This window comes from Eulemur rufifrons, chromosome 2, assembly GCF_041146395.1.
Source record: "Eulemur rufifrons isolate Redbay chromosome 2, OSU_ERuf_1, whole genome shotgun sequence".
Lineage (NCBI taxonomy): Eukaryota > Metazoa > Chordata > Mammalia > Primates > Lemuridae > Eulemur > Eulemur rufifrons.
The window spans coordinates 27,279,126-27,422,245 of NC_090984.1; the positions used below are offsets into that span (position 1 = coordinate 27,279,126).

Sequence of the window (143,120 nt, forward strand, 5' to 3'; positions counted from 1 at the left end):
CTTTATAAAGAACAGAAATTTATTTCTCAGAGTTTTGGAGGCTGGGAAGTCCAAGATCAAAAGTGCTGGTGCTGGTGTCTGGTGACGGCTGCTCTTCCAAGGTGGAGCCTTGTTGCTGTGTCCTCACATGGCAGAAGGTGGAAGGTCGAAGGACAAGAAAGTGGTTCCTTCAACCCTGATCCCTTTTATAAGGGTGCTAATTCCATTCATGAGGGTAGGTCCTCATGACTTAATCACCTCCCAAAGGCCACACTCTTAGCACTGTTGTATTGGGGATTAAGTTTCATCGTGACTTTTGGAGGGGGTACAATTATTCAAAATGCAGCACCTACCAATTACAGTAAAATTAAGATAGTTTACGCCAGGACATGTCTATGAATGATTCTAAAGGGAATACCTTTTTTTTTTTTTTTTTTTTTTTGAGACAGAGTCTCTCTCTGTTGCCCAGGCTAGAGTGAGTGCCGTGGCATCAGCCTAGCTCACAGCAACCTCAAACTCCTGAGCTCAAGCGATCCTCCTGTCTCAGCCTCCCGAGTAGCTGGGACTACAGGCATGCGCCACTATGCCCGGCTAATTTTTTCTATATATATTTTTAGCTGTCCATATAATTTCTTTCCATTTTTAGTAGAGATGGGGTCTCGCTCTTGCTCAGGCTGGTCTCGAACTCCTGAGCTCAAACGATCCGCCCACCTCGGCCTCCCAGAGTGCTAGGATTACAGGCGTGAGCCACCGCGCCCGGCCGGGAATACCTTTTTTTGAAAGGTCCACGCTAGGCTGAGGTGGTGGAGTAGACCTGGGCATACAGGTGAGAGAAAATTCAATGATATGAACACAAGGTGCAGCTGCATAAAGAGGGAGTCAGTCTTCCACCATGATAGCCCACCTTCAGCTGAATGAATGACCCATGCCCTGCCCCCTTGTCACCCTTGGAGGTTGCACACAGTGAGCTCCACTGCTTCTGAGAAAGAGAGACGCTCTCAAGAAACTATGAGAACCACTGAAAAATGAGGGCGTGGTCTTTGAAGAAAGTTGTTTGAAATCATATAAAGGGAATTTTTAAGGAATCAGTTCTCTACCAGGAAAACTGAGAAGAGAATGGCTGAAGTCTCATCTTCTAGTAAGGAACTGCTGAACTGCCGAAGTTGTCAGAGGAAGCATCTATTTCCGTACACCCAACCCTTCGAGGGCAAAGGCGTTGTACCTTCTGGTTTCGGGCTGTGGACAAAGTTTCTGAGGATCCTAATTTTCCAAGCCTCTTTTCCTTTTTATTATCCTTTTCATACGTTTTGAAGTATTCAGCTCATCTTCCTCCTTCACCTTTGCTGGTTTTTTTTTTTTTTTTTTTTTTTGCTCCCATTCTTTGGCTGAGAGTTTTCTGGAGTATAGGCCATTTAGAAAGCTCTTTTAGGAGAAAGATTCTTGGTTCTGCCTCCTTTCCTGTTTATCTTAAAATGCGATGTTTGTTTTATCTTGGGGACCCTGTCCTGTGACTACTCACCTTCCCATTTGTTATTCCTCCCTGGTGTCTTGGGGGTGACTGGGAGGGGCTTCTTGATCTGATACAGTTCCTGAGCTCGTGAACTCCCTTTTTGTCCCGAAGCCAGCGGAGTCTGCAGTGTCTGGCCATAATTGGAGTCCCTAAGCTGTAAGCCACACCTAGGGCTTTCCAGCAAGAAGGGACGGAATTTGTCATCTTCTCTGAGATCTTTTCTGACAGTGCTCATCCTAGCTGGTGGGTATTTGCCACTGGTGCTTGGTGTCTGTGCTGTTTTTCCTTTTTCCTCTCCTTGTCTTTATTTTCCTTAGCTAAAACATTGTCTTGATTTTCTTCTGCTTCACAGAACTGTTCAAAACACATCTTCTTTTCAGCTGTTCTCTCACGATGAAAGGGGGCAAGTGTGGATCTTGGAAGAAGCCTGTTTTCTGGTCCTGTGTCATCTGAAGTAGCTACTCTGTGGGGGGCTCCATCCACTCCTCAGGGCTAGCCGCCTCCCCAAGGGTGGCACAACCCGCCCTGTCTTTCTTCTCTTTTCTCTGCAGCCCTCCGTACTCCTGCAAAGCTCCGCATCTCCCTGGGAGCGGTTAGCTCAGGACGGTCCCTGCAGAGTCTCCACAGAGATGTCTGCCTGGCCCGCTACAAACAGGAACTAAAACCACGCTTCTTAGATTGCATCTTTACATCACTGTGTAATTTCTTGGATGATGTCACGTCCGGGAGTCCAGCTTCTCACTGAGTCCCAGGAACCCACAACTTCCCTATTTGATTTTGTCCTCGTTGCCTACAGGTTATTTGGAAGTCATCTCCTGGCTGAAGTCCCTGCTTATTGCTTCCTCTGTTATCTCGCCACAGCTAGAGCATTACCAATACCTGATCTCTCTTTGAGGTCCCTCTCTGTTACTTTCTACTACCTCTCTCTCATGATCCTAAATTTCGTGAGGTTTTTCTTCGCTTTTTAAACATATAGTTCTTATCACATATACACATGCTGTGTCATTTAATATTGTTTGTTTCTGAGCTCTGTAAAAGTCCTATTCCATGGATAAGTAGATATCCTGGACTCTTTTTTCCCCACTCAACATTGTGATTCTGTGATTCTTCCAAGACGTTGCATGTAGCTGGGACTCGTTATTTTCATTGCTGTATAATATTCTGTAATTTATGTAGCCATTTTCTGCTTGATGGATATTGAAGTTGCTGCCATGATTTTTTTTTTCTATTAGAAACATTGCTTCAATAAACAATCTTGTACATGCTTCCTGGTGCACGTGTGTAAGAGTTTGGGTAGGTATTGCAATGAGGAATGGTTCTAGAACAGTGGTTCTCAAACTTTGCTATGTATCATGCCTGTAATCTCAGCACTTTGGGAGGCTGAGGTGGGAAGATTGCTTGAAGCCAAGAGTTTGAGACTAGCCTGAGCAACACAGCAGACCCTATCTCTATAAAAAATTTAAAAATTGGCGAGGTATGGTGGTGCATGTCTGTAGTCCCATCTGTTTGGGAGGCTGAGGCAGGAAGACCACCTGAGCCCTGGAGTTCAAAGTTATAGTGAGCTGTGATGTGCCACTGCACTCCAGCCTGGGCAACAGAACGAGACTCTGTCTGTAAAAAAAAAAAAAAAAAAAATTAAAAATAAATAAATACATAAATAAATAAAATCAAAATTTGCTGTGCATCAGAATCACCTGGAAGACCAATAATGATTAAAAAGAGCTAGGCTCATGGAGGTAGCAAAAGGGTCTGGGCCTGTTTTCTGTTTTTAACTAAATTTCACAGGTGATTCAGAATCATACCAAAGTATAAGAACCACTGCCTAGAGTTTGGACATGGTGACCTTTACATGAAAATGACTAATTATTTTGTAAATGGTTGTGCCAATTTATACCCCCACTAGTAGTGCCTGAGAGTTGCCATTCAATCACACCCTTTGCCACAGTTAGTACTAGGACACTTCTTTAGTGTTACCATCTTGTGAGTGTAAAATGATCTTAATTTGGTCTTAATTTACATTTCCCTGTTACTAATGACATTTAGCATCCTTTCATATATTTATTAACTATTTCTCTTCTGTAGTATGTTCATTTCTTGTATCTCACTTTTTTAGTGAGGTGGTGTTTCTTATTGATAAGTAGGGAGTCTTTTCATATTCACTCACTGTTGTATTTATTGACAGATTATTTTTTTTGTCAGGCACATAGTAAAAAAAACAAAGATCCCTGCCCTTGCAAAGTTTACATTCTAACAGAGGGAGACATACAATAAATAAGTAAATCATAGTAAACAAGTAAATCATGCAATAACTTAGAAGGCAACTCCTAATATGGGAAAAGGTAGGGTGCCACTATTGGTATCATTCTGAGCTGTTAGTTTCCGCTAATTGCTCTGTTGTTTTTGACAGTACTCTAGGGTATAAATGTTTCTACAGTCTGATCCAATTAAAGTTGGGCCCCTTTGGCCCATCATGGTGGCTCATGCCTGTAATCCTAGCAATTTGGGAGGCCGACAAGGGAGGATCGCTGATCGCAGGAATTCAAGGCTGCAGTGAGCCGTGATTGCACCACAGCACTCCAATCTGAATGACAGAGTGAGACCCTGTCACCCAAAAAATAAAAAAGTTGGGCCCCTTTGTAGTGGTGGAGTGTTGCCCAGCTTTAAGGCTTGATGCTACCCTAGGAGGGCTCTTAGCCCTCTCTTGCTCTGATTCTCTATGTTAAATTTCTACCTGGTCTATAGTTTAGCCCCCTATTAATTACTCGCCACCCAATTTGGTATTGTTTTTTCCACAATGCCCTTAGGCATGAACTTCCCCAAGCTCCATTCCAAATAAAGTTAGGGAGAGGTGGATATCTCCGGGTCCTGCCTCTCCCCGGGAAGAACCTCTCTGCATCATTGTGCTGGAGCTCAGGATGGGCAATCCACTTCTCCCATATGGATGTCCAGTTGTTCCAGCAGCATTTGTTAACAAGACTATCCTTTCTACCATTAACTTAATTACCTTGACATCTTTGTCATCAGTTACTCATATATGTTATTCTATTTCTGAGTTCTCTATTAAGTTCCATTGATCTAAATGCCTATCATTATGTCAATACTGTTACGTTTACTGTAAATTTATAATGAGTCTTGCAATCAGGTAGTGTATATCCTTGTACTTCATTCTTTTTCAAAATTGTGTTGGTTATTATGAGTCCTTTGTATTTACAAATGTATATATAATATATATTTATTATATATAATATATTATATTTATATATTATAAATATGTTATATTTATATATAATCCTATAAATTTCTTCAAAAGAGCCTGCTGAGATTTTGATCAGGATTTAATTAAATCTATAAATCAATCTGGGGAAAATTGGCATCTTTTTTTTTTTTTTTTTTTTTTTGTTGTTGTTGAGACAGAGTCTCACTTTGTTGCCCAGGCTAGAGTGAGTGCCGTGGCGTCAGCTTAGCTCACAGCAACCTCAGACTCCTCGGCTTAAGTGATCCTACTGCCTCAGCCTCCCGAGTAGCTGGGACTACGGGCATGTGCCACTATGCCCGGCTAATTTTTTCTATATAGATTTTTAGTTGTCCATATAATGTCTTTCCATTTTTAGTAGAGACGGGGTCTCGCTCAGGCTGGTCTCGAACTCCTGACCTTGAGCAATCCACCCGCCTCGGCCTCCCAGAGTGCTAGGATTACAGGCGTGAGCCACCGCGCCCGGCCGAAAATTGGCATCTTAAAAATATGGGGTCTTCCAATCCATGGACATGTCTCTTAATTTACTTTTATATCTCTCAGTAATGTTTTATAATTTTTGGTACATAGGTCTTGTACAGTTTTTATTAAATTTACCTCTAGTATTATGTTTTTAATGCTATCATAAATAATATTGATTCTTAGTTTCTTTTTCTAATATCTTATTGGAATTATATAAAAATACAATTGACATCTGTATATTGATCTTGTATTCTGTAATTTTGCTAAAGTCATGTAATAATTCCAGTAGCTTTTAAATACATTCACTTGGATTTTCTTCCTATCGGTACTATTATATCATCTACAAACAAAGACAGCTTTTCTTCTTTTTTTTTAACTTTTTTAATTTTTTTTTTTTTAAGATACAGGGTCTCACTCTGTCACCCAGGCTGGAGTGCAGTGGTGCGATCATACCTGATTGTAACCTTGAACTCCTGGGCTCAAGTGATCCTCCCACCTCGGCCTCCCAAAGTGCTGGGATTACAGGTGTGAGCCACTGTGCCCAGTCTTTCTTCTTTTTCAATCTGAACACCTTTTATTTCTTTTTCTTGATTTATTGCACAGGCTAGGACCTCTAGTCTAACTCTGAATAGGAGTGCGAAGAATAGATACTGATCATCATATGGATTTTACCCTTTATTTTGTCAAATTAACCTTGAATTCCTGACCACTTGGTTGTGATGTATTGTCATTTTTATATATTACTGGATTCAATTTGCTAAAATTTTGTTAATAATTTTTTTCCATATATATTCATCAAGTATGTTCGTATATAGTTTTCTTTTCTTGTAATGCCTGTATTTGGCTTAAGTATCAGGGTAATACTAGGTTCAGAAAATGTGTTGAGAAGAGCTCCTTTCTCAATTAAAAACAATTTGTAGAATTGGTATTATTTTTTTCTGAAATGTTTTCTAGCATTCATCAGCAATGCTCTTTGAGGGAAGATTTTAAATTATGAATTCAATGTTTTAAATAAGTATGGGACTGTTCAGATTTTTTATTTCTTTTAGAGTAAGAATCATACTTGTTTTTTTCAAGGAATTTGTCCATTTCATCTAAGTTTTAGAATATATGGGTATAAATTGGTTATAATAGTCCCTTATTGTCTTTTTCACAGCTGCAGTATTTGTGGTAATTTCCCTTTTTAAATTGCCCTGTGGTTGCTAATTTCAGTCTTCTTTTTTCTCTTGATCAGTTGAGCTAGTTTTGTCAATTTGATTCATCTTTTCAAAGTTCCAGTTTTGCACTAGTTTAACTGATATTCTCTATTCTTTGTCTATTTTCTATTTCATTGATTCTACTCTTTATGATTTCTTTCTTTCTTAATTTGAGTATATTTTGCTTTTTTTTTTAGAGGCTTAGAATTCTGCTTTTAGACATTTCTTCTTACCTAATATAAGCAGTTACATCTATAAATTTCCCTCTAAGTACTGTTTCAATGTGTCTCATAAATTTGTGCTTGTTGTGTTTTTAATTTCATTCAGCAATAAATATTTTCTGTTTTTCATTACAATTTCTTCTTTTACTCTTGGGTTACATAGAAGTGTACTCCTTAATTTCTCAATATTTGGGTATTATCCAGATATTTTTATTTTTATTTTTAATTTAATTATATCATACTCAGAGATTATATTCTATATAATTTCATTTTTTATAAATTTATTGAGATTGTTTTGGCTTAGTATATGGTCAATATTTGTGAATGTTCCATGTGCACTTGAAAGGAAAATGGATTCTGCCAGTGTTGGGCATAGTGTTTTATAACTACACATTAGGTTATTTAATAGTATTGTTCAAGTCTTTTACATATTTACTGGTTTCCTATCTATTTGTTCTATCAATTAGTGAGAGGTAAGTTTTGAAATCTATAACTATAATTGTAAGTTTGTCTATTTTGTCTTTCAGTTCTTTTTTTATGTACTTTTTGGTTTTTTTAGAGACAGGGTCTTGCTCCACACAGGCTGGAGTGCAGTGGCATGATCAATGCCCACTACAGCCTTGAACCTCTGGCTCAAGCAATCCTCCCACCTCAGACTCCTGAGTAGCTAGGACTACAGGCATGCACCACAATGGCCAGCTAATTTTTTCATTTTTTGTAGAGATGGGGTCTTGCTATGTTGCCCAGGCTAGTCTAAAATTCCTGGCCTCCAGCAATCCTCTTACCTCAGACTCCCAAAAGACTGAGATTACAGACATGAACCCCCACGTCTGTCCCATCCTTTTACTTTTAATTTGCCTGTGCATTTATACTTAGAGTTTGTTCTTATAGACTTTTTATATAGTCTGACATCTCCGCCTTTCAGTTGGAAAGTTTAAGCCATTTATATTTAATGTAATTATAAATATGGTTGTATTTAAGTATACCACTTTGCTATTTGTTCTTTATTTGTTCTCTGTGTTCTTTGTTTCTTTTTCCTGCCTTCTTTTTCATTCATTGAATATTTTAATAATTTCACTTTACTGCTACTTATGGCTTATTAGCTATATCTCTATTTTAGTTTTTAATGGTTGCTCTAGAGTTTACCATAATACATCTTTAAATTATCATAGTCTAACTCCAAATAATAGTATAAAACTTCACATACATAGTAAGAACCGGGAAGGTTCTGAGATAATACCCTACTCTGCTACTTGTAAACATATAAACTAGCCTACCACAATTTCATAGATATTGGTAGAAAACTCAGGACTTAGGCATCTTGGGTTACAGACAAAGCACCTTATAACTTGTGACACAGCAATCAGGGAATGCGGTGCACACAGTGGGTTTGCATTGCAGCTCATGAACCCTTTTATAATGTTCTGCAAGCCTCTCTCTCCAACCTTTGGCCTGGAGGGGCAAATACAAATGGCTTTATTTTTCCCCCCCAGATTATTATTCTTCCTAGAGTTTTTGCATTTCTCAACTAACTCTTCTGAAATGTTATGTGTGTGTGTGTGAATACACATACACTTAACATTCAGTGGGCAAAATTTAAGTGTAGTATCTCCGGTGGGCAGAAAGCCACACTTTTCAGGCTCCTTGTGAAGGACTTAGGGTGCAACTAATAGAAGGCAGGCACACCCAGCTGCTGTCTATGGTAAACCAGAGTCTATTTGCTTCACTTCTCAGTTCCGCTGTTTGTTGCTGTAAGGCCTTGGTCACACCAGAAGTGTTCTTTGGGCCTCTATTTTGCTAGAAGTCAGTTAGACACAATAAATAATTCCTGTATTTTATCAGTACCTTTTTATTGCTTAGAATTTTTCCTTATTGAAGGGCTCTTTTCGGCTTCTTTAGACATAGATTTTCTTTTATTAGACATCTTCCTTGCACAAACATAAAAAAGACAAATATGAGCAAAGTAAGTTGGTACAGCAGCCCTAAAACTTCTCTGCAGTTGGAGTCTGGCTCTTCTGCATCACCATGGTTCAGTATCTGTGTTTTTCAACAAAATATTGTACCCCATGTCAATAAGAGTTTGAAGAGGCAGCGTTTCTTAAAAGGGCACTTCACTATTGTCTTCGGAATTTTTTCCCTAAACAACGACACTGATTTTGCAAGCGCAGGCAACAAAAGCACCTCAGGACTGCTGTGCGACGGGCAGAAGACACATGCCGACGTCAGGGATGTTGAAGTGGGGAAAGTGGGGGGAAACTGGGGTAGCACAGAGTATATTTTCCCTCATGTGGTGCGATGATCAGTAACCTGCCTAATGTTTCCTCACTGCCCTTTGTGATAGGGGTCACATTATCATCGTTCAATTTTAGGTTTGGAAACTAAAGCTTAGAAAGATAAAGTCAGTTGTGCAAGCAGTTGGAAGGAAGGGTTTGTAGCCAGCTGTGTCTGACTCAAAGCCATCCCCTTTCTATTAATATTCCCTTCCTACTCCACCGTGCTTCTCCTTTCTGACTCTCTAAAACCTTTTATTTTGCCCTTGGGGGTTAGCAGACTTTGGGTACTCTGTTTCTCCAGGCCGTACCAGCTGGAGGAAGGTATAATTACATCATAAATAAGGTGAATAAAATAATGTTTCTCTGACTCAGCCTCTGCCGCGGAATTGCAGGAACCTCGCGGCCTCTCGAGTCCCTCCCAAACAGCCTGGGAATCCCCAGGGGTCTCATATGTGCTTCCCAGTGAGTCCCCGGACCCTTACTCAGTAGGTTCCTCTTCCCCCATTTGGCCTTCTGTGGGCCTATGGCCACTGGCCGGGAGTGCCTTGGGGAGGGCCTTCCATCCTGTTCCTTATGTCCTCAAGACACCCTCTGTGTGTGACGGGGCTCTCCTGTTCCTCCCCCGCAGGGCTGGGTCCTGGGACCAGGCTTGCAGGGTGGGTTTCTCTCCTGGGAGAGGCTCTTCTGGCCTTCGTAGAAAATGATTCTCCCTGCTTTAGTCTTCCTGTCTCTGGCCTACCCCCCTGTACACCCCAACTCTCCAGACATGCTCAGATGTATAGGTATTTACAGCTGTGGCAGCTCAGGGCTAAGCTCTGGGTCAAGGGATCCTAACACACAGGTCCTGTCTCCTTCTGTTAGTTTTCTATTGCTGTAGTGACAAGTTACCACAAATGTTATTATCTCACAGTTCTGTAGGTCAGAAGTCCAGGCAAGCTAGGTTGGGTTCTCTGTTTAGGGTTCTTATAAGACTGAAATCAGAGTGTCAGCAGGACGAGGCCTAGGCTGGAATTCTAGGAAATTCTAGATTCTCCTAGAATCTGGAGGTTCTAGGGGAGAACCTACTTCCAAGCTATTTGGGTTGTTGGTGGAATTCAGTTCCTTGTGGTTGCAGGTCGGAGGTTCCTGTTCCCTCCCTGGCTGTCAGTAGGTGGCCAATCTTTGCTCCTAGAGGCTGCCCTCATTCTTTCTCATTTTTTCAGTGCCCCCACTTACCCCAGCAACAGTGAGCTGAACCCTCTCATGCTCGGAGTCTCTGACTTCCTTCTGAGTCTCTGATTACAGCTTGCAAAGCATCCTCTACTTTTAAAGACTCGTGTGATTAGATTGATCCCACCTGGGTAATGCAGGCTGTCCCTCTGTTTTAAGGTCCAAAACCGGAATGACATCTGCAAAGACCCTTTTGCCATGTAACAGAATATATGCACAGGTTTCAGGGAGAAGTGCACGGACATCCCTGGGGGCACATTACTTGGCCTGCCATATCCCTCCACTAGTTTGGAACTGGGGTGCTGGCACAGCTCTGGTGCCTAAGAAACTCTGTTGCTGGAAGAACTTGGGGGTCCTGCTATCTGGCACCAGGGATTATAGGGAACAGTTAAAATTCCTGAAAATTTAATTTAAAAAATATTCTTTATTTAGAAATTGATAGAAGCAAATATATGACCACCTTGTGGGAAGACAATTCCTTCCAGTCTGGCCCTTGCAAGTGGTACTCTTCAGAGCTTGGTTCTTGCAAGTGTGAGGAAGGTTCTGGGTGCTGCCTGCTATTGCTGGGGTGGTTGGAGAAGGTGGCCCCTCAGACTGGGCAGAGAGGGGTTTGCTCAAGGCCAGGGAGCTGGGTTGAGAGATACAGGCCTTTTCCCAGATTTCACCCAGTGCTTTAGGAAATCTTGGACAGGGAGGCTGCGTGGCTGAAAACAAATCCACAATCTACTGTGTGCCAAGGACCGTCACAGACAGGAACATACCAAACCGCCTAGAAACGTCTCTAGGTAGATTGTAGAGGCTTCATTTTACAGATGAGGAAACTCAGGCTCAGAGAGGTTAAATGACATATTCAAAGTCATACAGTGAGGCACAGAGGCGGGACTAGCGCCTGTTCTCTTGTCTCAGAGTTCAGGGCTCTTTCCTCTGTATCATCATCTCTTCCTGAGTTGGAGGTAGGAGCCATGGTTCGGTCAGGTTTGTCACTGATGCATTAGATGAAGGAGAAGCTTCTCTACTTGTTATTCAAGTCCTAGCCTCTTTCTTGCTCCTTCTTGCTGTCTGACCACCTCGGTTTTACTGATCTTTCTTTTCCTTCTGAATTCCTACAACATTCATTTATTCATTCATCATGAACTCAGTATCCATCTGTTGAATGCCTTTGACCTGCTGGCCATGATGCCAGGTGCTGGATACAAGGGTGAACGAGACAGACATGGCCCCTCTCTCAGTGGGCTTACAAAGCCGCCTGCACTCTTGGGAAAGAGACGATTATAGAAGTAACAACTGTGAAGTGTGGTGAGTGGTGGGATGGGCAAGTCGAGGATGCTATGGAAGTGGCTGAGTGTAGCTTCTAACCTGTTCTAGTGACAGGAAGGACCTCTCTTGGGAGGTGGCACTGGAGCTGAGACCCAAATGATAAGATGACACTAGCCAGACCAAGAGAGTGGACAGGAGTGATCCACTCAGAAGACATACGATGTACGAAGGCCAGGGGGCAAGAGAGTGCCTGGAAACAGTTCAGGAAGTTAGGAAAACGAAACCAAACCAAGTGTAGGGCTATCTGGGATGCTTTCTGACACCAACCAATTCTCTAATTGGGTGTCCAACGATTCAATCCAGTTCTGACACCAACTACCCAGAATTAGTGCAGACCCCACAGTCACACAAGACCACCCCAGCTTCAGGTGCCAGTCGTCACCTCTCAGGCCACCGTGCTTCTGACTGGCTGGCTACAGACCAGGGGTTCCCGCGCACCCCTCCTCAGGCTTGATAATTTGCTGGAATGGCTTGCAGAACTCAGGGAGCCACTTTACTTACATTTAAGGATTTATTATTAAGACTATCATAAAGCTCACGCGTGAACAGCCGAACGAAGAGGTGCGTAAGGCGACATCTGGAAGGAACCTGAGCACAGCAGTTCCTGTCCCTCGGTAGCTGGGGTGCATTCACCAACCCACAAGCTCTCAGAATCTACTTGTTCACATTTTTGTAGACCTCAGTCTCCCTGGAGGTCAGTGGGTGGGGCTGAAATTTCCCACCCTCTGATTACTGGGTCTTTCTGGTGGCCAGTCCCATCAGGGGCTATCTAGGGACTGTTATCCTAAGTCACCTCATTAGCATAAAGTCGGTTAGGATCCAAGGGGCTCCTTATAAATAACAAAAGACACTCCTATCTCTCAGGAAATTCCAAGGGTCTTAGGATCTCTGTGTCGGGAACCAGGGACAAAGACCAAATATTTATTTTATTACACCATAGTGCACGGGAGCAGAGAGTTTCAGGAAGCCAGTGGCAACAGATGAGGTCTGAGAGATGAGAGGACCAGGCGGAGAAAGAATTTCTACTTTGGATTAGGGCAGAGGGGAGCCACTAAGGGCTTACGTAGGTGATGAGATTGCACATCATAAAGATGTTCTAGTGGCCTTGTGAAGAACTGATTTGAGCACAAACCTGGAGCTGGGGAGACTGGGGAAGCTGTTGTGACTATCAGGGAGGATGTGGTGATCTTGGGGGTGGCCCCAGAGGTGGGAAGAAGTGGGTGGGATCACGAGAAGGCGGACCCAGCGCCTTTGATTTTGAAGGCTTTACAATCTCTATCAGCAATTCACTGTGCCTGCCCTCAAAACATTCATTGTTATATTTATTCCCAATTCTTTAGTGCTATTTGTCTTTTCCCGCATTTATATTTTGTCTCTCCAACGTTCCTTAAGATCAGAGATTGTCTCTCACGCCCAATCCAAATTTAATTTTTTGATTCTTTGGGCCTAAGTTTCCTCATTGCTAGCTGAGGGAATCCAGGCATCTTTTTGCTTTGCAGGGCTATTTCGAAGATGCATTATCCAAGATAAGGGGGTAAAGAAGCTTTAAATAGCACACAGGTGCAACAGATTATTATCATGAAGAAATTACCTGTCCGCATTAGGTGAGCCCTGCCCAGAATGTACTTTGGTTGGGATGCAGGCGGAGAAGTAAAAAGCTGATGTACTCTCTCTTATCTGGTTGATTCTTAAGTTATGACTCAAGTTCAATCAATAATAGCCAAATAATATTGACTCCAGCCAGAGAGAAGCCCGGAGACAATGTTAACCCTGATACTAGACAAGAGTTGGATAGAAAATAGTTTTTCAGGTATCTACTTGTGTAATCCTCATACCTCAATGCTACATGACGTTGGTCTGAACCCCCCCTCACAAGCTAGGGAGACCCCAGCCTCTCCAAGATTTCTGCGAACTCCCTGGGCTTAGTTCCTCAATGTCATCTGCAGCTCTAAACTTCCTTCTTTGCTGTCTTGTGGCCTTTATCTCTGTCTCAGAATTGCCCTAAAAGCTGAACATAACCCCTTCTCCTCTGGCACCCACTCACCCTGCTCCCCAAGGGAGCTCGTGTAATAGACATTTATTGGAGATTTGGGGAATGTATTACATTGAAAGGAAACATTGGATTACAGAATCACTGTCTAGGTGATTTAAAACTAAATCTGAGATCTCTCTATTCTTAAAGAGCTTCCCCAAATTTCCCCCCATTAGGGCTTTAGCTTCCGACCTTACTGTTCAGCTTTCCCTTTTCCTCTCCTTTGTTTTTCCCTATCCCCAAATTCCTGTTCCTTCCTTAGACTGAGCTATTTGGCTATCTTTGTTTTTTCCTCCCAACCCGTGTCCTCAGGGCCTCACCTTCTCGCCCAAGGGGCCTATCAAGGTATTTTCCTAAACAAAGACACTTCCTTCCTTAAAAGGAACTCTGGTACCAGCTGATAAAATAATAACTTCTCTTATTTGCTACAACAATGTTGCCAAACTGCGCTTGTTCTTCGGGAGCTCCTATAGGAGCGGGGCCTCCCGCCACTAGGAGGAGTAACCCGTCCATCACTCCTGGTGATGTAGGATTGCACCTAATACCTCATTGGATTTCATGCTCACAAATTTGGGAGGAAGGCGAGGAGTTCTGATTAACCCATTTTATGATGGGCAAAAGTGGGGTTTAGAAATGGTCAGAAAGTAGGGTTTAGAAATGGTTTAGAAATGACTGAGCTTCTGAGCTAGAACTTGAACCTGAAGTCTCAGCACATTCAATTCTCTCTCTCTCACTCTCTCAGGAGTTTTTACAAAAACAGAAAATGTCCCTTGTTTGTTAGTCAAGGGAGCTGTTTGAGAATGAACTTGGTGCCCTGGTGTAGAAGGTCAAAAGAGACCTGGGTTATTTGGCAGAGAGGTTGTAAGAGTTGGAGGAAAAGATAAGCTGTCAGCAGAGCTTTCCCTGCTGAGACAGAAATGCTATCTCCTCCAGATGACTATCTGAGGCTGCTGGGCGGGGCTCTGGCTGAGGGGGAGCCCAGTGGGACTGATTCGGGAGCCACCTCTGAAGGCCTCCTCTCTGCCCTGCCTCTCCCTGTCGCTCTCCCTCATCTCACTCTAGGTCCCTTTAAGGCCCAGTTCCCATGCTCACGACTGTCCTCTGGGAAGCCACCCCTGACAGCCACACATGGATGGAATCCTCTCTCCTGGGAATCCCGTTGGCAGTTGCTCTCCGTTTTGCACCATTAGCACGTTCTAGACCAGTGGCCTTCAAACTTCGTGGATTCTACCCCATAGTTAGAAACACAGAGTTTACCTTCCATCTCAGTTTACCGCACCACTTTCTCTCTCTCTCAATCTCTCTCTCTTTCTCTCTGTCTCTCACACACACACAGAAATACTGTGTGTGTTCTACTGAAAAGTGTTTCAAATTTCATCTGGTCATTCTGATGCTTTAAACCCTCCCGAGGCTTTGCGTTGCCTCAAAAGTGCATTCTACGTAAGCAGCCTGAGTCCAAGGCCCCTTGCAGACTGTCCACTCGCCAGCCTTCTCCTTGGCTTGGGCACCGCGCGGCCCTCTGGGATTCTCCCCACAACACACCAGCTGTTTCCCCTTCTCTTTGACTTTGCACATGCTGTTCCTCTGACTGCAATGCCGTTCTCCCTTTTCTCCAATGGAAACTGCTTTCACTTCAAGAACTCAGATTACATACCTGTTGGGACCTTTATAGACAAGTTGGAATCTCTGGCTCAGAGGTCCTTCCTCTGTCTTCTGCATTTCGCTTGCGCTGATACAGCACTCACTACCCTGAGCTGTAATTGCTCCACTGAGCCAAGCTCCCAAGGCCACCAATTCGAATATCTCAGGTTTTATATCTCTGGCACCTACTGTAGTGTCACTGTCCAACAGATATTAGTGGAAAATTAGCAATAGAACAATGTTCTTTAGTTTCATATCATCATTAATTAAAATTCTTCCATTCCGTATGGTCTTAATGTCCCTGGCCATTTTCATGATGCAGTCCTATAAGTATGTCGGGGAGAGGTGGGGAGGGTGGGTTTTGGAGATAACAGCAGTTGTTGGTTCTGTGATCCCTGAGGCGCCGCCTTCCCACTGCAGCCTCCAGAGTATTCATTGCCAGAGGCAGAATCAGGATGCTGCTAGCTGGGATGCACAAATACATACATGAATAGTTAACGAGCAACTTTTGAGCTTCTAAACAGATTTGCAAAAATTCATGGCTGTGGCAATAAAGTCAAGGCTTTTGATGTGAAGAGAAAGGCTCAATGCCAAGAAAGCAGGTCGTAGGGTTTGTGCCACAAGCAGCTGGTTGGAATGACGGTGGGTGAAGAGCTAGTGTACCCTGCTCTCCCCCTAAAGGCAAGATTAGGGATTGGGGCCACCCAGGTGGAGTAGGAGGTGGGCAGTGCCTGCTACCAGACCTGGAGGGCTCAGGTAAGGCAGAGGCAGGGACGACGAGAGGCTCCTGGAGAGGCTGAGCCAGTGCCCGCTGAGGACCTGTCACCGCTGAGGACTTGTCACCGCCTTGGCCTGTCTTGGGATCCTCATGAGGCGTTCATCTCACTGGGAGGGGCCCCGCCTGTCAAGTGTCCAACAGAAGTGACACCTGGCCAGCCCCTAGTCTGCTCCCCCATCCAACCACCCACACGGCAGTCCCCTCTTTGGCCCAGAGTGACAGTGGTGATGAGGGAGGAAATGCCACGTCACCCACACCTGGTGAACTGAACAGAACAAGCCTAAAATTCGCCCCAAGGGAAACAACGGTGGCCAATCCTAAACCGTTACGTGTGTTTCTCTCGCCCCGTTACGCCAAGGTAATCGCTGCTACTCATCTGAGTCCTGCCAGCACTGCGGATGGGTGTTAGTTATAAACAGGACTGGAACCTCTCTGAGCCCAAGAACCACGTCTTATTCATCTCTTTAGTTCACCTAGGACAATACCTGATGCAGAAAAAGTATTTAATCAAATAATTTTTGAACGAAAACTGTCTCAAAATCCCAGTAGGCAAAGAAAAAGAACCTGTTTTCATTATTACAAATGACTTTTGGACCACTGTGTGAGTTTCAGGCATCCTGAGAGGCTGGGGGCAGGAATAAGGCAGGGTGGGACACCCCTGAAGGTGGGGGACTTTCAAATCACACTGCTAAGAAGCCCTGAGGGGCAGCCGGGTCTTTCAGTGATAAAAGAACCCAACCAGCTTCCTAAGACCAGGCCTTCCTGTTTCACGCAGCCAAAAGGACATTTGCTAGGCAAAGTGCGGCCAGCACTGTTCTAGGGGCCTGTCGTTGGTTTCCAAGGGAAGCACACAGCACTGCCCCTGTCTTTGTGGAGTGTCCATTTGATAGTGGGAGGTGGGTCATCTCTCATCCCGGCTCCGGTTCCGTTCCTGAGGGTTCTCCTAACATGTCCGCCCCTCCCCCCACAATCAAGGTCAATTCCTTATCTCAGCAAGCTCTCTTAAGTCTGCCGTCACCACTACCCAAGTCCAGGCCACCCTCACGCCCCACTTGGACCCCTAGCCCACCAGCCCAGTCCTGACGTCCCTGCTTGAATGTTGCCCTCCACTCCATTCCCTTGAGGCAGCCAGGGGGAGGTGTCCATTCCTGCTTCAAGCCCTTCTGTGGCTCCTCGTTGCCTGGGTGGTGTCCAGCCTCCCAGGGCAAAGATTCAGGGCTTTTCTGGGCTGTCCCCAACCTCTTCCTCTGTGTCCTGGGCTGTAGCCATGACTGGGAAGTAGAGATCACAGGTGACTGGTCCTTTTCTGCCATCAGTACCTTCCTGGAAACTGTGTGGGCTGGAGCTGGTGAGCTCCAGCGCCAGGCTGGGCTTCGCCCACCCGGGCTGCAGGGGTCTGGCCTGGACCCCTCTCTTCCGCCCCTCCTTTTCTGCTCGGTCTTCACTTTCCAGCTCTTCTGCCACCTCCTCATCCCAAGCCTCATAGGATTGCAGACTCTCCAGGCAGAAAGGGCCCCTCCCTGTCACTGTCCCCATGGAGAAACGGCTCAAGGTCACAGAGCAGGTCAGGGGCTGGGCTGGGTCAGGAACACCCAGACCAATCCTCTTTCCAGCTCCTCAGGGCAGTGTCTCTGCAGCCTCAGAGGGAGGAAGGTGAGGTGAGTGTCCTCCTCTGGCCACTCCTTGGAGACTGCTGGCCTCCAGGGCAGTGAGAGGACGTGGTTGTCCCCTCCAGAGCCTCCCTTCTCCTAGACTTGGGGTGTTTCAGACCATGGCTGTTCTGTGTGCCTGCTCTGCCATGAGGCCCTGGTGCCTAGGATCGGGCCATCCATTTTAGGGTGGGTGGGAGGTGGCAGAAGGGACTCAGCTCAGAAAAAAAATGGGCTTGATAGGAAGGCCATAATCTGCCACCTGCTGGCTGGATTCAGGTTTCTAGCCAACTCTTCCTGGTCTGTGAATCTGGCTGTAATCACTGTGACCTTGAAATCCAAGATCTCTTTGCTCATGTCCCTACCTCCCGCCTCCCACTGGAGGCCCACCTCGCTCATTGTTCCCACGTCCTCTTGCTCAATCTGTGAACCCGCTTCACACCAGCACCCGGCTCCCAGGGGGACTGGCCTGGGAAGACGGCGCTGGGAAAGGCAGTGCGTAACCCGAGGGGCAGTGTGCTGACGGGGGGATTCCAGGCTGTGTCGCAAGCCAGGTATGGGGAGGGGCTCTGCGGCAGGAGCTTCCTAGAACCCCTCAGCCCCAATCCTGTAGATGCCGCTTTCTCTCTCCGAGGCTGACCCATTTGTGCCTGTTACTGAATTAAAATTCTGAGGAAAGACAGGCTGCAGGTTGTTCCCAAATAGGAAACATACCCAGAGAACGAGGAGCTTCTGCCAACAGCCCAGACAGGGGCCTCTTCCCCCCTGCACCGCAGGCCGACAGTGCCCAGGCCGGCCAACCTGGGGGGGAGGAGAAGGATCTGGTCACGTTTCCTGTGGCCAAGGTAAGTGTCTGCCTCTGCCTCTGCCCCAGGCAGCACCCCCTGTCACCGCAGCCCTTCCCAGCAGGAAGGCTGGGGGGCGGGGGCCCTGTGGTGGGGGTGTTTTCAGTATGAAGTCATTTCCCACAGTGAAGAAGCAGCCACGTTCTGCACGGTCCACTGGCAGTCTGGGATGCTTGCCCAGCACCAGGAGAGAGTCTAAAAATGCCCAAGCCCATCTTGGGATCTTAGGAGGCTGCCTGGAAGACAACCCAGGAGTCAGCCAATCCCAAAACAACTGCCCACTCCACGCTGAAATCAGCCAAGGCTGAGCTCATGACAGCTTCCAGGGGCTCCGAGGCCTGCTGGGTGCCATGCGCCCACAGATGGACCACTGGCTGGGGCCCCTCTAGGGCAGCCTTGTTCTTCCCCCGTCTTGGTTCCCAGCACCCGGCACTAAACAGGTCCAGATACTTAATGTGTGTCAAACTGAGTTGAAAATCCAATTAGGTATTGGGGTGGGATAAGGAGTCCTAGACATGCCCCGGAGGGCGCCTGTGCTGATGGCAGGGGCAATGGGGACCTCTTCATAGAAGAGAAGGGTCTGGAGTTGCATAAGACATCCTTTCCTGGAGAAAAGAAGGGAGCAGACACCTGGTGGGGGCATGGCAGTGGGGACGAGCTCAAAGAGCCATGAGGGGCTTGCTTTCCTACATCATTAAATAATTAAAGCCATGTGTTGGGCGAGGCTGGGAACCGGCAGAGGGGTCAGCATAAGCCACCAGGCATGGAATATATCCAAGCGTAGGAAGAACTTAAGGACACACAGATAACCAGTGTGGAACTGGTAGATTATTCAACAAGGGCAGTTGGGAAAATGAACTAGTGCGGGGGAAAAAATCAAGTTTGACCTTGACCTTAGACAATATACCATAAAAAATGATGATTTCAGAGCTGTCCAGTCAAGTTCAGAATTGGGGATTAGGTGGGACAGAGGTGCAGATGAGATAGATCATCTGTCCTTTCACCTGTTGCCCAGGGCCCAGGCAGGGGAAGCCTCAGTCAGCAGCCAGCTCCCTCTTTCCCAGCATCCCAGGAGAGGGAGCTTATGAAGGCCAGACTTCAGTGAAATGAGAATTTCATTCAAACCCAGGCTTTGTGAACTGATCTAGAGCAGAAACTCCATGGGTGTCTTTGTTCAAATTCTGGTTCGGCACAAGTACGTTTGTGTACCCAAGCCCTATAGGAAGCCATCCTCTGCTTCCCTTTCTCAATAAACTTCTTGTTTGTGCCACTTATGCTAGACAGTGGGTGGTCTCAGCTAGCCAGGGGCAGAGCTGGGCCTGGACCACCCCTCCTCGTGTCCTGCCCACTGTCCCTCTGCAGCCCTTTGTCCTTCTCTCCTTAGCCCCCTGCTCTAAGACCTACACCGCTTTCCTCTGGCTCTTCTGAGTTTTCTACAGTATCCACACTGCCATGTCCCTGTCTGTTTTGCAACCTGACAACTCTTCTCCAAGACAACCCTGGACTGGTGAGGGAGCGAGGGTGTCCAACACCCCTGGTTGCATGACAAGCCCCAGCAGTCCTCCCAGGATGGACTCCACCAGCTCTGAGCCTGGCTGGGGACTGGAAGCACGGATCTCCTCTGGCTCTGGACTCAGAAGCTGCCTGTCCCCATGTGTCTCCCCCACTACACTGGCTCAGTGACCTTGAGCATGGCACCATTCTGCACCTGAATGCTCTTCTTGAAAATGGGAATGATAATAGGACCTACCAATTAGAGCTGCTGGGAAGATCAAATGAGTCAAGTATGTGGAATCGAGATTTATAAACTCTAAGTACCTTTCCAGTGTAGAACACTGGTCTCCCCAGACCCCACGCAGGGCTACATACAGAGCAGGTACCTAATGAATAACGAACAGTGGTTCTCGACTGGGGGACGATTCTGACACCCCACAGGACATTGGACAATATCTGGGGAGATTTCTGGTTGTCACAACTCGGCGGGGGGGGGGGTTTGCCATGGCAACTGAATGGTGGAGGCCAGGGATACAGCTCAACATCTTACAACGTACAAAGCGGCCCCCAGCAAGGAATTATCTGCCCCAAAATGTCACTAGTGCTGAGATGAATGAAAGTATGAAATTATATCTATAGATACAGTCGTGGGTTGTCATTCCAGAAGGGCAAAGGAGCTATGGGTGGAGGGTTGACCATGGAGATACCATGGTGACCAAAAGAAGGAACCACTTGAGGTTAAATGAGATGGCCATGTCCAGGTTGGGTAAGTTGAAAACATTTTATTTCAATTCTATCCTTGGGAGGCAGCATAAATAATCACAGAAGACCACAAAGGTCAATGGGGAAGAAAAAAAAAGCTCTGGAAATGTGGGGAGGAGGAGATGAGAGCTGACACTGTCTAGCTGCAGGGGTGGAGGGGAGGTGGCCCCGCCCTAGCTGGCTGGGAGGATGGAAGGTTCTGAGAGCAAAGGCCCGAGGGGTGGGAGGCTTTCCCCTGTCCAGCTCACCCGGAGGGGCTTGGGTGGCCCTGGCCTTTGTGGGTGGGGTGTTCTGTAGGGTGGCCACGGGGGAAGCGGGTGTGGGGTGTAATGCGTCTAGTAGAGCCTAGCTAGTGAGAGGGAGGAGTGGGCACCTCATTTCTTGATCCCAGATCTCACCCCCAAACTGTGGCTTTTCTGAGAACAGTGTTTATGAACTCTGTGTGGGCAGTGGGGGATGAAAGGAGAAAGAAGGAACAAAAGAAAATGTACAGAAGACCAAGTGAACTGTGGCATCGCAGAGTTGTGTGACCTCAGGCCACTTCTCTGTTTCCTCATCTGCAAAATGGGGTAGGTGTGAGGCTCAACGAGATCCTGTGTGTCAAAGAACTGTGTAAACCTTAAAGTGCTATGCTGATGCGAGTGGCTGCGGTCATTCTACGTGCGTAAGGCTGAACGCGGCTGAGCGGGCGGCGGCGAGACACGCGGAGCACCCCAGCAGCCGCCCGACCCCGCTCTGCCTTCCCCGGCCGAGCTCCACCCTCCTCGGCCTCAGCCTCCAGGAGGAAGAGGCCTCATCTCAGATGGAGTCCCCCGGGGGGTGAGAGCCGAGGGCACAGGGCCGGGAAGACCTAGGGGCACTGGCGGGAGGGGCCTCGGCCGGGCAGTGTGGCACGTGGGCACTACTGGTGCTGGGCAGACGGGGGCCATGGCTTCCAGTTCTCACTCTCCACAGAGACTTGGGCACTGGTGAAGCCCACAATGGGATTGGCATCTGGATGGGGTGGGAAGGGCTCTGGCCTTGGGGTCCGGACAGCCAGAGTCCTGGCCCTGGGACCACCATTGGCCTGCTGGGTGACTTAGTAGGTCGCTTCCCCCTTGCAACCCTCAGTTCTGTCATTTGTCAAATGGGGACACTAATCCCGACCCTGCCTGGCTCATAAATTAAACGGGAAAAGGGTGTGCAAGAGCTTTGAGGAGAGTCACGGGGAAGGCAAAGGGGTCAGTATGGCCTTGGAGAGCAATGCTCTCAATTCCCTGAAGACAAGGCGGGGGGCGGGAGAAGGGCTGGGCTGCTGGCTGCCCTCCTCAGGTGAGTCAGGCTCGGGGGCTGCTGAGCACAGAGGCAGGCGGGAGCGGGGAGGGGGCACTTCAGCCTGTGACCCAGCCCTTACTCTGTGGTACCATCAGGGATGCTGAGAGCTCCGGTAGGGAGTGTTCGGAGAAAAGTTCAAGTTCTAAGTCTAGCTGGGATCCTGCTTCCCTCCCTGCTCCCTGGTCCACTGAGGGCACCCCCTCAGGGGAAACGTGGTCTTCGCCCAGCTGAGGGGAAGCCTGGCTCCTGGGGTGGCAGGGGAGGGGGCTGCCAGCAGGGGGTCTCCAGGAGAGGCCTGGGACTTTTATTAGCATGAGGTCAGGAGGTCCAAGGTCGGCTTCCAGTTCTTGAGGTGGTAGGTGGGGTCCTCAGGCTGGCCCCCCTGGCTCCAGTCCCGGCTCTGTCTCTGGGGTCACTGGATAAGGGGAAGTTAAGGGGCGAGTAGAAGCGACGGAGAGATCGGCGTAGAAACAGCCCACCTGGGGAGCTAACAGTTCTTGGGGCTGTTGCGCAAGTTTTTCAATTCCAGCTGGAGCTGCCGGATGCGGATGTCCTTCTGGGCCAGCTCCTCTTTCAACCGTCGGATCTCATCCTGCTGCCGGAAGAACATTCGGAGGAGCTGGGGTGGGGGAGAGAGGGGCCGCGGAGGGCCGGGAGAGAGCAGGTGAGAAGAGGACCCCCGAGTGGGCCTCCAGACACCCCGCCCCGTGCCCACCCATCCCCAGGCTCGCCCATGGCTCTGACTTTGCCTTGGCCTAAAACTTGCTTCATCTGCCCATTCAGGGCCACTGAGGAAGGAGGGACCCAACACGGTTTTCCAAACATCCCAAGCTCACCCCTTTCTGGGGCCTAATCCAATGCTTTTCTTTACCACCCTAGATGGAAACCGTTCTAAGATATTTTGTATCTTCTTCTCTGGAAGGCTCCGGACACAGCATGAAATCTAGCCCTTTCTTTGCTGACGTGGAGCTGGGATAGGAACACCAAAGTTTGCACCAGGCAGGGGTACCTTTCCTGGGGTGGGCACAGGCAGAGCACAGGCATGGTGGCAAACCTTCACTCCAATGACTCCCCGGATGAACCAGCTCCCACTTCTGTGAAATATGTTGACACAAAACCCGAGTCCTGGAGGGCAGCCGGCTGCTCACGGACTGCCCTCTCCCCACCAACCCCTGTACGCTTGAGTTGAATGCTACCCGCTGCGAGTTGTGTCTGCTCTCGAACTTTCTGGTGTGAATTACATTTGTTATTGTGACTGCGTAATATAAACCGATGAGGTGAGCACAAAAAGAGAGTTGCTGTTTCTATAAAAACTTAGTTAAATGCTTTAGAAAATCTTGATAAAGGCGATGCTCAAAAAATTGCAGCTGAATTAGGTGTGGATGATGTAACCATAAAGGGTTGGGGAATAATCCGTATCTGATTGTGTGATGGCGGCGGCACGACTGTGTGTTTGCAAAACTTTTAAAACTGTATACTACAAAGGGTGAATTTTACCATAGACATATTATAGCTCCATTAACCTGTCTCAAAAAAGGATTAGAGAAAACACTGTAGAAACTAGAGCTTTGCTTTCAGAGTGACTTTAAGTTCTTGTTCCACCTCAAAGAAACTGAAGCTGGACCTTGGAGCGAAGGCATGATTCGTGTGAGAAAGACGTGGCAGATTCCAACCAGGGAGGCCTCCTCAAAGAAAAAGTCTTGGTCCTGCATCCGAATATGCTGAATGAACGTATATGTTTTATGTTTTAAGTGAAAATAAACGGCTTAAAAAATGTTACGTATCATTTTTATGATTCCCTCCATTAACCGACTTTAAAATGAAATTTTGCTAACCAACAAACCACCAGTCCTGGTTTTGTCTGTTCAGAGGGATGATATGCTATTTGCCCTTACACTAAATGATTCTCCTGCTCTTGTGTTTTCCAAATTCTCCAACTTTCTTTGCATAGTTTTTGGGCTGCTTTGGTCAAAAAAGAAGAAAAAAAAACCAGCTTTATTGAGGTACAATTCACATGCCATAAAATTCGCTCATGCTAAGTGTACAATTCAGTGATTTTTAGTAAAGTTAGTGAGTTGTACAACCGTAAGACCCTTCACCCACATCCAGCTGTCGGCTGTCTCCTCACACTTAGATCAATGTATCCATCTTTTACAGCCCTGCTTTCTAACTGGTTGCTTCCAGTCTGCTGTGCTGATTAAAGCTATGTGCAAAACCGGAGTGAGCAGGCGACGAGGAAGCTGCTGCCCAATGAGGAAGGCGTACAGCTCTAGTGCAGCGAGATTGTGGCATCTGTTTTGTCTGCTCGGAGACCCTTTATGATTTTCCTCAAGGTTCTCAGTTTTGATTCCCACAGGCAAGTCTGTAGCTACATGTTAACTTGATCTAACTACTATTCAAATCTGCCTTCTCCTTACCCCTTGCCAGAACCTTGTCATTCAGGTTCATGTCCTTGTGACTGCCCACCTGGGCTATCACAGCAACCTATGTATCTCCACCTTTGAAAAAGGACATTTTTTCAAAAAAGGACACAAATTTAAAAAAAAAAAAGGAAAACATTAATATATACAAAAATAGAAAGTATAGCGCCATGAACCCCCAAGTACCCATCACCCAACTCCAACTAACAGCATGTGGCCATTTTTACTTCATGTCTACTCCTCCCCACTTCCCCGGCTCCACTCCCCTCAGGGACTGTTTTGAAGCAAATCCCATTGATGGCGTCATTTCATCCAGCCCTGAACATCCCTCTACAATGTCATGAACATATTTTATGACAATTATCAGGATACCTGTCAATCTCCCCTTTAAGACAGCAAAGTCCCAGAGGTCAAGAAGGGTCTTATTTTTATTAGTAATAGTGATACCGTAAGTCGGTGGGACAGACCACATTTAAGATGGTCCCCATGGTCTCCCCTCTCCCAAGAGTGGGCTGGACTTATTAGCTTGCTTCAAACTTATAACACATGCCAGAAGCGGTAGGATGTCCTTTCCAAGATGAGGTTACAACAAGACGGTGGCTGCCACCTTGGATACCCCCCTGCTCTCTAGCTTTCACGCTCGGAAGGAACCAGCGGCCGTGCTGTGAGCTGCCCTGTGGAGAAGTCCAAACGGCAGGGACCTGAGGGAACCTTCTAGCCAGCAGCCCTCCAGGAACTGAGACCCTCAGTCCAGCAGGCTTTGAGGATATAGGTCTTGCCAGCAACCACACAGGTGAACTTGGAAGCGGATCCTTCCTTAGTGGATACTTCAGGTGTGACTGCAGCCCCCGTGGACAGTATAACTACCTTCGTGACAGACCTTGAGCCACAGGCACCCCCAAAACTGTGAGATAATAAGTGTTTATGGATTTACATCATTAAGTTCTAGGGTAACTCGTTACACAGCAATAGATAGCTAATAAATCGGCTTCTTTCTCCCAGTGCTTCATACGAGCCAGAAAGGGTGCTAGACACTTACGGATTATCTCTTATGTTCACAGCATTTCATAGCCCCATTTTACCATTAAAAAAATGGACTTAGAAAGGACAAGAAACTTGCTCCATCACAGCCAGGAAATGGCAGAGCCGGGATTCGAGTGCAGGGTGGGAGACCAAGCGGCCGTCTCTGTTTCAGCTGCGTCAGGCCTCGTGCCTGCGAATCCCGGCGGAGCTGAACTGTGTCGGCTCCAGGGACCCGGGTGTGGGCTGGAAGGAGCTGCCTGCAGGGGCATGCACAAGGCCTGGCTTGAGCTGCCCCGAAAGAGCTCGAGCCCATTCCAGATGGTACAAAGAGCACTTTCAGAAACACCCAGTCTCTTCCACTAAGACAGGAGGCCCTGTCACTGCCTCGGTGCCAGGGATGAAGGCAGGGCTGTGATGCAGGAGGCCAGGCGTCCCCCGTCGGTCAGAAATTTACGACTCCCGTAACACCACATGACAGCAACATTCTGAAGGGGATTCACGCAGCGACACATAACTCTGTGGGCTGCAGAATTTGAGGCCTGGGGGTGGGGGGGGGGGCCAATATCTCCACGGCATCCCAGCCTCTATTTATTGGGGTCAGAGGCAACGGAAGCCCATAGCAGGCTACTTATGGTATTTGTCACCAAAAGAAAAATGCCTCAGAATGGAGCTGGCTTAAAGGCCCGAAGCCCATAATTGAAATGTAAAGGTCTCGCTCTTCCAGGGTCCCTGGAGGTAATAACTTATATTCCTTACCTCGTTCTCTGTCCTGGGTGGGACATTTTCTAATAAATCTATGCCGTTGACCACGACGCTCTTCTTCTCTTTGATGGGAGCCTTAAATACCATTTTCGAGGACTTCTTATAGCCTTCTTTCAAAGACATCAGCACGGGATCTAAGAAAGGCAAGGGAGTGTTCTCACTGCCAGCCCACGGCCTGCCAACTGATGGTGCATTTTGTTGGCATCATGCTTGACAGCTGGCCAGGTGTGAGGGACGTTCGAGAAGGAAGACACCAAGTGGACTGCGGAGAGACTGGCCAACGGCGATGGCCATGGCCTCTCGGCCTCTTCCACAAGTCCACCCCCCTCGGTACCTCTGTTGATGCCTCCCAGCCATTCATCCGGGGTCAGGGCTGGCTCCGTGCCTGGCGTCATGGGGTAAATGTCTTCCTGGTAGGAATCCGACTGCAGCGGGGGAGCAGAAGCGGGGACAGAGGGGGCTGCTGGGAAGGCCCCTGCCCTCCAGTCTGACCCCGCAGCCCAGAGACCTGTTTTCCCGCCTCCAAGCCTTTGTGCTCAGTGTCCCCCGCCCCCCTGCATTCATGCGCAAGCGAACTGTCCCTGCCTGGGAAGGGACCCCACCCCCACCCCAACCCCACATGGGGTCCACAGCACCTCCCACATCTGGGCTCCGCCAGGCTCGTGGTCAGAGGTGAGCGGGCCGGATTCAAGGCAGGGGCCCCCCGAGGAGCCCAGCCCCACCCCACTCACCCTGCGGGGCACGATCATGGAGATGGGCTCGATCAGGCCCTTGAGAGTGACCAGCTTGTAGAAGCGGAACACCTCGCAGGCCGACACGTCCAGCCCGTGCTTGGGCATGACTCCTGCGGACAGGCACACGCGGCTCTATGGGGCTGTGGGGACGCTCCCTCGGGGCCCCTACTTGCTGATGTTCTCGGCCAGGGGATGCTGAGGTGGCGGGCACTCAGGTTTGGAGGCAACGGCCCATGGAGAGGGCAGAGGGTGGGCTCTGTCTCTGGGTGGTCACTTCTCAAGTAAGTCCCCTGGGCCAGACCTGCCTCGCCACGGTGTGCACTTTAGAAGTGGGGCCCTTTAGAACTAGAAGGGACTGCAGAAATATCTGAATCCTGCCCATTCCTCTTATAGATAAGGCTTCTGAGGGTCAGGGGGCAAGGGGCTGTCCAAGGTCACAGAACATGGCAGGGGCTGGGCCATGGAGCACATCCCCTTCTGAAATAAATGGTTTCTCTAAGCCTCTGTGTCTCCAGTCCTCAGAGAGAAAGGAGGGAGAAGCCATTCCCCACATACCCTAGGTTTGAACACAGCCTAAGATTGCTGTTCTTTTGTATGCCTTTCAGAACCAACAGCGCGTGCAAGTGTCTGCATGTGTTCGCCAGCCACAACGTCCCCAACAGCTACCTCTGCTGAGCACCTACCGCGGGGAGGCGGAGCAGCCTGGGGCTAGGAGCACAGCTACGGGGCAGACAAACCAGGTTTGAATCCCGACTCTGCCCCTTCCCAGCTGCGAGTCCTTGGGCAAGTCACTCACTCTCCCAGCTTCCTTGGGAACTCAACCAGTTCCTTGGCTGGTTAGAGGAGGACAGTAGTGGCCCCACCGGAAGGTCGGGGAGAAAGTTTGAAGATGTTCATTGACTGCCGGGCACTGTGACGAGCACAGATCACGTTAGTTTCTCTCCCTGTAACGTGAACGTGAGCTAAGGCTCTACCTCTCCTCCGCTGGAATGGAAGGCTGCTCTTCCAGACAGAGGAGTTCCAGGAGCTGGAGGGAAGCGACACCATGGTTACCCACGTGGGACTTGGAGCCAGCAGATCCGGGCTGAATTCTGTCTCTGTCACTTAGCAGCTACATGAGCTCCCTGGGTGAGTTCCTCCCCTTCTTTGAAACTACAAAAGTGCCTGGGTCATGGTAAATGCCCAACAGTGGCCACAAGTGAGGAGGATGAGGACAGGGTGAGTCATCTTTGGTTCCTCTTTCCCCACCCCACATCTGACACCTTGGCAAGTCCTGCTGACCCTACTTTCTAAACATCTCTGGACTCATCCTCTTCCCCCATCTTCAGGCTGCCCACCTATGTATCATCCTCTCTTGCCTAAAAGTCCATAATCACCTCCTGAGTGGTCTCCCTGCCTCCCCCCTACCCCTGCCAAATCCATTCTCTCTACAGAAACCAGAGCGATCTTAAACTATTAATAACATTTCAGATCCTATCACATTGCCCCATCTCCCACCCATCTGCCCACACACCTAAGAAAAAGAAAACCCCCCAATGATTTCCCAATCAAATCCAAACTGCTTTTCGGGGCTAATGCATGCCATGGATCTCCACCCACCTCTCCCATCTCCTGTTACATCACAGAGTCTACGCCAGGATCAGACACATTGACCTTCCTGCTGTTCCTAGAACTTGCCAGGCTCATTCTGGCCACAGGACCTTTGCACTAACTACTTCCCCTGCCAGGACTACTCTTCCCCCTTCCTGCCTTTCAGATCTCAGCTTAAAATATCATCACCACAGAGAGGCCTTCCCTGACCACCTGGTCTAAAGTAGCCCCCAGCCATTCTTGGTTCTCTCACCCCATTGGATTCTCTGCCTAGAACTCATTCCATAGGATATTTTCTCACTTATTTGTTTCTTTTCTTTCTCCCTCTCAGCCAAATGTGAGCCCCATGAGAGTAAGCTCATGTTCTGTTTTCTTTACCACTGTATCTGTGGACCTAGACGAGGACGAGGGTCTGGTACACGGTTGGTGCCCAACAAGTGTTTGTTGAACAACTGCGTGAAGGGGCAGGAGGCACCAAGTGCTCTTCCAGGTGCCTTGTACATATAGTCTCTAAGCTTTGTAATAGCCCTGCAAGATAAGTTTGATTACCCCCATTTCACAGATGAGCAAACTGAGACTTGGAGGGGCTAAGTGCACAGTTGAGCCAGAATGTAAACCCAGGTCTGCCTCCAAAGCCCAGGCTGGTGTTCATACTGCTTGATGCAGGACTGTCAGTGAGGGAGGTGGGGGATGACAGAGAGTCAGGGAAGGGTGAAGGTGATGGGATGGTCATTAGGACCTCAGACATCTCTGGCCTCCATTTTGCTGTTGGTCACTGAGGTGAGCGCTTGGGTCTTTTCAGTCCTGATGTCCCCGAAGAAGCTGGCCTCAGGCTGTGTCCAAAATACCAGATGCACAGAGGGAACAAGCTGGGCTCAAGCCCGAAGGAGGAAGATCACCCACAGAGGTGGGAATGGGGGGCCCATAAAGGTGTTTGCTTCGTGGGTAATTCAGACCCCAAATGTGGAGCGGCTGAATCACATGCACTGCCAGGTTAGTGGACAGGAAAGCAAATTTGCTGTAAGACTTTGGTGGTGGGAGAACGAGGGCTACGAAGAACACATTGCCTGACTCACTCCAGTAAATCCCGGAGCCCTCCCCAGGGTTCTGCCTGGGGCTGCAGTCGTGGGCACACCTGGAACTCCCCCCGGACTGTCAGGCACACACAGCTGCTGCGGGGCTCTGGGGGTCCCGGCTCCCCAGAGGCTCAGGAAGGAAGGGGCCTGGGTCTAGAAGACTCTGCTCTGACCTTCAGCTACTGAGCCACCTCCCATCACATCATAGCCACTTTGGGCTTCAGGCTCCCTGTCTGTAAGTGGGAGTGAAGACACAGTACACCTCTGCAGGCTGCCGGATGAGCAGAAGTGACGGTGGCCGCAAGGACCATGGGATGACAGCGCCGGCCGAGCAGGCAGTGCCAGGCTGGCTGAGGAAGGGCCGGCTGACCCTCACAAGGGGCAGCACCTGTAGGTTCTCTTCTGACTTGCCCATGAGCTGTGGCCTTCTCAGTCTGATTTCCATTTAGGGGAGGAGGAGTGACCCCCAGCCAAATGTCCCTTCTCCTGTTCTAGAGCAACCCGCCACGGCAGCCCCTGGACGCCCTTACCTAGGCCTTTCTGCGGGGCTGGGGAGCGGAACTCCATGAGGTAACTCAGGTAGGGCTTCTCGGTGCTGATCTCGTAGTAGCGGATGTTTCCGTCCCCCTGGGCAGGAGAGATGGAGGTGAGGAGGGCAGCAGGGGGGGAGGCTGAGCAGGCCCTGGTCCCAGGGGTCTGCTGAAGAGAGCTCCTCCCTGTGCCTCAGAGGTGCCCAAACCACCAGGGACACCTGGCCCCTGGCTCCCTGGGGGGTCTGCCACAGGGGACTTACTGGAGCTGGAGAGGCGGGGAGTGGGGGTGGGACTGGGGGTGCACGTGTGTGCGCATGTGCGCCTGTGTGTACAGACAGCCCTTCTGACAAACAAGGCTGCGTGCACCGAAGATCTCCTGGCGGGGGCCTCAAATCCCATCATTTGTCACTGTCTACACTTCAGGCTCTGTTCTTTGTTCCAGTGTAAAGCCCCACCGCAAATCACCTTGGAAAGAATCCTCGGCCTTCAGTGAGAATCAGTGTCAGACCTGAGGGCAGGTGTTGGCGGGGAGGGTGGGACCCGGGAGCTTGGGTTGGGTTGGAGGAGGCCAGGGAGGATAGGGCGGTGCTTCTTAGGGGGCTGGGGTGGGGCAGGGGGACAGCGGGGCAGGGGGACAGTGGGGCAGGGCTCCGACAGGCTGCTCCAGGCCCTCCCCCGCCTCCTACTACCTTCCCAGCCAGGTAGAGCATGTGGGTGTCAGCGTCGTAGAAAGGGAACAGGAGGCCAGAGAGCCCATCAATTTCCTCTTCGATCAGGGGCATGGACAGGTCCTCCTGTGGGAGGGGAGCTGGTCTCAGCCTGTGTCCAGACAGGACGGCAGGTCACCTTCCCAAGTCCCAGCAAGGGCCCCCAGAGCTACACCCCTTTATGTCAAGACCTCCTGCAGATGTTAAAAAGCCTGTCCTGTGAGTGGGGGCAACACTGACTTCCTTGTCATGAAAAGTAGCCTAGGACGGTGACAGTGGGAGGCAGGGGACTTGTTCTCAGTGTCCCCTCCCCAAACCCATTCCTTGCTATGTGTCCCCAGGAAGTCCCTTGATCTCTCTGGGGCTCAGCCCCCAACTCTAGAAAGAGAGGGTGAACATCTTGCAGGTGTGGCTGACGTTGTCCCTGGAAGCCCTCTGTGCCCTCTGGCTGGTTTCTGTGCTGGGGATGCTGCCAGAAGCCAGCTCCCGGGCCCAGGCTGACTTTCCGAAGAAGTGACCGCCAAGGCTGGATGCTTCCTCCCGCCCTCTGATCTGCCCTCCACCCCACTCCTGCTTCTGGCCTGCTGTGTCCTCAGTGGCTCTTTCAAGAACGGAGAGTTTGCAGCAGGACAGACCTTAGCAAATGCCTCTCTTCAACCCCCTTGTTCAGCTGATGGGGAAACAGGCCTTGCTGCTCACAGAGAGCTGAGCACCCTCTTCCCACCCCTGCTGCCACCCTCCAGGGCCTGCACCTCTGCTCTGGGGGAGGTGGTGGGTGGGGAGAGGATCAGGGGGTGGTGAGAGATCGGACACTGGTCCCCACGACCCTGTTGACCCAGCCAGGAGTCCAGCCAGGCCTGGCTGGAGGCCAACCATGGTTTGCCTGGGGTGCAGGAGCAGGTGCATGTTGACAGAGGCAGAGTGCTAGGGGCAGGGGAGCCAAGCTGCAACCGCTGCCCATGTGAAGATGCTGCCCTGGGGCTTGGGGGCCTCCATAAGGAGTGGCCTCCGAGTCTCCCAAACCCATGGGCCCCATGTCCCACGACAGAATCCCAGCACGTGCTTGTGGTGCACGGGGCAATGCACGCCTGTGTCTGGGCGGGTTTACGAACACATCCAGGCCCCAGCCGGGATGGCCCTACCTTGCCTACGCCACAGGGGGATGGGCTCCACCCTGCCACATCATGTGAGCCTCGTTCTAGCCCTTCCCCTCCCTTCCCTGGCACATCGTGCCACCCTACACCTGGCTCAGAGGCCCTAGGGACCCCAGGCCACAAACCTCACTCCACTCCTGCCCCACCCTGGAAGCAGAGACCCCGTGGGCTCAGGCCTAGGCTGCGTGCTCCCTCCTGCCCACCGCCCGGCCTCCCCACGGCTGACCTGGTCCCAGAGGGCAATCTGTCTCGTGTTCCACCTGGAGACCCCCGTCGTGAGGAGCCGCTTCATGTTGCCCAGGAACACCACCCGATTCACTCTGTGGTTTTTGCAGTTTGCCTCCTGGTAGGAGCGGAAAGAGTTGGTGAGCCAGGGCCCTAACACTTCAGTACTACAGTGGGATAAATGGCTCCCCTCCAAAAAGATATGTCCTAATCCCTGGGCCCTGAGAATGTTTCCTTAAAAGGGTCCCCGACGATGTAATTAAATTAAAGATGTTGAGATGCGGACATTACCCCAGCTTCTCCAGGAGGGCCTTAAATGCCACACAAGTGCCTTGCACTAGAGAGGTGAGATTACACAGGCACGTGGAGGACTAAGTGGTGTGAGCGTGGCGGCGGAGATGGAGTGATGTGGCCACCGGCCAAGGAGGCGGCCACCGCCAGAAGCTGGAAGATTGAGGAACAGATTCTCCCCAGAGCCTCTGCAGGGAGCTCGGCCCTCCAGACTAGGAGAGAATAAATTCTGCTGTTTTAAGCCACCTAGTTCGTAGTCATTTGCTGCAGCAGCCACAGGAAACTACTGTGGGGACCAGGGAGCAATGGAGCCCTGGGAACTGGGACCCAGGCCTTTCTGCCATCCCCCAGAGGGGTGGCACCGGGGGAGAGGAAGGAAACTGATCTCACCAGGGCATCTCTTTTAATGGCCACAATGAAATCTACTGGAAGACATCATTATCCCCACTTTGAGGATGATGAAACTGAGGCTCAGGGGGACACCAGACTCATGCTGGGTCCCTGCTTGACAAGTCACTTCATCAGGAGGCTCCCCCTTAACAGAGCTGTCCTCTGCTCCTCTCTTGCCCATCAGCTCATGACACTTGATTTCCTCCTAACATACCCAGCCCTTCACCAGGTGAGTCAGCATCGGGTCAGAAAAGAGGCTAGTGGGGCAGTGCACAGATCCAGGCTGGTGTCACTTGCTCTGGATTTTAGTCCCAGCTCTGCCAAAAAAGCATAGCCTGGAAGTCCCTCACCCTCTCTGGGCTTGTGTCCCCATCTGCAGTGGGGTTCTCTGCTCTCTGACATCCTTTATGTTCAGCGTGGGCTCTGGGTTTGAAATACAGCTCCTCCTGGAACTGTGAGGTTCAAGCCTCCCGACCTCACCAGGGCTCAGTGTTCTCACGTGTAAAATGAGAGGAGCAACAGTGCCCACCTCAGAGGGCTGTCCTGAAGATGATTAGAGCCCCCGACACCATGTGTGCCACACAGCGAACTCTTAGGAAATGTCAGTTACTACCAATGATACTAACAACTGTAATTATTATTAATATTAGTAGTAGCATATAATGTGAATATCCCATATTCAAAGTGCATGGCACCAGAAGTGTCTTGGATTTAGAATTTTTTTGGATTTTGGAATATTTGCATTATATGTACCGATTGGCCCTCCCAAATTTAAAAATCTGAAATCTGAAATGCTCCAATGAGCATTTTCTTTGAGCATGATGTCAGCACTCAAAAAGCTTTGGATTTTGGAACATTTTCGATTTTGGATTTTTGAATTGGGGATGCTCAACCTGTAGCAGTATGATGACTTTCTGGTCTTACAATAACGGACTCTTCCAAGATAAACACACCCAGGTCAAGCATCAATCCTTTCTTGTGTAGGAGGCAAACCTCAGATTTCATCCAAATTTTCCATCTCACCTAGCCCCATGACTAGCACACAGTAGATGTGCTCAAGAAATGTTAATTAGGCCGGGCGCGGTGGCTCACGCCTGTAATCCTAGCACTCTGGGAGGCCGAGGTGGGCGGATCGTTTGAGCTCAGGAGTTCGAGACCAGCCTGAGCAAGAGCGAGACCCTGTCTCTACTAAAAATAGAAAGAAATTATCTGGCCAACTAAAATATATATAGAAAAAATTAGCCGGGCATGGTGGCGCATGCCTGTAGTCCCAGCTACCCAGGAGGCTGAGGCGGTAGGATTGCTTAAGCCCAGGAGTTTGAGGTTACTGTGAGCCAGGCTGATGCCACGGCACTCACTCTAGCCCGGGCAACAAAGCGAGACTCTTTCTCAAAAAAAAAAAAAAAGAAATGTTAATTGCTCCCAAATGGCACCTACCTCTTCCTCATACCCAAGACCCAAGAGATTCAAAGACCAAAAGTGGAGCTGAGTTCACATCACCTTTGGTACCCTGAGTCACTTCCCCAGGCTCATCCCATGCAGATGGCCGGGCAGTGAGGCCAAAGTTTCCTCCTCCTGTGCCCAGGATGGGACTTGTTAACACCTGGGGATTTATGCGCTGAAGGGTGTCACCAGTTCAGCTTCCAGAGCAGGCCAGACAATCCTATCTAGGGAAGGGGGCGCGGTGGGGGCAGAAGGGTGCTGAGGGCCCTCCCCACCCAGAACAAGGCAGGGCTCCTATGCGCCGAGAAGGGTCCAGGACAGACAGGCCGGTCAACAGAAGTGCGTGGGAGAAGAGGGCCGGCACAGCCTTTGCCTCCAGGCCTGGCTGAAAGCTGAGCTCCAAGCCCCGATACCTTCCCCCACCCTCAAAAAATGTAGGGCTCCACCTGCAGGACACGGCCGGAGCGGGGCTCGATCACACGCAGCTTCTTGTCTTTGCACGTGGTGGTGAGGAGGCTGCCGTCTGTGTTGAAGGACATGCAGAGGATCACGTCCGTGTGGCAGTCGATCATCTTCACCGGCTCGCCCACGTCCAGGTTCCAGATGAGGACCTGCGGGACAGACGCGCAGGAGGCGGGGTCAGCGGCTGTTGCGGTCCTGGCGCGTCTGGCCCCGGTCCGCACCCGACCGCCCTGGGAGAAGCGCCCCAGGCGGGACGTGGCGTGTGCTGGGATGCGGGACGGGGCCGTTGAGTTCTATATGGAAAGGCTGAGACATTAGATCCACCAGTATCCTTGGTCAGATCCCAGCCCCGCCTGGGCTCCATTTCTGTAACCGGCAAGAAGAATACGCGTTCCCTGCCAGGTCCCAGGTGGCCGGCGCGCCCTGTTTGAGGACATGCCTGACGCAGAGGCTGAGGCTCCACTTTCCCCCTCCAGCAGCTTGGTCGCTTCTTTTTTCTGCCAGGAGAGCAGTTCCCACCTCTTGGTTAAGAAGGGGCCACGCAGAGGGTGTGGCAGAGAGTGGGCATTTTCCTCCAGTCCACCAACCTCCAGCGAAGGCAGAAAAGATGCCTCCAGCCTCTGCGGACCCCAGGAATGACGGGGTGCACCGGACACGCTCAGTGGTGTGCAGTGAATGAATGAATACATGGATGAGCGAATGAACCGATGAGGCAATGCAGGTTGCTTGGGAAATAACCGTGCTCCCTGTGGGCCCCTCGAAGACCCTCTTGTCCCTCCCCACCCTTCCCCCGCGAGTTGCCTGCCCGCCGCGCACCTTGTAGTCGTAGCCGGCGCTGAACAGGATGTTGTTGGTGGTGGGGTGCCACTCCACCAGCCCCACGCGCCGGCTGTGCCCGTGCAGCTCCAGGAGCGCCTCCGTCATGTTCCGCTTCAGCCCGCCCTCGGGAATCTCCCAGATTCGCACCTGCACGGGGGGGACCGAGGGCCCAGGCTGGGTGGGCAGGGCAGGGACGCGCCCTTGATGAAAGTGCCCCCTCCCCTGGACAGCAGGCTTTCCAGGATCTGCCTGGAGAGGCACCTCCTGGCTCAAGGCGGTGGGCAGAGCCTGACCGAGGCCTGCGGGGAGGTCCCAGGGTGTGGTTAGAGAGGAAAGAGACCACCTTCTCTCTCTGCCTTTGGGAGGTGTTTTTCTGCGACATCTCTGCAGACCCAAGAACTATTATGACTGGCATGCTGCTATTGCTGTGGTCTAGCCAGGCTTGGAGGACCATGCACGAGCAGCTTCCAGCAAACGTACTAAAAAGCCTATCTTTGCTTCCCATCCCACACTCTTCTAAGAGAATATGCCTTCCTTCTACTCTCCTTGGCCCCAGCCCTGCTGTTTTAACCACCTGGCCTTGCCCCCGACTCTGTCCCTGACCCAGGAAGGCCCCCTGGGCAGAGGGAAGTGCATGTGGGGGGCTGGAAGGCCCGGGTCTCTCCCGAGAGACGATGTACTCAGGGGCAGAGACTGATTAGAAAGGATGGGCAGAGCCTGGATATAGTTGCTATTTTCAGTCTTGTGGATGCTGATAAAGAAGCAGAGGAAGATGCTCTGCAGAGAGGAGGATGGGACACTCGGGGAGAAGCAGAGAGAAGAGACCACGTGGCCCCAGAGAGGCTGAGCAGTTTCTCTGCAATCTCTGAGTGCCCCCAGATTATTTACATTACTCTTGGCGGGCATCTGTCACTCACACTAAATATGCTCTGCATAGTTTCAACTGCTTTGTCTGTAAAGGGGGACAAATCCTTGCCCTTCCTCACCGACTGGTAGGATAAGATGACATAATGGTGTACCAGTTCATAAACTGGAAAGTGCCCTAAAGACCTAAGGAATTACAATTCTTGTCGTTATCATTCGTATTACCTCTTATAGGCTAACTAGGCGGAGAGGAGAGAGCACGTGTGACTACAATTTAGGACACCTTTAAAACAAATCTTTTGAAAATCTGAACTCCACCCTTGCTAGTAAGGAGAAAAACAGGAAAAACAGCTTTGAGATACCATTTATAATCTGCTAAAATAGCCAAGCGAAAAAAACAAGAGCCAGTGTTGGCAAGATTACACTGGAACTCGTAGATTCTATTGATGTTGGTAGTATTATAAATCAGAGTAACTCTTTTGGAGGCAATTTGGCAATTTTTAGTAGGAGTTATAAAGACATTTATATTGTACTCTTTGACCTAGTAACCTCCCTCTTAAAATACGATATAAGCAAAATCTCCATGCATGAAGATGTTCATTGCACCATCTACATGGAAAACGTGGCCACACTGTAAGTGACCAACATCAGGGGAACGATTTACTATGTTCCATCAGTATGTAATACTGGCCACTTGATTATAACTCCGAAGGCCGTGAATAGACTCGGACAGTGTGTTAAAGAGAGCCAAAGGCAGACCCGAGGGCCTGGGAACAAGGCTGGTGCCCCTACAGGAACTTCTGCGACAAGTTTTCCTTCTCGGTGCTTCTTCTTCAGACTACAGAAATGAGCATTTCCCACACTTGTGCTCCCCTAGAGACCCAGCTCCTGTACCTGTCAACTGCGAGGTTTCAGGGTAAGAAAGGCAGGTTCAATCACAGATTTGGGGTCACCTCTAGGTGCACCATTCTCCGTTTCAGTAAATCAGTTTCCAAAGGTCAATTCAGAAAAAGTTTATAATTAGGGGACAGTTTGAAATGTTTTTCCATCCCCACTGTCATCCCTTTGGTGGTTCCAGCCCTCCAGGAAAGCCCAACACTCCCCCACAGTCCTACTCGGTGGTGGGGGCCCAGCACGCCCTATGATAGTCTTTCCTTGGCAGCCCTTTCACCAGGGTGTTCAGAGGTGGGGACTGATCTGGAAATGGCAGGGAGGCTGCAATGGGGACAAGATACTGCGTACATGGCTCAGTAGTCACCAACAAGACACACATTCCTTTTGTCCCCAAATGTACTGCAGGAAGGTGACCCTGAAGTTATAGACTAATGCTTTGGTTAGACAGGTACATACCACACACACACACACACACACACACACACATGCACACATGTGCATACACAAACTTCTTTCCTTTTTACCCAAAAGGGATGATATTACTCACTTTTCTCCAGTAACAACGGATAGTGGGACTCTTTCCACACCGTTACATGAAGATCTACCTTATCTTTGTAAGTGGCCAGAGAGACATATGTTGTATGACTGTCCCATGATGAATTTAATCAGCCTTTATTAACTGACACCTGAGTTCTGTCTACTTTTTCTCACACTAATAAAATTCGTTCTATGATGAACGTGCTCGTAATACAAGCGTGTGCACGGGTGTGAATATTCTTGTAGGACTGATGGCTAAAAGTGTTTCCTTTTTATTATAGTTACAGTAAAATTTTCCCCAAAGGGTGTCCCAGTTTTTACCCACAGAGTCTGAGAGTGATTCACTATGCCTCTAAAACTACACCTTTTAAAAAACTACTTTTAACCCATCTGATAGGTCAAAAATGCCTTCTCTCTATTGTTTGGATTTGCATTCCTTTGATTCATGTCTCCTAGCCACCCATGTTTGCACTGGAGTAGAAAGCTCCGGAAGCTTTCAGACTCAAAGGCATGAGACTTTAAGGGGCAGAACGACAGGCCAGCGGGGAGGCGTTTGGGGGCAGAGGATTCTGTTTATGGAGGCCTCACACTGTACCTTGCTGTGCATACACACCGACCGAGGCAGGAGAGTTGCCTCTGGTCTTTGTAACCAAAATCTGAGCTTCATTCACTCCACAAACAACTCCCAAGGGCCTCCTATGAGCCAATGGGACGCGGCATTGAACCTGCGCCGTGCCTGCTATGAGCAGCACGCACAGGGGCAGATCAGACAGCCAGCCCCGTGGAGCACAGCGCTGGTGGAAACCCTGAATCCAGTCTTGGGGGTGAGCAGAGTGGGAGGGTCTTGGAGGAGCAGGGCTAGAAGAGAGGATGTTGAACCAAGTTTAAAAAGACAGGTTGGGGGTGTGGGGAGGGATGAGGAGACAGAAAAATGACCATCATTGTGGGGTGGGGGATCTGGCGCTGTGGGTGGGGACATTACATGCAGGTCAGCCTGGCTGGTGTGGAGCAGGGGGCCAGGTGGCAGAGGGGTCCTGGGGCCGTGTGTGTCACTCCCTGTCACTGAGGCCCGACCTAATTCCTGAGCAGCCCAGCCAACTGAGGTGTCCCTGGGTTCCTCGGCATGCCTGCTTAAGGCAGAGACAGGCAGGGAGCTGTGGGTTGAGGCTCTGCCCAGGCTCTAATCCCAGTTACGAGTTGGGTGACTTGGGACAAGCCAGTTAACCTCTCTGAGGCTCCACCCTCTCATCTAGAAAATAGAGAGGCGTACCTTTCAGAGGTGTGTGGGTTAAACTGAACTGGCTTCAGAGTCCTTGTGTGTCTGAAGTTTTTTAGCCACGTGAGCTAGGAACCTCAGGGCTAAGCCCAGGGCAGGGGACGGCAGGTGGCGTCTGTGCCCAGGCTCCAGCCCCTGGACTGGGTGCAAGTCTCATGGAGCAAAGGGCACAGGTGGAAACCAAAAGAGCTGTTTTCACCAGTAAATGTCAGATGTAGGGTCCCAGGTAGGGCTCAGGGGACCTGAATGAATGAATATCCCACAGAGAGGGAGAAAGGTGCCCTGCCTCATCCCCATTTGATACCAGCCACTTTCCTCCTTGGGGCCTGGTTTTCTCATCCTCACATTGAGACATATTAGTTAATCTTCTAAACTTCTCTGCTTTGACACCATTGAGTGCATTGCTGGGAGAAGCAGACTGGCTCCGCTTGACCCATGCCTATGAAAAACAGTTAGTCCCACATGCTATAGAGCTCAGAAGAGGAGCTGGAGTTCACAGTGGGCCTAAGGAGCTGGGAAAGGAATTCCAGCCACTTAGTTTTCAAAGGATTTGCTGGAAACAAAGAGTGGATGGGACGTGGGGGAGCGCTGTGGGTCTGCCCAGAGGTTGCTCAGGGAGGTTACTTCAATTCAACAGGAAACCCAGTAGGGTCTGCCAAACCGGATTTCTGGAAGGAAGGGGTGGGGAGAAGTGGCCACAGTGCTGTCTCCAGCAAGCCAGCTGTGCCTGGGACTGTCCCCCTCATAGGTCCCTGGGTCAGAGCCCTGTTTAATTCATTTACATTCAAGCCAACAAAATATGCTCAGTTCCTCCCTGCGCCACGCAGATAAGATGTTGGGGGACAGTCCTTGGTCTCAAATAGCTTGCAGCCTTGTGAGGGAGACGGCAGACCCCGCAGCAGGGCTAGGGCGAGGCAGCTGATACGGGCGGGCGGTTCATTAACCTACGAAACCAAATGTCCCCACGCACTGGAGAGGGAGCAGCTGGCCAAGAAAGCAAGAACCGTGTGGTCTGACGAGCTCCATTCAAATCCAGGCTCTGACCCTGTTGGTTGTGAGACGGTGGCTAAGTTACTTGGCCTCCCTGAGTGCCAGTTTTCCCATCCGTAAGGGTAATTACACACATACAACAGAGCTGCCACGAAGACTAAAGATAAAAGAAGTACACTACCGAGCAGATTACTAAAGACTTCATAATACTTCAGGATGTTTACTTCATATTAAACAAGGATTATAAGCACATTTTATATAAATCAAACTTTAGATGTGATTGAATTATATTTTTCACGGCCACTTTGTTGCCTCTCATGTAGTCAATACGTATAATATGAAGTTTGTCTCCATTTTGCGGAACACAACATAAATTTCATCTTTAAAATGCTTACATGATTGTGGTTGGATCTCTGCTTTCTGACACATTGAGGGTTACGGCTGCTAGTGACTTAGGGCTGGGGCCCAGTGAGGGCCCAGTCAGCCCCCCTGATGACACTGTTCCTAAGGGGAAGAATACTCCATTTGGGGATCTGCGTATTACACAGCTACAGCACACAGTACTTACCACCTGCGTATGAGATATGGAAGCTCAGAAGAAGAGAAGGAGTTCACAGTGGGCCTATGTAAGCTGGGAGAAATTTGAAGTCCAATGCCTTAGTATCTACTTAGAAAAAAAAACTGTTTGGGGTAGCATGGGAAGGAAAAGGAAGGTTTTCCTTATGGTTTCTGCCCTCTAGAAGCCTCCAGTCTGGCTGTACTATAGAACACAGTCATTGGCTCCCAGATTTCCATCTAATCAACCCACAGAGATGGTGCCTGGGGCCAAGAGCACAGCAGCTCTCAGATCTCCTGCAGTGAGAAGGAGAAACTGTGGGAGTCTTGCTCCTGGAACCCCCAGGTCTCCATGTCTGGTCAATTATTCTCTTTACTACTAAAAACTGAGTTTGTTGTCACTCACCTAAACAAGAGGTAGGATCTCAAAAGTCTGCCTTAATGCTACTGTCTTCTGACCACCTGACTTTTTCCCAATATGGGAAACAAACCACACCAAACCCAGGGAGGTAGCAGAGGCCAACTGAGGGCCCAGCGTGAGCTGGGAGTCCTAGGAGGAGGTGCTGGAGGAAGTGGTCACGGTGGGGCTGGACACGGGGAAGGATAAGTGCTACATGCTGTTATTATCATCATCATTATTATTACTAGTGATTGTCCTTACACAGCTAAGGAATGAGGCCCACAGAGCTAGGAAACTTGCCCAGGTACACAGCTAGGAAGGGAGGAGCTGGGATGCAAACTCGGAATTTGAAACAGGCAGACTATGCTCTTCCTCTCTTCCAAACACCTGCCGTGTCCAGTCCTTCCTTCTCCCCTGGTTCAGATCCAACAAGCTGAAGAAGTCACGGCCTGCCTTTCTGCTTATCTGTTCCAGGGAACAGCAGCTCTCGGCCCCAAGTATCTAGAAATCACCCTTCTTGGGGCACAACCTTCCAGGCCTCCTGCTGCATGGTCAACTCTACTCCAACAGGGCTTGGCTCTTTCAATCCACCTCTGTCTCTCCACAGTGCAGGCACAGGGAGCAATGCCTGGCATCCCACAGGTGCCCAAGGCATATTTATTGAGTGAATCAACAAATGGAAGAACCCAAGAAACCCAGAAGCCCCCCTGTCATCAGCAGGTCCAGCAGCGAACCCCTCCCGACCTGGGGAAACAGGCTGGTGGGGGCCGGACAGATGAGGAGTCACCCCTTTAATCCTGATCAGGAAGGAGGACACAGTGGAGGACTTCGTTCCCGGAATTGGAGGCTCAGCATTCAGCTTAGTCTTTTTTGGAAATCAGTGACGGAAGGCCTGTCTGGGGGCTCCACAAATAAGCAAGAGACGCAGTAGAAAGAGCACTTCCCGGATGCCTGGGTCTCCGACTCCCACCCACCCCTCACTGGGGGGAGTTATTTAAACTCTTGGGTCCCTACTTAAGGAGGAGAAAGTCACTGTCAATGATTATGGGGTTCTTAGGAGACACAAAACACTTTTATACTCATTTATTCTCAGAGGTCAATGTGATCCTTATTTTTTATAATAGGGCCAATGTGATCCTTATTTTTTATAGTAGGGCAATTCGTACCTAGAGAGGGAAAGAAATTGGTCTAAGCCCACAAAGCCAGCAGGTGGCAGAGCCAGGATTTGGACCTGGGCCTAGGGACTCCTGGACCTGGCTGCTTAGCTACTGAGCCACAGAACCACTTCCTCTGTGGCTGCCAAGTTTGCTGGTGAGGACCCAGTGAGGTCGCTGGCCTCCCAGGGCTACCTTCCTCCCATCTCTGAGAGTGCATGAGTGCATTGCTCCCTTACAGCTCCGGGGCCTGTGTGTGTGTGTGTGTGTGTGTGTGTGTATGCAAGTGTGTGTGTGTGCCAGAGGTTGGGTGGTGGGCGGCTTCCAGCAGGGCTCACGTCCTGCCCCGTCCTGCCCCCAGCTCCTCAGGGAGGGGCACCACCTCTTTGGGGTGAGGAGGGCAGAGCTGGGTGGAGGAGCCTGAATGGAAGGCAAAGGAAAGACGCTGAGCTGGGCCCACCAGCAAGAAGGCCTGCCCCTCGCCCTCCTCCCTCTCTGGGGATCGCTGTCCCTCTCTCCTTGAGATGTCGGAAAGCTCTCTCTTTCTCTGTGGCTGCCGGCTGCCGGCCCGGAGAAGGGCTGGGAGCAGGCTTGGAAACTGATAGCACCCTTCCCTGCCGCCTGCCAGCCGCCCTCCCTAGCTGCGGCAGAAGCTATAAAAAGCACAGCCCTTCAACAATAGGTGACATCACCCAGCGGCGGAAAGAACTGGATTCTGCCAGATGCCAGGGAGAATTATGGCCCCCTCACCCCTCCCTCAGGACTGAAGCCCCTCGGGAGGGGCTTGGTATGTTCCACCGGGTCCCTGGCGGGATGGAGGTTAGACTCCAGAGCCCCTGCTCATGCCCCGGGGGCGGGGGCTGGGGGAGGCGGATCCCCAGGGACAGGGATCAGGGATCGACTTGACAACTTCACAGATTTCAGGGATGAGGATATGGGGAAGGAGCTGGGGAAGTGGGGGCTCGCTAAGTCCCACCATGTCCTCTGTTCTGAGAGACAAGCAGAGGGCGGGGCGGGGGGCAGGGGAAGGGCCAGACCCGCTGCACCCTCCCTGCCTGCAGCATGGTGCCCAGGGCACAGTCGCTCTGCCGACTGACCTCCCAGCCTCGGTCCTGGGTGCCGTGTTTGATGCGCAGCAAGGGGACCATCAGGCTGGAATGGGGCAAAAGAGGGTATCTGGGAGGCCTGTGCCTCAAGGCATTTTGGGGGATGCAGGAGGAGGAGCCTCCGGGTCCAGCTCTAGGGAGCTGCAGACTCCGGTTCCCTTGTGCCCCCCTCCACCCCGACCCTGCGAAGATGCCTCCCCTGTGTGAGCCCTGGGTGGGCACAGAGGAGACCTGTGATGTGAATACTGAGTGTCAGGTGGTCTGAACCATCCGTCCATCATGGCTCTGAGCCTCAGTTTCCTCCCCTGCAAAACCAGGGCTGCTGGTAGGGGGCTGAGCCTGCAGGTGGACGAAGACGCCCTGTGTGAACTGGGGCCCCAGTGCGCCCTTCTCCAGGAGGGACTGGCTCCTGCCTCAGGGGGCTGCTGGCTCCAGTGCCAGGATCGTTGGCCCCACACAGCGGAGGGGTGGACACCTCAAGATGGGGGGGTGGGCAAGATGGGGGGGTGGGCAAGATGGGGCTCTGAGCCACGCTTGTGGGGCAGCTGGCCTGGCAGCTGGACCAAGGGCTTAGTTCCTCTCTGATCCAGAGACTTAATCTCCTTGTCTCTGGATCAGTGGCCCAGAACAGCCCCTCCCTCCCCATGCTCCAAGCCTGCGTCATTTCCCTCCACGCCTCCCAGCCACGCCGCCCCTGGGTGCTCCCTTCCTCCCCACTCACCTGCCTCCCAGCCTGCGTCCAGCTAGCCTGGGCCCCACCTCACCATAAAGCTGGCCATGACCTCTCCCTGCGCTCCCTCCCTGATGGCCTAGGTGTGGAACGTCGCCTGCATACCACACTTTGCAGTCCGGTTTATGCTCAGATGGCTTGAGAAGCACAGGTCTCCCCTCTGTTCAGTGGCTCACTCTGTGTCCCAGGCCTCCTCTCTCTGGTCCCAACTGCTCTCCTGCCTACTCCCTCACGGACCACCTCCCAGGGCTTCAGCCACACCAGACCACTCCTTTTTCCAAGAACACCAGACGGGCATATTCCCTCCTGGCCTCTGCCTGTGCAAGTCTCTTCCAGGGACTCCTTTCTTAGCCCCTTTTCTACCTGTCGAAGTCCTGCTTCCCCAGAGTCTGGCTCTCCCTAACTCTCTCTTTGGCTCCCTGCATGTTGGTCAAAATGAACTCCTCTCCCCTCTGTGTGCATAAGCCCTTGTTTGGCCTTTGGTGAGTGCAGCGACCTAGTCCTGCATTTGCGTTTCAGAGAGTGGGAGAGTGGGGCGTGCCTGCCTCTCTGCTGGGGGTGCTTCCAGAGCGGGGCTGAGAAGAGCAGGCGCTGATGAGGTGCCAGGCATAGTGCTGGCACAGACCGTCTTTCATGCTGACCGCAAGTGTCCAGGGGAGGTGTCATTACCTCGGCCATCCAGCCGGCAAATGGCGCAGCTGAGATCCCATCCCAGGTCTCCCAGGTGCCCCAGTTGTACTCTTTGGACCCCAGCAGCCAAGACGGTGCCGGGTGCGCTGTGGACTCTCCATCAGTGTGTGCCAAACTGAAGAGAGTCCCCTGGCTCGTGTGGCTGGGGGTGCGGGCTGCCGTTTTTCTTGAACACACACCATGGATGTTCTGTTGATACACTGGGGCCCTGGAGCGTGAGGCGCCCATTAGGTGAAATAAGACACTGAGCTAGAAGTGAGCGGATCCCTCTTGCCCTGATCCAGGCAGAAGAAACTGTGACATGAGGAGGAGCCAGGGTGGCCTCCAATTCCAAGAGCCCTGGCCTGACCCGCCCCTCCTCCACATCAGATGGATGCTGCTCTGCTCTTACCCAGCTGGGCCCCTGGTGACACAGTAGACACCAGGAGGGGCCCGGAGCGTCCAGCATTGACTGTGATGATGACACTTGGTGGAGCAGGAGGAGCACGGCCTTTGCGGCCGGTAGCCCCAGGTGAAAGCCTCACTCCTCTACTTCCAGCTGTGAGACCTGCCACTTTGACCCTCAGTTTGGGTGGCAGTGCCTGTCTCACAGGTTGGCCATGAGGGCTCCGTGTGTGTAAAGTGCACAGCCCAGAGTGGGTGGGGAGCTTGGTAAAAGGCAGCCCCAAGTTCCAGGGGTGTATGCTCCCTGCTGGCTGGTGACAGTCACTCAAGACCTCAGCCGGCGGGGATGGAGCCAGCTGTGGTCACTGCACTCCTTCTTGGGCTCCCTGCATCCAGGAGAGGATGGGCAGCACCTGCCCTCCCTCCCCCTGAGCCCAGGCCTCTTGCACTGGCCCTGGGCCCCCAGCTCCCACCAGCTCATCTGCCTCCTTCCCAGCCCAGGAAGCAACCAGTGAACGCTTTGCACCCCCAACCACCCACTTCATCCCCTTTTCTGGGCACCATCCCCTTGTGCCCTTCCTTCTGCCATGCTGGTCTGCCTGTGCTCTGCCCCTGGTCACTGTCCAACTTTCGTTCTGGGGCTGCCAAGGGAAGCAACCAAACCCGATGGGGGTTCTTGCTTTCTCTGCTCACACAGGCCCTGCCCTCCTGCTCCTGCTCTCGGGAGTCCTCTCCCACCGACTTCGGGCCTCGGCACCAGGAGCTGGTCACTCCACCCTCCCAGCCCCCTCCCCACCCTCTCCCAGGTACTAGGTACTGTGCCAGCTGACCTCACCCCCAGCTTTATTAACTAATCGAGACTGTTTACTGCAAATCTCCGTTTGGATAACTGATTAGTTGGACTATATTCATCTACTTATTCATTCATTTATCTTTCCATTCATCCATCTATCCATCCACCCATCATCCAGTCATCTATTTATTTAGTCATACTTCCTTTCATTCATTCAGCTATTTATCACCCATCCATTCATTCATCTCTCTGTTCATCAGTGTAGTCCTCCATCAAACAATCCACCCATCCGTCCACCCATCCACCCATCCGTCCATCCATCCGACAGCACAGCTATCCATCCATCCAACTGTTCACCCGTACATCATCCATCTGTCCATGTATCCATCCATCCATGCATCCATCCATCCTATCCAAGACCTACTGAGTATTTATTAACCACCAGGCCATGTGCTGGATGCTTGGGGTTCATGGCCAAACAGGCCATGGTCTCTGCTCTCAGGAGCTCACAGTCCAGTCTGGGAAGACAGGGAGACAAGAGCTCTGAAGTTCCTTCCAGTTCCAATATCCCGAAAGTCTGACCTGTACTCAGGCCATGCCGTGGGCACTAGGTATGCTGTGGCCTGACTAAAAGGCTGATCCTCCTCCACCTGGGTACTCCAGAGCCTCCTCACCAGCTCAGCTGAGGCTCCAAAACCCCCTTTCTCCCAGGCTTGCATGGTGGTGCTGGTCGGGGGCACTGCGGGGAACAGTAAGGGCCCTCTCTCCAGAAATCCAGAGGCTCCTGCCAGCGCCGCTGGCACTACCTCCACCAGCGAAAGCCTGCAGGGCCTGCGCAGGGGGCGGCCGGGAAGCAGCTTCAAATGTCCCTCTCCCTGCATTCCTCACCCCTCTCTAGGCCGTCTCTCCCCCTTCCCCTCCCACCTCGTTGTGCCGACTGTTCTCTCCCTGTGCTGCCCTCTTCCTGCTCTCTCTTCCTCATTTCCCTTCTCCTGTTCCCTCTCTCCTCCCACGGAATGGTGAGACACGTAGAGTTCAAATTTCAGGTCACCAGCGTGGGTCCCTGGACAGGTCACAGTTCTCTCAGCCAAGTGTCCCTCCCTAGAAACCACGACTCATAGAGGGAGCCGGACGGTACCTTCACCAAGCCCGGCCTGTGAAGATCAACAGCTCTTTTCCTACTCCTCCATTTCCTCCCTCTCCCCTCCCTCCTCTCCACGCTCTCCCTCCAGCCCTCTCCTTCTGCATCACAGACAAGTGCTGAATCATACGCTTCATTTTTAAATTCTCATTCTCACCTACAAAATCAACACCTCCAAACTCAAATCGCACTAAAGGCGCAGAGCTGGCGAATACGCCATGGGTGTGTGCCCTCTGACCTTTCCTGGCTCCGTTCCTCCCCATGCTGGGAGCCGGAAGGATGACAGGAGGTGGCAAGGAGGGGAGGAGGGGGAGCAGAAGAAGTGGGGGCCTCCAGGGGGAAGCAGGGAGCTCACCGACGTGTCCTCCGAGCATGAGGCAATGATGTTGTCGATGAAGGGGTTCCATTTGATGTCCAGCACGTTGCCCTGGTGACCGCAGACCTTGGGGTAGTTGGGCTCAATCCTGCCTGTCTGCAGAGGAGAAACAGAGAGAGGAGGAACAGGATTAGTCTGATGGCCCCGGGATGGCCCTGAAAAGAGAGCCTTTTCTGGACTTCGGGTCCCTGCTGGGCCAGATCAGGCTGGCCAAACTGCCTGGTGGCTGCATCCTCCCCAACACTCTGAATGGTGGTGGGGCAGGGCCAGTGCTCTCCATACACGCCTCTGTGCAAACTAGGAAAAGGTGCCCCTTCCTCAAGTAAAATTGCTTAAATTTAAGATGTTACTACCCACAGGGACGGCCAAAGCCTGGGAGGCAGCAGCCCTGGCAGCACACACTCGAGCCTACATTCTCGCCCGTTCATGTACACTCAGACATTGGGGTACATTTGCTCTCGGTGCCCACGTTCACCCACTGCCCCCAGGACAGGTGGCACAGCCAGGTTTGGATCAGGAAGAGGCTCTTTCCTGCTGCTCTGGGAGTTGGCACCGAGGCCTGACTCTCTGGGTCCACCTGTACACTTTTTTTTTTTTTTGAGACAGTCTCACTCCATTGCCCTGAGTAGAGTGCCATGGCGTCAGTCTAGCTCACAGCAACCTCAAACTCCTGGGCTCAAGCAATCTTCGTGCCTCAGCCTTCCGAGTAGCTGGGACTACAGGCACACACCACGACATCGAGCTAATGTTTATATTTTTAGTATAGACAGGGTCTCGCTCTTGCTTAGGCTGATCTCAAACTGCTAAGCTCAAGCAGTCCTCCCACTAGGATTACAGGCATGAGCCACCGCGCCTGGCCCCACCTATACACTCTTATATGAATTATTCTATCTACAATGTGAATGGGCATCTTTGTGCAGTGTGCATCTTGAACACCTGTATACAGTGCCCTGTGGTTGAAAGCATAATCTTTGGACTCAAACTGGCCTATGTTTGAATCACAGCTCTGCCACTTTTTAGCTATGTGACCTTAGGAAAGTCAATGAACTTCTCCGAGCCTTGGTTTCCTCATTTCTAAAATGCGAACAGCATCATCTACTTCTTAGCATTGTTGTGAAGATTAAATGAGCTAACGTGCTTAGCACAGTACTTAGTGTAGAGATTATCATCATGATGTCAGTTGTTGTTGTACAGCTTAGATGACACTTCCTCCAGGAAGTCTTCCCTGATGCCTCAATGGGTTAAGAGCTCCTTCTCTGTGCTCTCACAGCAGGCTGTCTTCCCTCTCTCACAACACAACAATATCTGATTTGCAGTCTGCTTCTCTTGGTCTGTGAGCAACTGAGGTCCTCCTTGTCCCTGAATCTGCAGCCCCTTTCAGGCCTGGCACACAGTAGGTGCTCAGTCCATGACATCGGGGAGGGGAAAGGGTCCACAGACGGACGGAACGGGGGATGTGCACGGGCGTGGGAGGAGCTGGTCCACGTTTAGTGGCTACCAAGGTGAGAAGGAAAGGAGGGGGGCTGTAGGCAGAAGCTGTGCCTCTCTCCCACAGCTCTTTTTAGCGCTCGTTTTTTGGAGTTTGGAGGAAGGAAGGCAAGGAGGTTTTCCAGTCACTGCCCATCTACAAATAGTGGGTAGGTGGTCAGAGAAGTGGGGGTCCACTAGGCAAGCCACGCCTCTCCCTCCTTTAGGCTCCTCGTCTGAATAAGGAGGAAGAGAACCAGCTTTCGCCAAGCTCCCGCTGCACGCGCCCCCACTCCCGGCAAGAGGAAGTGGGAGTTATTTCAGAGCGTGTGTCCTGCCTGACCTCTCCCCCACCACTTTCTGCCGGCACCTCTCAGCTCATTTCCAGATCGTTTGATCATTCCTGACACAGCAGGGGCAGGACCGGTGAAGAAAAAATGGGCCTGGTGAAAAGGCAGTGGTGTGGAAGGTGCGAAATCAGGCAGAGAAAGAGAGAGGGAAAGGCCCGAGGGTGGTGTGGCAGCTGTGGGAAAACGTGGCACCCCACAGACACGCACGGGGACACACCAGAGGAAAAGGACCGGAGAGTGTTGCCACCAGCTACGAATGGGCTCCCTGAAACACTCCACGAGCAGTGCAGTTAGGTTTGGAATATCTTTTTCAAGTACTTTTGGGCTGTTAGACTATGATTTTTAAAACGAGACTCTAAGCAGAGACTGAGCCACACTGACCTTGGGATTTATAAGGGTTACACATTATCTTGAACGCTCACAACCCGTTTATTAGGTATGAGGAAATTAAGGCGCAGAGAGGTTTAGCGACTTGCCCAAGGTCAACCAGCTAAAAGCAAGGCTGGGATTCCTACACCGGAGCGATTCCCAAAGGTGAGCTTTTTGAACCCCACTGCTCGTTGCTGGCCAGCTCCCCTCCTCCAGCTCAGACTTCTGCACGGGAGACGGGTCGTGTACCGTCCGCCTCCACAGCTCACTTGCCCTCTGACAGCCGTTCCTCACACCCTTCCTGCATTTGCGTGTTCCCTGAGCACGGTTGTCTGCACTAAGCTTTTGGCACCCAGCCGAGCCCAGCCCAGGCAAACGTGAGGGGCACTGAACCAGCCAAGAGGCAGCCATAACGGGATCTTCCAGCCAGTAGCGTGGGTGACACACTGGAGGGACAGGTTAAACAACATCATAGGATCCTCTTCAGAACAGGGATGGAACCTATTCCGAGTGGGGTGTGGCCAGAGTCCTGCACTGGAGAGGGGAGCAAGTCCTTTTAAGGCAGAGAATGATCCTGATGTAACGTATACTTCCAGGCGGACCTCTCCGTCCGTGCACAATGGGTGCGTTCCCCGATGGAGTAAATATGATTTTCACAACTGAATCTCATTGCAGTTTATGTGAACAGTAATCCCTGGCGTTCTGCAGTGCACAACCTGCTTGGCTGTATGCAGCAGCCCTGAAGCGAAGGACCCCCTTTCTACCTGGCATTCTGATTTTCCTGTTTTAGACAGTGGGGTTCTATATAAAATTTTGTTTGAAAGATGAGTTCCGCTGCTAAAAAGAAAAGTTTGTAAACCACTTTTCTTTAGAGAAATCAAGCAAGTTAAAAAAGGCAGTTATTAGGCAGGCAGAGGTAGCTCACGTCTGTAATCCCAGTACTTTGGGAGGCCGAGGAGAGAGGATCTCTTGAGGCCAGGAGTTTGAGAACAGCCTGGGCAACAGCGAGACCTTGTCTCCACAAAAAATAAAAAATTAGCTGGGCGTGGTGGCGTGCACCAGTAGTCCCAGCTTCTCGGGATGCTGAAGCAGGAGGATCACTTTAGCCCAGGAGTTGGAGGTTGCTGTGAGCTATGATGACGCCACTGCAGTGTAGCGCCGGCAACAGAGTGAGACCCTGTCTCAATAAAACAAACAAACAAACAAACAAACAAAAGGCAATTATGAACTCCAGGGAAAAATGTCATATAAGAAAGCTACTGTAATCATAGTGCCTAATGATTTATGTACAATATTTGCATGGTTGTAATAATGTAAAAACTGAATATTTACATATTTATTTCAACAAGAGTTGTGCTATAATGTACTGGGAGGACGGAGCAGGGAAAGTGTATGGTGTGTGTGTGTGTGTGTGTGTGTGTTTAGAGAAAGAAGGGAGACAGAGCTAGAAGAGAGCTAGAGCCTCATTTTCCATAATGGGCAATGTCCGAAAGTTCAATAAGCAATGTCCAAAATTTAAGAAAGACATTGTGGTAAAAGCATGTAATTAAGAAATATAGGGGAAAGAGGAAAAGGAAACAGCTAAAAGCAATCAAAGTAGCTACCTTTAAGGAGCAGGAAGCCGGGTGTGTGTTACAAGGTGGGACAGAGGCTCAGGTTATACAGAGAGCCGGGCAGGTAGATGTTTAACGACTGGGTCTCCAGGGCATGAAGGCCCTGAACTGTAGCGCGTACCAATTTTGGTGGCATAAGAATTCCCACTTTTGCTAATTTTAGGCTGAAGAGGTGATGTCACGGAATATAGCGTTATTAGAGATTCTCAGTAGTACACCATTACATAATATTTCCACTATACAAACATAATAGACATAAATAACCTCAAGAACACAGATAGGAATAAAATAATTAGGAACTAATGAATTTTTAATACTTAGTATCTTTGTTTGTACTATAATTTAATTGTAAGTTTATGCAATTTAATTTTTAATAATGACTGTGTTTAACAACCAGCCTGTATAGCTCCTAAAAATTTAACAATAGGCTCTCACGAGCCAGTCCAAGCCGACCCCAGGACGCATCACTTGTCATGCTACAGGCCTTGCAGTACTGTTAGACTTTCTGAACTCTGCACATTTATTGCTTTAATAGACATAAAAATTAAAGAACAAATAAAACACCTGGGTCAGATGTTCTAAGGAAAGCTTACTCTAAATTTTTAAGACATGTGAACAGTCCTGCCCCCCCACCCCACAAATGCCTCTGTTGTACAAGTCCCTGTTTCTTTATAGGTGGTGTGACCAGAGACCAAACCTCGATCTGTCTGTCTGCAAAGCCTGGCTCTTAACCGCCTCACAACACTGCCTTCTCATGCTTAATACGACCCACTATTACTCACACTAATACCAACGCCAACACTAGTAGCTATTATTAATATAATTATATTAATATAATCAAATTTATATTGATTTACAAATGTAATCAAATGTAATCCTCACAACAGCCCCGTCTTACAGCTGAGAAAACAGAGGTTTAGAGACCTTCTAAGGAGTTAAGATTTTTCAATGTTACATAATTTTAGAATAACTGTTTAAATGGTCAGCTCACAGAATTGTCCCGGTGGTGAGGTTCTCAGGGGTCCAGGGATCTGAGCTGCCGTCTGGTCCCTGAATCTCACAGCGCTTCAGCCTCAACAGAGCAGGGGCAGAGACGTGCAGGGTGGGGATGGGGAAGCCCATTCCTAGGAGATCTTCACGCTGTTGGTGTGGGCCTTGCCCTGGAGGACGCACAGAACAAACCCAGCCCCGCTTTGCGGGGACAGACCTTCAACTGCAAGTGTCGGATGGCAGCTGTTACCTGCCCTGAGTCTTCTGAAGGAGGAGCCCGGTGCTGGGATCAGGTTGTAGCTCAGATGCGCCCCATCTGCCAATCGACAGCGTTAGGTGGGGGGGCTGGGGCGCAGGCCCCCTGTTCCAGGGTGAGTGGGAAAGCGAAGTAGGCCTACTTTTCTGGAGGTCCATTTGACGGAATCTCTCCAAAACTTAGTACATGGCCTTTGACCAGCAATTCCACGTTTGAAGTTTACCCCAGGGACATCAACAGATAGGCACTGAGACAGTCACTGCTGTGTTATCTATAACAGGGACAGCAATGGGGCATTGCCAAAATGGACTATTACGAGGTCATTTAAAATCATATTTTCAATTACGGTTTAGTGGCATGGGACTCGCTAAAGATCCAAGACTTAGTAAAACAGAATCAAGTTATATACAGGCTAAGTATCCTTTATTGGAAATGCTTGGGACCAGAAATATTTTGAATTTTGGATTTTTTTTTTTTCAGATTTTGGAATATTTACATTATACTCACTGGTTGATCATCCCAAACCCAAAAATCAAAAATTCAAAATACTCCAACAAGCATTTCCTGTGAGCATTATGTTGGTGCTGAAACAGTTTCAGATTTTGGAGCATTTAGGATTTTGAATTTTTGGATTTGGGATGCCCAACCTATATATATATAAAACAATCTCTATCTATTAAAAAATATGCAATCTGCAAGAAGATACATCAAAATGTTAATAGTGGCAATCTCTGGATAATTGGGTATTATTAGTGGCTTCCAATTGTTCTATAACAAACATATAACATTTTTATTAAAAAAAAATAGACGTTATTCTTAAAAAAAACATACACATCTCATAGCCTTGACTGAAAACTATTCCTCTCTGGTTTTAGGCAAACAGATCTGAAGACATGAGGTACAGAGTGGTGTCTACCAGATTTACGTTTCAAAAACTTTTGTGGAACATAAACGTGTTTGTTTGTAGAGGTTTCTCTACCCCCTTATACCACTCGAATGGTTTGGGGGTTCTATGTTTGAACATATCCCCCAAAGTTCATGTGACCTTAATCCCCAGTGCAAAAGTGTCGGGAGATGGGGCCGAAGAAGTGATTAGGTCATGGGGACTGTCCCTTGTGGATGAATTAATGTCATTATCTCAGGAGTGGGTTAGTTTCATGCGAGTGGGTTTGTTATAAAAGCAAGTCCGGCCCTGTCTTCCCCTCCCTCCCTCCGGCAAGGGATGGCACAGCACGAAGGCCTTGACCAGGTGCCACATCATGCTCTTGGACTTCCCAGCCTCCACAACCATAAATAAATTTCTGTTTATTGTAAATTATCCAATCTGTGGTATTTTATTATAACAGCATAAAACAGAATAAGACAGGGGAAAATAAATCCTTGAAATTAAATAAACTTATGTAATTAATTGAGAGTGGGTTTCCGAGTGGCGGGTGCACACACAGGGTGCATGCGTGTGGCGTGCACACAGGCAGCCAAGGCCAGGCCCTCCCATGGAAAGGCAGGCCGCGTGGAGTCAGTGGGTGCAGCTCGCTGAGCAGCTGCCTGGAGGAGCGGTGGGTGCTCTGGGCCCCCATCCAGGCTTTATCTGAACCCAGTGAACTGACTGGGAACGAGATCATTTCAAAACAACCCGCACTGCAGCTTCAGCTTCCTAGAATCTCCCATCACTGCAGAGCTGAATTTTGTACACAGAAGCAAAATGCTTTCTTACCTGGAGAATCAGCTTAGCAAGGCAGAAAGAACAGACTGAGCAGGAGGTAGGGTTTCCACGCTCAGATCTGGCACTCACTGGCTCAGTGACCTTGAACATAGCCCCGGGCCTCTTGGGGCTTCCCAGATTTCCAGACCCCACTCTAACCCCTTTTCTGCTTCTTCCCAGCCGCCCTTTTCGCTATGTGAAGCAAGGCGTGTGTGCAGCCAGAGTGCCTCGGTTCCAGCATCCCAGGACAGAGGCAGGAATCCACACCACGTCCACTGTTGGAAAGACGGGGCTGGCAATACTAGTAATACCCATGAGAAAGATGAACAAAAAAACTATTTGACAAGTGCTTACAAAGTGCCAGGGCTTGTGCTAAGCAATGTATATACATTTTTAAAATTTAATCCTTGCAACACCCTGTAGAGTTTTATTAAATCCTTATAACCCTCTGGTAACAGTCCATTTTAGGGATGGGAAAACTGAGCTCTGGGAAGCAGGGAGCTGGGATTGCACTTTGCTCTGTCTGTCTCTGAGGCTCCTCTGCTATGCCGGCTCCCGTTTCAGGTTGTAGATGAGACACCCAGTGAATCAGAGGGGAAAGTCATCCGAAGTCAGAAGTGGGACCTCAATGTTTCTAGTGTGGTTCCCGTAAGGGGTTGGTGGCAACTCAGTTGTGAAGCCACTTAAACTTGTTCGTGGAGACCCTCCCTGCCTTCTCTCCTTTCTCAGTCTCTGCCATCCCAATGCCCAGGTTGCACTTGAGCAACACCGGTTTAATTATCAATTAGATAAAATAAATAATTAAGCATCAATTTTATCCCAATATCCAAGCAGTGAGAGCCAGGCATCAGTATTTTAAGATTCCCCAACTGATTTCCACGGGCAGCAAAGATGGGAAACCACTACCCTAGAGGCTCCACATCCTCCTGGGGCCTGGGCCTCCTGCTTCCCTAAGCACCCGGGACACTCGTGCACTGAAAGAGGGGTCAGTCTTATCCCCTGTGGGGACAGGAGAGCAATTAGAAACATCATGCACATTTCCTATGGGCTCATTTGTACAAACCACAGACAAAGCAATTAGGAAGACGAGTCACATAGGTGATGAGTGTGTAAAGCAGGGCCCAGGGCAAGGGATGATGCTGAACTCAGGAGAGGGGTGACCTACGGCTGGAACCCCAAGCCTCAGTGTGGGAGATGTTTGTGGATGGGCCACCCCGTCATCACTTTCCCTCCACCATGTGCTGCCCCGCGCATCCCAGACCACCCTGTTAGGTCTTGCGGTCCTTGTAGCCCTCTCTCCTATGGCCAGAAGTTAGTGTTAAATGAAAGTCATTATAGGACAGTCACTGCAGTCCCCTTCCCCACTGCCCTGGGCGAAGGTCAGGCTCCCGATGTCCCAGGCTCCTGGGCTGCAGGAAGTTTTGTCCCCACTCACACTTACACAGGTTCAACACTTGGAGAGACATTTGCTTAATTAATATTCCCAAGGAAGGTGACTTGACAAGTGAGGAAACTTGTCCCTGGGCACAGTACCTGGCCGTGACAGAGCCAGGATGAGTTTGTGCAGAGTCAGAGCCCTGGGCACCACCGTGGGTGGGAGGGCAGCTCATGTTCCCAAACACCAACCTTCCCCCCAAGTGCTGGCTGCCCCCACCCCAGGCTGTTCCCTACCTGCCAGGGACTGTCCCCAACACACATACGCACACACACCCCGTGGTGATTCCTGCCCAGGCCTCTGACTCTGCTCTTTCTCTCCCTCCCTCCCACCAAAACTTCCTTGTCTCATGTCCCCTACTTCAGGACCCCGCCCTCTTCAGCCAGTTAACCCAGTGAACAATGCCTTCTAAGGAGGACACTGGGGCATAAAGGGTTAGTCCATTTCTCCTTGCAGGTCACTTACATACTTTTTTTTTTCTTTTTTGAGACACAGTCTCTTGCTCTGTCCCCAGGGTTAGAGGGCATGGCATCAGCCTCGCTCACAGCAACCTCAAACTCCTGGGCTCAAGCGATCCTCCTGCCTCAGCCTCCCGAGTAGCTGGGACTACAGGCATGCGCCACCACACAGTCCTAATTTTTCTATTTTTTGTGGAGACGGGGTCTCGCTCTTGCTCAGGCTGGTCTCAAACTCCTGGCCTCCAGCAATCATCCCACTTTGGCCTCTCAAAGTGCTAGGATTACGGGCGTGAGCCGCCGTGCCTGGTCGTACATATCGACAGGAGCCTTTTAGAGAAGGCTGCTTGGCCCGAAAGTGTACTCTCCTGGGTTTTTCAGACGCTCAGGCAGACTTCTAGGACATCTATTTTGGGCTGAGGGCTTTATTCACTCTAGAGCTGGCAGGATTGTTCTGCAGGCTTTCCGAAGTGGGCACGCTGCTTTCTCTCCTTGCCTCTAGTGTCTGCCCCCTTCACTGCTCTCTCCAATCCACCTTACACACTGTTGCCTAATTTTCCTAGAGTACAGCTCTGCTAAAATAACTCCCTTGCTCCAAAATCTTCAATGACTCTCTATTGCCTAGACCTTAAAAGGCAAACTCCCCATCCAGGGATCTGAGCTGTTGTAGCCCCGTGTGATCCTGCCACTGTCCCTTAGCCACTGCCCACACCACACACACCACTATACCCCCCACCTCTGTGCTCCTTCCACACTGGGTGACCTTCGGCTCCCGGCTCACTCCTGCCACCAGGCTGTGAGCACTGTGGAGACAGCGGTCTGGATGGAGGCATCTCCAGGGCTTCACGCTGTGCCTGGCTCAGAGCAACATCTCGTGCGGGCGGACGGGTGGGTGAATGGTTGTCACCCTACTTCGCACCTCTGGGCCTTTGCACATGCCCCCCTCCGCCTGGACCCCCCCTCCCTTCTGAGCACATGTCCAACCTTGGCACCCGGGAAACCTTCATTCTGTGAACGCACAGACGCTCTCCCATTCCCACGCGGGGAGATCATTCTGGATCCTGCCCTGCTGATCTTGAGAAATTCTGGACATAGAGCTGAGCCTCAGGGCGAGATTCAGAGTCATATTATGCGACAGAGATTGTGAAGGTTCTAGAATTAGTCATCTAACTCTAGACAGAGGGAAATTCAGACTGAACCTCAGAAGGCCTCCTAACTTCCCAACTTCCTGTTTTGACTTTTCTCCTCATTCTTTTATTTTTGTGTTTGTCAAGATGGAAAAGGGTTTTCCAGTTTTTCCAGCTAAAATGCCTGGTGTGGGCCGGGCGCGGTGGCTCACGCCTGTAATCCTAGCACTCTGGGAGGCCGAGACGGGTGGATTGCTCAAGGTCAGGAGTTCGAGACCAGCCTGAGCGAGACCCCGTCTCTACTAAAAATAGAAAGACATTATATGGACAACTAAAAATCTATATAGAAAAAATTAGCCGGGCATAGTGGCGCATGCCTGTAGTCCCAGCTACTTGGGAGGCTGAGGCAGTAGGATCGCTTAAGCCCAGGAGTCTGAGGTTGCTGTGAGCTAAGCTGACGCCACGGCACTCACTCTAGCCTGGGCAACAAAGTGAGACTCTGTCTCAACAAAAAAAATAAAAATAAATAAAATGCCTGGTGTGTATGTGGGTGCAGGTGTGCTCTTGAGGGGGTGTGGGAGGGACCCCAAACGTATTGGTGGCTTTGTTTGGGGAAGAGCAATGAAGAATTCTGTTTCTCCTGTAGTTCAGCTCTTGGAGACACGCCCTGTTCTCCCAGGCTCCAGGAGGAAGAGGCGCGGGGGCCACCTTTGTCGTTGGTCCCATCAATGTTTTTTTGCAGATCCCAGAAGGGATAAGAGGCTCCCTGAGCCTTGGGTGGGCAGAGTGAGTGAGTGTGTGTGTGTGTGTGTGTGTGTGTGTGTTGGGGAGGGGGCCGCCTGGGTCTCTAGGGCCCAGGATTCCTGCCACTGTCTGCAGACCTCAGGGCTCATGCTTGTCCCTGCCGTGTCCTGATTACCGGCCCTTTTTTATAAACCCTTGTGCTACACACAGAAAGAAGATACGAGAACTCCAAACCTGCTGCGCATGGCAACCCTGCAGGGACGGTGATGGGACGAGGTTTTTGAAGGGGTGTCCTGGGAGGGGTGCGGCCCTGCCCCTGGCTGCTCTAGTCTGTCAGGGGAGGAAGACAGAGACCCAGACTCCTGCAGAGCGGGCTGCCGTGCTCTGGCTGGGGGCACAGAGCCCGCGCAGGCTCTGGAGACTTGGGAACCAGGAGAGTCTTCCTCACTGAAGTGCACCAGCCAGGGAGGAGGGGCGGCAGGGCCTGGGGGAACACTTAGGACACAGAGGGACCAGCACCCACGAAGGCCCAGGTCTACTTGGGAAAGCCACTACGTAGAGAGAGACAAGGCCACAGAGGAAGGCCTGGGTCAGACTATTCAGGAATTGCTGGCCCCATGAAGGAGTCTGGACTTTACCCAATGGGCAACGTAGGGTCTCAGGCAGGGCTCAGGGGACCTGAATGAATAAATAACCCACAGAGAGGAAGAGAGGTGACTTGCTTTATTTGATCCCAGCCACTTTCCTCCCTGGGGCCTGGTCTTCTCCTCCTCACATTGAGACATATTAATTAATCTTCTAAACTTCTCTGCTTTTGAAACCATTGAGTGCATCACTGGGAGAAGCAGACTGGCTCCGCTTGACCCATGGCTGCAGCAAACAGTTGGCCCCACATGCTGCAGAGCTCAGAGGAGGAGCTGGAGTTCACAGTGGGCCTAAGGAGCTGGGAAAGGAATTCCAGTCCCTTGGTATTCAAGGGATTTGCTGGAAACAAAGAGTGGATGGGGCGTGGGAAGAGCGCTGTGGGTCTGCCCAGAGGTTGCTCAGGGAGGTTACTTCAATTCAACAGGAAACCCAGTAGGGTCTGCCAAACCGGATTTCTGGAAGGAAGAGGTGGGGAGAAGTGGCCACAGTGCTGTCTCCAGCAAGCCAGCTGTGCCTGGGACTGTCTCCCTCATAGGTTTAATGCAGGAGAATGGACTGCAGAGGGACCCAGAAGTGCCAGGCAATTACAGCAGGGCGAGGACTATGCTATGCTTGGGGAACCCAGGGGCCCACGGAGGGAAGGGAGGGCCCCCTACCCCATGGGAGCGCGGCCCTAAGGGGGGATTTCTGGAGAAACGCTCTCCGTCGTGCCAGAGCCCTCGTGCCCCGCGCCATCTTGGATGACTCCCTCAACCACTGATTCATCTAGACCTTTCCTGGGCTGTGTGTCTTTCCATAGAAATAAACAAATATGTTGTACGAGACTCCATTAAATCCCTGAGAGAGCTTTTACAAATATCTTTGTCAGTCCCATTTTATACATGTGAAAACTGAGGCTCAGAGAAGTTATAGGGTTTGTTTGAAATCACTAGAGCAGGAAGCTCACCCTAGATGCTCAATTCCAGACCTCACTCTCTTTCCACCCCACCGGGCAGGGCTCGGAGACAAGCATTTCAATGACCTACGTCTGTTCGCTGAGATAACACCCCAGGGAGGGTCCCCCTCCGTCCTCAGGGAGAAGTGGGGCATCTGAGGTTACACACCATCGCCCCATTTGACAGGTAAGTCACCTAGGGCTGAGAGCCAGTGACTACCTTGTCCCAGGTCACGCAACAACACAGAGGGAGTGACGCTGTGACCAGGACCCGCCTGCGATTTTGTCTGAGGCCACGCCGCCTCCCTTGGTGGCAGAACAAGCTCTGCAGGAAGGGAGGTGGGGCAGCTGTGCCCTGAGATGGTGAAACTCCTGTTTCCTCACACTGGGGGCCTTAAATGTCATGGGGGGGTGACAGCAGAGGGAAGGCGAGTCTCCCAACATCCCAGTCCCCCCATTGTGTCCCCGTGTCCCACAGTGGCGGATGAGGGGGTGCAGGAAAGTCTGTAACTGTTGGAAATGTGAAAGACGTGGCAAAAATTACGTGCCAGCATCTGTGCAAATCGTGGGGAAGTCTTCATTCTGTTTGTTTCACAATGAGTGGAAAAGCACACTTTGGGTTCAGGCAGAAGATCAAAGAAAAGGAAAGTGCTTGCACCATCTCAAAGCTGTCCTCGCCAGCACTGGCTTTCTCCTCCCCCAGGACAGAGCCACGTGCTCCAAACAGGTGGGGACATGGGGACTGCACCAACGTGGGACTCACTCTGGGGTGTTCATTGTCTTCCCTGTCCTTGGCCCCAAACACCTTCATCCTTCAGGATCTACCCAGAGCACAGTGGCTCCCCCCAGAGGCCCTCTGAGCACCAGGGCCTGCTCCCCAGGGAACTCCCCCCAACAGGGGGTGCCTGGAGGGAGATGTAGGCACGAATGACCCCAAGCAGGGGGAGCTCAGTCAAGGTCAGGGGCCAGTGCCGAGGTCCGCCCTCTGCTTCTTGGTCCAGAAGCCTGGGTTTCTGCTATACCAGGGGCCATCTCAACAGATGACCCATCACAGCTTCTGATCTCAGGGGCTGCTGCCAAGGGTATAATCACCCCTCCTTCCATTGCCATCTGCCCAACGAAAGAGGAGGGAAAGGGGACTCTCCCACCTGCTGGCCTTCCTGCAACACCCGGCTGTGCATACTCCTCCTGCAGTGTGCAGGGAAACTCATCTGGGGCTGTTACTTTTGCCCAGTGCACCTGGGATCCGGGAAGCATTACCAAACCCCTGCTACCGTGGAATTAGCCGTACGGCCTGGGAGCCGGAGGACCTGGGTTTTCATCTCAGCTCTGCTGCTCAGTGTCCTTGGACAAGTCTCTGTCTTTCTAGGTCTAGTTTCTCCCTCCAAAAAGCGGAGACCTTGTTGCAGGGTGGAGATAACACAGCGCTGGTACTCCTGCCTCCCCCGGGGCTGCTGTGTCTCTAGTAGGCACCGCTAGTTGCTCACTGGGTCCCACCTGAGCCCAGCAGTCCTCAGGGCAGTGCCTAGGGAGTCCCGCCAGTCCATCAGAATGCAGAGATGAAGTCAGTCTGCCTGGCGGCCTGGGCCACCACGTGACCGCCTAGAGCTCTGGCAGCTGTAAACATCCTGAGCCCCCTGCTAAGCCTCTGAGACTCCCTGTGCCCTCCATATTCAGAGAGGATTCCCAGGGGCCTCTGATAAGTTAATCCCCACAAATGCCTTCACATCTCTTCCCTCCTCTCCCAGCCCCGTGTCCACTGCCTTCCCGAGGTACTCCAGCCGTCTTCTAACTGGTCTCTTCTAGAACCCTAGTGCAAGATCAGCTCTCTATGACTCTTACTTTCATTGTGTAACTCCTCCAGAATCTTCCATGGTGTATGCAACCATGTGTGGAAGTTTCTGGTAGTTGGGCACCCCAGCCTCCTTCCTGATTTGGAGGACTCTCCCTCCGTGTGCTGTCCTGGTGGATACAGCGCCCCACCTCCCACCAGGAGATCTGACGCAGGGCTCCTCCCGCCCAAGGTCACTGCTGCCCAGGAAGGAGGCCTGTGACTGGCTTTGCCCAGTCAGACTCCTTGCAGGATGGGCAGGGCCTGGGCCCTCAGGAGCTGTCTTGGTGCTGACCTGTGTTCCAAGCCTGGTTCTCCACTGCCCCCAGCCTGAGCCCTTAAGTCTGTGAAGCCCCCAAATCCTTTTCTGCATGAGAGGCTGGGGGTCGTTTCTGTTGCTAGCAACCAGGGACCCTAACGGGTCAGCTCCCTCTGCTCCGTCTCCCCACATCAGCTTATTTGCTGGGTCCACACACCCTGTTCCCACCTCCACCCACCCTGTAGCTTTGTCTTTCAGTTTGTGCAACCCTTTGTGGGAGTCACAATTCTCAAATTGTCAAGAGACAGACCCAATTTTAAATGTTATGTTTCAGGGCTGGGTGCGGTGGCTTAAGCCTGTAAGCCTAGCACTCTGGGAGGCCGAGGTGGGAAGATGGCTTGAGCCCAGGAGTTTGAGGTTGCTGTGAGCTAGGCTGACACCACGGCACTCTAGCCCAGGCAACAGCGTGAGATTCTTTCTCAAAAAAAAAAAAAAAAAAAGTTATGTCCCAGGTCCTAATAAAATACAGAAATCTCTCCAAATCCCAATATTTCAATGACCACACTTTTGTCTCAGACTTACTTGCTCACATTTGAAAGAAGCACAGAACTTCTCTGTTAGCTCATGTGTGTCCTAACCCTTGGTTTGGGAAAATATGGTCCCCAAAACAGGGAGCTCCTCACTGGCCCACAACAGCCCCACTCCCCGTCCCTGACTTCCTTGGACACCCGTCCTTAGAGAGGCTGCTCCCCTGGGCTGCTGCACCCAGCAGGAGCCACCCCAACTCCCCCTCCTGCTGAGAGGACTCCTTGCATCCTGTGATCTTCCTTTTCCCTCAACTTTTATGAGCCTTTCTCCCCACACTAGCTTTGATAATACAGGCTGTCACTTTCTGAGGGTCTTCCACATGTCAGACCTGAAACCAAGCGTTATTTCAATTATTCATCACAATCACTTTATGAAGTACGTATCATTGTGTCTATTCTGCAGTTGAGGAAATTGAAGTTTAGCGAGATTAATTAATGCAGTGGCAAAGCCAGGACTCAAGCTTTAGTCTGACTTTTCAGGTAGAATGTAAGCCACATGAGGGTTGGTGCTTATTCTCTGCTGTAACCCCAGTCTCTGGAATCATGCTTGACACATGGCAAGCTGTTAGTAAATCTTTGTTGTATTAATGATGCCATAAACCGTGGACCTAATCAGAGTCCCCTGTACAGTTGCATGGGTTGTGCATTGTACAACTCGACGGGTACCATTCACATAATGCAGAGCCTTCTGCGATACTCTGGGCCTAATCATGACTCTGCTTTGCTTCTCAATGTAGCACTGTCTTGTATTGCTTGCTTTATTTCACGGGTGTTTTTTGCCTTCCCCAAGAGATTATCAGCACTTTCATCTTCAATGAGGTAATCATGGAGGATCTGCAGCAGAATGTGGGACACAAATAAAACCTCAGAAGTGCAGACATGCTTCTTGTGCCCTCTGGCCTTAAACACAATGTCAGTCTCTGTTCAGGATCAGATGATCCCCCAACCACATGCTGCCAGTTGCACAGATGCTGTTTTTGTGCACAGCGGGAGTGGATCACAGGGCACCATCCATGTGCTCCCGAGCCGGGCCAGTCCTCCGCCTTGCCTCCTGGGGATGTCCACTGAGAGAACCCACTATCCACGAAGAGCACGCAGACTCTGCGGGGCTCAGTGCCCACCATCTTCCCCTGTGGACACTGTCAAGACTCAGCCCTGGGCCATCACTGCCCACACGGAAGCCGTGGGATCTGTGGGCAGGGCAGCGGACCTCAGGCTCAGGACCTCAGCCTTGCTCCATCAGGGACATCGACGAGGTCAGGGAAGGGGCTCTTTCACCTCCGAGGCAATGACCCCGGGACATCAATAGCTTTGACAATTTCCTTTACATTGCAAGTGAGCAGCCCTGTCCTTGGATGACCAGGCCCACCCATCCCAAGCTCTCTCTCTGCTGCATCTGCTGGGGTTGGCTGACCCTCAGGGGCCCGGGCGTGGCAGAGGGAACATTGTGCACCCCAAGCTCCTAGAAGTCGGGCTCTGCTTTGACTCAGCTCACACTGATGAGTGACTGAGCAAGTCCCTTCCTCCCTGGGCTTCAATTTCCTCATGAGCCAATAAACATAAGCTCACTGGGCACAGTGCTGGCACCAAATAAGCCCTCAATAAATGTTAGCTGTTATTATTATCTGCAAAATGCAGGTTAGCTTCCCCCGCCCCTGAGCTCTGCACACACCTCTGTGACCACACCCTCCTGTACACTGTGCTTAGCCTCTCAGAGGGTGAGCTCTCCAAGGGCAGGGCGTGCGTCCCACCTATCTCTGCACCCCAGACCTAGCACAGCCCTGGAGCACGCGCTCAAAAAGTCTCTGCTGAGCAGAGCTGAACAGAGAGTCCTCCAGCTATCTGCTCATGAAACACAGGCAAGGGCCCTTCCTGGGCCTCCGCTGGCCACCTAGAGATGCATAAGATGGGATGCTTCCCTTGAATGTCATCTCCATGACATTCTGTCTGTTTTGGTCGCTGCTTTACCCCCAACACCTAACCGTGCCAGGCACATAGTAGTGTCTCAATAAATGTTTGCTGAATGGATACATGAGTGAGATGCAGGTGGCATTTCTGGAAAGGCCCTGACTCCCCTCACCAGCTCGGAGGGCCAGGGTAGGGGGTGCCACCTGGCCTCTAGCCAGATCCATTATCTTTCTAGTGACCTGGGGACACATTTTCTACTCTAATTCTTGCCTGTCTGAGCAGCACTGAGGACAAGCGATGAAGGCTGGGGGCGAAGTGCCCAGTGCCTGTGTGCTGGGGATGCCTGGGGACACAGTGTAGGCCTGGCTGCCCCACCTGCTGACCCCGGGACACTCTCAGTTGCTGTCTTTTCTCCATCATTGCCCAATAGCCTGTGGCCCCCTTCTGGGGCTCAGTGTGAGGAGGGCAGAAAGGGCTCCCTTGGCACAGACCCTGGGGGATTCCTCATCCTCCAGAGCCCCCACTCTGTGTCATGGAGCTCTAGACCATTCTGCCTGACCCCTGCTCCCACGGCAGCGCCTGGCTCTGCCCTCTTCCCAGACTCGGTAAGAAGGGACCTCACCCACCCAGGGTTGCAGGCTGAGCCAGCAGCCAGTGGCACGGGATGCTGTGCAGCTCTCCTGGGGGAAGTCGACTGCACGTTAGGCCTTCACCAGGAAGGGGCAGCACCACTTGCTGGGGACAGGGGGGATCTTGTCCAGTATGGAAAGGCAGAGCCGGCCTCCTGGGCCAAGGGGCTGGGCCTCACTCAGCCCTGGGCCTTTTCACCAAGGCCTGATCGCTGCCTGGGAAGAAGAGGAGACCGTTGGCCCAGCCTCATGTCTTCCCCCAGCTGCAGGGCGCCTGTGGCCAGCCGAGCCAGGGGACCGGGAGGGAGTGAAGCGGAAGTGGGGAGACGTGTCAGGAGCAGGCTGAGCAGTGGGAGAGGAGCCCCCCCAAGCCAGCAGGGCTGTTTCATTAGCAAGAGGGACAGGCACTAGCCCAGGTGGGCAACTTCCGAACACAAAGTCACCAGGCCTATGGCAAGAACAGCTATTTCCTTTCTGCCCATGGCGGCTTTGAAGGTTGGTTCCCAAATAACCTTTGCCCCCCCAGGCACCCCAAACCCCATGGGGTACAGCCTCAGCATCCCTCCCTGCCTGGCCTGTCCCAGAAAAGCTGCCAGCCCACTGCCCTAGGAAACGCTTTCTCTGTGGCGGAGGGAGGGCCTTGATCCTCAGCGACTGCCCGACAGAGGGCTGCCTAAGCTCCACACCCTGCTGTGTGGCCCGGAGCCAGCCTCATCCCTGCCTGGGCCTCATTTGTGTCATCTGTACAATGGGGCTCTGAGGTTCTAGCATTTTCTGAATGCTCAGGCTCCGTGGGGATGACCAGCAGTGCACCCTGGTACACTGGCACAGTGATGTGGGGGCTTCGATTGGAAGTGAGTGCAGCTGTGCAGAAGGACAGAAGGGCTGGCAGGGGGGACATGGACAGATGGCCCAGGGGAACGGGAGGGTCTGTCCCCAAGGCTCCAGGCCTGGCAGGGATCACAGTCCCAGAGGTGCTGTTAAAAACAGATCTTGGGCCATCTCTAGACCTCCTGAATCAGGGTCTCTGTGGAACAAGCATTTTAAACACTCCCCCCAGGTGGCTCTGGTGAGCCACAGTGGCACAGAGGTGGCAGCAGGCATTAGGGAACCAGTGCTGCAGCATCCTGGGCTCCAGCATGGGCATCTCATGGGCCTGGGTTCAAGTCCTGCTTCTGCGGCTTCCTGGGAATCACAGCCCCATCTCATAGGGGAACAGGAAACTGTGTGTGGAGGTGTCTGGCACTCAATGGGTTTGGTCAGTGGTCATCCTTGCTGTTAAAGCAGACCCTCAGCCTCTGGCACCTCAGTCCTGACAGGTAGTAAGATGACCCCCGACACTGGCCCCAGGAAGCCAAAGGCCAAGGTGGGTCAGGAGGAGGTGAGGGAGGAGGTTCTGCTTGAATTCAGCGTCCCTTGGAGTGTTTGTGCAGCTCATAGTGACTCCCTAACCATGTCCCTCACCCACAGCTGTGGAGGCTAGCAGCCATGTCAGCACTGCAAGTGTGGGCCACCCCCAACACACACATTAACCTGATTGGATCAGAATGAGCATCTAATTCACGCTCAGCCAATCAGCTTTCCTTATCTGCCTCTACATACACACACACACACACACACACACACAGCTGATTGGGCCAGAGTGAACATCTCATTCAAGCTGAGCCAATCAGATTCTTTGACCACCCTACTTAGAGTTATAACTACCCTTCACTCTCCCATATTCCCCTTACTAATTTATTTCTCTTTCAAGCATTATGTACCTTGTAATATACCCTATGATCTACTCAATTTATTATCTGTCTGTTTCATTAGAATGTAGTTCCCATGAAAGGCTGGGATTTTTAGCTGTTTTGTTCACGACTGGGTCCCCAGTGCTTCCAACAGTGCCTGGCACGTAGCTGATGCTCCGTAAAAATCTGTTGAGTGAATAAATTCTCCCTTCCAGGAGATGTAATAGCAACTAACATTTACAGAGCACCTACTGTGTGTTAGTGTTTTCTAAACACTTTATGTATTGACTTGTTATCATCCCCATTTTACAGACGACTTGCCCAAGGTCTCACGGGAGAGGCAGAATTCACAGCCAAGGTGTCTCATGGGGGCAGGGGTGGGTATATCACTCTACTAATGGCTGGGTTCTACAGTCTACAAACAAGTTTATAAACAGCTTGTTTGAGTCTTATCACCTCCCCAAGGGGGGTATTATTTCCCTAATTTTAGAGATGAGAGAACTGAGGTTCAGAGTGGCTAATGAACTTGCTCAAAGCCACACAGCAACTAAGTGGCAGAGCTAAAACTAGAACCTATGATATCACCTCCCACCTCCCCAAGTCCCCAGTTCTCTCCAGACATAGGATGCCTCCGCTCTGTCTGGAAGATGCTGTCCCTGTCCTCAGAGGCTTTCCTTTCCCTAGGAAGAACTAGTGGAAGGGACATGTCCAAAGGCCCAAGCAGAGGCTGTGCTGACTGAGGATGGGAAACTGAGGCAAGCTTTCTTCCGGCCCTCAGAGTTACTGTGAAATCCTTATGAATGACGGACAGCAATGCAGCAGGCAGTTGCTGGAAGGGGGATTCAAGCCCGTGTTGAAGGCGGTGGGTGCAATATCCCAATTCATGCCGAACTGGCAGTATTTTCCCCATCATGGCTGCCTTCTTCACATTACCTTCTGCTCTATTTCCCAATTAAAGTGCGGCTCATGGAGCTGAGAACAATACTGTGCTTCCAGCCTGTGGTCGGACCAGCACAAGAAGAGGAAAAAATTTCTCCTTCTTTCTTGACTCTCAGGTCTTGCTGCCTCATAAAACGATCTTTGACTCTCCAGGTGACTGATACCTGAAATTCCACCATTAGGGATTCATTCCTTTGGTGTTCCACCTTGCTGCTCTTAATATATAAAGAGCAGTGAGGAGAGCATAGTGGGAGATGTTATTGGTCACTGTCAACTCATTCCGAATGAGCTCTGGGTTTCCTGAAGGCAGGTCAGAGGGGAAAGGGCATGAGGGTGCTGGTGGAGAGGGAAGAGAGGGGGAGATGAGAAAGAGGGAATAATGTGGCTGGGGTCAGTGCGAACTCCCAGCCTCAGGCCTTGCCGATGAGGCCACTGGGCACTGCTGAGTTTGGTGTCTTTACCTGGTGTCCCACAGAGGAGCCCGGCCCTTCACCCCACCACCAGCGTGAGGCCAGGTCGGGAGGGCACTTGCCCAGTGAGTAAGTGGGTGACGGCTACGCCAGGGCTACACCCCAGTCTGCAGACACCCAGGTCAGTGCCCAGTCCCGGCCTGTCCTGGAGACCTTGCAAGGGGCAGTAAGGTCACCTGAGAAGCCACACGAGACATGTCGATTACCTGGGGGCAGTCACTGGCTTCACTTCCGTGTTACAGGCCCTGGTGGGGAATTCCGATGACCTCGCCTGCCTTCCTGGCACACCTATGCAGGCGACATCCCTCCGCCCCAGCGGGGAGCTCAGGCCCCAAGAGGCTGCTTCCTACCTGGAAAGCGTTGCCGGGCCTGACGCAGCGTTGCGGCCGAGCCGGGAAGCTGCGCTACCGCCATTCCACCAGCAGAGGGCGGTGGCCCCCTGCTCTCAGCGGCGTCCGGACTGCAGCCCGCGCGCGGGGAGCTCCGCAGCCCCGCGCTTCCCGAGGCCGCTCGCGCCCGGCCTGGTGGCGGTGCGGGGCAGCTCCCTCTGTGCCCAATGCACGTAGGAAAATTTCCTTCACTTGTAACTGTAGCCATAAGCTCCTACATCTGTTTCTGGGGCCACAGAAAAAGTCAACCACCGTTTTATTTGCCAGCCCCCGGGAGCTGGAGTCTCTTTCCCAGTGGGCCACCCATAGTGCTGTGTGACACGTGCCTTGCCTTATTTCTTGAATCTACAAGAAGGTGGATGGATCCTGATAAATTCTGAAGCTTCTTCTAACTCTGGCATTCCAAATGACACCCCTTTCACAGTTACCGCGGAGGGGCACAAGAGGGGAGACCCTCCTGGCTCCCGGTTCTAGCACTCACAGTGGCCCCGGTTTATCACCCCTCCAGGCTGCAGCTTGTCCTTAGACCCTTCCCCTGGCATATGCGTTCCCCTGATGGCTGTGTCCTCACATCCTCCTCCACCCCGGCTCATCTTCAGCCCAGCCCCGCACAGCCCCCACTAAGTGCGTCTGATCCAAACCGCCCTGCACGGGGCTGCCCCAAGGTCCCTGAGCTCCCACCTGCTCTCACCATCCCACCTGTAGGCCCTGGCCACTCTGTGGGGCCAGGGGAGGGACAGGTTCACAGGGTGGCAGGTCCCTGCCTCACAACCCAGAGGGCCTGGTCTGTCGCCTTGATTTATCACGTCCCTCCCGTCCCTCCCCACCTCTCCCCAGGCCTCTCGGTGCTAGACCAGGATTCTTCCTGGTTCTCCCAGACCCATTTCTTCCAAAGCTGGGCCACTGCATCCCTTGTGGTTTCTTCTGAGAGTCAGATGAACTCACTGTCCTTAGACATTTTTGTTTTAACTTCAGAAATTATACATGCTCACCAGACTCTGGTTCTGTCACTTTCCAGCTGTGTGACTTTGGATAAGGTACCTAAGTTTCCTCATCTGTAAGAGAGGGCAGCCCTGTTTCCTGGGGTTGCTGTGAGACCAGGCGTGTCAGGAGCTTAGAGCAGCCCCCGGCCTGCTGCACGTGCTCAATAGGTGTGAGCGATTGTGTTCACGGCAACCCAGCGAGGTCAGATTTATTACTGTCAGTTACAAACAAGAAAACCCAGGCTTTAGGGTCCAATCACTCAGCCAGAGAATGGCCGAGTCAGGACTAGACATCCCAAAGCCCAGGATCTTCAAAGCTACATACTCTAATTCTGCTCACAGAGACGGGGGTAACCGGTCTGAAATCTCTTTCCTTTCCAGCAACTCCCTCCCCGCACATACAGAACTAGCTCTTTCTGCATCCTTCCACATCAGCCCAGCCTTCGGTGCTCTCCCATCTCACCGATGGGCCAGCTGAGGGTGAGAACGGGCAAGGGGGTGAGTAGAGAAGCCCGGTGCACACCTGGCTTGTCCGCAGGGCTTCACCCAGTGCACCCCTCGCCTGGGGTCTTAAGTCCAAAGCTCTGTAGTGAAGCAGAAGTGGGTTTTGGCCAAGACTCATCAGCACTCTGAGCCTCAAAATGTTTCCCTGTCCAAAAAGATCCCTGTCCAGTGTCCTTGCTGTTGTTCCCCAACCTCAAGGAGCCCACTGCCTAGTGGCAGGAACAGGTGTAAAAACAAAAGAAGACCCACCCCCTGCAACATGTCAGGGACGTGGTGGGAGAAGAGCCTGGCGGCAGAGCAGAGGAGGAAGCAGGATGGCTCTGGGGGGCTTCCTGAAGGGGGTGCCCTGAGCTATGTGGGGAGGAGCAGGGAGAAGGGCAGGCAGGTGGGAGAGACCAGGACCTGTGCAGGGTTGGGGAGGGCGGGTGAGTCGGGAGGAGGGCTGGGAGACTCAGTGGGGCCAGGGTGGGGGCGCGGACTTCATCTGGAAAGGGAGGGGAAGAACTGGGGGCTTTTAGAGTAGACAAGGGCCCCGTGAGAGTGGGGGAAGATTCCGCAGGGGTGAGGCTGGGGAGAGAGAAGACCAGGACCTGTTGCCAAGGGCCTTCCTCCAACAGGTGCGGCACCTGCTCCGCCACTGTGATAGCCGGTCCTCTCCCCGCCCAGGGGAGGAGCTGAGAGGTGTAACCCACCCAAGGTCACACAGCTAGTTTCTGCCAGTGCCAACATTTGAACCCAAGTCTGTCTGACTATAGAACTGTGTACTTTCTTTTATATATGTATTTTTTGATTCAATGTGGTGATTGCAATAGCGTAGATGAAAAATGACAACACAGAGGCCCCCGTCTGGCACAGGGTTGAGAAAGGCACAAAGCTCCCTTGGTTCCTTCCTTACCCATCCCCCAACAGCAACCCCCTGACCCCCAGTGCCCACACCCTTGCTTCCCACTACCCCAACCCAGCTGTCCAGGAAGAGCTCACTCAGGGAAGAGGGAAGCACCTTCTTGGCCACTTCCCTTTCTTTGTCTGGGGCTCTGCCAGGAGTCCTCAGCTGGGCAGGAGTAGTAGAGAAAGAAAGGCAGAAAGGAAATTCCCACCAGCTGTCAGGGAAGAAAGTCTCCCGGAAGGCCATCACCCTGCCTGGATCCTGCAGGAGTTCACAGCACGGGGGTATGGGATGGCGGTTGTCCTTTGCCTCCTCTGATCTCAGCATCGCCCCACCCACCTCATGTCCTAAATCTGGGCTCCCCTCTATTTCTGACCCCCATGTGACACCCAAGTGGGGCAGGGCACTAAGCTGTCTGGGGCCTCATTTTCAGTATTTGTATATCTGAGCATCTTACCACGTGCCAGGTCTAGTGCCAGCTACATAGAATATTCCCAAATAAGTCTCTGCCTGAAGCCCCTCCCACACCTCAAACAAATAGGGCACCCTGTATTGGCAAGTATAATAAGTTGTTAATGGTAGAATCTAGATAGTGTGCACTGCAAATCTATTTAAACTTTGCAGTATATTTGAAAAGTTTAATAATAAAATGTGAGGGGAATATTTTATTTTTCTCAACCCAAAGTATTTAATGGATAAATACTTGATGAATTGGATTTAACATTTTCCTGGAAGTACTAGCTAATGCAATTAGAAAACAAAGAGATATCAGAGGTATAAAAGTTATAAATGAAGAGAAAAATTATCAGTACTTGCAAATGATAAGATGGCATCCCTAGAAACCCCAAGAGAAACTACTGAAAAACTATTAAAAATAAGTTATGAATTTACTAACATGGCAGAATATTAAATACATGTAGTAAGAAATGTATAAGAACTATGTGAAGAGAGTTTTAGCACACTATGCAAGGACACAAAAGACTAGAAAAAGTAAACTATGTTCATGAATAATTAGACTCAACATCATAAGGTTGCCATCTTCTTTATAAATTTAGAATAATCGCAATGAAAATATCAAGAGAGGTTTTTTGTATCTATATAAATAGATTCTAAAATTAAATACTAAAATAAATAAGCAAGAAGAGCCAGCTAATGTCTGAGAAAAGACAATAATGAGTGGTGACTAGCCCTATTGATATTAAAACATATAAAAAAGACTTAATAACACAGCATTGTGATACTGGTACATCAATAGGGAGCCAAATCAGTAGAAAAAAATGGACAGTGCATAAAACAAACCCAGATACATACAAAAATGTAGAAAGTAGTAAAGATCGCATCTCAAATCACTGGGGGGAAAATGGATTACCCACTACATGGTATTATTACAACCAAATAGCCATCTGGGAAAAAATTAAGTTAATCTATATATACCTAACACTTTACACCAAGATAAATTCCAAATGCATTAAAGATTTAAATACAAAAATGAAATTATGAAAGTATTGGAAGGCCTGGTGAAAATATTACTTTATAACCTTGGAGAAACAAAGTCCTTCTAACTATGGCCCAAGATCCAGAAGCCATAAAAGAAAAGAAGCTAAACTAAACTCCTTGAATGTAAAAGAAGAAATCTGCATTGCAAAAAGCACCATTTGAAAGGTATATTTGGAACTCATATTCCAAACAAGGGGCTAATTTCCCTAATACATAAAGGACTTCTTAATAAGAAAAATCAAAGACCCTATAGAAAAAAATTGGCAAAAGATATGAAAAAACAATTCACACAAAAGGAAATGCAAATAGAATTTAAGCATATAAAGCTATTTTAAACCTATTTTTCATTAAAATACTAACTGAAACTACTCTGAGAAAGTTTCCCATCCATCAGCTTGGCACACACACAAAAAAAGTATGATAACATTCACTTTTCAAGGGGATAAGGAAACAGGCACACTTCTACTTTGCTGGTGAGAATGTAAATTGTTATCATACAATCTTAACAGAAAACAATTTTGTCAGTATCTATCAAAATTTCAGAAGCACATATCTTTTTCTTCCTGATCTGAAAATTTTAACTAAGGTGTACTTATATCCAGTAAAATACATAGATCTTAGCTGTAAGGCTCATTTAATTTTTGCACATGTATACACTTATATACCCACTACCATGATCAAGATGTAGAATTTTTCTGTCATCCTAAAAAATGTTTCCTCATATTCCTCATATGTTTCCAACCACCATTCCAACTTCCATCACCACAGATAAATTTTGCCTGTTCTGAAACTTCAAACGAGTGGAATCATACAGTGCATACTATTTTGTGTCTGGCTTCTTTTGCTCAACATGTTTTAAAGCTTTATCATGCTGCTGTGTGTATCAATAGTTGTTCTTTTTTATTGCTATGTACTATTCCATTTTATGAATTTTCCACAATTTATGTTTTCTGCTTATGGAAGTTTGAATTATTTCTAGTTTGGGGCTATTATGAATAAAGCTGCTTTCAACATTCTTATACATTCTTTTGTTGATATATGAACCCATTTTTCTCAGGCATAAACCTACGAGTGGGATTGCTTGATCATAGGGTAGACATTTGCTTAATGTTAATAGACACTGCCAAACAGTTTGCCAAAGTGACTGTAACATTATTTGCTCCCACCTGCAGAATATGAGAGTTCCAGTTGCTCCTCATCCTCATCAACACTTGATATTGTCAGTCTTTTAAATTTTGGCCTTTCTGGTGGGTGTAGAGTAGTAACTCATGGTTTTAATTTTAATTTTCCTGGTGAGTAATGATGAGCAAAGCATATAAACAATTCACGCAAAAAAAGAAATGCAAATATGTCTTAGATATGTAAAGAGATTTTAACTTCAGTCTTAATAAAAATACTAACTGAAACTACTCTGAGAAATTAGTACCTTCTCGCAGGTATATGGCGATTTGGATATCTACTTTCATGCAATGCCCATTCAGGTCTTGCCCTTTTTTTTTCTTGCCCATTTTTAAACTCAGTCATATACTGGATACTAGTCCATTCTCAGATATATGCAATGTAAATATTGCTCCCCTGTTTTTCACTTGCCTTTTCACTTTTTAAATGAATCTTTTCATGAAAATAAGTTTTAAATTTTGATTCATTTCAATTTATCAATTGTTTTCATAGTTACTACTTTCTGTGTCCTGTTAAAAACCTTTGCCTACTACCATGTTAGGAAGAAATTCTTCTGTGTGTATGTGTGTGTTTCCTGGAAGAAAAGCACATACCTCTTGAACTATCAATTCAACTTCTAGGGATTTATTCTACAGACATACCTGCACACATGTGAAAGAAAACCTGTCCACAATGATTCTCAGCAGCACTGTCTGTGAGAGTGAAAGTTTGCAAACAATCAAATGCCCATCAGTAGGGGAACTGTGGCTTGAGAAATGGTGATACACCCAAACAATGGGCTACTGTGTAGCTGTAAAAATGAACAAGGAAACTCTTTCTGTATTTGATGTGGAAAGAGCTCCAAGATATACAATCACATGAAAAGAAGCAAGATGAAGAGAGAACAGTGTAGGTAGTGGGCTATTTTTGTGTGAAAAGGGATATACAGTTGACCCTTGAACAACATGGGTCTTAACTGTATGGGTCCACTTATACGTGGATTTTTTTTCAATAAGTAGACTGGAAAATTTTTTGGAGATTAGTGACAATTTGAAAAAACTCTAAAAATATCAAAAAAATTAAGAAAGAGGTATGTCATGAATGCACAAAATATATGTAGATACTAGGGTATTTTATCATTTACTACCATAAAATGTACATAAATCTATTATAAAAAGTTAAAATTTATCAAACCTTAAGCACACACAGACTATGCATACGGCCATTTGCAGTTCAGAAAAATGTAAACAAATGTAACGATGCAGTATTAAATCATAACTGCATGAAATTAACTGCAGTACATACTGTACCGCTGTGATAATTTCATAGCCACCTCCTGTTGCTACTGTAGTGAGCTCAAGTGTTGCAAGTATCCGCTTAAAATGCTGCACGACACAAATCATCTCTGTGTGAGCAGTTTCTCCACAGTAAATTTCGTATCACAGTAAAAAGTGATTTTTCACAGTTCTCACATATTTTTCATTGTGCTCAGTGCCAGTTGTGATGCTGGCAGTGCTCCCACGAAGCAGAGAAAATTCATGACATTGCAAGAAAAAGCTGAAGTGTTTGCTGTGTACCATAGATTGGGGCCTGCAGCTGTGGTTGCCCGCCATTTCCAGATAAATGAATCCAGTCTGAGGACCATTGTAAAAAAAGAAAAGGAAATTCATGAAGCCGTCACTGCAGCTATGCCCACAGGCTCAAATACCTTGCATTTTTTGCGAAATACCTTTTTATCTCATATTGAAAATGCAGTTTTTATGTGGGTACAGGATTGCTATGAAAAAGGCACACCTATAGACTCTCATATGATTCAAGAAAAAGCAAAGTCATTATATGACAGCTTAAAACAAAAGAAAGGTGAAGGATCTAAAGCTGGAGAATGTAATATCAGCAAAGGATGGTTTGATAATTGTAGAAAGCAGTTTGGCTTAAGAAATGTCAAGGTAACAAGAGAAGCAGCTTCTGCCAACCGAGAGGCAGCAGACGAGTTCTCAGACAACATTAAAGAAAGCAAAAAGAAAGGCTGAACAGACAAAAGTGCCCCAATACAGACAAAAGTACCCTATTCTGGGGGGAAAAATGGCACAAAGGACATTTATTAGTAAGGAAGAGTAGCGAGCACCAGGATTTAAGGCAGGAAGGGATAGGCTAACTTTACTGTTTTGTGCAAATGCAGTCTGGTTTATGATTAGGATTGCCCTTGTCTATAAAGCTGCTAACCCCTGACCTTGGAGGAAAATGATAAATGCCAGCTGCTAGCCTTTTGGTTGTACAAGAAGGTGTTGACAATGAAAATGCTTTTTCTGGCTCGGTAACATCCGATGCTTTGTCCCTGAAGTCAAGAAGTACCTTGCCAGCAAGGGGCTGCCTTTTAAAGTTCTCTTGGCATTAGGCAATGCCCCTGGCCACCTAGAACCCTGTAAGTTCAACGCTGAAGGTGCGGAAGTAGTCTGCTTGCCCCCAAACACAATGTCTCTAACACAGCCTCTAGATCAGGGGTCATAAGGACCTTCCGTTCTCATTACACACAGTACTCTATGCAGAGAACTGTCAGTGCTATGGAAGAGAACGCCCATCGAGAGAACATCATGCAAGTCTGGAAGGATTACATCATCGAAGATGCCATTGTTGTTACAGAAAAGCCATCAAGCTCTAAACAATAAATAAATTTCTTCTGGAGAAAACTGTGTCCAGATGTTGTGATGACTTCACGGGATTTATGACAGAACCAATCAAGGAAATCATGACAGCGATTGTGGCTATGCAAAACAGGTGGGGGTGTGTGGGAGGGGTGTCAAGATGCGGGTCCTGGAGAAATTCAAGAGCTCACAGACACCACACCAGAGGAATGAACAGAAGAGGACTTGCTGGCCATGGGTGCTTTCGAACCAGTGCCAGACGATGAGGAAGAAGATGCAGAAGCGGCAGTGCCAGAGAACAGACTGGCACGAGACAATCTGGCGGAAGCATTCCGATTATTCAGGACTGCTTTTGACTTCTTTTATGACATGGCACCTTCAATGATACCACAGGCACGGAAACTAAAGCAGGATTAGTACTGTATGGAAATGTGTTTAGAGAGATGAAGGAGCCAGACAAAAATTGCTATGAATTTCCCTAAAGTTACACCGAGTGTGCCTTCCTCTCCTGCCTCCCCTTCCACTTCCTCCACTTCTGCCACCCTTGAGACAGAAAGACCTTCCTGTTTCTCCTCCTCCTCCTCCTCCTCAACATGAGGACGAGGCTGAAGACCTTTATGAATCGCACTTCCCCTTACTGAATAGTAAATACATTTTCTCTTCCTTATGATGTTCTTAATAACATTTTCTTTTCTCTAGCTCGCTTTATTGTAAGAATACAGTGTATGATACATGTAACATACAAAATACATATTAACTGACTGCTTTGTTATCGATAAGACTTTCCGTCAATGGTAAGCTATTAGTAGGTAAGTTTGGGGCAGTCAGAAATTATTCATGGATTTTCAACTGTGCAGGGTCAGTGCCCTTAACCCCTGCATTGTTTAATGCTCAACTAATATGTGTACATATATATATATGTATGTATATATATATATATAATATTAGGGAAGACACACTAGCAACTGCTAACACCAGCTGCCTCCTCGTGGAGGAGCTGAGAAACCGGAAGTTAGGTGTGAGAGTGAGGCTTTTCACTGTAGGTCCTTTGCTTTTGAAGTTCGAACTGTTAAACTGTGTGGAGGTTTTGCCTAGCTGAAAAGAAGTACTTATAAATAGGTAAGTTATTCAAAGTGGGTAGAATTTTATGGATGTGGACATTGGTGGGTAAGGGTGACCCAGGGGGAGGGAAGAGCTAGAGCAAAGGCGTGCAGGAGAGAAAGCTGGCGGCAAAGTCCCCTGTGCCTGGTGACAGTGAGAGCACCTCACACACCTTGGCTCAGAGTCTGATCAGGCCTCAGTGCTGCACTGCAACCAGCAGGGGCATCTCACAGTCCCAGGTGTGAGCCCTCTCTCGCCTGGCCTGTGGCACCAAGTCCACAGGGAAGTGCTCTCTGCTGCCAGCATGGTACTGGGGTACTTTATCTACTCCCTGTCATTTAAACCTTGTTCCAATCCCAAGGGGTAGATCTTAGGAATGATGTCTACAGATCAGGGAAGGAGAATGAAGCTCAGAGAGGTTAAGTAACTTGCTCAAGGTCACAGAGCCATTAAGTAGCCTAGCTGGACCTAGAGCTGTGTATCCTTTCAGGAATCCTGCAAGATCAGCATGGGGAGAGGGAGGGTGGAAAGAGTTAAGCACCCAAGAGTAAGCGACCAGGCTCTTCCCTGGCCCTTTCCTGGCCAGCCCCTCCCCCTTCCATCCAGGTTGTTGTCTGGCCTAGGCCCCATCCACAACCCCCCACCGGTCCCCCACCGGCCGAAGGCAGGAAGGAGGCACAGATGGCAGGCGAGCACAGGCCCCCAGCCAGGCTCACCCAGCTGTCGCTTTGGAGAGCACCATGCATCTCGTCGTCCTCCTCCTCCCTTGAACAATTGGGAGCCGGCCAGCTGGCCCCAGCTGTTCCTTCTCCCCGGTCCAGGGCTCCTACAGACCCAAGCTTCTGGGGCCTTTGTCTCCAGGGAGGAGAAACACAGAGTCCCAGAATGTCAGAACTGGCAAGGCCTCAGAGGACAACGGGCCCAACAGCTCATTTTACAGATGGGGAAACTGAGGCCCAGAAAGGCAAAGTGACTTGCCTAAGGTTACAAACAACTGGACACAGAAGTCAGGTGAAGCTTAGTTTTGAAGTGAAGCTTAGGTTTTTGGGGGGTGCCCTGCAGGGGTTGGGGTGCTCAGGCTGGCTGCTGTGCCCCCTCCCCACCAACCTTCAGCTAGAGCAGCTTTGCTCGCCTGAGTTGATCCGATGACATTCTCCTCTGACTTTCTTTCCAGGGCCTTTAACCCGAGTGGGTCCACAGGCCCCTTCAGGAGGTGGTGGGTGAGTTTGGGCAGGAGAAAAATTGAGTCTATGTTTTCACTAGCCTCTAACTGAAATTCCACATTTTCTTTGTAATGTAGGCAACGAACCCCAACAGGGTTAGCTGAACCTACAGTGTTTTCATCAGTAGCCATCACAGATACTTTCAGATCACATCTGCTATTGCTGTCTCTAAATATTGTCTAGGCCCATCGTTACTGTGGAATTAGAGTAGCTATGGGCCCGATACTTGATCATGTTGCTTAATGCAGTAATATAAAAGGACTTACACTGCCATGTCACAATTCTACTACACATTTGGATAACTGTATTTCAGTATAATTGTTTTCCTTTGTGATTCTATTTATTTTATTTTATGTATTTAAAAATTCTATTCTCCCATCCAAGTACTAACCAAGCCCGACCCTGCTTAGCTTCCGAGATCAGACAAGACCGGATGCATTCAGGGTGGTATGGCCATAGTCCAAAAATTTCATTCTGTGAGGGGGTCCGTGGTCTTGTCTAGACTGCCAAAGAGGTCTGACTGCCTGACTCCCCAAAAAGTTAAGAACATGTTTCATTTGAACAGAAGTTTCCAGTGTTAAAAACTCGAGTTTGAAAACTTTTGTACTATATCTGTGACATCACAGAATCGAGGCAGAATTCCCGTGAGATGAATGCGTGAGCTCAGGGGCTGGGGCTGGTGCTCCAGGAGGTGAGGGGTGCACCAGGGCTCAGGAGGTCAGGCTCACACCAGCAGATATGCATTATGAGGCTCACTCTGTGCCAGACACATAACACCTCACTGTACCCTCAAAACAGCTGTAGAGTCAGAACTAGCATTCCTCCCATTTTGCAGCTGAGAAAACTGAGGCACAGACCAGTTAGGTAACTTGCCCACAGCACATGGATAGTAAATGGTGGAATGGGGATTTGAACCCAGGCCAGCTGATGCAGACCCTGCACAACTAATCACATACTGCCTCCCTGTCTGGGTAGATGGAAGCTGCTCACAGAATGTCCCTAAGTTGTCACTGCCGCCTGGTGCTTCTCTTGGTGGGGGTTGGGGGTGGGGGGAATGGGATCCTGAAGGGTTTGCTGCCAGGATCAAGCATTTGACACCTGAGACACTAACTAGCTGTGCAACCTTGACCAAGTCTCTTGCCCTCTCTGGGCCTCATCTGTAAATTGCAGTGTTCTAAGCACCGCACCCCCACACCTTCCCCCCCATCATGTTCACCTGACCACCCACTTGGAAATTCAGGCACAGGTTGCTTAGCAACTAAAATCAAGGTCTTGGCTGAGTGGAATGGAAAGGGGGGAGGACAGACAAGAAGTGCTGTGCGTGATGCTGATGCCACAGAGCCATCTCTTCTTGTAAGAGGCTGTGAATGCCATGACCAGCTCTTCTCCCCCACCCAACCCGCCCTGTCAAGAGCCTCAGGATGGGGGTGGGGGGCAGGGAGATGAGGGAGGCCATCTAGAAATGGAAACTGCCCTCAGGACTAAATCAGGCCTGGAGCTTCTCAGGCAAGGCAAACAGGCAGCCATTGTTCTAGAAGCTGTCAGGAGAAGGGCCAGTGGTAGGGGCCTTGGCCAAGGCCTCTGGGCCCCACTGGCCCCCAGGGAGATGCTCTGTTTCAGGTCAGGCCACCTTAGTTCACAACCTGTACCATTTTTGTTTCCTGAAGTGCTGGGAGCCGTGGACACGTTGGGAAGAGCTTCTAAAGCTGTGGGCTGGCCTCTACCTGGGGGCTGGGGGATGATGGCTGCCCCGTGTGGACAGACCTTCCTGCGGACGGAAAATCTACTATTAGCAACACATTCCTCTGGGTCTCAAGAGTTTGGTCTCCTTAAATCTCATCCTAGCCTTAACCACATGCAAATTCCCTTGGTAAAGGAAAGCCATTGTCATCATCAACAACTTAGTAGACGGGGTTTTGGACCCTGAGAAGTGGCTGATGTGAGGATGCCTGGGCAGGCGGCCAGAGGGTGTCCAGGTATGTCGTGCCACTGCGGATAAGACCCTTCTCCTTGGGGCCAGGATTTGTCATGGACACAACAAAGTGCTGGGAACAGGCGATCGCTGGGGTCCCTTCTGACTCTGGCATTGTGTCAATATAAGTCTGGGAGTGGGGCACTGGGAAGGTGGGCCAGGGAGGGGCATGCACTGTCAGGACGGTGTGGCCCAGGCCAGCTCGGAGCACAGGTGCTCCAACTAGGCCTGCTGGATGGGCCCGTGCCCAGATCTGAGCCAGCGGGACTGCATGAGCCTATCCCCAACCCCCAGTGCCCTCCTCCTCCCCCCAACCTGGAGCTTATTATAGTAATAATGACAGAAGCAGGATAACTTGGATCTATTGAGCACTTGCTGTATGGCAGCCACTGTGGCAAAACCTTTACATGCATTACCTCATCTAACCCTGGCAGACAGCCCCACTCCGGACACGCAGGCAGGCTGACTGGGGAGAGGCACCACCCGGCTCCAAAGCGGGCCCAGGCCTCTCTTCCCCGCCCAGGCGCTCAGCCTGGCACAGACACACCAGTCGTGCCTTGCTGGAGACCCCTCATCACTGTCCCTATCCCCTCTTAGACACAAATGTCTAGACTGTGGGCAGGCAGGGTGAGTGCTCAGGGCCAGGATATTCAGGGACTGTACCAGACACAGAGACAGTGGCAGGAAGGCCAAAGACAAGCCTCCCCCTTGCCGGCTGCAGACTCCAAAACGCACCAAAGCTCATGGGCCACTGCTGGGACTGGGTGGCCCAAGGAAGGGGAGGGGATTGGGCAAAGAACTTGGCATCCACACAGCTCCCACTTACTGAGCACCCACTATATGCCAGGCTACGTGCTAAGTGCTTATACAGCACCCTGAGAAACAAGTACCATCATTATTTCACAAATAGGGAAACCAAGGCACACGGAAATTACATTCCAAGGATTTCCCAGCTTAAGGGATGGAGCTTGATTTCCGAAGGAATGGGAGGCTCAGGCCTTAGAAGGAAAACAGGGAGCAGATCAAGTAGACTGGCAAGCTGCTCTGGAGGCCAGGCTGGTGCCCTGGGCAGGGTGGGAGCCCCTGGCCTGAGTTCACGGGGTCCTAGCAAACCAGGCACTATCATTTCCAGCCTCCCTGGCTCTGCAAGGAATGGGAGGGATGGAGCCAGGGAAACAGCTCCGCTGAGGCCCTGGCCCCAGGCATAGGGATGGGTTCTTGGACCTCCCGTGCTACCCACCAGCCAGACTATATCTCTGGCCCCTGGCCCCAAACCCAGAGAACTCCCGTCCCATAACCTTGAAATAAAATAAGAAAGCAACGCTTCCATTTCTGCTGAAGGGTTTGCCTTCGCTTTTCTCAAAATAAGCAGCCATTCTTCCAAAAAAGGGAAAACACAAAGCCAGGCTGTCAATCTCGGGCCTCAGACAAATGGAACGAAGTTGCGACTTCTCTCTCTTTCAGAGCACAACTCTCCTCCCTTTCCCAAGTCACTTACTGTACTTCAGGCTGTCATGGGCTTTGAGATGCAAATTGCACCAAGCGGAAGGCAGCAAGAAGAACAAAGAACAATTGAGGAAAGATCTGGAAAATGGATTTGGAAAAAGCTCTCTGAATTCCCCCGGAGAGGGAGAGACCTCACCGCAGAGGGGAGCCCTACTCAAGAGTCGTGGATTTTTCATGGGGGAAAGAAGGTTTGAGAGCTCAGTGCTGATCGTGGGGGAGTGATGGGGAGTTACAGAAATCTGGGATGGGAGCGAAGGCTTTGGGTGAGCAAGGAAGTCTGACTTTAGTACAGTCCTCAGCACTGGGCTGGGCACCTTTCCCCCCTCTTCTTTTAATACTAGGCTGTGAGCCATGGAGCTCATTGTTCCACCAACTCCTGGATTTGACTCCAGAGTGAGGCCAGCTGGGTCAGGCCGTACTGTCCTAAGGGCTTTAAGGGGAGGATGCAGCCCCCTTCAGTCTGGGCAGCTCCTGGGGGCAGTACCTTCTTCTCCCTGGGGCCTGGCAGGGAGGGGCTACCAGGACCAGTGAAGAGGAAACCCCAGCTTGCGGGGAGATGGGGAACCTGTGTCTGGGACCTGTCTCAGGTCAGCCCAGTCCCCTTGCTGAGGACCTACTGTGAGTCAGGCCCTGCATCCAGACAAGCTCCCCACCTCCCGGGGTTGTCAGTCCCAGAGAGGCAGCTAAGCGCACTGTAAACTCCACGAGGGCAGGGACTTGGTCCTGTTTGCCGTTGCATCCCTGGCCCAGGAACTGTGACTGAAACATAGCAGGTGTCCAATATACATCTGCTGGCTGGCTGGCTGTGTGGGTGGGTGGATTTATAGATGGAGGGACTAACCACCTAGAAAATTAGGAAGCACGTGGCAAGTGCTCAAACAGCAATAGACACAAAATGCCTCCAGGTGGGTACTTCACGGAGCCGACGACACTTGTGACGGCCTTGCGGGAGGAGAAGCCATTCTTGTGTTCCGCACAGTGCCCACCAGCACGCTGGCGAGGACATATTTGAATAAAAGGATGTCAGAAGGGAACAGAATGTGAAAGCTAAAATGAGTCCTAGAGATTACGTGGTCCAACCTCATCGTTTTGCAGAAAGGAAAACTGGGGCACAGGAAGGTTAAGTGACTCACCGGAGGTCGCACAGCACCTGAGTGGCAAGGCGGAGAGTCAAGCGAGGTCTGTTTCCAGTGCCTGAGCTCTTAGTCACCGCCGTGTTCTGCTCTCCTCACTGAGATGCTGTGTGGAGTTTCGCTACCATTCTTGTCTCAGCCCATCTCCACCACCCACCCCTGCAGGGCCCGGGAGAACGGGGGTAAGTGGCCAGCCCTGGTTAGGCCTCTCACCCGCAAAGACCAGAGAAGCAGGAGGAGACCACACTGAGTGGGGAGAAGGAGGAGAATGCATTGCCCAGCCCCGGACACCCAGGGGGAAATGTCTGCCACCAGGTTGAGACTGGGCAGTGTTGGAGGGAGGAAGCTGCAGGAGTGACGCCCACCTGGAGACCAAGCCCAGCATCCCAATCCTAGAACTGAGCAGCTGCTTTAAGGTGAAGTTACTAATTAACTTCATTATATGCAGCCAAAGCTGAGCATCAGTGATCAATCCCAGTTTCTGGAGTAGCAATAATGCCCTATCATTTTTAACTGCTGGCCGGGAACACATAAGAGGCACGTGTTTAAAAGCTCCCCCCACCCAACCTGGAGTTGGTTCCTTGAGCAAGACATGAGCATGACCCTGGGGCCTCTCGGAGACTAGGCCTGATGTTACCTGGGTCCGCAGTGCCTGGCCTGGTGCTGGAGGCACAGTGCTTGCCCCATGACTGCAGGAATGGTGCTATCTTATCTGGGCCCCTGCTCCAAGACCCCTCCCCTGCCTCTCCTTGCCCTGGAATTACTGCTTCATTCCTTCAGAGAAGAAGCTTCCCCATGATCTGCTGTACTTGCATGGAGTTTGGAACACCCATTCTCCTGGCTTCCAGAAGAGATAGGCATGAGTGGTGTCGGCACACCAGAGCAGTACAGTAAAGTACTGGTTGAATTAATGCCCAAGGAAATCCTTGAAGTCACCCAAATGGCAGTACTAATACTACAAGGAACATCTATGAAAATGCTCCTCTCTAACTAACCCTCTGTAAGGTGGGCAGGCATGCAGCTGGGAGAGCCCTGGGTTTAACTTCTTACTCTGTTACTTGTATGCTGTGCAGTCTTGAAGAAGTCATTTGACTTCTCTGAGCCTCTGTTTCTTCATCTGTAAAATGGGGAGAATAATTGTACTTTCATCATGGAACTTGAGGTGAGATTCAAAAAGAGCAGGTATGTTAGACCTTCAAAAGCTCTCCAGGCCACAATGACTGGGGTAGGGGAGAAGAGTGTACCCCATCCTTGTAGATGTGGTATACAGCCAGGGCTGAGAACGGTTGGGCTATGGGGAGAAGCCAGATCCCTGAGATCCAGGCCAGGTTTCTTTTCTTTCTAGCAGGTGCCAGTTGGGGTACCCGGTAGAGCAGGTTGGGGTACCAGGTCTGTTTCCAGGCTTGGTCTTCTCATGGCCTGGATGTGGAGGTGGCGGCAGCCCCGTGGGTGCAGCAGGAAAGGGCGGTGCACCTGGGGAGGCTTGGTGGTTAATCAGGCCGCCTCAGGGCACAGTGCCTGGTCTCTGGAATATTCATAAGGCCCCTCCAGCTGTGCCAGGCAATCAGGGTGCTGATTGCTTCCCCATCTGCAGCTTAACATTCCACTCTAGGGAGCTGGCAGCTGAATGTTAACTAGGGAAAAACAGGCTCTGGCCTTCACAACAGCAGCCTGAACAAGAGCCCCAGGGAAGGCAAATCCACTCCTTCCAGATCTGCCAGCCAGCCAGCACTGATCTGCTCACCAGCCTCATGGGCAGCGGACAGAATCATGGATTTGGAAACAAGAGAGCTGGCCTGGGGTCCAGCTCTGCAAAACCACGCATGCCTGTCTCTGCAGCCTCAGCCTCCCCAAGCGTGCAGCGGGATGGAGCTATCAGCCTGCTGAGATGGCCAGCTAGGAGAGAGTTTGTCGGGCCCCGAGAGAGTGCAGCACAGAGGCAAAGCATCACTGTGGTGGTTGTTTATGGTTGTGGACGTGGCTTCCTACTCTGGAGACAAGGTTTTAATTACAAATGTGGAGATCGCAAGCAAGCTGGCTTTGCGGGAAACTGAGCAAAGAGAGAAAAGCTCCCTGGGAGGTTCTGAGCCTCCTTGGAAGGCGTAGTCTCAGGGTGGAGATCCGGGGTCCTGGCAAGTGCTATTACTCTGTTCTGGCCCAAATCTCTAGGAGAAGCAAGAAAAGAATGAGAAGGGACACCAGACAGTAGAGGGAAAAACATTTAGAGAAGTGCCACCAAAGCAGAGGTCGCTCAGGACAATAATCTGGAGCCATTCCTTGTAGGGACAGGAGCGTGCTGTCATCCGTGCACAGCTCATAACCAACGCTGACAGTGATGATTTGGAGTCACCAAGAAATGGCCAAAATCTACTCTGTGTGTGTACTGAATAATACTTAGGCAACCGTTTTCAGGGAGATTTCTATAAAAGTGGAGGGGAGGAGAACTGGAGCTAAAATGATTTAACTTTCTTCCTAGAAAACTGACCAATGTGGAGCAGCTCATCTCTACCGCCAGATAAATGAGGGGCCTCTGAATTTGGGATGACTGTGATTGTCTGACAGCCCCACCTCCCTCTGCCCCCTCCCAGCCCCAGCCAGGCCTCCCATGCCAGCCTTGGCCCAGGCAGCAGGGAAAGGCTGGCGCTGGCCTTGCTATCTAAGCAGCCCCTTTTGGGGGGCAGGTCCCTATTCCACATCATCCCCAGACACCAGGGTCCTGCCTCAAACTAAATGAACTTCTCAGATCAAGCAGCGGCCACACCCTCCCACCCGGTGAGGCCCCGGCCCCCCACGCCCTCACTATGGGTACTTGTGTTTCCTTTGAACTTTCTACAGGGAGCTCACACCATGTGTTACTCTGGGAGGAAACGCAGGCAAGGTAGGTAACAGGGGCTGATGTTCGTGGTAGGTAAAGACATCCTCTGACCAGGAGCGCAGCAGGGCCTCTGAACCTCAGGGGCCCCCTCATCACATCGACAAATTTCTTTTATTGTTTTTTGCTAAAGTACCAAATGTTGAGGGTTCATTGCAAAAAAATTTAGAAAATACAGGTAAGGAAAAAAAGATGATTAAAGAGCCCTGGTGATCCCAATAGCCAAAGAGAACCATTTGTGACACTGGGTGTATATTTTTTCAGTCTCTTTGAGATAGGCAGATGGACAGATATTTTTACATGGGATTAATCATATTTGCATGGGATTAATCATATCATATTTTTTTCACTTAACAGCATATCATCAATAGTTTTCTCTCGTTAAATATTTCTCCACCTCGGTGGTTCTCAAAGTGTGGTCTGGGAACCCCTGGAGATCCCCAAGACCTCTCTAGGGAGGCCATCAGGTCGAAATTATTTTCATAATAATATTGAGACAGTATTTGCCATTTCATTCTCATTCTCTCACGAGTGTACAGTGGAGTTTGCCAGATGTGATGTGTGATGTGTGCATCCGGCCGTCTTCTATTAAGCCAGACTAATGTTAAAGAGATTTGCAAAAGTGTAAAATGATGCCATTCTTCTCAATAATTTTGTTTTACAAAATATAGTTATTTTTCATAAAAATATGTTTTTCAGGAGAACACAAAATAGTTTTGTTATTGAGTTAATAAATATACACTTTTAAAATTCCTTCATTTTTATTTTGAATGTGATAAATATTTATAGTTATAACCCATAGAAATAAAAGTTTTATTTGGATCCCCTATGATTTTTAAGAGTGTACAGTGATCCCAAGACCGAACGTTTGAGAGCAACTGCTCTACGTCATCACTTTTAAGGACTGTATGGTGTCCCTTGGTGTGGCGTCCCCTAATTTGTTTACCCATTTCCTTACTGAGGGACCTACAGGTTGTTTCTAGCTTTACACTATTATAAAAATGCTGCACACATCATTAAGCACTCATGTAAAGTGAAAACTTCTTGAAGTGAGAAAACAACAGAAATCAACTGGTCGTGTGAGTCATCACTATTAGTCGGTGATTAGTCAGGTTAAACCAAAGATATTACAGAATGTGAACAAATACAGTTGAAGAATGTGTATATCCAATATAAGTACCTACACATCACACATTTCTATAGAGAGACTTATACTCTGTAAAGAACACTTTTTTCCCTGCCCTCAATGAAATGTTTATAAAATCGGATCATATTCTAGACCAGTGTTACCGACAGCGTAAAACTCTCTGTTACGATGACAGAAATTGAGAGGAAGAGTTTAGAAACTTTTAAGCAATTTGACAGAGAAATTTTATTTCTGTTGAATATCATAAAAATTGAGGTTTGTATAAAAAATCAAGTGCTAAAAAATGCTGCAAACATTTTTTTTTATACACTTGAGAATATTTCTGTGGGATGGGTTCCTAAAGTGGACCTGCCGGGCCTGCAGACACGCGTGGTTAGATGGTAAGAGACCTTATCAAGAAGCCTCCCTGACATCTCACCAGGAGTGTCTCTGAGCACCTGCTCTCTCTCACCCTCGGCGATACTGAAGATTAGTACTCTTTTAAATCCTTTCCAACCAGTAGGTTAAAAGATACATTTAGTCTTCTGTGAATTGCTTATTTAAATCTTTTGTCTATTTTTCTTTTGGCTTCTTTTTCTTACTGATTTTTCTGGAACTCTTTATATATTCTGGACACAAATCTTCTGTCCTTCATATATTGCAAATATTGCACTCAAGTATGTGGCTTGCCTTTTCATTTTTGTTTAGGTGTCTCATCGTCATACAGAAACTTTATCTTTTTAAAAAATTTATTCTAATCCATTAAACATTTCCTTTCTGGTTTTAAGGATTCTTATCTTGCTTAGGAAGCCTTTCCTCATTGCATGATTTTAAAAATGTACTCCATTTTCCTCTAAGACACCTGTGGCTTTTCTTTTCTTTTTTTTTTTTATGCTTAGAACTTTAATCTATTTAAAATTAATTTCTGCTATGGTGTGAGGCATTGAGTGTTGAACCTTGCAAGCCATAAAGTAGAGTAGGACAGGGTGCTGGCAACAGGCTGGAGTCTCAACAAGAACCAGCCCACGTGTTCCTGGGACCTGCAGGCCTGCTGCGGACCGGACCGGTGGAGCTGAGCAACAGAGACCTGAGGCCATCTGGCTCGGGAGGGGAGCAAGCTACACTTGAGGATCCTTCCGAATGTGTTAGAACATCTATGGTCCTTTGCCAGGTCGACCAGCAGAGCTGACAACTTGCCCAAGAAAGTAATCAAACAACTTTAACATGTCGTGTGGTTCCCAAGGAGTTCATGTCTGTCATCCCACTTAATGCCAACAAGGGAGAGGTAGGCAGGGGAGGATGTATGATCCTGGTTTTGCCATCACAGAAAAATAAGGGCAGAGAGGTGAAGCGACATGCCCGAGGTCACAGGCTGGCAAAGGGCAGAGTCCAGACCTCCTGCCACCACGTGCATGCTCCTTGGACCTGTCTGCATGTCCAGCTCTGTCCTTAGAGCTGCCCCCTTTGGTGGAAAGGAGGGTCTGGCCTAAGCCTTTTCCAAATATGTGCTCCCCCACTTCGGGTAGGAGAGACTGGAAAAATCCATCCTCCACCACCAGCTGACGGTGAATTTTGAGAACCAAGGCTTCCTTCCACATGCACCTCCTCCTCCCCCTGAGTGGTTTGGCGGAGGGTGGGAGTGGGGATGAGTCAGGCCAGGAAGGGGGAACTCAGCCATAAACAAGTGGGACTGACAGCGAGCACTTTCTCTGAGGCGCGTGACCTCCCACGGGTCTCCGGGGACTCCGCTTGAATGGCTACAGCTTAAAAATTTCATGATCTAGGCTTTGCAGATTTAATCTGCTATATTCACATAAGCAGCCACAGAAAGGGGAGAATCTTTAGATAGGAGGTGGGGGATGAGGAAGAAGGTAAGTTATTTCCAGGCTCTCAGTAGAGAGCAGTTTTTTTTTTTTAATGAGTGTACCATTTTTGCAGATGCTCAATGGGTCTTCCTCCCTTCCTCCTCCAAACCAAAAGGATGTCCAGGAGGCAGAATTGTAGGGCTAGAGCTGGTCTTGGAGATCAGGGTGTTTCAATCCCTCAGGTAACGGAACCCATGTGCACCAAGGGAAGTGGGCTGTCCAAGTGCGTACCTTTGGGCATGCTCTGGAAAGATCTCAGGTCTCCGGGATCCCAGGCCTGCACGGGTTCTGCTGACTCTCAGGAAGGGCCCAGGGAAGTATAGCCACTAGATGTTTCATGGGGAAGGAAAAGGTGGCCAGGGAGAAGCCAGAGAGAAATAGGGCAACATGCCCAACAGCGACCTAGGAGGTCTCCTCTCTGCCCTGGAGCTGCAGCTGGGGCCAGGGAGGTACAGGGCCACCTACCTGCTCCAGGGGGATGACGAGGAAGGAGCCGCCTCCCGCGCTCTCGGTGACAATGGCCAGGAAGCGAGCGTTGACAGCGCAGAAGTGGTTGTCGTGCACATTCTTGGTGATGGGGATCCCGTCAAAGCAGTGCTCCCGGTTGGCCACCTTCCCGTAGACATTCCGGAACTTGGAGCTTCGGTATTGCGGACGCCAGGACATCTGTGAGAGGCCAGGACAGACCAGGGTCAGGCTGGGCACAGCTTCGTGAAGGGCCAGGGCTGGGCACTGGGGCAGGGAAGCTGTGTCTGGGGGATGCAGGGGGTGAGCAGGTCCTGGCACCAGCCCACAGGCAGGGGGAGAGGGGAAGGAACCTCCAAGAAGTCAGGGCCCTACTGTGTGCCTAGCCCTATGCTAGATAAAGCCCTGCAAGAGCAAAGACTGGCATAGGGCTTCCACACACACAAACCCCGCCTTCCAGAAAGGTTGTAGGGCTCTTTCCCTAGCAGGGAATGTGCCACGTGACAGACAGAGCAAACCCACAACAAATACGGACTGCCTCCTGAGGGTCTGCAGTTATGCTCAACTCAGCACGGCAGGCGCAGACAGAAGAGGCTGGGTGTTCACAAAGATTGAGAGCGACACCGACGGCAGGAACGGGCACATGTCCCTCTGTGTACAAGGCAAGCCGTCACCCGCTACCATCCCCTCCTCTGATTCTCCAGAGTTTCTAACCCACAGGCGCACCCTCAGAAATCCCTTAGCCCTACATATCATCACCATACCATCTCCATCATCATCATCAATAGGCACAGAGAGGTTAAGTGGCTTGTCTAAGGCCACCCAGCTGAGTAGGGCCATGAACACAGGTCTTCTGACTGGGAATCTGAGACTCTTTCCTATGCCAGGCTACCCTTTGGAGCAAAGTTTATCAGCATTTGGCCCATGGATCACCTGTATCAAAGTCACCTGGGGTGGGGGAGGTCTCTGAGCCTCCTATGTCATTTATTAGAAATGCTGATCCCAGTGCAAACCTGCTGAATCCAATATTTTGGGGATGGGTCCCAGAAATCAGCATTTTGATCCAGTTTTCTTGCTTACCCCCTGGGTGAGACAGAGCAGCACACTGAAGTTTGAGAGCCCCTGTTCTCACCCCTCCCCTCCTGCTATTGACAACACAGGCTCCAACCAACCAATGAGATGTTTCACTGGCACCTACAGCACGCCAGCCCAAAGCCGGCACAGTGGAATACAGACGCGCACGGTGGGTGGGTGAGGGCAGATGGGCAGCCCTCAGTGGGGTCCGGCTTTGTGTAGGACGGTGTCTCCTGCAGGGAAGCCCTACACATGGGCACCATTGCAGTGACTCCAGGGTCCTGCCCTCCTGGCAGACACACATCCAAGCACCGTGGGCCACAGGCAAGCGTCCAGCCTGGGACATGGCATACAGCAGGGGCTCAGTAAATGCTTTTTTAAAATGAATATGCTCCAGGCCCAGCAGACTTTGCCCTTATCCCTTCCTGCCAAATCTCTTGATGTGCCCCGAGTCTCCCACCCGATCTCAGGACGGAAAGGGACAAGCTAATTTCTTCGCTGAAATCTCCCAGGGGAGGAGAAACAAAAGGAAACACCGCCACGGGATCAGGAAACCAACTCTGGGAATTTGTCTGAGAACAAAACTTTGCATTTGATTTAAATCAAGCCAGGAGCTAAGCCACAAAGGCCTCTTTATTGAAGGAAGAAGTTCACAATCCAGTAAGGAGAATCCCAAGGAAAACTCCTCCAGCTCTCTGGGCCCCAACGGCCCCGTCTCCTCTGCCTCACCTACACTCCAAGGCTGCCCTCCACCCCAGCCAGCCGCCTCCCTCCCGGCCCTCCTCCCCACCTCCCTGCCTGCCTTCCCCTCCTGCTGAGTTCTGCCCAACACTGCCCAGATACAGTCAAGCTGGACAAGCGGGAGCACCGGCCAAGAGCCTGGTGGGCCACTGCTGACGGGGTGACCTCAGGCGAGCCCCTTCTCTCTCCAGGCGTCCTCCTCCTCAACGGGATGACATCAGCGATTCCCAAAGTGGGGTCCCAGGTAGTCACTCAAAGTTCCTCTACATGGTACAGAGGTGAAGTTTTTAATTTTAATAGTCATATGTTTATTTTAATTTGCATTAGAAAAAATGTAATTTGCATGCCAAATCCGTATTTCACAGATACCATTGCTAAGGAAGCTGTTTAAAAGAGTGAATCGATTCAAAGAAAAATACAGTATGAAACAACATGGTATGGGCGGTTTGTGAACCTGGCAAAGTTTAATCTGAGGCAGGAATGCTGGGAATTGCTGTCCCTTCCAGGCAGAACATTCTAGATTCCACAGTTTCCACAGAAGAGAAAGGAAGTGTTGAGCTTGCCCCTTCCAGCCTCCTGGTCCTCGCTGGTGCAGGTCTAGCCTGGGATATCTTCTCTCTTCTCTGCCCAGCCAAACCTCAGCCATCAGGGTCTGGCTCACCTCTGATCTCTCCCTCGGCCCCTCGACCTTGTCCTAGGCTCTCCTTTGTGGGGGCTGGTCTCCACTCTGCGATGGCCGGAAGTGACAACAGAGCCTCCGAACAGGACTAAAGACTAGTTTGTGCTTTTCCTGGGCAGCCCAGGTGGGTCCTGGAGGCTGTGGGGAGACCGGCTGGGCACCTGGCCCGGTGGCAGGCCCAGCCTCTCCTTGAAGGGAGCCCACCCTAGTGGGGGGACAGATGGGTACAGCTCAGCCTCCCCTAGAACCCAAGGCCCAGGGAGCCACTTCACAGCCCAAGTCTGGTGGGCAGGGATCACAGGTTGTCTCTCTGGCCCCCGCGCGGCTGGGCACCAGGGCTGGTCTGTGTGAGGCCTGTTTCCAGACTGAGTGGCCCGGCTCTGTGCTCTTCCCAGTGCTCACCTCACTGAGGGGTCCCCTGGGGGGGTTTGAGGAGAAAGGCACCAGGAACCAGACTGAGAGCCACACAGCAGACCCAGATTCAAGTCCCACCCCTGCTGCAGCTTAGCTGTGCAACTTGGGCAAGCCACCTAACCTCTCTGTGCCACCTCCATCTGCTCCTACATACAGGAGGCTGATAATGCCCACCATCTCCAAGGGCTCGGGAGGAGTCAATGCCAAGCTGCCCGTGACTCACCCGGCACAGGGCACACTGACTTGACGGGCAGCACCCACGCTTCCCTGGAGCCCCTGGGGGGAGCCCTCAGCCGCCTGCCACCCTGTGTCTGTTTTCCCATCTGACTTCACCTCTTCCCCCTCCACCCTCTGCTTCTTCTCCCTTCCCTGCTCCTTCTGTGGCTCCCACTCTCTGCCTCTTCCCTCCCCAGTCCAAAGGGCAGATAGGGGAAAGGGGCATTTATGGCCAAAGCTCCTGGTGGGCGCTTGCATTCTTCTCCAGTGACTCCCTACCCATCTCCTCCTTCCCCCCCCCCCCGCCCCCCCAGCCCAGCTAGCACTTCTGAACCAGATGCTGTGTCCTGGGGGACCACAACCCTCAGGCTCGGGGTCAGCAGGCGTGTTCTCCCAGTGAGCATGTCCCCCTGGGCGGGCCTGGGCGGGCCCTAGCATGAGGCAGGCGGGCTTCCTGGGAAGAGTGGGGAGTCTCTCCAAGGGCTTGCTCTCAGCAAGCCTGGGCAGGCTGTCCCTGTGGCTGGTAGGCTGGGGCTGGGTCTCCATGGAGATTCTTCCTGCTGGGCCTTGGGAACAACCAGAGGAGGGAGGTCAGGGGCTTTGCTAATCAATGGCTCCGCGTCACAGTCACCGTGCCTGCAGCTCGTCTCCACAGGAGCGTGTGCAGGGCAGGCAGCGGGGAGCCGGGGGTCTGCGCTCTGGGCTGCATTCAGACTCCTGCCAACCTCAGGAAACACACCTCGCCCCCCTGAGCACCTGCTGCACCCCTCTCTGCCCCAGCCGCTCTCTTTCTTCTCTCGTGGATTTACTGGAAAGGAACTTGCTGAGATCATGACTCTTGATTTTTTATGACTTCAGCACACCTTTCCTACAAAAGAGGGCAACCTCCTACCTTAGCACGTCACCATTATATATCACATCTAAGAAAACCGACAATTCCTCAACACCATCGAAGTCCAGTCCATATTTAAATTTCCCCCAAATGTCTTTTACAGCTATTTTATTTTTTGAACTAGGATTCGATGAAGGTTCATGTGGTACATTTGGTTGTGATCTCCCTTTTGCCTCCTTTAATCCAGAACACACCCACCATCTATTTTTTATTTTAATGGCATTGACTTCATCATTAATTGCTTGGCTTTGGCAAGGAATAAGAAAGGGGAGGAGAGGGCGGAGAGGATGTGTGAGCATGCTCCTGGTCTGGCCGGTGGCAGTGAGGTGGCCGCTGGCCAGTGCCAAGGGTTTGTTCTGCAGGGTGGTGGGCAGAGGCTGGAGGGCTGGGAGACCTGGTCAGGCACCAGCACACGCTGTGGGCCAGAGCCCGGTGTCTCAGGCCCTGGAGGTCTAACCTTTCCACCCCACATTACTAAGGAGCTGACCTCATGCTGAGGTCAGACGCATGAGTGTGCAGGCAGGGAGAAGAAAAGACTCCTCCCTGCTCGGCCAGAGGGAGGAGGCCATGCCAAGGCTGCAGCTGGGGGAGCTGCCCAGACCTCAAAAAGATCTCAGTGGGGGGAGCTACAAGGTGGCCTGAAAATCTGGCCCCATGTCACTTACCCCCCAGACCCAACCCAGACTCTGGTAGGTTCCCCCCTAGCTTTTTCTAGTGAGGGCAGGACACACTGGCTATCTGAATCTTTCAGGACCAATGTGCACAAGATTGGGACACATTTGAGCTCCCTAAAAGGAAGGACTCTCTTAATGGTTAGAGCTGCCTAACATGGAAAAGGAAGCTGCCTTGATAGGTAGTGAGCTTCCCATCGCTGGAAGTGATCGAGACTTAGGTGGATGACCTCTGCTCAGGGGCAATGTGCAACAATGGATGGAACTAGATGGCTTTCCAGTCCCAAGATAATAGAGTTCCTCTACTTTATTAAAGACATTATGTTACAACAGGGAGGAGCTTTGGGGTCAGAGAGCACCGTCCTGGTTCTGCCACCCAGGCTGGGGGCTTTCCTCCTCTATTAATTCCTCCACCCCAGCTGGGTTGCTGTGACCCTGAATGACAACAGCTCTCACGTGGCAAATGCCCCTCCTCCTTGGGCGTCCCACAGAGTTGACTAATGCTTGGTCACTTATCTTAAGCTTTAGATGCGCATGTTTTCTCTCTGCATAGCTACCAGAGTGTAAGTTATTTGGCCATCCCACTCCTCCTGGCCCCTGCACAGCCCCACCCTACCCCAAGCCTGGTCCAGGGCTGCCTATTAGCAGGAGCCTCACCCTGACCCTGGTTGAGCAATCTCAGTATGGCGGGAGGGCAGGCACCAAGGCCAGGCACAGGAGATGCCTCCTCCAGGACCCTCACCTTAGGGCCACGACATCAGCACGCTGAGGTGTATGATAGTCCGCCCCGGCCACAGGATGGGTTCTGGTCCTTATCCTCCCCTCACGAGCCCTTCCTCAGCTGTCTTTCCCTCTGGCCATGCGGCCACATCTCTGGGCTCCTTGTCACCGGAATGTCAAGGCCTCTGAACCCAGTACTGCTCTCAAGCTGGGGCCTGGTGACAGCACAGCATCAGCAAGGGGCCAGTGCCTGCGGAACCACCCCAAAGGCCCAGCCACAGCTCTGATCCTGCCAGATGCCGCCTCGTTTGGCTCCCCTGCCGTCCAGTGGGCAGATCTGGGCAGATGCTACAATTTCATTTACAATATAGAGTATATATGTGACAAATTTGAAGCTCAGAGAGGTTAAGAGACTTGTCCAAAGTCACAGTCTCTCCAAGTAGTGAAGCCAAGACTTCAGCCAAGAACTTCTGACTCTGAGTCTGCTGCTCTTTCCAATATAACAGACTTTTCCTCCTTCAGCCTCCCCATCCGAACTCTTACCCCTCCCTACTTGCTCCATAAATACAGAGCACTATACAGAACTGTCAAGAAACTATACAGTAGGCAGGATTTTAGGAATCAGAAAGAATCAAATGGTTTCTATCTCGGCTCTGCCACTGGTTAGCTGTGTGACTTTAGACTAGTTACTCAACCTCTCTGAGTATCAATTTCCTTCACGGTAAAATGAGAAAAATGGTCACCCAGCTCACCGGATACAATGAAGAGATCAAATGCAAAGTGCCTGGCAAGGTGTCTGGCACAGGATGGGTGCTTGCCAGACACTGCTTCTATTCTCTCTCCCCTTCTCCTGTAAGAGAGAGTTAAGGACTTCAAAGAACCAAGTGTTTAGTTGGGGAGGTGAGGCTCTGCCAGGAGGAGACGGGCTGTGGGTTGGGCTGGGCTGAGCCGAGGACCAGGAGGAGGGAGGCAGAGGCTCTGGCTTCCAGATGTGCACAGCTGCTGGGCCTGCTCCCTGGCAGCCTCTCCTTAGGCCCAGGGCCATCCTGGTCCCCCTCTGAGTGAGGAGGGCCGGAAGGAAGAAGTATTCATTTTGCAGCTGAATGGCCCTTATAGCCTCTCAAGAATTGGAGGGTGGCTTTTTTTCTCTTCTGAGATAATCACTATGTACACCCCACATGAAAGCAATTGTATCCTTTCCTCGGATCTCAAAAATGATTTATTGTGGCCAGCGGGTACGTTTTCTAGATGATGACACGACTAAAATTTAGCTCTTTAACTGCAACACGAAAATGGATGAGGGCAGGTTTTTTTCTTTGTCTCTGGCTCAGGTGAGGGGGGAGCTGGTGGCTACGTGGACATCAAAGGGCTGGGGAGGAAGCCCCCTGGGGGGGAGCCCAGGAGACCTTCCGGATCTGCCCAGGTGGCTGCTGGGCACTTGTTCCCATGGGAGAGCCACTCCTGTGCAGGTGCCATCAGGGAAAGACTGGCATTTTCTTTTATTTATTTGGTTAGTTATATTTTAATTTTTTATTTCAGAGTATTACAGGGGTAATACATAAATTGCCTTTGCAGCACCCGACAAACATGCCCATCCCCCAGACAGCACGCACCCCATTTGCCCATCCCCTCTTCCCCCTCCCACATGCCCAACACCCCATGAATGTTACTTCCCATATGTGCACATTAGTGTTGATCAATTAGTACCAATTTAATGGGGAGTACATGTGGCGTTTGCTTTTCCATTCTTGTGCTACTTCACTTAGAAGAATCGGCTCCAGCTCCATCCAGGATAATACAATAGGTAGTTTATCATTTTTCATGGCTGAGTAGTACTCCATGGTGTACAGATACCACATTTTGTTAATTCACTCATGTATTGATGGGCACTTGGGTTGTTTCCACATCTTTGCAATTGTGAATTGTGCTGCTATAAACTTTTGGGTCCAGCTGTCTTTTTTGTAGAATGTATTGTTTTTCCTTTGGGTAGATGCCCAGTAGTGGGACTGCTGGATCAAATGGTAAGTACTGGCATTTTCTGTCTTGTTTGGTCACTAGCTGTGTGACCTGGGATAAGCCACCTTCCTACTCCAGGTTCAATGTGCTCTTCCGTGAAATGTGGGTATCAACCGCACCTAGATCCTGGAATCTGTATGAGGAAGGAACACGAAAACACGGGAGAAAGGGGTTGCAATGAAGGGAAGATACCGTTACCAACAGCTCCATCTCATCTGCCCTCAGCACTCCAGTTCTGTGAGTGAGACTTGGTCACCTGGTCCTCCTCCAGCTCTGCTTTCCCAAGCCCAGGAGAGCTGGACACACAGGAGGGACCCTGCACGTTTCCAGACTAGAGCAGAAGTGAACCACCCCAGAGTGCTGAGAAGCTTGACAGGCTGGGAAGCAATTCCCAGTGAGCTCCAAGCTTCAGTTTCCTCCTCTGTGAAATGAAGGGGCACAATCTTATTCTTTTAGCAGGAGAACCCTTTCTCTAAATAAAATATTACTCAGAACTCCAAAACTAGAGCTGTTTCCATTCAAGTTGAGAAAGAAGCTGGGAACACCTTCAAGCAATGGCCCTGGGACTGTACTGTGGAACCCTGGGGCTGCACGGAACCCAGTTTGAGAACCTCTAGCAGGTGGCACGAGGTGGAAACCTGTGTTCCAGCTGGCTCAGCTAACTCCCTGGGGACACTCAGGCAGACCCCTCCTTCTCTCTCACAGACCCACCACCTAGCTCTGCCATGGCTGGTCTAGCCAGGATGCTGGCTTCTCACTGGCTCCCAGGACTATTGAGACAATGTCATAGCCATTCAAGAAATTCCCAGCATAGGGAAGCTGGACCACACATTTTCTCTCTTACATGTTCTGAGATTGTTGAATCCACTGGGTTTGGGCCTTCAGGTATCCTGGCGGTGCCTTGAGGGTCTGCCTTTGAATTCTCTGCATCCTACAACACAGCCAATGTCAGCAGGGGCACAGGGTCAGCGGGGCTGACTGACTGACCCTGTCCTACCCTCAGGCCAGAGCACGGCAGTGGTTATAAGAGTGGGCTCTGCAGCCAGGTAACCAACATGAGAACCCTGGGTCCACCTCACCCAGGTCGACCTTGGACGAGCCCCCCAACCTCTGAGATGCAGTTCCCTTCTGTGTAACATGATGTTCTTGTGAGGATGCTGTTCCTCCTTCATGGGACGTTCCCCCTGTACTCACCTGCCTTCTTTCCTTACTTCCTTCAGGTCTTTTCTCAAAAGTCACCTCTCAATGAGACTCTCCCTACACACCCTAAGTAAGTACGTGTCATGATCAATGATACTAATACTATATATTTGCTTATCTAGTTTCGTGTCCTTCTCTTCCATTGGAATGTCACCTCCAGGAGAGCAGGCAATTCTTTCTCTTTCATTCACAGCTGTGTCCCCAGTGCCTAAAACAGTGCTTGATGACTGTAAATGCTCAAAGGAGGCCCCTGGCAGTGGGTCTAGGGCAGGGTGTGCTAGTACATGTTTAATGACCAGCTCTCTGAGGGAGGGGGAGCCCTGGTTTGTAGTGTTTGCCAATTTCCATGGTGTAAATACTCCCACTATGGCCAATTTCAAGGTATCAACGTGACATCACTAAATGTGTAGTTGGGCTATAGTTAAACAGCAATGGAAATAAGATGACAGAAAATGAGGCAGTGGCCACAGAGACAGACAGATGGGTAATAGGAAGATGCATCAACTGTATGGTTTTTGCCATTTTCCTCTGTTAGCATCTCCAAGACCCCTGGCCTGGTCATTCTCAGACTTGGCTACGCATCAGAATCATCTGAGGAGCATATTATGATGGCTTGTGTTTGTGGACTCCAAGCTTGAGAATATCTGCTCTTGTCTGTGCACCTAAGAGTAGGATAAAACTGCACTGTCCCATACAGTAGCTACCAGCCACATGTGCCCACTTAAATTCAGGATAGTTAAAATTAAATTAAAAATTCAGTTCCTCAGTTAGACTAACCACATTTCAAGTGTTCAATGGCCACATGTGGCTAGTGGCTACCGTGTGGGACAGCAGAGATTACAGAACATTTCCATCACCGCAGAGCATTCTATTGGACAGTGCTGGTAGGACATCAACTGGCTCCTAAAAGTCACATCCTAGAAGAAAAGAATCAAATGGAACCTCCACACCTAGCAGTTCCTGGGTGGGATGTACAGGGACAACGAAGGCCCTCACCTGGAGTCACCCCACTGCCCTCTCCGTCCCTAGCGAACATGGAATGCCTGGCTTCCAGGCCAGCTCTCTCAGCAACTCAGAGGGCTCTTGGGCAAGCCCCGCATCCTTCTCACCCACGAAATGGGAATTGCTCCCCACTGCCCAGCTCCCTCCTGCCTCCCTCATGCTACCAGGGAATGCATGGAAGTCAAGCGGGGACAGCATGGTCGGGATGGTGCCTTCTCCAGTCTGCAGGTGGGAGGATGCAAGCCCATCAGCCACGGACACTGCTCTCTGCCCGTCACCCAGTGCAAGTCCAGCCAGAGACCAAGTCTATTCCTGGACCAGGCTTTTGCACTGGGTCCCTGCGACCTTTCGCCGTGCAAAACAAGGCCAGACACATGAGGAGAAGGCTGCAGCCTCCCCTGCCTCGGTCTCTTGAGGAGAGCCTGCCACCTCCTCCAAGATGGTCCCCGAGCTGGGAATCCTTCCTGAAGGCCCACGCTGTGCTCCCCTTGCTCCTGGCTCACCACGCTAATAAAAATAGCAACATGTATTTAGTGCTGACTATAAGCTAAGCATTTTTCATTGATTATATCCTGTAATCCTTAAAATAACCACAAGAAGTAGGTATGGTTATTATCCCCATTTCCAGATGTGGCTGGGCTTGTCCAAGGTCACGTAAGCAGAGGAGCTGGGATCTGAACTTGGATCTGACACCACGGACTCTACTATACTACACGGGATGTTACTGAGGCCGGGGACTGCGTCTCCTTCCTGATTTTTTTCAGGGCTTAGCATCAGGCTTAATATTGTATTGAGAAATGCTTACTAAATATACGAGTGAAGGAACAGGAGTTAGGGATGAGGAAGAGCAACCCCAGCTCTGCCCCACAAGGCCTCCAAAAGCCCTCTTGGTGCTCCCAGCCAGCAAGACCTTGTCCATCACCACATCCACAGACCAGACCCCACAACAGCCAATCTGGGCACAGAGACAGGAAAAGAAAATGTCTGCCTCCCTCTGGGCCCAACTTTTCCTCCTTGTGATTCTGACACAAGAAGGCTTTCATGGAACTACAGCCTGCCCCCAGAGCAGAAAAGGACCTGGGGGTCCACTAAAATCCAGCCTCTCATTTTATAGACAGGCCCAGAGAGGGGAAATGACTTGTCCAAGGTCACACAGCAGCATCTCCTGCTGACCAGTGCACACTGCAAGCCTCCTGTCCTGGGGGTGGTAGGATCTGGGGCTGCCACCCCTGCAGGCCCACCCAGTGGGAGTGTCCGGGCAGGCAGTGGCAGAGCAGCCCCCAGGCCCCACCCGGGGAAGCTCCCACTGGGGTTTTGAGCTCTGTGTTCCTCCGGCCAGGAAGAGAGAGGCAGCGCAGCTCAAAGTACAGGCCCAACAGATGGTTTCTATTTGCAGCCACCGAGGCTGGTCTGTGCCAGACTCCTGACCTATTTTGAGGAACTGAGGCCCCTGCTGGCTCAGAGATGGCTCCAGCTTGCACCCCTGAACCCACAGTCTGGCAGGAGATCCACTGGGTGGTTCGAGGGCAGTGGGGAGGGGGGTGGACACGAGGCCAGCCTGGACGGTCTGCGAGCGCAGGCTCCAGAGAAGGGGGCCTCAGAGCGTGAGCCCCAGGTCACCTGCTGCAGAATTGCCTGAGGTGTTTGTGGAAATGCAGATTCCCGGTCCCCACTTCAGGCCTGTAGAATCATACGCTCCCTGGGCCAGGGAATCTGCATTTTAACTGAGCCCCTCACCAGGCGATTCCTGTTTTGGATCTTTGCTCTTCAAGGTACTGCCTGTGGACCAACAGCACTGCACTCCCGGAATCAGAGTCTACAGTTAACAAGCTCCCCAGGGGATCCCACATATGTTAAAGCTGGGGGTTCATGCATCCCACACGTGAGTGTGCACCAGCATCACCTGGGGGACTTGCAGAGCTACAACTCACTGAGCCTGCCCCCTTTCTGATTCGGGAAGCCTGGGAATCTGCATCCCTAAAGAGCTGCCAGACGAAGCTGAAGCTACTGATCCTGGAACCGGACTTTGGTCCCTGAGCCGCACTGAGCGCAGCACGGTGCTCTCCGAAGTTTTAGCTCTGTGACCTTTCATACGTCCCCTGACATCTCCAAGCCTCAGTTTCTCCTTTTGTAAAATGGACATAATTCATACCTTTTTCCTAGGACAGTTGTGAGGATCCAGTGAAATGATTCCATGTGTGAACGTGCTTCGTGAACTGTGACTGCTCGACCAAGATTCTAATATAAATCAATTTGTGCGGTCAAAAGTGCTGTAGGTGATCCCACCTGTCCTTGACAACCCCCTGCTCTACAGCAAATCAGTAAAAGACCTAGGCCTAACATGTCCCTGGAGGGCTTTATTCCGCATTCCTAGATAGCCACGCACAAGACAGTGCACACAGAAAGAGCTCAATAAGGGCTGGTGGAATTCAACCCAGGACTCCCAGTTCTCGTCCCAATTCTCTTTCCGTGACAGTCTCTGCTTCTCACACCCTTCTTTATGCCCCCGCCCCACTCTTGGCAGGTGAGGCTGAGCAAATTTTTAAAAAAAGTTGTTTCACAGCCGAGACTAAAAGCTGAGCTGGGGAGATACCAGGCACAGCTGTCACCACCAAGGCTCCTGGCCTGACAGGCGCCCTGCCCAACTCCCAGGATAACTTGGGATCCGCGTTCAGAGTGCCTGGCCTGCCCTGGCACACCGCGGCACCCTCGATGCAGGGGCCCTCCCCTCTGAGGACTCTCCCTGCCAGGCATCCCAGGCCTGGACACAGGGCGGGGGGCGGGGCTCGTGTGTTTACGGTCGTGCAGACCCAGCATGGGTTGATGGTGCTTCCTGTCAACGAAACCTCCTTAAACAATGTGCCAAGTGTGACTGCCGGGCAAGGGAGCAATCTGAGATGTCCATGGGGTGGGGTCCCCTGGGCCTCCTCATGAAAGGCGGCTGTCTCCCTCTGGCCCCAGCGTGCAGCAGAGGGGTCCTACTTCTTGGTCCCTATAGTTGGGGGATCCTCATACCACCCAGCTCACAGATAAGACCTTGCTCCCTGTCACTTGGCAGTGCACAAAAAGATGGGCTGGTAACTGTCCCTGGGGGATCGTGGTGATACAGCTTGGGCCTTCTCCTTCCCAAAGATAACGTACCTAAACTGCAGCCGGGGAAGGCACGGAAGAGGATGGCCCGCTGGCTACGCCGCTGGCTACATCTCCCAGTGCCCCAAATGGGAAAGAGAAAGCTGAAATTCTTTGCATTACTGTTAATCATCTGGGGAATAAAGAGGGCAAGACATTAACTTGCCCGCAGAGAAGCAGATGCCAGGCCACACGCACAGAGCTTATTTGGGGATAAACTCTGCACTGTCGTCCCCCCCACTGTCCCCAGGGCTGGTGTGTGTGTAGGAGTAACCATTTCCTCTGGGACTTTGGAGACAATTCAAGGGGCCTCACCAGCTGAGGGTCTAGAAACCAGAGCAGGAACTTTTTGATTGAACTTAATGTTACTGAGAAAATGAAAAGGTTTTTGTTTGAAACCCCTCTGGTGACTGTCTCATGATGTCCTCCCCCTCTCACTCTTGCTACCTTGTAAATAGAATCCACTCGTTAATTTAGGACACTGCAAAGAAAGGATCTGGATCGGTGGCCAACCATTCCCGGACAGCAGCCTCTGCTCCCCAAACTCCCAAGGGACGCCACCTCCTTCTAGGTGGTCGCGTTGCCTCCCACGGGACCCTCCGGCCCAGAGCTTCCGCTCCACAGGAGGGACCAGTGGTGATGGCTCAACCCACCAGCATCTCCAAGGGTTCAAATGTGAGCTTCGCTGAGCAGGCGGTTGGCAGCAGAGGCAGACGCCATAAGCGGAGAGAAAGGGAGGGAAGAGGTCAGAGGGAAACGCCAAGGGGATCACTGTCATTTAAAGAACTTAGCAGTGCACTTTACTCTTCCGCACTTACTGGTCGTGACCTTCCCCCTTCCCTCTGAATGGCCTCCATTTACCTAGGGAAGGCGAGTGCTGTTAAAGCGGGATCCAAAGCAATCCAGGCTCTGACATCCAAAATAGGGTTCTGCAGCAGCTAAGTGGTCTTAAGAGCCAGCATTGTTGAGAGAGGGCTTTTCTCAGCCCCTGTCTCCCCATGTTAGCGAAGGAAGAGTCCGGCCAGGCGGCCTCCATCATGGAGGGGCCTGGTGAGACACCAGGAGGGCCGGGAAGGCCCAGCCCTTGCAGCCCACGGGACTGCGAGTGAGAAGGGACAGAGACAGGGAAGTGAGTATTCGGGGCTGTGCCCTGGTTTCCTGTACTCTGGGCCAAAATCTCAGGGGGAAATGCGCGGAATAGGTTGAGGCTGGTCTGAGAGTGGAGAAGTCTCTCTTCAACTTCCTGGTGGGCCCAACAGAACATGGCTGCACTAAGATGGCAAGAGGCCTGGCCAGAGGGGGCCCGCTGTGTCCTCCTGAGGCTGCAGCTCCTGGCTGGTGGGGAGGACCCAGCAGTCCCTGTACACCCCTGAGGTGGGACGTGGAGGGTCTGAGAGACACAGGCCACCCCGAGGTGGGCCAAGACGACTGGGAGAGGGGGCCAAGACGACTGCCTCAGAGGCTGTGGGGGAGCCAGCCCAGGTCTGGGCAGGATGGTTGGTGAGATTTGGGTTTTGCAACCCGCAAGGCCAGGGATGCACCCTGCCGTCAGGGCCAAGAAAAAAACGGACTATGAGTTTACCAGTTGCAGATGCCCAAAGAATGCCCTGGGACAGGACAGACCCGCCACAGCTCAGGGATGGCAGCCAAGATATGTTTAAGGTCTAGCGTAAAGCCAGAGGTCCCCTTTGCACCCAACACCCGACACCTGAGGTCCTGAGGTCACATGAGCCTCCACCATCTATATGCTCGGAGGCCAGAGGAGGAGGTGCTCTGGAAGATGAGCCTTTTGTAGTCATTCAAGCAGATGCCAAATTCCCCCAGAGGCTGAGCCTTTACATCACACACACTAAATCAGACCGACTCCACTGGACCTGGCTGAACGTATTTTATCGCTGTTACTCTGCCAGGTGGGGCTCCTGAACGAGATCAGATGAGCTTCAGTGAAAATAAAGGATCTGTATCTTCTCTGCACATACAAGTTGTCAGGACTGGCACGTCAGCCCGTGAAGGCTGTGCGCTGTGCAGACGGACTGCGTGGGTACAGCACCCCTGGAGTTATGCCACACAGGGGCCACAGATGCGGGAGGGTGGCCTAAGGGCACTCACATCACCAGAAAGATAACCAGGGGACACCAAGCACCTTCTAGCTCCTAAATTCCAAGCGTCAGAGGCCTGGGAGCCTGGGAGGACTGGCTGCCACTCTCTTGCCCCTCTCCCCCTTTGTTGCTAAAGGTCAGAGAGAGTTTGTTGCTAGCAACCAGGAGAGAGCCCTCTCCGGCAATGCTGAGGGCTGACACGCGCCCTCCCTGGCAGCCACCCAGAGCCATTGCCGCGCCCTGTTTACTCTGCCAGTAGAAGCATCTCATCCCTGACAGCTTAAGAGGAAGGGCCCTCCTCGTCCAGGTGTGTCAGCATTTTCTCCGATGTGGCTGCTGGTGTCAAGAGGTAAATGAATTGGCCCCACTGGGGCCCTGAACACCTTGCTCCTGGGGACCTACCCTCCCCTGAGCACCTGGCAGCATTTTTTGGCTGCCACCTCCACCTGGCATTTAGAGTACATATACTCCATGGTTGATCGATTCTCTTTACATATGTAGAGCTTAACTTCTCTGTAAGCCTGTAAGCTGGGCCTTACACGTGGGCCTACATGTCAGCTCTGAGGCCTAGCATGCTCACGGACTCTAAAGTCAGACAGATACAGGTCTGAGTCCTAGCACTTACTAGCTATCGACCAGACAAACCCCGGACAAGTTCATTAACTTCTTGGAGCTTGTGTTCTCACCTATAAACACAGAGAATGGCAATGCCTACATCTTGGGACAGTTCCCATCCTCTTGGTCTTCCTTGGAGTGCCATGCACGTGCAGACCATCGATAACCAATTGCTGGGCGAGTGACTGGCTGTTTTGGGGAGATGGGGAGTTAGTGCAACTTCAGAACTCTGCCATCTGGGTGTCCCCTGGGAACAGTGGGTCAAGTGCTGGGGAAGGGAGGTAGGTAGATGCTGCGGACTGCACACATACCAGCCATCCCCCTCACCCCATACCCGCCCACTCCCCTACAGGAGCACCCCTCACCCTCAGGAGAGGGCCCACAACCAGTTTTGGCCAATGAAACAGAAGAGGAAGTCTGCTGCAGGGCTTCTGAGAGAGATTTTTGTCTCATTAATCAGAAGAGAGACACACAAGAAAAGCTCTTTCTCCGCATACTGGCTGACGCACTGCTTCCTGCCTTTGTCTGCATTTGAGGATGTAAAGCCTGGAGCTATGGCAACCATATTGGGGCCAGAAGGTGACAAGCCTACCACTAAAAAGCCAATATGATAAGAAGGCAGACCAAAGGATAGAAACAGCCTGGGTCCTTGATGACACTGTGAAGCCACCAAGCCAAATGCAGGACCTCCTCCCTCCAGAACTCTTGTTTGATAAACCACAAATATCCCTATAGCTTGAATCATTCTTGGTTGGCTTTTCTTGTTACTTGCAGCCAAAAGCACTCCAGCCGATGGAAATAGAGGAAAAGGTAGAGAGTAGCAGATGTCTGAGTCTTTGGAGACTATCCTCATGAGACGTCTCTGCCACCACAGCCAAGAACCTAGACATGATAAGGATGCCCCAAACCCAGCAGGCCTGCCCCTGCCAGGGCCAAAGAAAACCAAGGGCCCCCCACTTCCTTTCCAGGACTTCTCTCACCCCTCGTTTCCTCAGGATGGGCTGCTGCAGCTGCCTCAGCCGCCCACACAGCTGCTGGAAAAGCTGTAAAGCTCAGGGGACAGTAAGGATGACCACTGGTGGGGGGACAGTGCTAATCAGGTCCATACGCCCATTGCTGCACAACCACCCACACGGCACCTCCTGGGTCCAGCAGCACCGCCCAGGCTTGGAAGCAGATGTCCCCCGCCTTTCCTTCTTTATTCCACTGAATGTTGTCATCCCACAGAAACCACGAGGGCGAGGGGTGGACAGGGAAATGAGGTAACATGTGTAAACATCTGGCACAGGGCCTGCTGGGCACCAGGCAAACACCGGCACCCTTCCTTTCCCTGCCAACAGAATGGCAATGCTGGGGGACAATGCATGGCCCCTGGGCAACCCCTCGGGGGTGGCAGTGCCTCTGGCAGGGGCACACCTGCTATCCTTTTTGGATTCCTGGGTTTGGAAGTACTCTCTCTACTGGGGCACTGTTCCTTCACGGTGTCCACTTAGATATAATGTGCGCACACACACACACACACACACACGCACACGTACACACGCAGGCTGCTCAAGAGCCCAACCACCTGACTCCATAGTGGGTTAGGGTCACAGTCCCAGGGTCAAGGTTCTCAAGTAGCTTCTTTCTGAGCCTCATCCAGATCCTCCTGATCTGACCCCACCGAGCCTGCTCCCCTTGTGGACCCTTCTGCCGGCCCCCGTCCCTTTCAAAAGCATCTCACAGAGCCCCGGAAGTTGCTCAGTACCCTGCCGTTCCACACACATTGTTTCATCCCAGTTCTGATCTCAGGCCAGGTTCTTTGTTTTGGACCCTCCTGGTCCCTAAGAAAATCCAAGCTGTGGTTGCCCAAGTTTCAGAACGTTGGCATCGTCTGACCTCTGCAGACTCACCTCTGCGGATAGTCTCTCGACTCACCCTCCTGTGGAGACAGGGTCCCCCCAGTCCACAGGGCACTCTTGGGAGAACAGAAAAAGGTGCCTCTTCCTGCAGCAGATACGGCTCCAGATCCGAGTCCAGGGCTCGGTGAGCCAACACAGACTGGATTTCAGCCCCACTTGCCCCTGCCGGGTGCCTCTGTACGGGGCACAACTCACACGGTGTACACGGCAGACCCGCAGTGGAGACTTCCCCATTACCTTCCTGTGTTTCCGACCTAAATGTTTTCCTTGGACGTTGACCACTTCAGAACTACTCCAGAACTTCCGATGTGGAGCAGCCCAGCTCAGGGGGCAGCAGCTTTACAAAACTCCGAGATCCCTCAGTGCTCCCCAGCAGGTCCCTGCCGGTCTTACCGCCCAAGCTTTTCTCTGCTAATGCTAAGGAAAGCCACAGCCTCTCCGCCGTCCCATCACAACTCATTCCTCCCTGCCCCATCTGGAGGTGAATCACCACCTGCCCCAGGAGACAGGGCCGTCCCTCTCTCCTGCATGCTCAGCCTGCCCTTTGCCCAACTCGTCCCTGCGTCCACAGCGGGAACTAAGGGGACCCCTCTCGGCAGAATGTCTCCTGTCCCCAGCAACCTGCAGGTGCGGTTCAGGCAGTGAACAGAGAGACAAGGTGAGCCCATGAAGCAGGAGTGCAGACCCTGGAGGAGGATGGAGAGGCCCAGCGAGAAGAGCTCTACCAGCTCCTGCCAGAAACAAGTTGCTCCACTTCCAGGGCCCCATTTGTCTGTCAAACGAGGATAATAATGGTGCTTCCTCATGGGGCCGATGGAATGCATGTAAAATGACTGTCATGTTACTTGGCTCGTACTAGGTGCTTAACACATGCAGGAATTGTAAGGTCCCTAAACTCAACTGCTTCTGTTTCCTTGTTTATAAGATGGATAAGGCAATGTGTTGCATGTTTTCATGTGTCTGACCCTTAGTGTTGGACTTGCTAAATGTCAGGCACTGCTCTAAGCACTTTGTAAATATTGACTGACTGAATCCTCATGGCAACCCAGTGAGGTAGGTGCTATTATCTGCCCCTTATTACAGGGCAGGAAGAGATGGTCACTGTATTAACAGCATTTTTGTGGAATTTTTATCACCATATGACTGATAGATGCAAAGCGCCCACCAAAATTAAGCTGGCCCTTCTTCTCCTTTCTCCCTCCCCCCAGCACCAATGTCGCTGGTTCAGTGGTGGCGGGAGGGGATCTAGGCACTCTCTATGGAAGGCTTCCTGTTGGTTCTCCAGTTTGGCGACAGGGAGGGAAGGTTTTGAGTGAGTAAACTCAGCACAGAGCCTCCTGGAGCGGGTACACCAGAGCTCAGGAAGTTGGCTGCAACAGGGGGAGGCGTGGAGATGGGATACGCCTGGGCGTTTGGGGCAAGAAGGAGGCTATGCCCGTGAGCCAGAGCATCTATGGGGTGGGGAAGCAAACAGGGAGAGGAAGCTGCCCCTGCAAGATTCAGCTCAGCGAATGGTAACTGAGCCGCCTCATACAATCCGCGAGGTTCAGTGCAGATGCCATTTCCTGCCCCATCATCCCATCCTGTCCTGCAGATAAAGACCAGACTTGTCCCAATGTCTCTCACCAAACCACGATTCCTGGTCTCCTCTCCCACTAGCTCCTTCTGCTACGGCCACACTCTCCTCATCGTCCCAGACACGTGGTCACCTCCACTTCCCCAACCCCAAGACAGCCCATTCCCTCTTCTCCCCGCATCCCGGAATCCTGCCCATCTCCCCCCAACACACTCCTTCCCTGTCCGCCCCCCAACATACTCTTCCTTCTTAGGGACCCCCCCGCACTTAAATGTTCTGGCACACCACCCTCGGGCACCGAGGGTAAGTCACCCTGCCTGGTGGCTTTTCTAGTGTTCAGCTCTTACTTCCAAACTCCTCATGGGTTAGGATGATGTCTTAGTCATCTATGAATCCCCAGTATGAGAATGGCACACGGTAAATATAAAAATGAATACACAAACATAAAATAAAACAACCAGAGAAGTAAAAATAAAGTTTTATAATTAATGCATGTTCGAAGCATTTACAGGAATTAACTAATTTAGTCCTTATTATCCTTAAGAGGCTGACGTTACTATGCATGCCTTGCAGATGCGGGGACAGAAGTGAAGACAAGATAAGCATATTGCTAATGCCCTGCCAGAAGTGAAGACAAGATAAGCATATTGCTAACGCCCTGCCATTAGCAGTGGTGGTGGGGCCAGGAGCTAAACCCAGGAGTCTGGCTCCACGGCCTGTGCTCAGAGCTGCCCTCCGCACTCTCATTGGTCATTGCTGAGTGACTCAATAACACCTGGCCTTCCACCTGCTCTTCAGACCTGTGATTCCCCAGGGAGGCTGCAGGGAGGTGTGCCCTGGGGCCTGGGGCTGGCCTCTCTCTAGAGCAGTGGTTCTTAGCGCTTGCTGCTGCAACTTAAATTCACCTGGGGAGATTTTTTTTCGTAAGTACTGATACCTGGCCCTCTCCCCAGCCAATGAAATGGAATCATCCATCCTGGATGGGTCTCTGTAGAGCTCCCCACAGTGAGAACCAAGAGTTGCTGCTCTAGGAGCAGCAATTTCCATGGAGTCCCCAACCATCTCCTCCCTTCCCCTCCCTCAAAGGCTGGGCATCCTGCATCTGTGTCATCAGGCCCTGCTTCTCCCTTCCGTCCACGCCAGTCCTCCCCAGAGGGCACAGGGGAGGCAAACAGCAAACAGCAAACCTCTCTGCATCCCTAGCACTTAGCACTGCATAAGCCACAGGTCGTGAGACAGGGACTTAGGGACTCAACCTACCTGGCAACCAGCACAGTGATTACAAATGTCCTGAATTAGTTGCCAACATAAAAAAAAAAAAAAAAAGCCAAGATACTTAATAAAAACCCAGACTTCTTTCTCTTCTTGAAAAATCAGAAACCAGAAAATCTGGCCACTCCGGGCCCACATTCCCACTGCTGCCCCTAGAAGGGCTGTGGGGTGCTCCGCCCATGCCGCCTCCTTCATGAAGGTTCTGTCTCAGCCCTGTAAGCACTGGGACTGTGTGCCCTGCTTCTGGCACACAGTAGGCAATTTTAAAAAATTGCTGAAGAATGAATCTTTTGGTTTTTGAAGCAGCCAGTGCAGAAAGATTTACATATGGATCACATGCCTGTAGTCCCAGCCACTTGGGAGGCTGAGGCAGGAGGATCACTTGAGCCCAGGAGTTTCAGGTTGTAGTGAGCTACTAGCTGGAATAACAGAGCAAGACCCTGTCTCAAAAAAAAAAAAAAAAAAAAAAAGTGAAGCACAAATCAATTGGCCCAGGAAGAAAAGCTGTGGCACATCCACATGGTGGAATATGCTACTCAGCAACACAGAGCAAATGCTGGTGCCTACACCAGCACGATGGCCTTCAAATACATCATGCCGGTGAGGCAGGCAGACTCAAAGGTTACACACCGAATGATTCTATTTATGTGCTATTCTGGAAAAGACAAACTTACACAGACAGAACACAGATGAGTGGTGACAGGTCTGGGGGTGGAAGGACGGGCTGGCCACAAAGGGGCAGGAGGGAATTTCAGGGGGTGACGAAGATGTTCTGTTATGACCGTGATGGTGGTTATGCAGCTTTGTGCATTTGTGAAATGCTTGAAACAGACACCAAGAAGGATGACTTTTATTGCATGTAAATTATACCTAAAGAAACCTGACTTAAAGACAATTACCTGAAGAAATTTTTGTCCTGGTTTTAGATACAGAAAGCTGCATAAAAGAAACTGCGGAAAAGCTTCAAGTTCAAAGATTCCTCAACCCTGTTTGGTGGGCTGCAAAGCTGGGTCCCTCACCACACAGCGTCCTGTTCTGGATGCTCACTGCAGGGAGCTTTAGGAACAGCCACACACAGTACAGAGGAGCGGTCCCTGGGCATGCTGTCACTGTCCCGTAGTGTCCTTGACTCTGGGCAGGGGTAGCCTTAGACCACTAGCACTGGAGTTAAAAACAGAGAGCTGGGCATGGTGCTATGCACCTGTAGTCCCAGCTACTCAGGAGGCTGAGCGGGGAGGATAGCTTAAGCCAAAGAGTTCAAGACCAGCCTGGGCAACATGGTGAGACCCCCATCTCTAAAAAATAAAAAAATAAAAAAAACAGAGACCCTCCCCCAACCCCACCCCAGATCCACTGAATTAGAACCTCTGGGAGTGGATCCCAGGAACCCTCACCTGAGTGATGTGAATGCACAACTAATACATAATTTATTAGTTTTAGGCCCTAGAGACAGCAGTTCCGAATACCAGCTCCAGGCTGGGGAAAACATCGTGTACGGTGCCTTTCAAAGACTCCGTGGTCCTGCATATCACTATTACTACTGGTGTTAGCAGTTGTGCTCACTGCTGATTCCAATATCCGACACTGGTAGGTGCTTCCAGTGCACAGAGCACCCTGACATGGATGACCTCATTTAAGCCAGGCAGCCGGCTTTACATTTTACCCCCATGTATGGTATAAGGAAACGAAATTCGAGAGGTTAGGTCACCTGCTCAAGACGGTGCAGGGACAGGACCGGCCAAGCCCGTCCTTTGAGTCCATCTCTCATCTCTTCCCATCACCGTGTCTCTAGGGATTAAAATCCTCCTTCCCATTGGAGGCTGAGCTGGGTAGGGGGGAGCAGAGTACAGGAAGAATCAGGAAGGGCTTCCTGTCCACACAGTGGTCAGGAACCTGGCTATGCTCCCTGTGCTCAGTGCCAGAGAGCGGCTGCTGTAATCTGTGGTGTTGACTATGGAGGGGCTGGGGCTGCTCACACACCCCCACCTCCGACCTCACGCCTAGCAAGTGGCACAAACGGGGAGTACCCAGGAGCTGCGATCTAGCATGCAGTAATCTGCACCCAGCCCCACCTGCCCCCTGCTAGCCCTCCCCGGGATGCTGGGATGGAGACCTCCAGTAGGATTTCTGGAGCAAAGGAACCTGAGGCTGCCCACCAGGAGTCTACCCAGGAGTCTCACCAGCAGTCCACCCCACTGCCCCGAGATGACTCCTGGTGCTGCGGGCAGCCTCAGTTCACACTGAGGGTGGGAGAGGCTGACCTCACCCACTCTGTCCCTTTGAGACGCACTGGGGTGGGGGTGAGGTGGCGGAGTAAACACAACTGTGGGTGGGGTGGCCTGGAGGTCACTCATGTCAGGCTTCCACATGTGTGGACGCTGCCAGGGCTCCCACATGACCTTCCAGTGGTGGCGCAAAGGACACACGGGGTGAGTGCAGCAGCTTCAGTCCTGGCCCTGCTCTGCCGCTCTGGCAAGTCTCAGTGCCTGAGTCAAGAGTCAGGGTAGGCTGACGGCTAAAAGAGCCAGACCTCTTCCTTGCTGTGCGGCCCTAAGCAAACAACACCAGCTCTCTGAGCCTCTATTTCCTCATCTGCAAAATGGGGATGATATTAATAGGGCTTCCCTCATAGGGCTGATGTGAAGATTAGATTCCCTAAAGTACACAAGGCACCTGACACACTCTAAGCTCTGTAAATATTAGCCATCACTATCCCCATCACCACCGTCCTGTTCCCCCATCTGGTGAATGGGAATAACCCTAATCCCCGTCCTGCCTCCCTCATGGGGGCGTCACAAGGTGAACAAAACCATAAACTCCCTGAGGACAGAGCCTGTGTCTGCCTTGGTCTCTTTTTGCATCCCCAGGATTCAGAATAGTGTCTGGCAATAGAGGTGCTCAGCAAATACGAATGAATGAATGAATGGAGTGTGGGGATGAATTCTTTTTTGTTTTCTGAGACAGAGTCTTGCTCTGTTGCCCGGGCTAGAGTTCCGTGGCGTCAGCCTAGCTCACAGCAACCTCAAACTCCTGGGCTCAAGTGATCCTCCTGCCTCAGCCTCCTGAATAGCTGGAACTACAAATAGTACCATAATGCCCCGCTAATTTTTTCCATTTTTAGCAGAGACAGGGTCTCGCTCTTGCTTAAGTTGGTCTCAAACTCCTGAGCTCAAGCAATCCTCCCGCCTCGGCCTCCCAGAGTGCTAGGATTACAGGCCTGAGCCACCACTCCCGGCTGGGGATGAATCTTGTGACTCTGAAGGCACTGCCCAGGGCTGAGCTGCTTTTGTTTCTACGGTTAGATAGAGACGTCCAACGATAGGATGCGCTGTGCTGGGAGGTGGTAAGCTTCCCATCACTGAAGGCAATTAAAGAAACTGGAAAATCACTTGGCACAAATGTCAGAGATAGGACTCACATAGCAGGTTCAGGTTGACCTGGGTGACACTCGGGAGTCCTTTCCAACTCAGAGTGAATGACAAGCTGAGTCGTCCCAACACAAATCCCCCAAGCCACCGACAGCCCTCAGTCAAGTGTTGCCTAGTCAGCTCACACGCAGGTAAATGTAAAATTATTATTTCCATTTTAAAGATGGAAAACCAAGGCTCAGAAGGTGCAATGACTTGCCCAAGGTCACATGGCTGGCGAGAAGCAGAGTTGAGCTTTGGGCCCAGATTGTCTCCCTCCAAAGCTTGAGTCACACTGCCTCCTTAACACAAACCAACAACCAAACCGAAGCCAGGCCCACTGGATCTCCTTCCACCTTGACAGTGGAGCCAACCGGGCAGCCCACCCTCCGGAAAGGCAGAGTTGTGAGGCCAGAGCTACAGCACGTTCCCACCCCGGGTGGGCGTGCACTGGTCTCTAGGTTCACGCAAGCGTGGAACCCTGGGCCGGTCAGAAATGCCTTCTCTTCTCCTCCTGGCAAATCCTGTCAAATGGCACAAGTCCAGTTCCAATGTCTCCTGCCCCGGGAAGCCTCTCTGCTCCCTGGGAAAGAACTCGGTGCTCCCTCCATCACGCTTGGTGCAGACCTCCTGCTAACACATACGACATTGTTCTCTGGCTAGTTGTTTATGTGTCTGCCTTCCCCGCAGATCGTGAGTCCCCTGGGGCTGGGGGCAGTGTCTGATCCATCTATGCCTCCGTTCCCACCATGAGCACAGGGCCGGGACCCTCAGAGATGCTCAATCGCTCACTGAATGCTGTGGCTAAATTTCTTCTGGCCTGGAGGGTCCCAAGCCCGGTGCTGGCAGGGTTTACGGGGGGTCACAGAGTTGAGAATAGTCACTGCTGATCTCATCCATCCACTCCGAGCCGAGTCACACAGCCCATTAATAAGCAGGCGAGGAGAACATCTGCGGCTCCCTCAGAAAGTAATCACTTCCCGGAAGTGGGACGGAGTGTAATCGGCCATGTACTATTCTCTGCCGCTCCCACGTGGAGCTCGGCCAGCAGACTGCCTTGCGGCTCACCCCAGCAGACTTTCTACCCTTTGTTGGGGGATTTCATCACAGAACTGGCTCCCCGCCCAACTCTGCCCGACGTGCACAGTGGGAAGGCCTGGAAATGTCCTAACTAACCTTGGTCCTGCCATGGCGGCTCAGTCGTGGCAAGCACTTCTCTCCGGGGATCAGCTTGTTTATTTGCAATTTGGAGAAGTAACAACCCTACTACGTCTGCCTGTTAGGGCTCAGATATAAAGGGGAATGAGTGAGCAATACAGAGAAGGCATTTTGGAAATATAAACGTGATTCAAAAGCAAGATATGGGGCCAGGTGATCCCTAAACTCAGGTGTTTGAATAAGGTTGGAAGGGGAAGGCCCTTTATACTCCTGTGGCTTAAAATATTAACTACGAGACTCAAGGACAAGTGCTCTGTCCTTTCTGGGCCTTGGTTTTGTCATTTGTCAAACCACGAGTTGAATGGAATCAGTGTTTTCCAAACTTCAGAACTCGTGTACTACTGCCAATGCCTTCTTGCCATTTCTACAAATCACCCAAACCATATTTTTTTAAAATTTTTCTTCAAATTGACTTCCTAAAATTTAAATATCTGTATGAGCTTCATTCTAAGCAGCTTTAGCCACAACATCACTGGTTCGATGTGCTAGCTAGCCTTTCTTCTACTATACATTAAATAAATAGATGACAATTAAACCAAACCATGTTCATCCAGGCCCCACTGAGACCATCTTGTGCACCACTGGTGGCCCACGTCCACCCTCTGAGAAGCAGAGAGAGAGAGGACACTTCAGGACAGTTCCAGATCTACCAGTCCAAGGTTCGCATCTATGTGATGCACTCACCTGGCACCCAGTCCTGGGACAGAAGTCCCAGGAGACGGTAAGAAAATCCCACCTTCTAGTAATACCTTCCAGTCTTGCCGGGGGAAGAAAATGCTTTTCAGTTGCTTCAGTGTGTTTTATTTGCACTTTCTTTAAAGCCTGCTCTAAGGCATTGTACTAAAATATATACATTATGGCAGGATGAAAATCTAAGTGATAAAATTCAGACTAAAGGAAAGTGAGGGCAGGAGAACAAAGGCAACGCAAAATGAATACATAAAAGGCTAATTAGAGCTCTTGAATATTCCCTGGAAGAATACCACCGAGTGGGGCTCTGAGCTTCCTAGTAGTCAAAGTAAAAAGGGAAACATGATTCATTCTCCTTTCATTCTTATCGGTGTGTGATATGAGAGCAACATCCCCAACTGCATCCCTAGGATAAATGTGGTGTAATCATGGTCTCCAGGGCTGCTGACCCAGCTAGGAAGATGCTACTCCCATCTCGTGACAGGGGTTCCTGCCTCTTTTTGGGCCCATCTCCTACGCTAATGCCACTGTGATCTTCCCTCAAGTAAAGCTTTGATCACTTCCCTTTCCCAAAATCTTCAATGTTTTTCTCTTACCTATAGAATGAAATTAAAATTTTTCAGGCTTATATTCAAACATCCCCATGAGCTATCCCTAAAGTATCTTTAGGGTCCTGTCTCTAGGAATCTCACATTTAGATCACAATGTGACTGCCTGAGTTCAATGTCTGGCTCTACCACTTAGTAGCCATGTGACCCTGGGCAAGTTACATAACTTCTCTGAGTCTCAATTTCCTCATTTGTAACATGAAGCAATAGAGTGCCTGTCTTATAGGATTATTGGGAACCGAGCGTGATAACCCAGGGAGAACGCTGCTCACATGCAGGCACACCAGAGCTGGCTCGTCAGCTGTGCACCCTCACACTCCCTGGCCTCTGCTTGTGCTCTTGCTTCAGTCTGGCCGCCTTTCTCCTTTTTCTGTTTACTGAAATCCTATCACACATCTGGACCCGGATCAAGTGCCACTTGAACTGTGAGTCTTCCCTGATTTTCCCAATCAAAATAACCCATTCCTTGCTCTCTTTTTCCACAGCACATAATGTACATGCCATACAATAGGTGTAATATATGCAACACTCAACCCGTGTTTCCCACACTGGGGAGTCACCTCCTACTGGTAGGTTATGAAATCAAAGTGGTAGGTTGCTACCAGCATTGTTTTAAAAATGAAGCAGAGTAGAAAAGACTAGAAAACAGTAGAGTGCATGGCATGACCTTTGATTTGGTTTTGTATATCTAAGATATATTTTGCAGGTGTGTGTGTACCTGGTCATAACAAAATGATTTTCTTACTAGCATTTGTGGCCAGAAAAAAAGTATGAAATATGCGTTCCTGGAGGGCAGGGACTGACTCTGGTTCGCCTCTGGCCCCAGCACTTCTTATACTACAGAGCCTGGCACATAGTAAATGCTCAATCAACATTTGTTGACATGAATTGAAAAATGCAGTAATACTGAACAGTGTGTTTACTAAGGCATTCGAATTCCAGGTGCCTGAGATTCCACTGTAAAACCCCATGGTCAGCCACAACTTCCGAGGGCCCCATTCAGGCACAGGGCCCACCCAGTGGATGACAGCCACCCATTGAGGATTTCAAGTTGATGTTGCTCGGTGTGAGTGGAAGAGAACAGTATGGCTTTGCTCCTGCTTTCCCAGGACCCCCTCTTAAGATTCCACTTTCCTCCTCTCTAAAATGGGAGTACTGATGCTAGCATCGTCCACCCCATAGGGAGAGAACACAGTGAGGAAAGGCCAAGCATTCATTTGGTCCTACTCTTCACGCTGAGCTTGCTGAGAAGGAACACACACACATACACACACTTACACATATATACATGCATGCACACACTCACCCACCCACATACACACATACATACACACGCACACACACACTACTCTTCATTTTACAGGTGGGACTGTGGAGGCCCAGCGTGGGCAAATGACTTGCTCAAGGTCACATGGCCAGCTAATAGCAGAGCTGGGACTAGAACCAAGTCCCTTGGTTCCCAGACCAAAAGTGAAGGGAAGACAATGATACATTGAACAGAAAAGTGCTTGGAAAACACGGAAGGTCCCTTTCAAGAGTGAGAGGTGGTGTCAATGCCCAACTCCAGGACCCGCAGAGATAAGAGGCCACAGTGGCTGATACACTCTCTCCTCTCCTGCTGCCTCTGGGTTCCTGCCCACCGCCAGCCACCACTCCCCAGAGCCCCTGAGCCAGGCTAGCACCAGGCTTCATAGAGCCGGCAAGAGCTGTGTTGCTGAAAAGCACAAGCTTAGAGACAGACAGACCCGGCTGCATCTCAGTCCAGCAATTCCTGGGCCAGTTTTTAACCCCCTAAGAGTCTTCGTTCATCACCGGGTAGCTGGGGTTACTATGCTCCATATACATGGTTCTTGGGAGAATTAGATGCGACAAGGCAAGTTAGATACCTAATAAGTTTGTAAACATTAGTTCCTTCCCTTCCCCTTGCCCCTCGAAAATCCTTTATTTCATCCTGAGAGATTTCTTCCAAATAAAACAAAATCTCATTCCAAAAGACTGCTAAGATCCATAGTTAGAATTTGCCTGTCTGTGCGAATTTGGTTCCAGAACCCATGCAGTCCCTCCAGCCGTGTGCCTGTCTACCTCCCCCACGAGACCATGAGCCTCCAGGAGGTAAGACCCAGCTCTCAGGCCCTCCGTCACGCCAGGCCCTCGCCCATGGAGACCTCACAGACCACGGCGGCATGGGTTTGTCCGTGTGTGTGGGGCCCGCGTGCTGACACTGCCGTACCCGTGCCTGTCAGAATCATTCAACCGCGGCCTGGAAGACTGCACAATTGCCCACGGCACCCAGCAGGCGGTTTGAATCTGGATCCAGGGCAGCCGCCTGCTTTCAAGGGAGCACAGCACGGCAGAAGGCCAGCAGGCCAGACAGCAAGAGCCCCGTGGGGGCTGGGTGACCTTGAGCAAGGCTTTCCCCTTCAGTTGGAGTCACAGTGAAATTCTGAAACCTATAAATAAGACTAAGAATAAGGCTAAATACCTGTCTGAGAAGAAACTAGGGTGACTGGAAGCTTTTTAAAGCTTCCTAAATGCATATCCTGCCCAAGATTCTTAACCCTCCTCCCCCCAACAAGTGCATATGGGAATCTAGGGTGGTGGAGAAGAGGCAGGGGTATTATTCTGAAAAGGCTCCCATGATAATTGTGATTAGTCGTGTCCCCAACAGCAGCCCAATTATGCCCGTCATTGTACTCTTTTCTACAAAAGCACAGGCTGTAGAGTCAGTCCTTGGGCAATTACTTAACCGATCTGAGCCAGGTTCTTCCATCACAGAACGGAGAGAAGGCCTCGTGCAGGACAGGACCGCTGGGAGGAGGGAGTGAGCCCTGAGTGTAAACCACCCAGCAGGTCCGGCCCACGCAGGTGTTCTGTGAATGGCAGCCTCCTCCACCCTCCTCACCTGGGCGACATTTGTGTCTGCGTTAAGCAGTAAGCATCTAGGAAGGAGGGCTTTTGTCTTCCTTCTGGTCTTCATCCTTGCAGGCTGCTATAACAAAATACCATAGACTAGGCGGCTTATAAACAACAGAAATCTATTTCTCGCAGTTCTGGAGGTGCTGGGGAGTCCAAGGTGAGGGCACTGGCAGATTTGGTGTCTGGGGGCTTTCTGCTTCATAGATGGAGCTTTCTAGCTGTGTCCTCACATAGCAGAGGAGGTGAGGGTCTCACAGGGGTCTCTTATATAAGGGTACTAATCCCATTCATGAGGGCTCAACCCTCAGAATTTAATCACCCCCAAAGGCCCCACCTCCTAGTAACCTTGGGGGTCAGGATTTTAACATATGGATTTGGGGGGACACATTCAGACCATAGCACTTCTGCTTCTCATCTGAGCCTCAGCTGCTGCCACTGGCTCGGGACTGGGCACATCCAAAAGGTCTGAAGTCTCTTTGAATACAAACATCCATTGTGTGGTTGTCCGGCAGCAGGCCTCAGGGTTAGGGGATACAGAGAGGCGTAGGACCAGCTGCACCCCTCAACAGGCTCCTGGTCCAGTGGTCCACTCTCACTAGGAAGGTCAGCATCAATCTTGTCTCTTAGGTGCCTGAGGCCCTCAGGCCACACCACAGGTGCCCCAGGGCATTACTCACTGACTGTTAATGGCCAAACAGTGTACCCCTAGGAGCCCTGGGGGGCGGAGGGACCGTTTTCCTGGCTGCCCTGAACTTGAACTAAGCCATTGGCTCCTGCTTCAGCCAGGAAGGCCTGCAGCGGCACCCACAGTGCCCTCACCTCTCTCCTCTCAGAGGCCCCACTGAAAAGCCTGTCTCCTGTTCGCAGCACCCCCGCCATCCCACCCTCTGGCATCCTGGTCCCTGATGAACAGGACTCTGTGGGCGGCAAGCCCCCACCCCACCCGACTCCCACACACAGAAGCTTTGTCCCGCGGCTGCTGCATAATACATGGGCGCAGGCCCGGACCAGCCTCGGGCCCATCTTGGACAACAAGCCCGTCACTAAGAGGCTGTGAGGGGCACAGCCAGGACACAATGCGCTCCAGTCAGAGCTGAGAGGAGCGCATAAAGGGCCTGCTGGGGCGCTGGAACCAGCCCCTCCCCCAGTGCACAGCGCAGGAACAGAGGGCCCCAGGGAGTCCTCAGATCCTCCCACTTTCCAGCAGAGCCTCTGACCACATCCTTGACCTTGAGGCTTAGCTGCTTTCCCCTCATGACCCTGTGGAGTCTTTCTGGACCCTCCTTGTCTTAGCCCCCATGTGCCTTCCAGAAAAGAGTTCCTCCAGCCTGTCTCACTGCCCTGGCAGGTTCTGGTATGATCCTTGCTGTCTTAGGAGGTGGTTTCTGATCCTGACTGGCCCAGGGGCTCCTCACCTATCCGTGCCCATACAGCAGTGGGAAAACAATAAAGAAAAATAAGAGAGGGACATCATGAATCACCTACCACGTACTTCCTAAAAGAAGCTATGCACAATTTTATATGATAATGTAGCACCTTCCTCTTGCAAGGTATTTAAATAGAACAAATCCACATGCAGCCTACCCCTCTATAAGCAGAATTAGGGAATTACATGTACAGCTGCTTTAACAATAGGGTCTGGGAGATTTGTTCTTGCACCACCCTGCAAAACACGTTAAAGCTGTGTCCAGAGCACACAGACACTTATTCTGGGGCCGATTCCCAAGCTTCTGATGCAGGAAGTTTAGGTGAAAGCCTCAGAATCCGCATTTTAACAAGCACCCAAGTGATGCTAACGCAGTTGGTCCACAGATGACACCTTTAAGACACAGAGGTTAATGAAAAACTATAGGCTTCAAAAACGCAAATGGGTACCACACACTGTGGTTAACTGAACAACCCACAACCAACTAAATCTATAATGATGGAGCTAAACTCACAGCCATTTATAATTCAAAAGCAGGAATAGCAGCAATGGGACTTTGCAGCCAACTCAAGATGACACCGAGGGCAAAGTGTCCTCACTGTGAATTTCAGGAGTTACAGCCATCTACACAGGTACACACAGTAGATTTGCCAAGGACTGCAAAAGTGCCAGGCATCTTAGTAGAATACTGATTTCAAGGCCCCAAATAAACTCTAGGGATATGCTAATTTAGGTTTACAAATGCCATGTCTGATAACCCTTATTTAATGCAGAAGGATATTTGTAAGCACCTGTTGGTTGTATATTAAAATAAAAGTCTATGGAATTGTCCATCGTTGGCTCTTAAGAAGCCAAGGAAGGGCTTACAATTCAAAATCTGTTCTCAACCCTTCAGGGAGAACTCTGCCGCCTGCCAGGGGACTGAAGACTGGCTGTTCAAATTTTGCTGCATAGAGAGAAAGAAGGGAAGGCCTGAGAGGGTTGAGATGGGGCAGGAGTCAGATTCAATTCATTTTGATAGGCCTCAACATCTCAAGCTATTTGGAGCCCTGAAGCTCTGGGTTTGAAGATCTGTTTTTTGCAAAGATTGCTCATTTCCTGCTTTTCTATTCTTGAGTCTGTTCTATTCTCTCTCATAGAATAGAGTCTTAGTTTTTAGTGGGAAAAGACTACATTTCCCAGGTGCCCTTGCAATCCAGTGTATGGTCATGTGATGAAGTTCTGGCCAATAGGAGGTGAGCAGTTGTGTCATGTGGCAGCTCTGGTCATCAATGAAGAAAGGAGAAGCCCTCTCCTTCTTCCCTTCCCCCTTCCCACAGGGAGAAACATGGGCATGGTGGGGAACCATCTTAGATGACAGAGTAACAAGACAGAAGGAACTTGGGCCCCTAACAACTTTGAAAAGAAAAGCCACTGTCATAGCCTGGATATTTCTATCTAGACTGTGATGTGAGAAGAAAATTAATTTCAATTTTGTTTATACCACTTTAGGTCTTTATTAGAGCAGCCAAAGCCATGTCCTCCCCAAATATTATTTCTAACTCCTATTTCTCACTCCTTGATGTCCCTTAGTGTGGGCGCAGACAGAGGGGGAGTCTGACTCCTGATTTTGAGAGGAGCCAGTTAAGAGAAAAGCACACAAGCTAAGGCTGCTCCTGTCACCTGCCTCTTCTAGAACTCCTGGGGAAGACAGGAGAGCAGCAGGTTTGTCTGAAGGGCCATCGGGAGTTTGGTGAAGTTCAAGAGGGGAGTCCCAAGTCCTGCTAAACCTGGCCATCCTGATTCCCTGTGCTGACCCAGGGGAGTTAATGGCTCTGAAGTTCTGGAGCTGAAAGGGATTCAAGAAGGTAGTTCCAGGCCCCAAGGGACAAATGCCACAGAGGGCAGGGGAGCTGGGGTCAATGCCACCTTTCTGTTCCCAAATGCTGGGAACTCCCAACCTATTCATCTGGAGAGCCAGAGGAATCCAAAAGATCTTCCAATCCCACTCCCTCATTTATAGAGGAAAGAACTGAGGTGTGAGGATGTGAAGTCATGAGTTCAAGGTCGGTTAGAGATCATGCTGTAGGCGGGCCAAGGCTGGACCTCAGATCACCTGGCCTCTCTCAGTTCAGTGCTCTTTCTAAGTTCTGTGTTCTAACTGCTAGAACAGCCCAGCTCCCAGGAACTCAGGAGTGTTCAAAATCTTACCAAACAACCTCCTCGCACCCCCAACAGCTCTCAGCTCTCATCCTCTACCCCAGACCTCAGGGTACTCACCCCCTTATCATTCATTCCAGTACTTGAGGACTCCTCTGCAGTACTGGGCATTTCTCATTCTCCTTCTCTCTTTCTCTCCTCCTCCTCTCCCTCACCCCCTCTCTCTTTCATGCACACATCCTCATAAATAAATGGAGTCATTCACTATTAATTTGTCCTTATGATCATCATTTCAAAGTCTATGCACAAAAAACAGCATGGAAAATAAGAGCTTGATAGGTGTAATGCCCATCTTTATTCCTCTATATACACACATTCACTTTTGGTCCTTGTCGACATGTACATGCATCTGGATCCGGAGCCTTTAAGACCTTCATTCATTTGTCTCATTATATCTGTTCCTGGGAATCTACCTGCTATGGTTTGGATATGGTTGGTTTGGCCCTGCCAAATCTCATGTTGAAATTTGATCCCCAATGTAGTAGGTGGTGCCTAATGGGAGGGACGTGGGTCATGGGGCATATCCCTTATGAATGGTTTGGTGCTGTCCTCTAATAATGAGTGAGTTCTCACTCTATTAGTTCCTGCAAGAACTGATTGCTAAAAAGAGCCTGGCGCCTCTTCCCCTTTCTCTCTTGCTTCCTTCCTCTCTCCATGTGATGCTGTCCCCCTCTGCCTTCCACCAGAGTGCAAGGGCTTCCTGAGGCCCTCACCAGAAGCAGATGCTGGCACCATGCTTCCTCTAATAGCCTGAAGAACCGTAAGCCAAAATAAACCTCTTTTCTTTACAAATTAATCAGCCTCAGGTATAAGATATAGTACCATAAATGGACTAAGACACCACTCCAATAAAAAATGAGCAATGTGGACATATTTCATGTACAGGGATGCTTCTTAAAAGTAGACAGTTGGAATAACCTAAATGCCCAATAATAAGACACTTATATGGCTGGGCATGGTGGCTCACTCCTGTAATCCCAGCACTGTGGGAGGCCGAGGCAGGAGGATCATTTGAGGCCAGGAGTTTGAGACCAGCCTGGACATCATAGTAAGACCCTGTTTCTAACAAAAAAATTAGTTGGGCATGATAGCATCTACCTGTAGTCCTAGCTACTCTGGAGACTGAGGCAAGGGGATCACTTGAGCCCAGGAGTTTGAGGTTGCAGTGAGCTATGATGACGCCACTGCACTCTACCCAGGCCGCAGAGTGAGACTCTGTCTCTAAAAATAAAAATAAGAAAGGCTGATAAAACATGTTTATGTTTATATGATAAACTATTGTACAGGCATAAAATCATGCTTTTGAAGCACATACTATATTTTATTATACCTAATTCAATCAATTGTAGGACTGACCATTATTTTGTATTCCTCTAGGAAAGGAAAAATATATAGTGATTAACTATGCCATGCTATCAATTGAAGAGATATCCCAATTTCAGAGATCACAAATGTGAAATATTAACATCAATGACGTATGGTATCAATAATGCCATGGAGAAATGTTCCTGATACAACATTGTAATATTAAATGCAAAAGGTAGGACATATTCATATACACTCATAGGGGAAAAAAAGTGAAAAAAAAAGCACCAAAATATTAATACAAAGGGTGGTATCTTGGGAAGGTAGGATAAAGGGTGATTTCTTTTATTTCATCTTTATACTTTTCTGATTTTCCAAATTTTCTAGAATGAACCTGTATCACTTTTATAATCTTAAGAAGACATTGCTATTTTTAAAAATAAATGTAAAAATGAGCACAACAGAACAGGTGAAATCATGATGAGCATATTACTCAGGACCCTGCATTCTTTTCCGTCCTCTCCAACGTGCACGTCCGTATTGACAGCCGGTTCCCATGAGTCATGCTCAGTGCCGAGGGCGCATTCCCTCGTGCTGATGAACCGCTTAGCTTAGCTTAGCTGTTGTTCAGTACATGGAATGTTTCCCAATTTTTTGCTAACACAAATACAGCTTTGTACAAAGTGCTTCTTTTATTTCCCCCTTTGGATTCTTTCCTTGGCCGCTTCCAGGGTGTGGAATGGAAGGTGCTACCTGACATCTCTGGGTGTTAGTTTACATCTGTGAGCTGGAGGCAAGGGACAGTGTGGTGTGGAAGGTTCATTTCCACTGATACTGTTTCTACATGTGAACATTCTGGGCTGGCCTGACGCTGCGTTGGCCTCCCAAACCCACCTCACGGAAACTGAAATTCTTCCACTGGGCATCAGAGTCTCTTATGCTGCAAGGTGAGAGGCCATTTTAATAAGTGAAATCGACACATCAATTCCTTGGGAGACAGGACCTGTGAGAAATGCACACTCAGGTGCAGAAGACAGACATAGGATCTGTCTGATACCAGGTCTCCCCACACAGAGCTTAAAGGTGCCGGGTGCTGGATGCTGGGTGAGGGCAGTTGGTTAGAGAGGGAGGGAGGGACAGGAGAGTGGGAGGAGATGGGGATTTTTGAGAAGGACTTGAGGAAAAGAGTAAGGATCTGTTGTTCCCGGAACGGGGTCTGGAGATCAGTGAGGGAGAGGAGCCTGGGGAGACAGGTGGGGCCAGGCAGCAGGGGTCCTGCGTGTCAAATTAAGGGGTAGGCAGTGAAGGGAAGCACCCAGAGCCCAAGCCAGCCCTTAGCACTTCTTCCATCAGGTCTTGAGGAAAGTGCAGGACTTTAGAACAGGGAGCGGTTCAACCACTTGCTTTGTAAACCAGGCAGGGGAGATCTGGCCCCATCCTATGAAGTCCGAGCTCCTTTTCTGGGCACATCCATGGATATTTAGTGAGGGCTGCTGGCACCGGGGCCAGAGAGCTGCAGGGTCCCTGAGGACAGGGCCCGCTTCCCAGACAGCTCTGTACCCTTCAATGCCTCTGGCCTAGGAGATGCTCAATCAACAGTCACCTGGCTAATTCTGAGTAACAAATGGAATCATCCCGGCGCCAATTTTCTCTCTGTGCCGGCGTCTCTGGCCAGATTTCACCAAGAAAACCGCAGGGTGGAGGGGAGGGGCTGGTTGCATCATTACGGGGCCCCCAGGGATGGGCTAGTTGGCCAATCTGGATGATTCATGCAGATTCCAGGTCCAGCCAGTGTGTGGAAAGGGACCACACTGAGCTCTCCCCACCCCATCTCACCCTGTCTGACATCACAGTCAGTGAGGAGGCCCAAAAGGGCCGTTCTCGCGCCGTGGGGTGAAATGCAGCCCTCCAAGCCCGCAGCACCAGCTGGCCCCAGCTCACCCCTGGGCAGCCAGAGTAGCAGCCTCCCACTGGTAGCTTTTATGCCTTTGGTGTTTAACAGGGAGCTCTGGGGAAAGAACGGCAGTGAGGGAGTGGAGAGGGGGGCTTGGCGAAGGAGCTGGGAGACCAGCAGCAAAGAGGAGCTGAAAACCCCATTCAATCCCCAATTCCAAAGAAGATACAGATTCAGGGAGCAAGCCCTGCCCTGAAGCTCAGAGATGTCTCTTCCTTTTCTGCCCCATCGCCCCAAGCCTGGTTCAGACCCTCGTTAGCTCACGCCTGGATGCCTGATGCACGCCGTCAACCGAGGTGCTGTCCCAGAGCTTACACAGCCGCAGCCCTCTTCTTAGATACCGACCCTGCTGGGAGAAGTCAGACAGTTCCTAACAGCCTGGTGTGACTCAGTTCACCGGATCCTCTGCTCCTCCGCCAGAAAAGGCAGAGAGAGCGAACAATGGGGGACGAGGACAGATTCTCTTAACACAAGAAATGTTCCCCCACCCCTGGGCGGCTGTACCCCCGGTCCTTACAAGGCTGCATGCTCATATTGTTCCTGTCACCTGCAGTCCTTTGCTCTCTCCCTGCCCGTCTCCTAGGCCCAAACCCCAGCCATCCCTGGAGGCCCAGTTCTATGCTGCTCCTCCCTGGCTGCCCAGGTGCCAGTGTGCCATGCAGGCATCCTGGGGCCCTCAGCAGTTCTCCCAATGCACATGGCGGTGATTTGCAAGTTGATTTCCTCTCCGCTGCCCCGAGAGGCTCTGAGTGAGAGCTCTCTCTCCCACTTCCTGGCACTGAGTGGGAGTTTTAGTAAATACTTGCTGAATGGATGGATGGAGGCCTGGAATAGCAGACACGGGGTGGGGGGGGGAGGAGGGGAATGATGATGATAATGACAATCATGAAGAATTAAGTCCCTTCCTGCAGCCTCACAACTCTTCACAGCCAGCTGTGGGAAGCCTGAGAAAGGGCATTAGGGAGTCTGGCAGGGCAGGGGCAGAGAACAAAGCTGTGACACTCCAACCATTCAAGACTCAGGAATTCTGGTTCACGGGGGAGCTCCCTCCCTTAGAGAGGAGGAACTGGGAAGAAGAGGGGAGGATGTTCCCTGACCCACGGGTCTCACATCATTCTCCGGCAAATCCCTTCACTGCACATGGCCAAATCCTTGAAAAACAGAAATGTCCCCCCAACACACACATTCACGCACGTGCGCACACACACACACACACACACACACAGCAATACCAGGAAGTGGCTGGGGCTCCCTGGGGGAGAGAGCTGGGCTCCCGGCCAGCCAGCGGGTCAGCCTGTGCTGGCTGGCCCGGCCAGGGGAGTTGTCCTTAAGGCCAGAGTCCTCCAGAGGACCAGAGCGCAGGGGGAGGGAGAGCCTGCCTTGCTGCCTTGCTGGCCCTTCTCCCGGGAGGCCTGGACACTGTAACCACCACTCTGTCTGGCCAGGCGCAGCCAGCCACAGGGGCCAAACCTTGATCACTTCACCCTGAGGCACTGCCCGGCTCTTCGCAAAGAAGACTCTGGGCCTGCAGCGGTCAGGCCACCAGGTCTGGTTTGGGTTGCTTAGGTCCAAGGGAAGGAAACCTTATCCCAGAGACGGGCAGCAGGAAAAGTGGAATAAGTCCTCTCCCCCTGGTGGCATTTCACAGGCTGCACAACCCTTTGCAAAGCTGTATCCCGTAGCTGCAGCTGAGCCCAGGGGCACGTGGGCCCCTTCCTCCCAAGCTCCTGTTTCATGAGGTGCTATGTGCAAGGACATCTGATTTTGACTAAAAGAGAGTAAAGGCCCTGGGATCTTGGGAAAGTCAGGAACACGAACACTGGATGGTGTCTGTCCCGAGGTCTGGCCTGACCTATCTTAGGATCCAAAAGTGAGAACCAAAGTTCTTTTTGAAAAGGACTCTGAGGCAAGTTCCATGTGCTCTCCCTTGGAATCTGGGAGTGGAAGTGACCCTATGTGACTTCCGAGGCTAAGTCACAAAGAGCTCATACATCTTCTTCCTTTTTGTTAGGAACACTTGCTCCTGGCGCCCGGAGCCACCATGCAAAACATCCGACTGCTCTGAGCTGCCATGCCGTGAGGAAGCCCAAGCCACACGGAGACGGTATGTGCAGATGATCCAGTCAACAGCCCCATCCGAGTCCAGCCTCCGAGTCATCCCAGTCCAGGCACCAGACATGAGTGTGAAGAAACTCCCAGATTCCAGTCCCTCAGATGTTTGAGTCACCCCTAATCATTTGAGTCTTCCTAGAGGAGACCCCTGATATTTGGAATGGAGACAAGCTATCCCCTCTGCACTTGACCCACAAAATCCAGGAGGTCCCTTGCTAACCCCTCTGCCTACTTCAAAAGCCCAATATCTACCCTGACCCTGGGGAGCCAGGGAGAAAGGCAGGAGGGACTTCAGACGTCTGGGGAAGGCTCCTTCTTGTGTGTCCTCCAGCTGCAGATACCCAGGCACTGCCTGGCTGCCTTGCCCTTTCTCCAGCTCCAAGTCACTCCATGGTCAGAGGAGGATGTCCTGAACACCTACAAAGTGCCTGCGCTGTGCCAGCAGCTCCAGGGGATGCCACCATGTCTTCCATTGCCCACCCCTCTGTGCTCAAGCAACCTACCCTCTATCTGGAGCCATCAGAGGCTGACGGAAGGTATCTGAGGAAGCGTAACTCCATATTCAGTTACGCTTGGGATTTTTCTTTGTCCCAGTTTCAAATATTCTGCCCTGCTATACTCATGAGTTATCAAAACATCCTCATCATTTCAGTGTTTCTGTAGCCAAACTGCATTTTCGACATGGCCTCTTCCACCCAGAAGCAGCTCAAAAATCTGTCAGACCATGTGCCAGAATTTGGAGTATGAAAATGTTTTCTTTAAGGAAAGTGACTGACCAACAACTATTCCATTCAGTTCAACAGGACAGACTCAGCGTGCCGCCCACATGTAAAGCCCTGTGCTGGGCACTGCAGGGACCGGTGATGCAGTTCTAGAGTCACTGGAATCACCTGGCGAGCTTGGAATAAATGCCGATGCCCAACCACACCCCAGAGGCTGTGATTCACCTGCCTGGAGGGATCTCCAGGTGACTGTAACATGTTTGCTTGGCTGAGACCCAGCACCCTGACTCTCTTCCCTGCCTGAAGTCACCCTCGATCCGCGGTTTAAACACCATCTCTGAGTTGAGGGCTCTGAAATTCCTGCCCCTGGCCCAGGTCTCTTTGCTGAACTTCAGACCCTCCATTTGGATTCTTGCAGACATCTTTGACCAAACGTGCTGGGAACTGGACCACTGATCTTCTCCACACCACAGTATGCTTCTCCACCACCGTGACCACCAGTAAATGGGCCTTTAATCTACCCAGCTGCTCGGTCCCCAGACCTAAGAGCCATCTGTGACTCCACCCAGCCCACCTCTACGTCCTATCAGTTCTCCCTTCACTTTCCAGCCTCAGAGCATCTGTACTTTCCAAAGAACGTTTACAGAGTTATAATCATTTGTTCATAAAACTCTGTATTCTGCCTTTCACACTCAGCACGAACATTTTTCCACATTGCCATATCATTTTGGCCTGATTTTTAACGGCTGCAGAATATTCCATTGAATACAAGCTGCCTGATTTCCTTAGCCAGTCTCATACTGTTAGGCCTTTATTTTGCTTCCAGTTTGTAGTTGTTATAAATAATGCCATGATGAGCATCCTGATGCACAGAGCTCTTCCCTGCCTTTGGATCGTTTCCTTTGGACAGATTCCCAGAGTGGGATTACTAGGTCACAGGATATGGACATTTTTATGGCTTATGATGCATGTTGCCAAATTGCTCTCCAATAGGGCGATGCTACTCTATGTTATGAGTCTTTGATAATGGCTTATACAACTTCGGACTGTGCTGCCACAGGACCCAGAACAGTGCTGGGCAGCTGGGAGTTTGGAGTTTATCTCTCTTTTTAACAACTTCTTAAAAGCTTGCTTAATTTTCTCCTAATTATCAAAGTAATAAACGCACAATATAGAAAGGCAAACAGAAAATTATAACCCAATAAAACAAAGGTACCCATAACAATCCCACCTTTCCCTAGATTCTCAGAAAGTGTGATGTCTGATTGTTGGAATGCTAGGATGAGGAATTTGGACTGAATTTATACAGAAGTGAGGTTGTTGTTTTTAATCACGACTTACACGTAGAGAGAATCCCAGCCTTTCCAGAGAAGTCTCTAGGACGTGCACATACTCTATCCACACTGTTGAGATCAAATCAACTTTTTAAAAATAAGAATAGTAACCTTTTAAACTCCTGGTATGAAATCCCACTTAGGACTGGCAAGGCATTCGTGGGGATGTGCTCAGTGCCGGCAGACCTTTGCCCTTCATTAATAGGGCTCCTCTCCTTGGCCATAACCTAAACTCACTCAGGCACAAGCCTGGTCTGTCGCAGAAGGGGAGACGGTTTGGGGGCGGGGAGCTGGCCATGAAGAGCCGAACCAATTTCCTGACCGTGGCAGCTGGTACTGAGAGCTGCTCTCAAGAAGGTCCCCAGACATGCTGAGCAGCGCTGGAGCCCTGGAATATGCACTGAGGGGAGGGGGCACCCAGAGGGACAATGCTGACAAGCAAACGTAATAAGGATGAGGAGGGACAGCTCATGCTCACGGAGCACTGTGTGCCCAGCCCTGTGCCAAGTGCTTTACCTACACAAAATACACTGAAAGCTCACAACACCTCTATGAGGTAACTACGATTATTATCCCCATTTACGAATGAAGAAATCAAGGGTTTAAAACATATCCAGGCCCTCACAGCTAGTCAGTGGAAAGGGCCAGGATTTGGACCCCAGCAGTCTGACTCCATGGCCCGGGCTCTTACGCTGACTCTCCTGGGTGCACATGTTCCAGTAAGAGCCTCCCGAGGAGACCAGCTGTCCTTCTCAATTCTAGGACACGCCACACCTGCCCCCGTGTTCTGTCTACCTTGACCTCCCAACGCAGACCCAGCGTCCTTACATGTACCGGTCTGCTTGGGCTGCCGTAACAGAACACAGGCTGCGTGGCTTAAACAACGGGTATTTATTTTCTCATAGTTCTGGAGGCTAGAAGTCTAGCAGGGCTGGTTTCTGGTGAGGGCTCTCTCACTGGCTTGCAGACGGCCACCTTCTTGCTGTGTGCTCACGGGGTCTTTCCTCTGTGCACACATGGAGGAGGCGAGCTCTCTGGTGTCTCTCTTCTTATAAGGACATCAGTCCTATTTGGTTAGGACTCCACCATCATGACCTCATTTAACCTTAATTACCTCCTCAAAGGCCCTACTTCCAAACATATTGAATTTGGGGGACACAATTCGGTCCATAACAACATGTCAACCTAATTCTGCAACGAACAACACTGACCCCCTTATGTCTGTCGATGACCTCGCACCGTTACTACAGCTTGTCCTCCATGAAGGCTCTTCTGTCATCATGCCTCGTATCAGTATCACCAATAAGTGTGCTTTTTAACATTAGATTATGATTATTTGGAGGGTACAGGCCAACTTTTACTCATCTGTGCATGCCCTCCCATTCATTCATTTATTCAATTCATTCATTTATCTGATCAGCCACTCAGTTATCCAGCGCTAGTTTAGTAAGCACCTACTATGAGCCAGGCACTGTGTTGGCCCTGGGACTTCCATGGTGCACAAGATACAGCAGACAATTTTGCATCCTCATTCTCGCCAACCTACCCACTTCTCTGTCTGTCACACTCCCTAACCCTAGGCTACCAATGTCTCTCACCTCCTATTCCTAACGGACCCTAGACACACCCTTTCTTGAACAGGTGCTCTTTGACACCTTCCTGCTCAGGGGAAACAGATGGTGTTAGTCCAATGTGGCAGCTGTTTCTGCCCAAGGGATTGCAATGCTATGTGTCCCTTCCCAGAAAATAAAATTATACATGTCCCGATAAAGGAAACAAACGTGCGTTTGCAAGATTCGTACAAGCAGTCCCTCTCTGCCCAGGAAACAGGCTCGCTTCCACGAAACATTTCTATTAGAGAACAGAAAGGAATTGCTTCTCGGTGTTCTGAGAGGAAGAAGGTGGGTGTTGCTTGTCACATGGAACTTTCTTCTCTGAAAAAAGAGAACCATGGAACTGGCAGTCACACCTCACATCTATGTCCCTACCCCGGGGGGCAATAGAAGGAGGGGAAAGCCCATAGCAGGCAAAGCTGTGGGGCTCCCCCCAGCCGGGCGGATCAGAACCCTGGGAAACAGGGTTGTCATAGCCGAATGCCGTTTAACGTGGTACATGATGGGAAGAGGTGGTTAAAGCCACAGCAAGAGCCCTTTCGCTCATCTCTCTCTTAGTGGCCTGAAATTTCCATATCAAGGTGAATTAAAACATCTAGGTCAGCCTCTAACTTGGGCAGGTCCAATAGCTGCATCATGGCAATACCCTCTCCGCTTCTCACTTGCTGCCTTCCGCAGCACCAAGAGTAACTGTAAAAGGAAACATAGAATATTTCTATTTTCTAATCATAAAAAAAAAATACAACAGAGTGGTCTTCCAAAACATAAATCTGGTGCTACTCCCCCGAATAAAGCCAGCCAACAGCTCCCTCCGTCCCCACCTGCAGGATGAATGAAGTCCACGGTCCTCACAAACGGGATTGCGATGGCTGCTGTGGTTTGAGGGTGGCCCCTTTAAAATTCAGGGGTTGCCAGTGAGATAGTAGCATGAGGTGGGGCCTTTCTGAGGTGCTTAGGCCACAGGGCTCCTCTCCCGTGAATGGGATTAAGGCCCTTATGAAAGAGGTTTATGGAAGAGTTTGGTCTTCCGCCTCCCGCCACATGCGGACCCTGCGTTCCTCCCCTCCAGAGCACACAGCCCTCGCCAGACAACCAAACATGCCGGTGCCTTAATCGTGGACTTCCTGCCTCCAGAACTGTGAGACATAAATTTCTGTTCTTTATAAATTTCCCAGTCTCAGGTATTTAGTTAATGCAGCATGAACGTGCAGTGACCCTCCTCGGCCTGGGCCCTGCTGTGGCACAACTGAGCTCCTACTGTGCTCAACTTCTCTCTGCTCCTTGGAGCCCTTGTCATTCTTTCTCTGGGCCTCTGCACATGGCAGTTCCCTCTCCCTCAGTCCCTCTTCCCAGCTGTTCACTTGGACAGATCTTCCTCCTCCTTGGGTCTCTGCTTCAAGGCCACTGTCCCTGGCAGGCCCTCTGATTTCTCTGGACTGCGTTAGCTGGTCCTCATCCCAGCACTCCTTGCACAGTGCGGCAGGGGCTGCACTGCCCACCCCACACCACCCTGCCTACGAGCTCCTCTCGGGCCGGGACCTGTGCCGCATGCCCCGTTTTATCTCGGCACCCACCAAAAGGCACGGCACGTGGGCAGTGCTCAGGGCGGCTGGCTGAATGAGGCCTGGGAACCGGCCGGCCCCTCAACCCCTCAGTGCCCATAACCCCATCCCACCCCAGCCTGCCCACCTGGAGCCTGGGGCAGTATCTCACCCATCTCTGCATCCCCGGGGCCTGGTGCAGGGCTTGGCGCCCAAGCCAAGAAATGCTTGCAGCACTGAGGGGCGTGAGTGTGGAGGAGTGAGGAGAAAACTCAGCTTCCCGGAGAGAGTTTCCAATCTCTGCTTCGCCTGTCAACCGTTCACACACCCACACACCTGCACACCACCTCGTGCCCCTCAGTGGGGACACACGCCCCGCAGGAGTGCCCCTGCCTTAAAGGCCAGCTGGGAGGTGTCCTGTCCCGTTTAATTAAAAGTCAGACAGGCGGGCTCCTCCACACTCATCCCTCTCTGCAGGTCACTTCCAGAGCCCGAGAATCAGCCGGACAGCAGGGCGGGAGGTGTGGTGGCTGTGGGGAAATTGCTGGGTTTGCGTCTCTCCCCTCCCATCCTCCTCCCACACTGCATGTCTTCCTGTGGGTGACCAGGCTGGCGGCTGAAGGGCCAGAGTCTGGGGGCCTGGCAACCGGGAGGCTGGGCGGGGCAGGGCTGTGCTGGCTCACTGTTTCCTTTCCTAAGATCTTTTCTGCTTCACTCCCTCCGCAAAGGCCTGGTTTCAGGACATCCCCTTCTTCCTCAGGCAAAGAAGGCCACATGCCTGGCCCTGGCCACACCCACAGTCATGGGAGGCAGCGGCATCTCTGAAGGCCCCAGAAGCCACATCTGCAGCGAAGCCCCAGGCCTGGGCCTGGGGGTGGGACTGAGGTCAGGGAGAGGCTGCTAGCAAAGACTGCCTTCTTCTTCTAAGTCCCACGGGGACCCAGGTCTGAGGTCCCAGAGGGGAAGGCCAGGGGGCTCCCTATGCTCCAGGAGCTTTTCACCTGGTGGGAAGGGCCCATGGTATGCACTCAGTGAAGTCCACTCCTGGGTAGATTGTGCTGGAAAAGGCCCGTGGGGAATAAATCAAGCATAGTGGCAGAACAGGGCTGGGAGAGAGACAAATATTCAGGAAGGCTTCCTGGAGGAGGTGACACTGGAGCCAGGCCTCCATGGATGAGTACAGTTTTCACACTTTAGAAAGATTTGCACTTAAGCTACTGGAATTTGATGTGCTGTGTGGGTGTGTGTGTGTGTGTGGTTTTAGATGAAGGATTGTTTGTTCGTTTGTTGAAGAAATCCTTGCCCAACAATGAGGCTGTGGGTCATCTATTTGCATCTTTTATCCTGCAGCACTGAGACGGACTGGGGGCTACACGGCTACATGCAGAGGCTGTCTCCTTCCCCTCTCGCCAGCCTCAGGTCCGCTCTGGAGGAGGCCTCCACAAAGCAGGAATAGTAGCAGCAGTCCACACTAAGGGGTGGGGGGACACCCCCCAGCCAGTCTCCAAGGACGCAGTTCATTAGGATACATCCTGCGTTGCTATGGAGACCCCAGGCCCACAGAGCCTGGCTGACAGTCCCTGAATTCACTCAGGCCTCGAGCACAATTAGACAAGATTAATTTTTGAGTCAGAGCATAATGAGACCCGGATGTCCAGAAAGCGTATGGCAGCCTCCCAGGGGAAGGCAGAGCCTGGGGAGGGCACACGGCTGTCAGGAGGTCACCAGGGCGCTGCCTCTCTTGGGCGGGAGGTCCCAGGGGCAGCGGGGAGCACTTTCTGTCCTTTAGAATTCCTCATGCACAGCCCAGCTCAGGCAGCCCAGCTCTGTTTGAGTGGCATGGGGGCGGGGGCAATGGGAGAAAGGAAGAATAAGCTCCCTATATCTGTCCCAGGTCTTTCTGGGGACAGCATTGGGAGGCTTCATTGTGGACCCTCCGATGAATTTGCCAACAAATGCATATCACATGGCCGAAGCTATGCTACATGCACAGAATAGATTCTTATATCTGTACAAAAAATACAAATATATCATTCAAAAATCTCTAATTGAACATCTTCAGGGCCAGGCACAGAGGGAGCACGCAGTAAGATCTGTACCATAACACACTCCCTCCAACGCAGGGCAGGGGGCTTGCCCTCTGGCGGAGAAGATAAGACATGTTCAGAAATAGCTATCTTATCACCGCAGCGACTAGAGAAGGACAGAGTTTAGAGCAAGGAGAGATCAGAGACGGCTCCATGGAGGAGGTGGCATTTTGACTGGGCTTGGGATCAGGGATCAGGAGACCTCTCAAGTAGAGACAGACAAGCAGAGGTTGAGTCTGGGGGCAGCAAACAGACCAGTGTCCGGGCTGGGCAGGGCCTAGGAGGCAAACGGTGGCCAGAGAGTGAAGGCTTCGAAAGTCCAGCTGAGTGGCCTGGACAGTGCAAAGCCAAAGGATGGGGCCACAGGACCCAGGAGTATAGGTTGGCAGATGCCCCACGCCCACCCCACCCCCACTCCTCTAATCCACACCGGCCCCAGGCCCAGCTTGGGCCTGTACCCAGGACAGGCTCCCATCCCCCACTCAAGCAGGGTCACTCTTCCAGGCCCCAGGAAGGTCTGGCCAGAATAGAAACTTTCTTCTGGCAAGGCTCCTGCACAAACCCCCCCACCCTCCAATTTCTAAACATAGACCAGTTTAGCAGAGTAGCCCCTCAGTGCCCAGCAAAGAGGGGGGAAGGCACAGGAGAGGAAAGTTTGCCATAGAGTTAAAAGTCCAATGTAAGGGGCTGCAGACGGTGGCCAGGCAGGCGGGCTCCTGGGCAGGAACAGAGTCTGGAGACGGCAGCCCCACGCTCACCAGGGACTGGCCTCTCCAGGGCACTGAACTCCCCCTGGCTTCCCCAAGGTCAAGGCCTTTTTAGAAAGCAGGCCTGCTCTCTAGAGAAAATTAGATTGCTGTCCTTGAATCAATTTTTTTCCAGAAGGTTGCCATTAGCAAAAATCCCTGACAATGCATGATAGAGCAGCAGAGACAGCGAAACTTCCAGTTTGTTCCCATCCCCACCCCACTCACACACACGTGTACACGTGCACACATACACAGCAGTTCTAGAAAGGTCTAGCAGGGCCAAAATCCTAAACCCCACATTGTTTGGGGCCAGGAACCCAGCTCAGCTCCCTGGGAGTCAGCACAGCCCAGCTCTGGCCCAATTGCCAGCCTTCTTCCCCAGGAGCTGCCTGCACAGCCCAGGGCTCTCAGCTTCCGCCTCCGTGGGATCTGGGTTTCTCTAACAGTGCAAACTCTCAGAGCCAAGTCTGTGAACAAGGTAGATGATCCAGGTGGTGGAGGGAGCCTGGGTCTGAAACAAAGGTCCATGGATCAGTGTCACCTCTTCCTCCTGGATTCCCCATGGCCCTTGGCTTCGTAGTCAGGAGCCTCGGGCTTCCACTGACGACTCCTACCTCATACCTACCCCTACATAGTCATCAGTGTCCAACATGTCACCCTGCATCCTGCCCTCCTCTCCAGCCCCTGCTGCTTCCCCCTGGACCACCACGATGGCCCCCTAGCTTGTCAGCTGCCTCTGGGCCCGCCCAGAGCACTGGGGCTAATGGTGCAGGCCCCCGGGAGAGGAACAGGGACGGAAGCCACATCCTAGACTTCTGCCTGTGCTTACTCTGCCCCGTTCACCACAGTAACTTTGGTGAAGACTGAGTTCCATACAACAGAGGATTTTTATTTATTTATTTATTTTTTAATGGGAGGGAAACAGAAATTGGGAAGAAGCAATTGGCTAAACACAAGGCTTCTGAGAGGCAAAACAGTCAGGCAGTTAAGGGCATGGGCTCTGGAGGGCATGAAGGATGGTTCCGTTTTCAGTTTGCTATTTGTGTGACCTTGGGCAGCTACTTAACCCCTCTGAGCCTCAGTCTCCTTATCCACAAAATGGACACAATAAAAAACCCATCTCCCGATGCTTCATGGGCTACAGGAGATGTGAGATGCATGCAAAATATTTAGCACAGTCCCCGGAACACAGTAAGCGCTGAATAAGCATTAGTGGTTCTATCTCAATCACTAAGATTTTGTTACTGGGGAATTTAAATCCTACGGCATCTCCCCTCCCTGCCACCCCAAAACCAGGCCAGCCTGCAAAAGATGTGCCCGGCAGCCAGGCAAGCGGCAAAGCCACTTCTCTCTGCCATTTCTCCTTGACCTGAGAAGGCTCTGCCTCTTAATTGCTCTTTGGTTTTACTCAATTTGCAATGAGCAGGGCACCAATTCCCTGCAGGAGAAAAAAAAATATGCTTCTGCTCAAAATACTAATGAGGTTGGACGCGAGGTAAGGCTGGCAGGGAAGGGCGGCCCCAAGGCCTTCCACCAAGCCCCGCTGACCCTGCAGGAGGACACGGCCCAGTTTGGAGCATCCCCAAGAGAGCAGGCGGGATGTGAGGCTCTAGATTCACGCCACAAGCCACAGGTCAGGGGCTGGGCCACTCAGATGGCCCCTGGGAGGGGTGTGGGGAGCCCTCTGTGGTAATACCCGGTCATCGACCCCCATAGATTTGTGGATCCAGTTCTTCTCTGAGGCTCTCTGGAAACACCCTGGCTGTTGTGTCACACCCCTCTCCTCCCACCAAGGCCTGGAGATTTGTCTTCTCTGTGCTCACTGCCTCTGCCCTGGCTCAGACCCTCATCACCTCAACACAGCTGCTGGGCTCCGGGCCTCTAGCCTTATCCCCTCCTATCTGTCCTCCTAGTCAGTCAACAAACATTAGTGAGCAGCTAGCATGGGCCAGCCTGGCAGGAGGCAGGACCCGCTTCTTCCTCAGCCTCCTTTCCAGCCTGCTCCCCTGCTGCTCCCCGCAGACCAGGGCTTCTTGTGCTTTAAATGGCAGCTCCTCCTGCTACCTTGAGCTTGCCGCTCTCTCAGCCAGAAAGAGCTTCCAGATCCCTCCCTTCAATCCACTTGGATTCCCCTTATCACAACTGCCCTATCACCCTGCCCCTGGCCCCCTGTATTTCCTTAAGAGTGTTTACCCACCACCTGACGTCATGGTATTTATGTATCTGTGTTTTGTCCTGTCTCCTTGCTGTCGGGGGCCTGTCCCTGAGGGCAGGAACTTTTTCTGTTTCGTTCACTGATGTGGCTGTGTCTCACCACCTAGGGTCATGGGCACAGTGCATGCTTAACGAGTAGTTATTGTCGTGGAATCCAATGACGTGGTCACATCTCTTTCCTACTACAGGCTCTTCAGTCGCCCTGTGGTCTTTGAGGCAGGCGTACAGGCCCAGGAGCAGCGCTCCTGCACAGCTGGCCTGCCCCCCCTTCTGCCCCCCACCCCCAGCTCCCTTCCAGCCGCCTTCCCTGCCCCGGTTCCCACTCTCAAGCCGCAGCGGATGCCCTTGTGCTTCTGGAACAGCCTGAGCATGGCTGCTGCTGCCTTCACTCCCAGTGCTCTTCCTCCCTGACCCAGCCTCCCCTGCAGAGTGAACGCCAACGCCCCCTCCTCTCAGAAGCCTGGCCCAGCCTCCCTGGTGTCCCCAAGGGCCAAGGGACTTTCATTCAGTGCTGGTCCCAACACTTCATCTATATTCATTTGCCTGTCTGCCTCCCGGCTAGAATTTAACTTCCTCAAAGGCTGGGGAAATTGGTCCCCTCTGAGCGTCCCCTGAGCCAGCACAGTGCCTGGCATGGAGCAGATGCTTAATGGAGGGTGGTTTGTGCTAAGATTCGCATTGGTCTAATGATAATAACTATGATTAACTTTACCACGTACAAGGTCCGCCGCGGGAAAGAGGAACAGCGAGCCAGCCACGGAGCCGAGAACAGAGCCCCAGCCCTGGGAGAAGCCCCGCTAAGTGCGGGCAGCAGATGCTCTGAGGCCTGCCACGTGGCTCAGGGCATGGAGCCACAGGCCTCCACATCTGAAGACAAGGCCTGTCCCAAGGCTGGGAAGTGCTGCCTTGCTCCTGCGGTGCCTGCAACTCCCAAGGAAGTTAACCGCACACCCGCACCCGCCTTCCTGGGAGGAAATCCTGCCAGTGTTCTCAGGGGCATGGAACAGGGGGGCTCAGCGGGAGGAGGAGCCCCTGCGGCAGGGTGGGGCCTGGATCAAGGGAGCTCTCCCTCTGGCCTGGCCCCACAAGTCACAGAGGAGGCTGCTGGCTGGGCTGGCCACTGCATAGCTGGGACCTTTGCGTGGTGCAACACTTCCCGCACCCTCGTCACTGCTGCACAGCAAACTCACTTCACACCTCATCTCATCCTCCAAACACTACCAAGGGGCAGACAGACTGATACCTCCCTCTTTTCAGAGTTGGAAAAAAAAGACCTGGAGAAGTTAAGCAACCTGCCCAAGGTCACACAGTGTGCTAGAGGGAGAGCCCGGAATAGAAACTAGGCTGAGATTTCAGTTATTATCCGGAATTGACAGGAAGGTATGTGCTAAAAGGCTTTTCTGGGCCTGGAGGCAGGAGGTTGACAGGGCTTTCCAGAAATCTCACCCCCTTTTCCAAGCACACAAATTCTGTCTGGCTTTAAATCCAAAGTAATTCCATCTCTGCTCATTGGCTCTCAGACTCGGGAAGTGGCCCATTCCCTGTGGCCTCTTCCCTGGAGGATGAGTTCCATAAACAGAGCCCCTTTCTCATCGTCCTGCATAAATATTTCAGGAGACCGGAACAAACAGATCTGCTTTTGATCTGCTGCTGGTCACTCAGAAATGGGGGCTCCTCTAGCCCAGGCAGGAATCCCCTCTGCCCCCGGGCATTACAGCGTGCACCAGCTCTGGGAGACACAAGACAGCGCCTCCCTGCGGGGGCTGCCCACCTGGGCGGGGGGAGCCGGCCAGGGCTGCAGAGCAGAGCTCGGTTCTTGCCAGAAGCCCCCCAACCTACCCACCCACCCGCTTGCTGTTCCTAGAAATTCAAGGAAATGGTCTGTTCCATGTCTGCTGTTCTTGGGGACACTTCAATCACCGCTGGCCCGAGACCACACTGCAGAGGACGCCGGGTTCCGCACCGACAGGCACCGCCTATGGGGAAGAGGACACGGAACCTCCAAGGGCAGGGGGACTAGAGTTCTCGCTGGAAACCTCGCAGTGCAGAGGGCCAAGCCCCTCTAAATCGCCCCCACACAAGCCTTTTGTTTATCCATTCAAACGTTTATGGAGTGCAGTATTCCTGGATCCAGAATAGTCAAGGGCTCCCGTTGCCGACAGGATTCTGACTTTTCAGACTGTCATTTCCTGTGCTTCCCAACCACATCTCTCTCTGCTCAAGTCACTCTCCTGTTAGCCTGGTTCCTCCCTTTCCCCCAAATGAGTGCTTCCTTCCCCTTCCCAAACGCTTTTCTCTCTCTGCCTTTTCTCTCTCTGCCTTTTCTCCTCTCCCCTTCGCTAGCCCTTCTCAGGATGGCTCCTGCACCACCTCCTCCAGGAAGCCTTCCTGACCATCCCACCCCACAATGATCCCCCCTCCTCCCTGAGCTCCCTCATGGCTCTCTGCCATTGCCGCCCAGGAACTGCTCTTGTGACACACTCGCACATGAGGTCTTAGTTTTCCAATTCAGCTACAAGCTTCTAGAGAACCAGGTTCCAGCTTGTTTCGCAAGGGTCCAGGGATTAGAGCCAAATCTAGACCTGGCTGCTTCCAGAGGTGAAGTTCAGATCTTAACAAATAAGATGACAGGGTCCCACCTCCCAGAGATTCTGATTCCATTATTCTGGGGAAAGGGGGACAGGGAGGATCAACTGTTGATATTTAATTTTCAGGTCTCGTTTTAAGAAGATTATGAAGAATTTCCAGACAGTGACAGCAGAATATTAAACCAAGCATTTCACAGGTTGCACACTCGTTGCTATGGCTTGAATGTCTCTGCCAAAACTCATGTTGAAATTTAATTGCCTTTATAACAGTATTAAGAGGTGGGGACTTTAAGATTAGGTCATGAGCCCAGGAACGGTGGCTCATGCCTATAACCCCAGCACTTTGAGAGCTGAGGCAGGAGGATTGCTTGAGGCCAGGAGTTCAAAACAAGCCTGGTTAACACAGCTAGACCCCGTTGCTACAAAAAATTAGCCAGGCATGGTGGTACACACCTGTAGTCCCAGCTACTCAAGAGATGGTGGCAGGAGGATCACTTGAGCCCAGGAGTTGGAGGTTACAGTGAGCTATGATGATGCCACTGCACTCCAGCTTGGGTGACAGAGCTAAACCCTATCTCTAAAAAAAAAAAAAAAAAAAAGATTAGGTCATGAGAGCTCTGCCCTCATGAATGGATTAATGCTGTTATCCCAGGAAAGGGCTCCTGATAAAAGGATGAGTGAATGACTTCAGCCCAATTTCCTCTCCCTGACTCATGTACTCACTGGCCATGTGACGCCTTCTGCCATGTGATGACCCTCACCAGATGCTGGTGCCATGCTCTTGGACTTCCCAGCCTCCAGAACCATGAGCCACACAGACTTCTTTATGAATTACCCAGTCTATGGTATTCTGTTATAGCAGCAGAAAATAGACTAAGACACCCATGAAGTCAGCCCTGGAGACAGGCATTTAAATCTCTCCAGGTGATTTGCAGCCAGGGTTGAGAACCACCACCGTGGGAAATGGGGAGCCACTGAAAGTTCTTTGCTTCTGAGTTCCCACGACAGTGCACAGACCTGCAGCTCCTTCACCCCTATATGCCTGGGCTGTGTGGAGCACAAACAAATATTTGTAGAGTGAATGAACATATATGGATGGATGCAGAGAGGTGAAGCTTGAACCAGAAAGCTGGAAAGAATCATTTTTCCATTTATTTCTTTAAATTCAGCTATAAAATATACACCACATGCCCACAGCACACAAGTCTTAAGGGTTTATCTTGATAAATTTTTACACGTGTGTAATTTTTACACATGTATATATTCATGTAACAATCATCACTCCAGAAGGTTCTCTCTTCTGCCCTATCTTAATTAGTATTATACCTCTACCCCACCCCAGGCACTGCTGAAAACTGGATAGAATTTCATCAGAGAAGAGCTCTCCCACTGAGAGAGGCAGAGTAGGCACACATAGGGTATATCCAAGCGACAGGAAAGATGCTGACTCAGAAAATTCCCTTATGTGTGCCAAGAGCTGGCATTTACACCAAACGCATGGAAATGAACACAAAGGTCCAGACAAGAAAAATGACCTCCTCAAAGTCACAGAGCAAACTGGTGGCAAGGCCCAAACTCTGTTCCTCAACCTCCAAGTCTCATGAACTCTTCACAAGCCTTGGCAGCCTGGAGTGCGTGTGTGTGGTGGGAGACCCAGCTAAGAAGGAGACACTGGCTGCAGGGTCTGGGGACACAGGGGAAGGGAGCAGGGTGGGGCAGGGCTTGAGGCTGGGCAGCGACAGGGCATAAACTCACATTCATGAGCTCACTCCGGCACCCCGCCTCAAACCAGGTGAAATTATCCTAAGACAATCGGGGAAACTGAGTCACAACCAGAGGCGGGGCAAGTAACCATCCCAAGATCACACAGCCAGGGAGTGTCAGGGCTGGGGCTCAGGCAGGAGCTTCCGAATTGCCATTCCAGTGCTCTGGTCATCATGCTACAATCACATCTTCCTAGAAGGAGCCTGCTGGACCCCTACCCCCTCCTATCTTCTCGGCCCCCAGATCTAACCATTCTGGCAGCCCAGGCAGATGGAAAGGCCTGTACCATGGAGTGGTCCTGGCCAGGGCTATCTCTTTAGGGGAGAGGGACACGTGCAGCACTCAGCTCCCAGGCACAAGGAGAGACCTTCAGAAAATGTGGGCTCTGCCTCACTGCACGTGGGCAACAGGGGTGGGGCAGACCCCCTAAAGTACAAACAGGGTCGCATCACTCCTTTGCTTAAAACCCCTCTTGGGCTCCCCGGCACCACCACAGGATGCAGCTCAAGCTTCCTGGCTTGGCACCCAAAGCTCCTTGGAGCTCCTGCCTGCCCCTCCAGCCTTTTTCAACCACGCACTGCCCGCCCTTTCCAGCCCAGCAGCACCCAACTCTCATCTCTTCTGGAAGAGGCCAAACGTGTTTCCCCTTCCAAGCCTGCGTTCAGACTGTCCCCTCAGCCTGGAATGCCTTTCCTGCCCATTTATCTGCCTCCTTGAAGACTGAGCTAAGACCTCTTTCTCCAGAAACCTTCCACATCCTCCCCAGCCCCGTCCCTCACAGCTTCACGGTTCTGTGCACGCCTCTGCCACCAGCCTCTCTTCCCCAACGACCCTGCAGCCATGTGTCTTTCTGAGGGGCCTACGACCCCACTAGACTGGGATCCTCCCGGGGGAAGGGACAGCTTTGGTTCATCCCTGCATGATCCCTTCATCCTAGGGCTTGGCACACAGGGCTCAGCAAACGTTTTCTGGACAAATCTTGGGTCTCATTTTATTTGCACAAGGGGCAGGGTTGGGGAAGGTGGTCAGTGCCCTGCCCAGGAGAACATGGCAGCCAAGGTGGAGAGGCACACAGAAAAATGTCGGCCATCCTCTCCACTCTACCCTTATTTCCCTGGCAAAATGGGCTCACTCACGGTAAGCAGCTCTCTCCTGCCTCAGTTTCCCCCTTTGCCTATCCTGAGTCCCATTACTCTAGGGTCTTTCTCTCCGCAGGCTGAGCCCAGTGCATGACAAC

General features: G+C 50.9%; 1 protein-coding gene across 1 annotated transcript; it reads right to left on the reverse strand.

Annotated features, from left to right (window-relative positions):
* Window positions 1-20,706: 20,706 nt before the first annotated feature.
* On the reverse strand, window positions 20,707-89,420 carry CORO2B (coronin 2B). The gene is made up of 11 exons (XM_069458322.1): window positions 89,220-89,420; window positions 47,434-47,550; window positions 35,562-35,711; window positions 34,730-34,894; window positions 32,161-32,277; window positions 30,763-30,867; window positions 30,071-30,167; window positions 26,872-26,984; window positions 26,475-26,565; window positions 26,135-26,274; window positions 20,707-22,554 (listed from the first exon to the last, which is right to left on the reverse strand). The coding sequence occupies exons 1-11, from the start codon at window positions 89,418-89,420 to the stop codon at window positions 22,423-22,425; spliced, it is 1,428 nt and encodes a 475-aa protein (XP_069314423.1). The 3' UTR covers window positions 20,707-22,422.
* Between the last annotated feature and the right edge of the window lie 53,700 nt (window positions 89,421-143,120).

Excerpts from the sequence above, each read along its gene's own strand:
- CORO2B (XM_069458322.1), bottom strand. The coding sequence starts at position 89,420 with ATGTCCTGGCGTCCGCAATACCGAAGCTCCAAGTTCCGGAATGTCTAC. Across the intron at positions 34,895-35,561 it reads GCGCCGGCTACGACTACAAG|GTCCTCATCTGGAACCTGGA; the intron begins GTGCGCGGCGGG and ends TCTGTCCCGCAG. Across the intron at positions 22,555-26,134 it reads CACCCAGGACAGAGAACGAG|CTCCTCCGAATGTTCTTCCG; the intron begins GTAAGGAATATA and ends CCCCCACCCCAG.